The following is a 144,179-nucleotide window of genomic DNA, read 5'->3' on the forward strand; positions in this document are numbered from 1 at the left end:
GTTCTGGCATTGTATAAAAATAAACCAGTACGTGTCTGTGTGTGTGTGTGAAAGAGACAGAGAGAGAGAGAGTGTGTGTGCGTGCGTGCGTGCGTGCGTGCGTGCGTGTGTGTGTGTGTGTGTGTGTGTGTGTGTGTGTGTGTGTGTGAAGTAAACGCTGCGAATGAAGCGCGTCACCGACGAGAAACTCCACTCATAATCAGCAGAGACTCTCCGTGTGGAGAGCTGACCCGTGGTTCCCCCTCCTTCCTCCTGCATGTTCTGTCTCTTGGTTCTCTGTACTTTTCTCTCTCCTGCTGACTCCTCCCTGCGCGCGGCGCCTCCTCAAACTTTTGCCGTGCAGAGCTTAGAAGCAGCGCGCGCCGCTCCACTCGCCCTCACACCTCCCCAGGTCATTCAACACAGAACCAGCCTGGAGACGGAGAAAGAGCTCACCGGATTATTTACCAAATCAAAGGTTTGTGTTTGTACGAGAAGAGTACAGTTCCCTAGCTCTCGAAATGAGGGAACAAAACTAATAAGAAGCGACACGCTGTGATCGACTGTATTTGAAACTGTTCTCTTGTGCCTTTTAAGTGACTATAAACTGTTTCGCTGAGTGCGGCAGTCATGGGCTCTTTGGTGGATCTGCGCGCTCTCGCGCTGCTCCTAGTATGCGGCTGCGCTGTTCTGGCCGACGCAGTCTTCACAAACTTCACTTTGGACAACGAAGTCCACTCGAGCTTTATCCAGCGGCGCCTGAAGAGCCAAGAGCGGCGGGAGATGCAGAGAGAGATCCTGTCCATCTTGGGCTTACCGCACCGGCCGCGGCCGCACCTCCACGGCAAGCACAACGCCGCGCCCATGTTCATGCTGGACCTGTACAACGCCATGTCTACGGAAGGCGACGAGATGGGCTATTCGTACCCGTACAAGCCCGTCTTTACCACTCAGGGACCACCTATCGCAACCCTCCAGGACAACAACTTCCTTAACGACGCTGACATGGTCATGAGCTTTGTCAATCTAGGTAAGCTGCGTTATCCGCATCTGCATCATCTTCATCACCACCATCTTCGCTGTCCCGCTAATCAACTCCACTGCACCCATGTAGTTCTTCAGACTGTCGACGTCGTTGCAGCAGGTTACACACATGTAGGAAACTTTTTTTTTTTAATTGAGTAACTGAACAGTCTCTTCACTGTACAGGAAAGCCTAAATAAGTCTTAAGCATTAAGATCTTGTAGCCCCATCTACGTTTCATATCTATCTTTTATCGTCTCTTGAGTTTCATTTCTGTTGGGACAACGGTCTTGCAACGTCTCAGAAAATTATATGGCAGGTTAGAATGAACAGTGACTAAACAGAGAACAAGGATAAGCCTTTGCTGGAATGGAAATCTCTCTCTCTCTCTCTCTCTCTCTCTCTCTCTCACACACACACACACACACACACACACACACACACACCGAGAGTTTCCGATATCTTCTAATGTTAATTGCCCTTCGACCAAATAGTTTGCATAGCTGCTACTCTGGCGCTCGCTATAAATAAAGTTTTTTTATTTGGTGACACTGCGCTACGCCATATTCTTTGGTGTGTTTTCCACTCATGGTGACATGTGGACAATGGCAAATCTACATTAGCGGTGCAGTCATAAAGAGGTGTCGCATTCCCCTGTGTCTGCTGTCTCACAGCCAGCTGTGTTGTCAGCTCGTGTTGAGGTGTTTGAGCTGAGAGCCTGGCGAGCAAATAACTCGAGATGAGTTAACAGGTGTGTGAAGTGCAAAGTGCGCCAAGTGTTAAGCCGTATCCGTTATCATATGTGGAAAAGTGCTGTCTATATGTTAAGAGAGTGGGTTTTATGATGTGGGCCATATTTTAGCATGTAAAGGACCTTTCGTTAGTTCACTGAACCTAAAGCTGTTTTCCTTTTCCCGTCGCCCATGGAGCGTGCCTTAAGTAATTTGTGGTTTGCTTATCTTGTCACTTCATCTATTCCAGTCTGTTGGAGTTGTCTTATTATCTTACTGAAGCGTCGTCCTCAAGGCTGTTGCACACCATCAAAACAGAGACAAAGTGTTACCTAGTAGAAAATAAAGTGAAATAAAATGATTTGTAGGTCTGATATGGCATATTCATATCAGTTGCATTTGTGGAACGGGTCAATGGATGGATTCTGTTACAGCCATAAGAATGAAATGTGAGAAGGAATAACTTAATAGGTGTTTACCTTAAACACAACCCAACTGCAAACCACATGGTGTATATTAATGATAGGATATTGGTATCTGGATGCTGCAGAACATGGGTCATATTTTATTACTAATGCATTATGCATGATGGATAAAGGTGTGCTTGAGCAGTGTGGTTTTTTTTTTAAAGCAACATACACATATTATTACAATCTGTAATAATGTTTAATATGGAAAGTAATGTGTGTATGTGTATTGGCTGCAGGGAGGGAGATGACGCTGTTTTTATTTATTTATTTATTTTCAGAAATGTGTAATTACCCAGCGTATGGCTGCATTGTGCCTATTTTGGACGTGAACTGACACAGATGGATTTGACCACAGTGGCCTGCCGAATTAAGGGCCTCTCTCTTTCTCCCTCTCTCTCTCTCTCTCTCTCTCTCCCCCTCCCTCTCTTTGGCCAGGCCTTTTCTCTAAAGCTTTGCGTGGAAGGACAAATTGTGGGCCCTGCTTGTTGACATGAAAATTAACAAACAAATGAATCTGTTATTTTATTAAGATATGTATTTGACATTTTGTGAATATAGTGCCTTAAACTGATAACATGCTTCTTAGAAGCTTGTATCTCAAAATATATCTCACCATGAGAGGTTATTTTCTTTAAATTCAGAACTAGCTTATTAATTAGAATTGTCTGGCCCATCACAGAGTTTTATGTAGTCTATTGTTTATTCGGCTGTTTGACCCGTAGTTACCATGGTTTTCCATCTTTTGCTTCCATTTAAACTGGTTAAGAATGGGCAAGGCTACTTAAGCATGAATGTGAATCATTATGTGTTTTTGCACTTTTTCTCTGCGTATGCATTAACCTTTGTTTAAATCTTGTTAGTTCATGTCCCTGGTCATGTTAATCATGATTCTCTAAATGCTATCATTTAGGTTCCATCATGGAAAACTAAAATTTCCTTACTTTTTGGAGTAAATAATCTTTATATAGTTTATAAACACGGTTGAAGTTTCAAAATGTATCATTCACTCCCCAGCATGCACAGTCCATATTTAGAAGTGTAGCTGCAAAAAGAATTAATTGTTTAAATCCATTGTTTTTGTGATATCATAAAAACTAAGGACTGAAGTTATAAGGCCAATCAAAACAGAAATCATATACAGCATTTTTTTAAAAGGCCAACACCAGCCTGTTTCATTCTAGGGGACAATTGCAGGTTGGAAATAAATCAAAACTGTTTGGTACATAAAAACTTACAAATGTCAAAACTAGACATCATGGAATGAAATATAAAAGTAGAAAATATAGACAAACTTTTTGTAATATCATCTCCCTGTCCCACCACACCACCGACCATCATGCAGAACACTAAGACAGCTCAGAGACTCTTGAAATTCTTGAAAATGTGCTTCACAGTGGCAGGGAATGAGGGTATATGATATAGGGAATGTTTTCCTTTTTCCTGAACCTGTGTGCCATAAGCCTGACAGTCAGTCATAACAAAGATTCTTCATATCATCAAATGGAAACACACAAAAGAGGAGTTCACCAGGTTTCTCTTTAGAACCATGTGTGATATAAGAAAAATGTGACACTCTAAAAAAAGTTATGCATTGCATTTACCTGATTCAAATGTGAATGCTTGTGACATGAATAACATGTTATTACATTAACAGCTCTTGCCAAAAGGAAATTTATCGATTGTAATACACTTTTTCATACGGAAAACAAATACAAATGTGAGCTTTCAGAGGGCATTTTGCTTTGCAAGTTTGCTTACTTTGACTAGATGCACATCTTCTTGCTCATGTGGCTATAAATCAAATTATCCATGTCAGTGGCTTGGCTAAAAAGACACTTGTTTTGAGTGATGCCGTGGCCAAGCAAGGCTGACTTGTTGTGAGAGAATGGAATCTTTGTGAGTGTCGATGACCCAGACTCGTGATTCCATCAGGATAGAGCTTCTGTTTTATTGAATCTGCCAGAAAACATACGCATTCATGAGATCTTAACAGAGCTAAAAGAGTGCGGGAATGTTACAGCCATGAATGGAGGGAAATTTCTCTTGACCCTTACAGGTCACAGTTATCACAGGCAATAACAAATGCAGGGTGTAATTCCATTAGAGATGGCATATCGTGGTCGATTGGTATTGGCCAACAGTCAAGGTTCCAATATCAGTACTGGAAAATAAGGTGTGATATCAGACAGTCTCTAAACTCAATATCAATTTGAAGAAATACTGCTAAAATTTGGATCCAAACTGTCAGTTGACCACCAAGTTACTGTTGCCCTTGTAGTCTATTTTTTGCAGAAAACCAACCATTACATTTTTTTGCCATTTATTCCATTTTTTGGCATTGAAAAAAAAATGGAAATGTAAATTTAAACCATGTCGATAAAGAATATAAAGCAGTTGTAGGTCAAGTGCCTGGGTAACTGAGCTACTGCTCAATAACAGTAAAAACTCATTTACTCATTCATTTATTGATTTATTCCATGCATACCATGGAGAGACACTAGTACTTCTATACGTGAACATACACTGTAAAAAATGAGAAGTCAGCTCAACTTAAAATTATAAGGGACTCTGTACACCACACAGTCCCATCATGCATTGTCTTCTCTTGGGATTCCACAGACAACTGTTGCTTTGCTGGTGCTCAAACTCACAATCTCCTGATGTTGGGATGAATTATAAGACAGTTGCACCACATCTATGTTAATTTTCAAAATTAAAACTAGACATATTTTGCACAGTGAATTAAGCATTTATAAACACAAAATCTGAGTAACTTCAGGCGTTCCCAAGTGTTAAAGTGAACCCCAGCAGGAGATTGTGAGATTGAAGACTAAAGAGGAGAAACTGAAGACTTAAAAGGAGAAAATGTCTGATTGTGTGATGGAAAGAGTCTCAGCTAGGAAACAAATGATATATTATTTGCCTCACTGAAGTGTTTGATTGACTCAAGAAAAGTCATGTAATCAGTTACATTAAAATTTTTAAATTGAGCTGACTTTTTTTTTACTTTGTAACAATGATAACTTTTGAATATGTTGGGTGATGTGGCATACTCCATTAATATACATTTATTGTAACATAGATGAGATCATGTCGCTTTGTAAGCATGGCTGTTGAGCTGGGTTCGGTGCAACAGGTAGATATGATGCATGTACAAAAAGCCACGTATGTGTTGTGGTTCAAAATTTAGCACATTAGGTTTTGGGTTTTGGGAAGAACACATGAGTAAAATTCATGTCTCAGTTCTCGCACAATCAGGTGACACTGGCCATTTCAGACAGTCGCAGGTGAAGTCATCACGTGGTAAAATTGTGTGACATTCACAAGTGTGTTCTTAGTTATTAGATTAATTAAAGTACTTTTACTGCATTTGGCTTTAACATGTTCTTCCATTACGTGAAGATTCATCTAGAGCTTTGTCCACTTTAGTGCTGGGTGACGTCTTAAAAAATTACTGCATGAAAAAGTGTTGCAAGTATTATTCTTTTTTATGTTATTCAGTTCATTAGTTTTTTTGTAAATAAATGTCAACAGTCATGTGCCCCCGACAAAGTTTAACTATTTCCCATGGTTGATTTTCACATGATTATCTGAGTATTAGGACTCTGTTACAGGCTCAGGCCTATGTAATTATGTATTTTCATTTGAACAGTATAACTAGACAATAGGACAGTAATGACTCTTAACTTCTTAACACTTGCTGCAGGTTCGTTTTATGACTTGAAATATCACAATGAATGTAAGATATGAGGAAGGCTTGGAGATCAAACACTTTCCCGATGAAAATGCATATGCTGTATCCAGTACTTTTTTCCTTCCTTCTCACTTAATGAAGCTGGGTGGCATTTTCTCCCTCTCTAAAATATTATGACAACAGGCACAGATCTGATTTCAGAGATACTGCCTTTGAAAGAGCTGCAGGGAGATTTGGCAAAGGACTTGTTCTAAGGCTTTCTTAGACTGGGGAATAAGTTTTTTTTCCCACCAAGTTTTTTAAGGCCTTAAAGAAGATTACAACAGGCATTCATTTGTGTCCAAGGAAATGTGTTTTTGCTTACACACATGACCAGTAGCACTTTAGACAGTTTTGTTGAGTGAATTGCAAAAAGTGTGAGGACACAGGTGTGATAGATAGATTTGTTTTTTATTGTGACGGTAATTGTTTTGATGTGTAATGTCATATCAATGAACCTTGAAACTATACAAGATACAAGAACCAGAAAATCATGTCACCAGGAGTGGACATTCCAGAACACACTGGAATCTGATTCTGGGACTAAAAGTTGGGATGGAATGAAATGAAAAAATGCAGGTCATTATTTTTATGGGGAAAGCTGAATGAAATGCCTATGTTAGTTTACAGTATTGTTGCTGGCAATTTACAGAATTTGATCAGATTTGAAAGATAAGCGAGTCTGTGAAAAATAAACCATCTGAATCCAGCTGAAAGGAATTTGTGACTTTTTAAAGAACTGTAGGTCTTTCCAGAGGCAAGATGCTAAAAAAAGACCATTCTGGAAAAGAGCAATCAAAAATGTGACTCATTGGAGTTGTAGCGCTACAGGCTAAGGGTTTGTGTGCTTTCTGAGTTTTATAGTGTTAGCTGTTGCTCAGGTTTATGACTATGCAGTGTTGAGTAATGTTCAGTGCATCTCAGTGCGAGTTGAGAGTTCCTGAGAGGGTCTGAGCTGCGTTAAGTTTAGTAGCAGAGACAGTTCTCGCCACTGCGCACAAAGCGGGTGGGTGGGTCTCTGTTTTTTGGACCCTGGGGGCACGAGACATTTTGTCTCTGAATCACCTCAGTAAAAAGCCCAGCTGTGTAAATGGCTTACAGCATACATGTAGAATGTAAACGGCACATGGTGCACGCAACAGGGGTTGCCGGTGCAGAGGGCGTGTGAATCCACCAGAGAACGAGAACACACTCTTTTGTGGTGCACATTTCTGAGGGGAAATTCGCAGAATATTATGTGAAACACTACAGACAAGCCTATGACACATATTTATGTAGCACATATTTATGTAGCACAGTTGCATTGTGCAGTCAACACCAGACAGTATAAACTTCAGCACAGAAATGCTTTGCATGAAGTTTTACTTTTTAACACAGTGGAAATAACACAGAGTGGGAAATAAATTATCTGGGTATTATATATATTGTCAGTACCTCTAAAATATTAAACAATGCAAATATCATCTAGAAGGCAGATCAAGAGTATAAACAACAAGAGACAGTGTGTAACAACTACTCTGTAAAAAATGAGAGGTCAGATCAATTTAAAATGATTTAGTAACTGATTACATGGCTTTTCTTGAGTTGAGTCAACTTGAGGACACCAGAGTTCATACAACTCAAAGGTCTTAGTTGAGTCAAAAATTCTCCAAGCTACTGTTTCTAGATCTGCATCTCAGTTAGATAAACTAAACTGAATGTGTCTTTTTTTACTCAGTTTCACCACTAGCTGGCACTGCTTCTATCACACAGTCCCATTTGGCATATTCTCCTCTTGGGTTTCCGGATAGTGGACCACTGTGGTACTGCTGGTATTCAAACTCACAACCTCCTGATGTTTGGATGAATTATTACACAGCTGCACCACATGAAATGATGCCATGCTTCAAAGTCAAAACAACAAATAGTTAATCCAGTGTATTAAACATTTGTAGACACAAAATCTAAGTTGCTTCATATGTTCCTGAGTGGTGCAGTGGACTGAGCTGTCTACCCAACAGGAGGTTGTGAGTTTGAGCCCCAGTGATGCCATAGCCATCCATGAGTGTGTACTCAATGTCCCGCAGGATGGTGTGATGGAGAGAGTCTTGGCTGGTGAGGAAGTTGAGTATAAACAAACAAGTTCATTTTATTTACATAACAGAGATGCAGAACTAAAAGCATTAAGAGGACTTTTGACTCAACTAAGAAATTTGAGTTATGTGTCCACAAGTTGAGTCAACTCAAGAAAAGGCATGTAATTAGTTAATTTATCATTTTGAATTGAGCTGACCTCTATTTTTTTAAAGTGTACATAAACTGCACAAAAACATGAAGGTCTGATTCTGATTCCTGAGTCCAGTCTGATTTATGAGAAGCTAAATACCTCAGTACATATAAAGTTTCATGAAATGTCTTCAAGTACATACATATTTGCCACATTGCTCACCCTTTATTTATGAACGTCTTTGTCTTGGTGCTTTAATAGTAACCAGAGATGGGTAGTTACCTATTCCATTTAATGATTTGTAAAATTTAGATGGATTGTTTTTTATTAGTGTTTTTAAATGATTGTTTTTTAACGGCTGCTTAGGTGTACTAGCAAGGAAAGTCTGCTTTATGCTCAGTTATATTTTAGTTTTTAACATTTAGTTAATAATTAATTTTTTTTTCTATTGAATTTGATTATGTTGCTTTGGTGACAACACATGTAATTACAGCTGATCACACCTCTGAGGTTTAGCATTTTATTTCAGACCAAGGAAAAAAAGGCAATAAACTATAAACTGATAAATGCTGGAACTAAGTTACACTGTAGCTCTAGAAGTTACTCAGTACTTAAAGTCAACCTCAAATGAAAACAGATTTTTTTAACTTGCTAGTTCATGCCGCTTTGCGCAATTATCATACCATGTCATATAAAAATTCTTGTTTCAAGTTTAAATAATTCATTGCCCCAGAACATTTCATTTTAGACACCTAGCGCCAGTAGGTGAGGAAAAATAAAATTAACCAGTACATATCATTTCTTTTTCCGGTACTTTTGTACTTCGACAGAGGTTGTATTTTGTAAAGGTAGTCAAACCTTTTTCATTATTTCATGGAATTAACAATATTTTTATTGAACTCACCTCTGAAAGTAACAGTACTTTGTCAGATCACATATTGATAGATTTGTTGTCTTTCTTGCTCCTAGACTAACCTTTTTTAGTGCTCCTTCCTGTAACTGTCTCTTTGCTCATACATGTTAGGACATGCCCTCACATTGGAGAAGACACTATACCTTTAACCAAAAAACAGTTCTCCTTCACAGAAACCATGCTTATTCTTTTCCTAAATGCTGAGCTATGAGGAAAACTGGAAGCTGCTGAGAAAGATAGGTTGCTCAGGGTGCCAGTGGAAGAGGAGTATGGATGGGAAAGCATTATACTTTACACTGGTAGCATAAAGGACAGATCTTCTCTACCATTTTCTGTGTTCTACCCTCCTTACTTTTTGGTGATAAAACAAACTGCTCCATAGTGACTGGACTGAATTGAGTTTGACCTGACCCAACTGAAGCCGTAGGACCTGACCCAACTGAAGTAGGGTGCACCATACCCTAACATTTTCCACATAAGTATGACCCTATATGGAGTGCAGAGAGTAGAGAGGAAATGTCTGTCTGATACCTGCCATTAGAAGCAGGCCTCATCACTCCTTACTTAATGGGTGTTTTTTTCCTTCTATTGCTCTGTTTTCCATCTCTCACCCTTCTCATTGTGTTATCAAGAGTTTAGTCACAGCTTGCTCCCGGGAGATGCTCTCATGCAATCTGGCAGTTTAACACACGAGTAGTCGCTCCTAAAGAGAGAGAGAGAGAGAGAGAGAGAGAGAGAGAGAGAGAGATGACCCCTTTACTCACTTGTAGGCTCTCTTAGTCATTATGGAAAAGACTAGCCTCTAATAGGTCCCTGGGCCTGTAATAGTTCTGATTTACTTCAGCTGCCTTCCTCCATAGTCTCAGGGGGAAAGCCATCATAAAGTAAAGCGCTGCTTTTGGCTCAAGGAGCTGCACATCTGACTGTATGTAAAGGAATAAAGGTGAATGCTTTTAAGCAGCGGCATCTTAATGTTGACCAGATGTTGCAAGAACAAATATAGATAATTAAAGTACAAAATAAAAACACAGATGGTATAAATTCTTGCTGTTGCCATTAGAGGTTTGTAAATGTTTGTGTGTCTGTGTAATTTCATACATTTTCAGCACACAAAAAATCCTGACTGAAAAACAAACTGCCAAACAATACTGACATTGTAAAGTGTATGGTTTATTCTTTTAAGTGCAAGGTCTGTTAGTAAGATTAAGGTTAGGTTAATTAGAAAATTGTCATCACATATAGATACACATATGTAAAACATTGTTTTTACAAATATGTAGTTATACATAGGGCCGAATGGTATAATGGTAATAAGGTATGCTGTAGTATTTACAATGATGCTGGAATTTAAAAATGATGACCATATTTGAATATTATGTTAGGATTTCAAAATGACAACGTGTAAAATTTCTGTTGCAATTTTGAACAGCCAAACAAACACATTTCACCCATTCATATTTTCAAGGGTGGTGTGGGATCATACCGATAGGTGGGGCTGACAGAAGGAGGAGAAGAATCAAAGCAAGGAAAAACTAAGTATGACAGTGGCTCAGTAATGGCTCAGAATTACATGTCTGATATTTTAACTTTGTGCACTCAGATATCCTCTAAATATTGTCAACTTAGTCAAAACTCTACAATCCCAAGCATCACAGACATTAGGTTAATGTCCGGATATCTGTCACTCCTACACCAGTTGCTCGACTTTTGCTCTACCAGGCATTATTTTTTGATCATCTACACTTGTTTTGGCAGAACACCAGTTGTTCAGAGTCAAACCTGTACTGTGGTGTATGGCAATGTTTGAGTCTGTACCCCGCCTACTTAGTTATCAGGCTCCAGATCTAAACTCAAAGGACCAGATTTAATTTTTGCCTTTCTGTCCCTTCAAATGTAGCTGCTTGACTTCACTCCCTCAGACTTGAATCATTTTGAATCACTTACATCTCATGCAATATCAGAGGTGTTAGCATGCAAATTAAGCTATTGATAACCAGCTCCTCTTTCCTAGTTAGTAGCAATATGTAGCATTTAAATTTTTTTGGATAGATGGTTTGACATTTACTAAATGGTAACTAGAAAATCAAATTGCATTCAATGCATCATGGAAGCAAACTAAACATTTTGATTATTTTAGTTTTTTTAAATAGTGTTCAGTGCTACATGCAGATATCATGCCTGCATGTTATCTTCTTCTTCTTCTTCTTTCGGCTGCTCCCTTTTGGGGTCGCCACAGCGGATCATCTGCCTCCATCTTGCCCTATCCACTACCTCCTCTACTTTGCCTGCATGTTATGATGCACATTTATAGTGCGTTTTGTTACATCCTCACAGCAACATCGTCAGGTTACAGACAGACAAAGGGGATTCTCAGAAAACAGCATTTCAGCTTTCTAAACAGTCAGGCAAAGCTTAGCAGCTACAGACAACATGGCAATGAACTGTAAAGTTTGTATGATATTCACAATTACGTTCTATCTTATTAGATTAATTACAGTTTTGAGGACAAATTAAATAGGACTCTAAACTACACAACTTTTACTGAACAGCTGGTCAGAGGCTAAACCTTAAAATTGCCAGAAGAAAAAGCAGTACTTTTAATTTTATTATTGGAAGAAGTAGTATAGCAACAAGTATACCAACAGTGATGTTCTTGGAAGCATCAGCAGTTTCAGAGATATAATAATAATAATAATAATAATAATAATAATAACAACAACAGAAGCAACACTGTATCTTATATTTATATAATTTTTACAGTTCCTAATTTTCTGTGTGGCAGCAAAAAGTGTTGGTGCATGAGGTTAAACTTTTTTTTTAAATAAAAGGTATAGGAAAGAAAAAAAACATACCTCCACCCCCACTTCAGTCCTCCCAAAACCCGGTTTACAACGATTACATATGGTTATCCGAATAAGTGGATTCTTTTACCAGTGTGGGTCTACATATAGGACATATGGCTGGTCTTCTCCTTTGCCCTGACATTCTATAAAAATAAACATGTGTATGTGTGTTTGTAAGGGTGGAGAGTGTGTGAGTAACTGAAACAGAAGGATGTTAGTGGGTTAGATATGTATACCCTTGAGTCATAAAGAAAATAAGCAATCACTTTGTTGCTATTGTGATGGTGTGAAGTGATGTGCATCCACCAGGACAAACATACACGTTCACAGAAAGAAAGATTCCAATTCCTTGAGTTCTTCTGGTTTAATCACTTGCTCACATAGGCACCTTTATGTGTTCAAGCGCATACACGCGCACACACACACACACACACACACACACACACACACACACAGTCATGCTGCTGTTAGATTTACTGTGTTCTGTTCAAATGTGATGGTGGAACTGCATTACTAACTGATGTGTTTACATTAGTTGAAGACAGTAAATGTGAAAGGTGTGTGTTGTTGAACTTAGCACTGTGTGCATAAGCTGTGTGTTCTGAATGATAGGAAGTCATTGGACACCTACTATATCCTTTTCTGTCTTTCTCTCTCTCTCTTTCTCTCTCTCTCTCTCTCACTCTCTTTCCTTGGGCTCTGCTGAACTGCCTTCCTAACATTCCAACTCTCAGCAGGCTGCCCTTGGGAGGCTGCCAGAGGTTAATACAGATGTTTCTGAGCGTCTGTCGGCCAAAGCAGCTGTGCAGGGAAACTTTATCTTTGAGTTCACACACACATTCACGCACACACACACACGCACACGTGCACACACACACACACACACACACACACACACACACACACATACTCACACGCATCTCTCCCTCCCTCGCTCTCTTGTTCTCACTGCCACACACACAGACATTTTACCTAATCTGTTTTATTATGAGGACTCAAAGACCTAGATGTATCAGATATCATAACCCATATTTTAATTTTAATGTCTTTAGCTTTATCCCTTGTAAAGTTTTGTGTAGTGAATTGATGCACCGATCATTTGTTATTATTAGCAATAGATAGCTAATACCAATGGCTTGTGAACAACTGCCATTTAATCAGCAGAAAAATGTTGCAGCTACACAGTGTTGAAGTTTCCATTTTTTCATCTGTTTGACACGGGTGTATATTAGCGAGAGTAACTGTGGGAATTTGTTTCCCTTCATTAAGTCTGATTAGTTCTTTGGTTTTGACGTGTTAAAGTAATATTTTTCCGACCCTTTTCTGTCTAATTCTGGAAATATCGGAACAGGTACTAACCGTACTATCTCTGCATTCTCTGTTGTTCTTTCTCTCCCATGATCTCTCTCTGTCTTTTCCTTTCTCTTGTGCTTTCTGCAATACACTATTTCTCTTTTTCTCTTTTAGTCTCCCCCTTTTTTTATCATTTCTTCCCCTCCCTTGCCTCCTAGCCTCGCCTGCCACAAAGAAAATAACATACTGGGGGCTGATTTGTGCCAGTTCGGCATTTCAGCATGCCTGTTTAGATTTAGGCTGAGCTGAGACCCCAATGACCCTCATGGTTCTTCTTGGCACACTGCTTCAGCTGTGTATAACGCACTCTTATGAAGAGCCAGAGTGCAGATCTTGCTAGGCGCCCTGGCCTCAGAGAACATGCAACAAGAAATTGCTTTTGTTGCTTGTATGTCTACAGCTGAGTGATATGAACTTAGATTTACAGCATGATGCTACTACTCGACAATAAGGATGTCTCTCTCTCTCTATGTATGTGTACACACACACACATATATATATATATATACACGCATGCACGCACGCACACATACACACACACACACACACACACACACACACTCACTATATTTCCAAAAGTATTTTGGTCATCTGCCTTCACACATGTTTGAGCTTGACATCCCATTCTTAATCCATAGGGTTTAATATGATGTCGGCCCACCCTTTGCAGTTGTAACAGGCTTAGAAGTATGTTTATGGGAATTTTTGAGGTCAGACTCGGACGATGTTGGACAATTAGGCCTGGCTCGTACTTTCCACTCTAATTCATCCCAAGGGTATTCTGTCTGGTTGAGGTCAGGACTCTGTGCAGGCCAGTCAAGTTCTTCCACACCAAACTGGCTCATCTATGTCTTTACGGACCTTGATTTGTGCACTGGTGCGCAGACATGTTGCAACAGGAAGGGGCCGTCACCAAACTGTTCACATAAAGTTGGGAGCATGAAATTGTTGGTATGCTGAAATATTAAGAGTTCCTTTCACGGGAACTAAAAGGCCGAGCCAAACTCCTGAAAAACAACCCCACACCATAATCCCCCTCCACCAAACTTTACATTTGGCACAGTGCAATCAGACAGGTACCGTTCTCCTGGCAACTGCCAAACCCAGACTCATCCATTGCCAGATGGAGAGGCTTGATTCGTCACTCCAGAAAACATCTCCACTGCTCTAGAGACCAGTGGCGGCACTTTACAACACTGCATTCAACACTTTGCATTGCGCTTAGTGATGTAAGGCTTGGATGCTCCCATGAATACGCATTACATGAGGCTCTCTATGCACTGTTTTTGAGCTAATCTGAAGGCTGCATGAAGTCTGGAGGTCTGTAGCAATTGACTCTGCAGAAAGTTGGCGACCTCTGTGCACTGTGCACCTCAGCATTCGCTGACCCCACGCTGTCATTTTACTTACTACTTTGTGGCTGAGTTGCTGTTGTTCCCAATTGCTTCCACTTTGTTAAAATACCACTGACAGTTGACTGTGAACTATTTAGTGGAGAGGAAATTTCGCAATTGGACTTTTTGCACAGGTGGCATCCTGTCACGGTACCATGCTGAAATTCACTGAGCTCCTGAGAGGTTTTATACACCTGTGGCCATGGAAGTGACTGGAACACCTAAATTCAGTGATTTGGATGGGTGAGTGAATACTTTTGGAAACATGGTGTGTGTGTATGTATGTGTACAGACCCATTCCAAAAAATTAGAATATCATGGAAAAGTTGATTCATTTCCATAATTCCATTCAAAAAGTTAAACTTTCATAGATTATAGATTCAGGGCCCACAGTGTCCAGTTGAGACGCTTCTTACGTTGGCTCAGGTTCAGAAGTGGCTTGACCCGAGGAATCCAACAGTTGTAGTCCATCTCCTGGATGCGTTTGAATGTGGTGGTTTTTGAAGCTGTGACTCCTGCCTCATTCCACTCTTCCTGGATCTCTGCCAGAATCTGGATCTTCTCTTTTTGATAGTCTGCTGAAGCCCACGGTCATTTTTTTTGCTGGTGCATCTTCTCCTGCCACATTTTGTCCTTCCACTAGACTTTCCATTGATATGCTTGGACACATGACACACCCAGCCTACTTAGCTATGAACTTTTGTGGCTTAGCCACAAGGGGTATCAATGATGGTCTTCTGGCCAGTTGTTATGTCGGCAGTTTCCCCATATTGAACTGAACTGAGACAGTTGAACCAAACTGAAGCAATTTAATGACACCTGGGGAAACCTGTGCAGGTGCTTTGAGTTTAGTAGATGATTAGTGTGTCACACTCAGTTTAAAACATTCACGCCCTGCAAAATTTGAGATGATTTCTCCACAGTATTCAAATTTTTTGAATTCCTGTTTTCATGGGTTTTATGAGCTGGAAGGCCAAATTATGTAAAAAAAATAAAATAAATACTTGAAATAATTTAAATTGTGGGCCCAGAATCTATAATCTATGAAAGTTTAACTTTTTGAATGGAATTATGGAAACTTTTCCATGATATTCTATTTTTTTTAATGGGTCTGTATATATATATATATATATATATATATATATATATATATATATATATATATATATATACTCACACAAAGTTAGGGATATTTGGCTTTTGGGTGAAATTTCAGGATGAACCTAAAATGCATTCTAACCTTTACAGGTGAACTTAATGTGGCCTTCTCTAAACTTTTGAATGCACATGTCCAACCTTTAAATGTTTCAGTACTTTTTGTTGCACAACTTCTCTAACAAGGAGCTTAAGCGCAAGGTGGTGGTGGTGTTACAGTGTGGGCAGGTGTATCTAGTCAATACAGAACTGCCCTACACTTTGTGAATGGTACACTGACAAGCCCACACTACTTGAATAACATCATTAATCCAGTCATTGTGCCGCTGCATGAACAACACAGGCCTAATTTCATCTTCATGGACGACAATACTCCAGCTCATCGAAGTCGCATCATTAGGGAACGGCTGCTGGAGACAGAGGTACCTCAAATGGAGTGGCCTGCACTTTCTCCAGACTTGAATCCCATAAAAAAACCTATGGGATCAGCTGAGTCGCTGTGTAGAGGCTCATAACTCTGTAGCCCAGAACCTCAATGATCTGAGGGCTGCCATTCAAGAAGAGTGGGATGGCATGCCTCAGCAGACAATGAGTCAACTTGTGAACAGCATGAGATGTTGTTGTCAAACTGTAACTGATGCTCAATGGCACATGACAAGTTATTGAAACATTGACATTTTTTGTTGGGGTTTACCCACCGCTGTTGTTAGCTTTTGTTTTATTAAATTGTTTGAGATGAGGAAATCACCATTGCATCCTTCTACTTAAATGCACTACTTTTATCATATAATATCACTGTAGTGTGAACTTTTTATGTTTTCCATAAATTTCACCTGAAAGCCAAATATCCCTAACATTTTTGTGATATATATATATATATATATATATATATATATATATATACATATGTTGGTTTACAATGCTGTGAAAAAGTATTTGCTCTTTTTTGATTTTGATTTTTTCAGTGCTTCCTAATTTGTCCCATTTAAATATTTTTGCTCATCCAACTTATTTTAATATAAGATAAATAAACATAAAATGCATCTTTTAAATAATGCCACTCTTGGCAGTTACAACTGCAATCAAACTTTTGCAAAAACTTGTGATAAGCCTTTTACATCAGTGTGAAGAAACTTTTGTTCACTTTTCTTTGCAGAATTGTTTTAATTCAGCTACATTGGCAGGTTTTCAAGCATGAATTGCCTGTTTAAGGTCTTGCCACAGCATCTCAATGGGATTTGAATCAGGACTTTGACTTGCCACTCCAAAACCTTAATTTTGTTTTATTTTAGCCATTCAGAGGTTGACTTGTCTTTAGCTTTAGGTCATGAACTGATGGATGGACATTCTCCTCCAGGATTTTCTTATAGAGAGCAGAATTTGTGGATAATGGCTCTCAGTCTGGTTCACTGGATTACTAGAGCTTAGCAATGGCGTTGTAACCCTTTCCAGACTGTTAGATTTAAATGATTTTGTTTTGCATCTGTTTTTTGGATATCTTTTTGAGAGCTTCTAGCCTGTTTGCTATTGGCAGACAGATATTATTTAATAATGTTTAGATTCAACAGGTCTGTCAGTAAATATGCCTGGGTATGGCTAGTAAAATTTGCCCCAATAGTCAATTGAGTTTGGTTAACTGTTTGATGTAATAGCTAAAAGAGTAGTTACTTCACATAGCAGCATTTTTCTTTCAATAAATGATAAAGTAATAATAAAGTTGTCTGATTATCTGAAACATTAGTGTGATAAATATGCAACAACAGAAGAAATTGTGTGTGTGTGTGTGTGTGTGTGTGTGTGTGTGTGTGTGTGTGTGTGTGTGTGTGTGTGTGTGTGTAAATGTGTATGTACATTGGACAAACAGCATAACACCTAGCGTGCTTAAGGTTGTAGTAATTTCAAGCTCCTTCAGATGGCATTGTACAAGGATGATTAGGCTGTGAATACCTTCACTATAAATTTGTGGTCAGCTCAACTCAAAATGATACAGTAAGTGATTACATGGCTTTTCTTGAGTTGACTCAACATGAGTCACACAACTCAAATTTCTTAGTTGAGTCAAAAGTTCTCTTAATGTTCTGAATCACACTTATGTAAATAAAATGAGCATGTTTTTTTATACTCAACTTCCTCACCAGCCAAGACTCTCTCCATCACACCATCCTGCGAGACATTGAGTACACACTCATGGATGACTATGGCATCACTGGGGCTCAAACTCACAACCTCCTATTGGGTAGACAGCTCAGCCCACTGCATCACTCAGGAATACATGAAGTAACTCAGATTTTGTATCTACAAATGTTTAGTACACTGGAGAAAATATTTGTTGTTTTGGCTTTGAAGCATGGCATCATTTCATGTGGTGCAGCTGTGTAATAATTCAACCCAACATCAGGAGGTTGTGAGTTTGAATCCCAGCAATACCACAGCAGTCCATTATCCGGAAACCCGGATTATATGCCAGATGGGACTGTGTGATAGAAGGAGCACCAGCTAGTGGGGAGACTGAGTAAAAAAAAAACGCATTCAGTTTAGTTTATCTAACTGAGATTGGAGTTCAACCTTTAATAATTCAACCTTTGAGTTGTGTGTCCTCAAGTTGACTCAACTCAAGAAAAGCCATGTAATCAGTTACTAAATTATTTTACGTTGAACTGACCTCTCATTTTTTACAGTGTCTGGGGTGTGAGATAGGATTTTAGATTGAGAAGAGGTGGTACAGTGCAGTGAATGTCTCTTTGGAAAATGGGTCGCAAAACAGATGTGAATAATTGGCAAAAAGGAGTGATTGCATTTGGGTGTGCCAAAGACTATAATGTGAAGGAAGCAGCTGAAATTGCAGGTGTATCGAAGTGTGTGGTCATACAGGTCTACCAGCAGTGGCAAAAATCCCAGTCAGTCACAGTACAGGAAATTCTCATTGGAGTTATGGCTGAAAGATGAAACTGGCGGACAGGGACAGGGACTTCTTTGCGTGCAAAGTGTGTTTCAAGCTGATGGAGGCTCTGTGATATTCTGGGGTTGTTTTATACAGAAATGGGTCTTTCGGTTGATGTAACTTTGAACCACAGTGCCTACACTGAGCTATTTGGACAACCAGGTTTTGCCTTTTCTCATGATCTTGCCTAGGAACATAATATTCCTATCTCTGTGTTCCAGGATGACAGTTTTCGTGTTCACAGGGCTGCAAATGTGACTGATTGGGATGATGAACATTCAGGAGCATTCAAACAACTGGACTGGTCCACAAAAAAACCCAGATTTGATTCCTCTTGAAAACAAGTAAGACGCCAGGGGAGGCATCCATGAAATCTGGCCCAACTGAACAATTCTTTGATGCAAGACTTACTGAATATTAGCACAAGGTGTTATGTATAATTATGCTATGATATTGTACAGTTGTAGGAGCAGCACTCCAATACAGCATGATTGCACTTACATTTAAAAAATAACTTCTTGTATAAGCCTTATGCATTTTCACATTTTTACTAATCACACAGAAAAGGGTCATACAAGGACTTATCTCAACATAACATTCAACTGTTGATGGAACGAAACGTAAAATTATCAGTGCAGTTTATTTCAGTTTCATTGAAATGGAATTTTGTCCATTTTATATAAAAATGTTAGTGAAAGACAACACAATTAATTTATTTAATGTTGACATATTTTCAGTCCAGCAAATCTCTTGGTTTTAGAGTAACTACCTCACATTATTTAAATTATAAAAATGGCATCAGCCAAGATGAAAAAAAAAATTGCTGAGAAAAAATTGTCTCATTTTGGGCTTGGCCGAATCCAACTATGCACGCCTGACCAATAATCATGTATATTTTTCCATTTTTGTTTTCCTGCCCAAGTGCATAATGCAATGTTATATGCATTTTATACAATAGAGAAAACAGGGTATAAAAGGAAGGCTATTCCACATAGTACTGTTTATATAATAGTTCTAAGAACTATTGAAATGTAATTTGACTTCTGGGCAGGACTGCATGTGATTTACTGTTTTTGGTCTTATCAGTATAACAATATAATAAAATCCTTATCACAGGACTCATATTACAATTTGATTGATGAAGTGCATGCTGTTCTCAATATGGTTGAGAACAGATTAAGATACAGTTCTGTCTGAAAACAGAATGTAAATGATTTTTGTTGTTTGGATTGTTCAGGATCAGAAATGTAGCATATTTGAAATTAAAATTAAGGCCCAATCCCATTTCACCCTTTCCCCTATCTCTTAGCCCGTAGCCCTCTGTTTTGCGTATTCACATCTAGGGTTAGGATGTCCCAATTTTTGTTGAGATAGTGTGGTAGGGCAAATTGTTAGGGTTATATGGCCCAAGTCCTCCTGGTTTTTCCATTGTCTTAGCTTAATTTAAAGTTGTTTCAATGTATTATGGTCATGTTTTTTTCGTAACATGCTTAAGAATTTGTTAAAAGTATGCTAATGTCTCATTTCACCTTAAAGAGTCCAGCAGTACTGACACCTGAAGTGCCAGAATGTAAACTGCTGTAGTGTAGGAACTGCTGCACCATTTAAGGTGGAACGGAAAAATTCAAACAAGAATAGCTGACTTAAGCTTCATATCACCAATGAAATAGCGGTGGGCGATAATAAATAATACCCCCTCTTGCATATGTTACCTTAAATGTAACTATAACCTAGCGGCGAGGTTGTTTTCCCATTTCGTAGGGCACAATTTCAACCACTACCACTACCCTTTGTAACTCTGTTCCAAGGGTTAAGGGTAAAAAGAAGAAATTGGGCCTTAGTAATTACTGTGAAGTTAAAGTGCTTGAATTTGTCTTTTCTTTCTTTTGAGTGATACATACCTTGTTGGTCTATTTGGTGAATTATGTTTTAGGCATATCTTTTTTGGCTTATACTCAACAAATCTGTAATTTTTTTTGTTTGACACATTTCCGTTTCCAGATATATGTAATAGTTTGATCAAGTATCATGTTTTGCTAATTTTTGAAGTGAAATAACACATCCTACATGGAACGAAAATGTTAAATTTGGCAAATAAATAGAAATCATGTATGAAAAGTGTGTTCCCTGTAGTTCACTTATTTTCACTTAGAAAATCAACAAAACATGGAATGTGACCAGGGCAACCCAAAATTGCGCACAATTGTTACTTTAGATATTTAGATACTTTAGATACATATACTCCTCGTATATGTTACTATTTCATTTATTTTTACTTATTATTTCTTATTATTACTTATGCTTGTATCACAGCATTCACTGTGGTTCTATGTAACACTTTCAGGAAAAAAACATTGCGTTTTATTTCTTTTTTTATTCTAGAGTATTCATGCCTTATTTGAATATCTGACTATTTAAATGAATGCTAAGATGAGTTCAGATATGTATATAATCACGCTTATCCCAAATGTGGACTGTGATGGCTCTCAGGGTTTGTGGATGAGCAAAGGAAAGTTATGGATGAATGGAATGTTTGTATGATGAGGTATTGAAATTTGAAGTTTGAATGTGGTATATTAGTGGAATATTGTTGATCAAATAATATCAGGGTTAATAATAATAATAATAATAATAATATTAAAAGTAATTCTCTGTATGGTTGGAAACGACTTGAGGTAACCTTGATCATTGTGGCTTCAGGCTTTTAGATGTTTGTTGGGTCTAATTTTACTGTAAAGATGAAAGGTCAGCACATCCTAAAATGATCAACTTATTATAATGTGTCTTTTGAGTGAACTCAACCTGCAGGCGCTAGAGTCTACCCAACTCAAACTTTTTAGTTTAGTTAAAAGCTCTCCTAGCTCACATTTCTTAGTACAGCATCTCAGTGATGTAAGCAATAGAGGATATATATATATATATATATATATATATATATATATACACACAAAACCCCAATTCCAATGAAGTTGGAACGTTGTGTATAAATAAAAACAGAATACGATGTTTTGCAAATCCTTTTCAACCTATATCAATCGATAAACTTCATTGTTTTTTGCAAATATTCACTCATTTTGAATATGATACCTGCAACACGTTCCAAAGAAGTTGGGACAGGGGCATGTTTACCACTGTGTTACATCACCTTTCCTTTTAACAACACTCAATAAGCGCTTGGGAACTGAGGACAAAACTTGTATGTACATTTCAGCATTAATGTTGCCTTCACAAATGTGCAAGTTACCCATGCCATGGGCACTAACACACCACCATACCATCAGAGATGCTGGCTTTTGAACTTTGCGCTGATAACAATCCAGACAGTCCTTTTCCTCTTTGGCCCGGAGGACACGACATACATGTTTTCCAAAACAACTTGAAGTGTGGACTCGTCAGACCATAGGACACTTTCCAGAAGCGTTGCTGGAAAAGTTTATATATATAAACAGCGTCAACTGGGCTCCCAGTTCACAAGGCTTAAAGCAAGGAAAATTTAAATGCCTGAAATGTGTTTGGGGGTTAGGTAAAGAAAAAACAGGAAATAAAGAAATAATTAAATATGGACATGTTTATTAACAAAGCTGAAACAAATAAGCAATAATAAATAATACAATAACACAAACAATGTATGGTAATTGTATCCGTGTCCAAATATGCAGTACACTTCTCCTTTAACCTTGTCATTGCTCGTTCCTCTGTTGGTCTCTAAACAGCAAGTGTACTGTTGTCAGACAATTTCACATTAGTCCAAAAGATTACAACAATTATAAAACATATAGTCTATTGTTTACAGAGCCTTTTCAAAGTAATGTGGTCATATACATTATTGAGCTTAACTGAGCTAGAAAGTAAACAAAGATTTTTAGTAATAATGTAGGCCTACTTTATTAATACAAAATATAAGGTTCCTTATGACTGTATACATACATATATCATCATATTTTTGCAATGTGACAGTTGAGAAAATATGCAAGAATATTTTTTCATAGACATATAATTGAGCAAGAAACCATGAGAGGCTCTGTGTTACTGCAATTTTATCAGGATTTTTATGCAAGACATGAAGCAGAGTAGAACTTTCAGTCACTGCATCACTGTATATTGAGGTCATTTCGTGAACCTTTTAATTTTTTATCATACAGAAATGCACATATCATAACATAGCAGTGTTTATGACATTCTAATTGTCCAATTACCATCGCTAGTCTTATTTAGCACAAATCCAACAGCACCCCTTTTCCCAGGCTGGGGCTGAATCTCAAATGGCTACCTACTCACTACACCACATGGTGCCTTATGTAGGAATTTAAATACTGACCCCTGCACCCTAACAGTGCACAAAATAGTAAAAACATTTTGGGATTCAGCTACATTCATACATAGTGCACTATTTGGATGTAAAAGCTAAAATTTAAAAATTTCCATAGCACACTATTTAGGGAGGCTGGAGTCGTTTGAGATTCAGCCTGGGTTTGATGCTAACGATAGCTGCTTAAAGCATCATTATGTGAGGATTTTTGTTCTTGGGTTCCCCCATACAATTGAGGAGTGTCTTTCACTTTTATACCTCTGTTGTAAACACAAATTGTGCTTAGAGGTCAGCTGTGCACAAGCATTTGTTGACAAGCTGAAAGATATAGAATCTGACTCCCCTTCACTTACATATAGGCATATAGACACTGCAGTTTAGACTTGCAATTTTGGTTGTCTCTATGTGTAAATAATTAAAATTATGAGTGTAATCTGTTGCATCAATATGTCTGCGTGATGGGCTAGCACCCAAAGGGGAGTTGGATTCTACAGGGGAGACAGAATTCAGCACAAAACCTGCAAAGTCAAAATAGGAAGAGAAAAAACAATGTCAACTTATTAGAATAATATTACAGGACTTTATTACAGGAGATTGCAAACTTTCAAGGTTTATTTGGCCTGAGACTGACAAAGACTGACCAAACTTTTTGGTGTGACATGAATTTATGAGTTGCTGGTGGCATACATAACATTACCCCTCCCCCACAGAGTCCGGGGTAGCCAGCCAGGACGACCACTGTGGGCACCCTCTGGGACGAGGAGCAGGCTTATCCAAATGCTAGCTATGAAAGTCAGCCACAAGGCTCGGTCCAGGATGTCTTTTGCTGATACTCAACTCTGCTCCTCTGGTCTGTATCCACCAGATACTGGAGTTGCCCTCCGTGCCTGCTGGAGTCCAGCAGCCTTGAGACAGTGTAGACTGGTGCCCCATCTATCTCCTCAGGTGGAGGTGGCATGCCACCTGCCGTAGCCTTGTCCAATGGCACTACAATAACGGGTTTGAGAAGAGAGACATGAAAAGAACTGGAAACACGATATCAGGGGGGCAAGTCTAATCTATATGTCACATCATTGATTCTTTTCAATATTTTGAATGGCTCTATATATTTTGGAGCTTCCTACTTCCCTCAAATTGACGAAAGTCCTTGGTTGATAGCCACACATGGTCCCCAGGCTAAAATACAGGGTTCTCACTCTGGTGTCTGTCAGCTTGCTCCTTGTTCCTTTTCGGAACATTCTCAATACTCTGATGCATGTTGTCCCATACCTGTCCACTCTTCTGCATCCATTCATTCACTACCGGTACGTCCATGGTCATACCTGTGAGACCCAATGTGAGACTAATAGACACACCCAAGATTTAAAAAAATGCAGGGGTAAAGGTAATGAATCTGACCCCCCCCCCTAGAGAAGCAATCAATTACAGTCGAGATGGTGGTATAACCTTGGGAATTAGGTAAGTCAGTGACAAAATATACTGCCAGGTGGGACAAGGGTCTGCTAGGGATGGACAAGGGTACGAGTTTCTCTGTGGACACAGTCTTAGGGGTCTTGCATTGAGCACAAGTGGAATGAGAGCTAAATGAATGAGTGTCTTTATGCATCGACTCCCGCCAGTATCTATTGGCTATGAGCTGATGTGTTCTGTTTTCTCCTGGATGGCCTGATGTAAGTGACAGGTGGGCCCAAGTAATGAGTGGTGTATGAAACTGATTGGATTTATAGGTTTTCCCTAAAGGGCACTGATCAGGTATAGCTATATTCTGTAATGCCTATGCAATCTTTTCATTAATCTCTCATATATATCTCCATCTATCTTCATCCATCATTTTAAGGAAAGAAATATACTTTTTAAATGTACTTTAACCAGTTACATTTAGAGGCAGAAGAGATGCTAATTATAGTCTACGAATGATTTTGCACTGGCAGAGCTGGCCAATATAGCCAATTATTTACTGAGAACCTTTTTACCACTTGCTGGTTCAGAATAGCACCAAGCACACTTTACTTTTTTTCCTATTAGATGCTAGATGTTCTAAGAAGTTCTATAGTTCTAAACAATTATAGAGAATTTGGTACATGAGGAGATTTTGATACCCATGATGTGATACTTTTCCTCTTGGACTTCTACCTGAGGCATCCGTTCAGTCAGGTAACAAGGCTTTTAGGCTCATGCTTGCTCTGATGAGCATGTATAACTGCACGAATGGCTATGGGAAGCATAGAGTGTTATGCATGTTGTGGCAGGAAAGGGATTATAAATTGGAAAAATATTTATGCAGACACACTGCATTCCGCTGAGGTCTATAACAGGAGCACACTTAGTCAGGATGTAGTGGGCATGGTCTAGGAAGCAGCCACAAAATTAGAGAACGCAAAAAGGGAGCAAGATGAGAGTAGCAGACACCTATAGTCTCCCCATAGTGTTTAAATTTGTTTGTGTATTTGCTTTAGCTTACCTCACTCTAAAGCCTTATTAGCCAGTCAACCAGAGTGTCAATTCAGCTCTTGTAAATTAAACACAAGATTGAGGTTAAAATTAATGAGCGGAAGTAAGTGGAATGAGAGAGGGAGAAAGTAAACACACACACATACAAACAAACACTCACCCACCTCTCCCAAGCAAAGCACCCTCAGTGCAAATACACAAGACCCTCATAAGCGATTACCGTTCCTGTGTGCTTACTACCTTCCAGATGGTAATTATGCCTCTGCTTAGTCTGTAGTGTAATACAGAGCGCCTAGGCACTAAAACAATATAAATCCAACATTACAAAGCCATGATGTCATCTATTGGACAGGATATGTTTTCTTTCCTCTAGATCTGGATGTTATACAGATTGTTGACGAGATGTTTCGGTTTGTCACATATTTAGCCTTTCACATTTTGTATGTGTATGTATGAGGTACAATTTTATCATGATACTTGAGCTACGATATAATTTAATTTAGTTTAGAGATTTGTGACGTTTTGCGTCTTTTCTTTTTTGTCTAATACAGTTTACACAGTTCATTTCTTGTTTTATTGAAGCAAAGCACAACTGTGAATTAGACAAAGTAAAGTTACTACGTAAAAGTAAAGTCCAGCCCGAGGTGTAGCAGAAGCGTTTCATTCTGAATGGCGAGTCAAACCTTCCATGTTCCATGTGTTGGGGTGTAGGGGAGCAATTGTGTTATTCACTATGCCATCTGCCTACCACTTACAGAGACCTCAGGAAAAAAAGGCTCTTATCTTGTGGATAATGTATTTTAGCAGGGCTCTAAACTGGTTTAAAGAACAAAAGAAAAAACAAGATGGCTCTGTTTAACTTCAGCTATAAGCAGTGTGTGCATAACAACATTCAACAGCTTATCAGCTGGTACTACACATTGGCTTTCTGCATGAAATTTTAGGAAGATTTGCCAAAGACCACAATTAGTGATATACATATGTGTATATATACAGTGGGGCAAAAAAGTATTTAGCCAGCCACTGATTGTGCAAGTTCTCCTACTTAGAAAGATGAGAGAGGTCTGTAATTTTCATCATAGGTACACTTCAACTATGAGAGACATCCATCCATCCATCCATCCATTTTCTAAGCCGCTTCTCCGTCAGGGTCGCGGGGGAGAGCTGGAGCCTATCCCAGCAGTCTTCGGGCGGAAGGCAGGATACACCCTGGACAGGTCGCCTATAGGGCACTATGAGAGACAATATGAGAAAAAATCCAGGAAATCACATTGTAGGATTTTTAAAGAATTTATTTGTAAATTATGGTGGAAAATAAGTATTTGGTCAATAACTAAAGTTCAACTCAATACTTTGTAACATAACCTTTGTTGGCAATGACAGAGGTCAAACGTTTCCTGCAAGTCTTCACCAGGTTTGCACACACTGTAGCTGGTATTTTGGCCCATTCCTCCATGCAGATCTCCTCTAGAGCAGTGATGTTTTGGGGCTGTCGCTGGGCAACACAGACTTTCAACTCCCTCCACAAATTTTCTATGGGGTTGAGGTCTGGAGACCACTCCAGGACATTGAAATGCTTTTTACGGAGCCACTCCTTCATTGCCCGAGCAGTGTGTTTGGGATCGTTGTCATGCTGGAAGACCCAGCCACGTTCCATCTTCAATGCTCTCACTGATGGAAGGAGATTTTGGCTTAAAATCTCACGATACAAAGCCCCATTCATTCTTCCCTTTACACAGATCAGTCGTCCTGTCCCCTTTGCAGAAAAACAGCCCCAAAGCCTGATGTTTCCACCCCCATGCTTCACAGTAGGTATGGTGCTCTTGGGATGCAGCTCAGCATTCTTCTTCCTCCAAACATGACGAGTTGTGTTTTTACCAAAAAGTTCTATTTTGGTTTCATCTGACCACATGATATTCTCCCAATCCTCTTCTGGATCATCCATATGCTCTCTGGCAAACTTCAGACAGGCCTGGACATGTACTGGCTTAAGCAGGGGGACACGCCTGGCACTGCAGGATTTGAGTCCCTCTTGGCGTAGTGTGATACTGATGGTAGCCTTTGTTACTTTGGTCCCAGCTCTCTGCAGGTCATTCATCAGGTCCCTCCGTGTAGTTCTGGGATTTTTGTTCACCGTTCTCATGATCATTTTGACCCCACGGGATGAGATCTTGCGTGGGGCCAGATTGAGTGAGATTTTCAATGGTCTTGTATGTCTTCCATTTTCTTACAATTGCTCCCACAGTTGATTTATTCAAACCAACCTGCTTGCCTATTGTAGATTCACTCTTCCCAGCCTGGTGCAGGTCTACAATTTTCTTCCTGGTGTCCTTCGACAGCTCTTTGGTCTTGGCCATGGTTGGTTTGGAGTCTGACTGTTTGAGGCTGTGCACAGGTGTCTTTTATACAGATAACGAGGTCAAACAGGTGTCATTAATACCCGTAACGAGTGGAGGACAGAAGAGCTTCTTAAAGAAGAAGTTACAGGTCTGTGAGAGCCAGAAATCTTGCTTGTTTGTAGGTGACCAAATACTTATTTTCCACCATAATTTACAAATAAATTCTTTAAAAATACCACAATGTGATTTCCTGGATTTTTTTTTCTCATTTTGTCTCTCATAGTTGAAATGTACCTGTGATGAAAATTACAGACCTTTTTTTACATTTTTCTAAGTAGGAGAACTTGCATAATCAGTGGCTGACTAAATACTTTTTTGCCCCACTGTATATATAAAACATCATTCAGATCCTTATCAGCATGGATAAGTAAAAGAAAGAATATGTCATTCAGACTTGCAGTATTTTACGTGTCTTATACACATTTACCACTGATGCCTCATCACTTTTGTGCAGTGGTAAATTGCCACCTACATTCTGAAGCCCTAGTATCTTTTCCTTATCTGTGCAGATGATTTTGTCTGAATGATTTGATATACATCAGTAATCGTTATCTTAGGCTTATCCTGCTGAAATCTCATGTAGAAAGTCAATGTGTGGTACCAGCTGATACGCCAGCAAGCGTTGTTATTCGCACACTACTTATAGCAACATACGGCACCATTTTGTGCAAGGATGTTATGATATACATATATGAATACATGTACCCTTACATGCCTAAAAATGAACCAATTATACATTTATATAATTTAGACAGATTCAACAGTATCAACTAGTTAGATAAGGTGAAAGCCGGCCCTGATATGGTTGGGGCTAGGCGTACATTAAAGATAGCTTATCAAGTAAATGTGCGCCATTTAATAAAAAATGTATCAAACAACACACATGTGGTGTTGGAGGCTAATACACAGTGGGAAGCCATAGTAAAATCATGCAGTGTAAAGGGGCCTGTAGCGGTGATAAAGAGTGCTGGAGGAAGTAAGAGGTGAAAGGGTAGCTGTGTTGGGAGGAGTGAGAAAGAGGTAGAGGGGGTTGACGGGCACCATACTGGCCAGCGGAAACACAGGGGTTGGGGCGACAGGGTGTGAAGGGGACGGACAGACACATGCACTAATACGGAGTGGCACTTTGGCCTGTCCCACCATGCTGCCCCTGAGGCGTCAGGCATAGGTGTGAGAGATTTGACAGGTCTTTTTAGTGCTGAACTCCTCCATGTACAGCTTCTTCAACATATTTAAAAGATGACTAATCAAAGAAAGTTTTTTTGAATGTTGGGACAAAATGAAATATGTTTTTGATTATCTAATTTAATCTAATACACACAAGGTGTTATTTAGTCATGCTTTTTTTTCAGACATTACTTCATTTGAACATATAATAATTAGGAAAACCAACCACCCCATCCGTATTCAGGCTATTCAACATAGAAGTCCTTGTACTAATTAACCTGAAACAGCCCGACATGTATATTTCTTCTCATTAAAAAAGTTTAACTACTTACAACACAGTGTGGTGACAACGCAATCATTTTTTGCCAGCACATTCTTGTACTATATTTATACCCCATCTCAGCTTGGGTGATATCCTGCTCACTAAAAGCAGTGAACATCACAATGATGCGGTGCCAGCCAGCATGTATTCCTAGGGTGGCTGCAAACAGTGCTTCACCGCACTGGACTTTCAACTATGTTTACATTTACATTTACAGCATTTAGCAGACGCTCTTATCCGGAGCGACTTACAAAAAGTGCTTTGTCAATCTAGAGAAAGTATCTTTGCTAGTTACCAATAGCTTAGAGAAAAAGACAGTCCTGAGTTCAGATACTGTTAGAAACAAGATGTCACTGCAGACACCAAGAGAAAAAGAAACAGAGTTGAACGCATACTATACATACATACATACAATACAATAAACCACAATACACAGTGAAGTACAATAAAATAAGTGCAGCTTATAATTCAGTGCTCATTTAAGTGCTGTGTAAAGAGATGAGGCTTCAGTATACGTTTGAATACAGCAAGAGACCCTGCTGTTCGGACAGCCAGTGGGAGTTCATTCCACCATCTGGGTGCCAGTACAGAGAACATTCTTGACGCTTGTCTTCTGTGCACCTTGAAGGATGGTGGGTCAAGCCGAGCTGTACTTGAAGCTCGAAGGGCTCGTGGTACAGTTCGAGATTTCACCATTGCACACCATACATGCAGCTACAGGAAGCCAGTGAAGGGAGCGCAACAGTGGGGTGACGTGGCTGAACTTGAGCAGATTGAAGATGAGTCGTGCTGCTGCATTCTGGATGAGTTGCAGAGGCTTGATGGTCTGCATGGGAAGACCAGCCAAGAGTGAGTTGCAGTAGTCAAGCCTTGAGATAACAAGAGATTGCACTAGCACCTCGAGTGAGGAACGGTCAGATCCTTCGGATGTTGTACAGGAGATACCTGCATGACTGAGTCAGGTTCGCGATGTGAGTCGAAAACGATAACTGGCCATCCAGAGTCACACGAAGACTTCTTGCCTCTACAGATGGAACAATCAGGGGTTCTCGAATGAGATGGCAAGATCATGATGAGGACCTGTAGTTGCAGGGATGAATATCAGCTCAGTCTTGCTGGGATTGAGCTTCAGGTGGTGAGCTGCCATCCATGTAGAGATGTCAGACAGGCATGCCGAGATGCGACTGGAAACCTGTGTGTCAGAGGGAGAGAAAGAAAACTATGGTCATGATGTATGCCCTTTGTACCTCAAGATAGACCACCTCCGTAAAATGCTGGATAACCCGTGCATGCACTGTGCCATTAACCCCTAGCCCACTACTAAGAGAGCCTAGTAGATGGAATCAAGCTGTGCTGTGAGCCCAGTAGCGTTCTGTGAGGAAAGCAGAATTGTCTCTAATAGAAAAGGTCAATTTTTAATTAAGAGTTTATGTTAATTTGATTTAAAACAGTGTCAAAACTGCATATAAAAACTTTTTAATTGATATAACAAAAGTTTGTGAGTATTTTATTTTTTATTATTTAAATTGATGAGAATTTATTGTGTTTCTCTGTGGCGGTTTTTTATCGTTTCAACATCCAAACACAGGAAGGTCTTGAAGTGCACATTTGAACCTAAATTGGTACATAATGCAACTCTATTGTAAATGTAATACATTACATTCATTGCATAAATTACATTTGAATAGTATAGCATAACAAATGCAACAACTGATTAGTAGTATATGTTTTTTCCTAGCCACAGTGACGTGTAGCAATATTTCAGACAAGAATGTGACAAAGTGTCCAAGATGATTCGTTGTAGAGAAGACATTTTTGAAAGGCCTATTTTGACAACCTGGCTTTGGGGATGTTTGTGAGCTATTTGTGATTCAATGATCTCGCCTCCTTGATTTTGTGTGTGTATATGTGTCTCACAAAGCACATTTGATAAGCTATTCTGGAGTGACTCCAACTTTATGAGATTTAATAAGAATGAGAATTCCACATGTGCTTTTAATTGTATCAAATCAAATCAAATTTATTTGTATAGCGCTTTTTACAACGGATGTTGTCACAAAGCAGCTTTACAGAATTTCGGAAAAGACAAAGTTTCAACAGGACTGTAAGAATGTACAGAAACCCCCTGGTGGGCAAGCCAGGGGCAACAGTGGCAAGGAAAAACTCCCTCAGAACTGAGGAAGAAACCTTGGGAGGAACCAGGCTCACCAGGGGGGACCCATCCTCCTCTGGTCAAACTACCTACAAGTGATTATACTACTAATATTAATAGCAGTTAATTACTAATTACTAATAACTAATATTGGTATTAGGAATAACTAGGAGTCTATGAGAATATCAGTGGGGTGGGCAGCTCGTCCAAGGTAGGTGGTGGTAACTGGGGCGTGGGCAGCTGGCCTGAACTGGGTAGTAGGAGGGCTCTGCAGTCAGTTGTCCTTCAGTGTCCAGCCTGTACAACACTTTTTGTCATCTCCTTTTAAATCTTTTCTAAACAATTGCAGGGTGCATTATCATGGTAATTAGGCAATATCAATCATGAAGGGGTGTAATCAATGTTTAGGCAGGTGGTATGTGTCAAATTGATGTCAACATGAATGCCTGGACCCAGGGTTTCTCCAGAAGAACTTTGCCCACAGCGTCACACTGCCTCCACCAGCTTGTCATCACTTCCCCAGGTAAACACAGCGTATGTGGTGCAAAAAAAACATCAGGCCAGGCGACTTTCTACCATTGTTCCAGATTCCACTTCCCCCATGCTCAGAAGAATGTGATATAAATTTCTCTAACTTGTGCAGCAGTAGCTCTTTGTCTGTTTGGACCAAATGGCCTAGCCTTTCTTGCCCTTGCACATTGATGAGGATTGGGCTCCCAGGATACTCTTGCCAGTTCATGGTTTAAATTTGTCCCTTCTCGGACCACTGTCAATAGGTACTATCCACTATTGACCAGGAGCTCATGCTCTGACCCAGTTGTGTGGTCATAGTGAACTTGACCCATGTCAGAGTCACTCAGGTCTTCATGATGCTCTTTTCTCCACAGGCAACACATTGACTATGAGAACTGACTGTTTGCCTACCATCTCATATATCCCATAATTTGACATGTGCCATTATTACAAGATAATGAACATTATTCACTTCATCTGTGTGTGGTCATAATGCTGTAGCTTATCCGTCTGTGTGTGTGTGTGTGTGTGTGTGTGTGTGTGTGTGTGTGTGTGTGTGTGTAAGAGATTAGATCAATTAAGATCTTATAATACATACAATATGCTTTAGCACTCCACAGTAGAGACAATACATTGTAATTACATTCTTGTAGAATAATAAGCATGCATTGGCTAATCAATAATGCGACATGGTTAATGGATCAATTGCGGATATTACACTATTACACAATAATAATTACGCAAATTGTTGTTCTTTTGTTCACTTTCATGTGCCACATGATTTTTTTTATCTCTTCACCTTTATTTAAAGGGCCCATATCCTACACTTCTTTGTATTTTTTCTCCCCTGAGAAAAATTCAGTTTTCCATTATATAGGCCCTCTCCCAATTCCCTTTTTATTCTGTCATTTTAATCTATAGCCTGTTAAAAATATGTTTTGAATGCCACATAGAAAGATTATAATGTAGATTTTTAGTGTAAAAAAGAATGCTGGGAAACATGCAAATTAAACACTGAAACTCTGGTACATGAGATCTACTCTCCAGGAAAAACTAAAAGAGAAAAGCTTGTCCAGAAGAATGGTACCAACTTGGCAAGTTTCAACCAAATAAGCATAGACAACTGCTGGATGTTAACATGGTTGTAAGTTTCAAGATAAGATGCATTTTTTGTGTCAAACACAAACATAATGTATCTACTGAATGTGCCAGGCTCTTAATAATGTTAAAAGTGGAAGTTTTTAAGAGAGATTACTTGTCATGTTTAAGTATAACACAATGACAGAACTTTTATTCTATACAGTGCAGTACTGTGTTGTTTCAGTGCTTTATTTGATATACTGTATATATACTGTATACTATTCAGTTGTCCTTTTATATTACTTCTTAACTCACTCATGAATTCAAGACTCATCATTATCACACCTGAGGCCATAAAGCATTTGGCCAATTATTTATTTATTTATTTATTTATTTGCCGATCTGATCTGTGTTAGAATTTCATGACGTAATTAACATGAAGCTGCTACGCTTATAGCAAAATGTTGTTGCATAATTACTTGTGAATAGCCAGTTGCCTATTTTTGATGTAGCACTTCTTTGATTTATTGACAAGGGCAACGTAGAGTATTTTTTATTCATGAATTTAAAATGTCGCTTTGGCCCCTTAAAAGCAAACAATGCTATTTATGTTGTGACTTTGGCTAATATAAAATAATGGAAATGCACTATTGTTTGTAACACGGCTAATAAAATCATCCAAAAGATTTATTGCCCATCGGCCAATCGGTAAAGGGGCATAAAAATTAATAGTTGGTCTTCTGTTCTATGAATTACATAAAATTCTTATAGATGTTATTTGAATTAAACCAGCCATTAGGGGTGTACTTTGTGTACTTCTGGTGCCGGTCCCAAGCCCGGATAAATGGTGAGGGTTGCGTCAGGAAGGGTGTCCGGCGTAAAACTTGTGCCAAAACTATCACGCGGATCACAAATATGATTACCATACCCTATCGGTCGAGGCCCGGGTTAACAACGACCTCCTCCGGTGCTGTTGACCAGCAGGGTGCTGGTGGAAATTGGACTACTGTAGGTCGAAGACCATCAAAGAGGAGAGGAGGAAGGCGGGTTAGAAGGCAGCGAGAGAGAAGGAAAGGCAGGAGTGTGGAGGTTAGAGTAGGGACTCTGAACATAGAGACAAAAAAAAAGTGAAGATGCAAGGAGTAGAGGTCGTAAAGGTGGATGACTTCAAATATCTTGGGTCAGCCATCCAAAGCAATGGACAGTGTAGAAAAGAGGTGAAGAAGAGGGTGGAGGCAGGATGGAGTGGGTGGAGATGGGTGTCAGGGCTGATGTGTGACAGAAGGATAGCAGCAAGAGTGAAAGGGAAGGTTTACAAGACAGTAGTGCGTCCTGCTTAGATGTATGGTTTGGAGACTGTGGCTCTGTCTAAAAGACAGGAGGCTGAGCTGGAGGTGGCGGAGATGAAGATGCTGAGATTTTCATTGGGAGTGACAAGGCTGGACAAGATTAGAAATGAGCAGATCAGAAGGACAGTGAAGGTAGAGCAGTTTGGAGATAAAGCCAGAGAGGCTAGGTTGAGATGGTTTGGACATGTGTTGAGGAGGAATAGTGGATATATTGGTCAAAGAATGTGGGAGAAGGAGCTGCCAGGTAGAAGGAGAAGAGGTAGACCTCAGAGAAGGTTTATGGATGTAGTGAAGGTGGACATGGAGATGGTTGGTATAAAAGTAGAGAAGGCAGTGGATAGGGCAAGATGGAGGCTGTGGCGACCCCTAAATGGAGCAGCCGAAAGAAGAAGAAGAAGATCCATCCATCCATCCATTTTCTAAGCCGCTTCTCCGTCAGGGTCGCGGGGGGGAGCTGGAGCCTATCCCAGCAGTCTTTGGGCGGAAGGCAGGATACACCCTGGACAGGTCGCCAGTCCATCGCAGGGCAGAAGAAGAAGAAGATGTTATTTGAATTATTAGTACAAAATAAACACCATGAATGCTTGTTTATTAAATTTTTTGCAATCAGTGTTAGCAATAGCAAACATGCATATGGCACAAAGTCTACAGTTAATTCTAAAGAATTCTAAAGAAGTTAACAGTTTCTTTACAAAAAAAAGTTACCACTAAAGACTGAATACACTGATAAATCAAGTAAAATAAATGAGTTGAAGGATGATCAAACTTATAATCTCCTCGGTAGTTAGCACTGCTCTTAAAAGTACTTTTCCCAACCGTGTTCATGTCTCATAATCTTTGTGGTTGTCTCCTTAGAGAACACACGTACACACACACCTCACTTTTACTGTGTGTGTGACTGAATGAACAATTCATAAATGGCAAGTGTATGTGTGCGTGTGTGTGTGTGTGTGTGTGTGTATATGAGTGGAATGACTAGGAACAGGCCACAGTTCAGATGCCAGAATAAATGATCTCTCTCTCCCTCTCTCTCCCTCACCTTCTCTCTCTCCTCTCTCTCTCCCCTCTCCAGCAGTGACGTTTTATTTAACACAGGTATGGTGACTGCCCCACTGGCCACTCGTTTCCTCCTAGAGGAAGTCATAAACGTGTCCACTTGGGTTTAACTGGGCATCGACCCACTTCTAATTACCACCAGAGAAAGACAGAGAGAGTGATAGAGGAGCAGAGAGAGAGGGGGAAAGATGCTTAAGTGAACCTACTATAGAAAGCAAGGCAATGGAATCACTTTTGTTATTTTTAAGTTTAAGCCAAACAAGATCTCATGGCTTGAAATTCACCCAGAGGAAGGCAGTCAGTCTTTTAGAATAAACAGACATGCTAATGCCCTGTTACCTCCACTAATTTACAAGCCTAGCACTAGCTTGTTCTGCTGTTCTGCATCTAGTTTATTCTTTTTTTCCCACCTCGGACCTTGAAAATGGCGGATCTCTGAAGAGGAAATAAACTGATTTTAAGCATGATAAATGATATTGAAAGTTTTATTACACACAATTTAAATGAGTGCAAACATGAACTTGTACTTGTTTACATGCTTCCTATAGCACCACTCTGCTACATGACGCTATAAAGTCTCACTGTGCTGTGGTCCACTACAGTCATTTTTAGAGTACACACAGCTCCGCAATGACGCCAGTGAGAGTCTCCTCATTTAAATATACGATCAGTGCCCCAGAAAACAGGCCTTTCTAGACCACTGTCATATGCCAATCTGTAATCTGCATTATGCCCATATTAGGAACTCTGTGTCCAAGCTCAATTTCTCAATGGCCAGAACAAATGGAGGTTGTTTTTTTTTTCAAAAAAACACACTGTGTCAAACAAAAATGTGTATACTCCTCTCCTGAATCTTTCTTATAGAGAAATCCCTTTTAGACCCGAAGTTCCTAATATTGGCAAAAGACCATGGCACAGACTACATAATGATGACACAACTCCAGTGGTCTCTTCACAGGTTAAGAAAATTCTATATTATAACACTATACAAGAGCAGAATCAAAGTTTGTTTTCCCCACTCATGCTTTTTGATGTAACATAGTAGCCTAGCTAGCATAGCATGTCCACGCAATGTTGAAAAGGCGTGTCAGCCAAGACATGGTGTTAGATCTCCAGGACCAGGATTGGGCTTTGCCCATCATTTGGATGGATTTCTATGACAAGAAAATTAAATATTAAAATGAATAATGCACTTTAAATCTAGGTTTTTAGATAAATACGGATGTGCACTACCTCCCAACCATAGCAAAGAAATCATGCATTGTGAGTGGATTGAGTGATTGACATCACATTAACAAACATTTGTAGTGGAAAGTTAAAAAGTAGTGTACTGTTTGTGAAACTGTGGCAATTTTTAAGGCACAATGTACTTATGTCTCACACCCAAGCCAATCACAAAAAAAATCTAATAAAAAATCACTGACACAAGTTTAGATGATTAAAAATAATGATTATATTCTGAGAGTGAAGTCAAGCAACCGCTAAAGGGACAGAAAGGCGAAATTAAAATTGTTCTGTGGCGTTTGGACCTGTAGCCTGATATGCTACCTTAACATTAGCTTAGCAAGCAGGCTATATACTCAAACAGTGCCATCTCTCACAGTACAGGTTTGATTCTCAAAATTAGTGCTCTGTTGGCACAAATTTAGATGATAAAAATGTTTTAGAGAGCAAAAGTAGAGTGACAGTAAGCCGAAATCAATATGTGCCACACCACAGGACAGACTGTAACTAACTGATGCAACAATTACATTTGTTAAGAGGAAAGGGCAAAGTGAAGTGACTGGTGCCTTAGTGAAAGCTTAAATCAAACTTGTTCTGTGATGTATGTAGAGAATGTGCATTCTGATATGGCAGAGTTGATGTGGCAGAGTTGCTATTGTGCTTCGTTTTTCTGAGGTTTTGTAGCTATGATTTCCTCATTTTTTTACAGTTAGTGCAACCTATCAGTTAAAAAAGGTCAATTTTGGCCCGATGTGTAGATTTGGCCAATAAATTGATATTTGATTATGCAATTACTATGTACTGGAAAAACACGGTTAGGCAATGCTGCCTGAACTACCACAGCGCAGCTAAAATAGCTCCCACAGCACCTCGCACAAAAGTGAAATCTGCAGCTACTAAGCAGGAGTGCCTGTTTGACTGTGAAAATTGATCAGCTGTGCCACAAATCAAAGCAATTAAGACTAAACTGTCTAATAACTACAACAGTTACAGCAAAGGTGATTAAGTTTATCAATGATCAGCCATTGTTGTGGAGGATGTTGGGTTTCAGCGGCTGCTTGAACATCTTGAGCGACGTTACACCATACCCAGTTTTATTGTTATTTTTCGGAGCTACAAAACATGGTAGTGACTTATATTCAAAACCTCACTGACAATAATGTGACATCCATTATCCTTAGCACAGATATCTGGACATCTGTTGTGAGTCATGTGTATATTCTGATTTTATCCTTGCAATTTATAGACAACAATTCTGAATTAGGGCCCCTGGACGTGCTGCATCTCACTGTGCAGAGCAGTGTCACATAGCAGAGTGCTGACTAATTGTGCTACTTTAATGAAACAGCTTTACGTAGTGCATAATTATAGGTAACCCAGTACATAGAACTCTAGGTAGAATATTTCGATAACTTCAATCACCATACCAAAAAATACTACCAGCATTAAAATTTTGAAGTCTGCTTCTTGTTCACCAGTATCTTGAATTTTGAATTTCCCTGTGCCACCTGAATTGGTGCCACAGTTACATTCTGGCATCAAGAAGAAGCTGGTGAATAGTCTAAACGTCCTCATCAGAAATTAAGCTGAGTTGGTACTGAATTAAAAAGAAAACACAATAAAAACATTAAAACTCTAGGTTACTATGATGTGCTGATGATATGCACATGCTCAGGAGGACCACTCGATGGATAGAATAAACTGTTAGAATAATGGCAAGGAGATTCAATAAAAGCTAGGTTCATGTTAATTTTTACCATAATGTAAACTGAATTAAAATAAAGCTTTCAGCACCAGTCATCACGATTGGCATTAGTTTACTACCTCTTCATATACTGGGTGTTTTCGAACTGAGAGATGCAAGCTGAAAAAGGCTAGGACAGTAATCTTAGCTGAGGTAACTTACCACTGGCTATTAGCAGTGTGTTTATCCAAAAAACTGACTGGCTTTCTGTGTATAAATTTCAAGCCACATGTGGCCTTCTGGGGTCTCAATATGGCTTTATTGTTAAAATTGTGAAATGCTGCATGGCGCACTGTGACCCATTTAGAAATTGAACCATGCTCAGAGTCATGGAGCACCAGCAAGAGCGTTGATGCAGAGGCTTCACATGTATGCTTACCATACATTCATTTTACTGCATTTAATGTATTCTAAAGATCTTGGCTGTAATGCCCTCATGAATACAAACAAACCACACACTTTTCTTGTCACGTGTGCTTTTCATGAGCAGGTGTGAGCCAGAGCATATGTATCTCTGTGAGTTTTGTATTCTCTGGAGTATGTCAGCAGTACCCACCCAAATAAACAGACCATCACCAAATGAGAATTATAAGTGTTTAGGACACAGCTGTTCAGCTGCAGTTCATAAACTCTGCTTGTGTGTGTGTGTGTGTGTGTGTGTGTGTGTGTGTGTGTGTGTGTGTGTGTGTGTGTGTGTGTGTGTGTGTGTGTGTGTGTGTGTGTTCGAATCTCCTAGGCACTAGAAGTTTTTGAGTCTCTTAAGCACATTCCTAGGAAGGATGTTTTAGTGTTGTGAGGGTGAGACTATGACAATTGGACGAGCAACATAGATTAAAATCACCAACGAAATGGAATAGTGCTTATGCCACTTTGCTTGTTCTTCCCCAACAGGGAAATAGAGAGAGAGTAAGGGAGAATCAGATGAATTCAGTAGAAAAACTAATTCCAAGACAAAGTTATGGCTTCAGGTTAGAAGGGAATAAGAAAATAAGGAAAAAGATGTAAACACCAAAGTAGCAATGCAAACTCTTGCCATGTAATTGAATTTCCTCTTTCATTTGTGTATCTCTCTATGTGGGTTTGTCTGAGGCTATTCCTGTTTTCTGAGAAATGGATTAAGTGGCTACTATTGCCAGTTGGAGCCACCTGCTGAGGAACTAAATTTACCCAAATCAGATGTATATTTCTGTGCAAAAGACCACCCTTTTATTAATTTAATTTACAGTAAAAACAATCATTAAGAACAAGTTTTCATTTTTCAACAAAATTACACTGAAGCCTTAAAAATTAACTTTAATATTTTTCAGTAGTGTGTCCTTTGTTCATTCTCTTTGCTTTCAGGAGAGCTTCCATTATTTTCAAAGAAATCTGCAGGGATGCTTTCTACTCCCCTAAAGTTCAATCTTCTCAAGATCCTCTCATGATCCAGTTAATCACACACGTAATCTCACATTTAGTGATGTGGGCTGAGGTCTGGGCTCTGAGGTGGCCAGTTTTTTGCTCTGAGAACCTTGTTACCCATCTTGTTATCGTGTTACCCATCCCCAAACATGCACTGATCCTCCCTATTGCTTGACTGATTGTTCTAGACATGGTTCCAAAAGTATTTAATTGTTCCTACACTATACTGCCTTCTCTTACTTTCACAGATCTCAGATGTCTAGATTCAGTGTTTTAGTGCAAAATTTCCTTTCCTCAGATCCATAGCAAGAGTGTGAGCGATATTTCTTCCTACTATCCCTCAAAAATGAAAGCTTTAAGTATTGTTTATCTGTTGACAATTTTAGTGGTCTACCAGGTCTTGCATGGTTTTTGAGGATGCTTGTACTGAGGGTATTTCCAGGGGTAGTTTAAAATTTTGTTGACAACTTTTGGGCTTTGTGAGAGCACAGAAATGAAGCAGTTAAGTACAAAAAACACAAAGCAGATGCACAGACAAAAGCAATATGTAGATACATAGGTCTGCAAAGAATACAAAGAACTACAGTCTCACATGCATCATATCCTCTAAGCAGCATTCAACAATATTATTTTGTAAACAGTAATCAAAACATGTAACACCTCTTTGTACACACACAGGGCAAAGCTAGCAGGTAACTGCTAATCATGGGACTAACTAGAGCAGGAGACTAACCAAGTTTAAGGTCAGGGCTACTGTGGGTCCACAACCAGCACTATATTATTCAGCTGCAAAGGGGTTGCTTGTTATGTCACTTATTCCTGACTTAGAAGCTGGGCAGACCGTAGCAGTAGAATGACCAGAAGTGATCTGCCAGGAATTCAGGGTGCCTCTGTAGGTGACAGCTTAGCTTATGTTGATCTGAGCTTGGTGATCTTCAGTGTATAGGGGAAAAAAAGTTACATGCATATCTGTTTGAGCCACACTTTTAGAGAGAGTTTTTTTTTTTATTTCTTACGGTTTTATTGAGAACCATACACTTATGAAAATTACAAGGGCAACCATATTGCCAGGAAGGTGACAAGAAATCTAAAGAACAAAATATGACCTACAAGGTCATTTATTCTTTTAAAATAGCATTCATGCAATTTTATGCATGTATTCCCATTGCTGGGAATAAAAATTATAGTGTAAAGTGGTCATATGTAAAAAATGAGCTTCCATATGGAGAAAATAAAACAAATGGCATCTCCTTTGGGAGAGATAACCTCTCCCTAAGTTCTTAGAACAAAAATGTAACATACATGATATATACATCACATTTGTCATCAGAGATTCCAACCAAGGAGGGTGATGTTCTGATGTCATGAAGGTGTGTTGTAACTTGTGCAGTGGATGAAGAGCACCTGATTCAAAAACTGCAGCCACCTTACTCCCACAAGATTTTAATAACGTGACATAGTGCTGTTCTGCATCTTCGGTGAAAGTTGAACATAATTTCTATGTTGAACGTAAGTTGAACATAAATTCTATGCACACCTCTAAAAGCTACCTCACGGAAAACTATTACTTCAAATGCATACTAATGTTTTGCCTGGTGTCTTACACATTGTTTTACAATCATTTTGAGATAAAGTTTTAGTGCTAACACATATTTTGTAAAAGCCATTCATTGAAGAGAAATATATGCATGGTGTTAAAGGGAAAATAGTAAATTTTATTTCTTCTGATATAACAGTTTTACCAGTATCAACACTGCACATAAAAACTCAAAAGACATGTGTAGGACTGGCATTGACTGCTGGTTTTAGATTAGGGCTGCATCAATAGCATTTTTTAGACCATATGAAAGTAAATATTTTTTTAATACTCACTGATACAGAGTCTGATACCATAACAAATTAATTAAGAGATTGTTAGTTTAAATGAATGCATTGTGCCTTGACAGGTTAAATCATTAAAATGCAGCTGATTTTAAATGAAGTGCCATAGCAAGCTATGCTATATTTGTTACCTTAAATCGAGTAGTGCTGCAGTGGAGAAGAGTGAGATTTGTTCCATGTCTGAAAGCACTTCTGTTCAGCTGCAAGTAAAGTACATTTCATATTTTTATCCTTATCACTCTTTTTCAACATCCGTCTCTGTAGCAGAATCCAAGGAGTTCACTTACGTTTTAAGTCTTTTGTTTGGCTGTTTTAGCTGTAGTTGAATGCACTCTAAAGCCAGACATACACTGTTCAATTTTAGAAATCTTGTTCTTTGGTGGTACTCTAGGTTTGAATAGACAAGAATATACAGACAAAGTAAAGTAGGCATATATGGATTTTGGTAGGAAATGTAAACTTTTTTGACTCTTTTTTGCTAGCCCACATGCCTCGACACATGTTAGGGTCAGTTTGTACTCGTGGTGTGAATTTTGCCAAGGAGGAATGTTTAAAATGATTGACAACATTATATGTGACATATCATATAATGTGACGTATCATAGTTTCAGTAACACTGCTCTGTATGAGCAGACACTCCTTCACTAACAGCTTCACTTGTTTGTTTATTGATGCAGCAGTGTAGACTTGGATTACGTCACACAGCTTTAGCGGGTATCAGATGTTTGTCTCTGAGAATTTTTATGAGTACAAGTATGAGTAAATTAAAGCACCTTGGCCAATTACCTGATACCAGTATCGGTATTGATGCATCCCTATTTTCAGTAGTAAATAAAATATCATAACCTCTGGTTCACCATTGTAAACAAATGTAAGTTGGTAGCTTTCTTTACAATGTACTATTTCGAATCATCTGAATGACTTTGTTATACCTCAATAATCAAATTTTTTATGCAAACTAAGTGTAATAGCCTGCTGCTCTCAGTCCCCTCAGCCATTCATCTGCAGAGTAGTTTTGCTTTGTATTACTCTCTTTGGTAGTTGAGACCTGCAGATTGTTGACAGATTTCCATCTGAGTGCCAAGCGGGCCCAGGTGGCCCTGGCGTTGAGTCAGCCCTGTTAGGGAGCACCCAGGGGGTTCAATGGAAGGGCACCTTGGAGTGAGAACAGTGTGTAAACAATGCTGGTCCTTTGGGAAGTGGCGTACAATGCACCATGGAATGCCCTACGCTAATCACCCCAGAAGGGTAACTGGAGCCATGCCTCTCTCTCTCTCTCTCTCTCTCTCTCTCTCACACTATCTATCTCTTTGCTGCCTACATGCACAGTAAGGCTTTTGTGCTGTCAGTGTAGAAGAAAGCATGGCAGAAAGTATAGATAAAGAGTGAGAAAGAGATGGAAAGGTGTGGGGACATTGACAGGAAGAGAGAGATCATAATAGTGGAGCAGACAACTTACGAAACTGGTAAAGACTGCCAGAAAGAGATTTTTAAAAATCACAGAAAACGATCCCAGAACAGGACTAGCAACACAAGCAGAGCAGAGAATGTTTGAACTGTTAGGTTACCAAATCTCTTAGTTCAGCTTAGCCCTTATAGACTAACTTACACTACAGGACAAAGATATAGAAGCAGTAATTATTTTGTTTCATAAATATTTAACAATTACACACTGCTGGTGTGTACAAAAAGTACATAAGCTTGAATTATTATGATTATCTTTAGTACAACACTGTCAACAATTGCTTAATACTTCTTTATCAGATATGTCTGTTTTGTATAAGCAAATCATCATTCAAATTAACTGTTCAACTGTTTAATTCAAATTAAATGTTAAGTTTGAAATGATCACCCTGAGCTTCAAACACAAGTTAGTTAAAAGTCTGCAGAGACATTTCCTTCCTAACCAAATGTAATGTGTTTAAAATGGTTATTATGAAAAAGGGAGTTGTGCAAGATTTAGAGATTTTATTTTTAATTCATTTTTAACATTTTTTGAACATTTTTGAAAACTTTTCATTACAATCAACATTTGACAAATCAGTAAGTTTACTTAAGTGTTGTCAAAATTTGGTTTAATCAAATAAGTTTTCATAGAATGTTCCATCAATTTGCAGTGAACGTATTACATGAGAAAAGTCTTTGTGGTCTTTTTTGATAACATGGTCTTTGTCCATGACTGTAATCCACAATTTCAATTTGAAAATCAGCTGTACACTGTTACCTGTATAGGGATGCAGTAATACTATAAGCTCATGGTTTGGTACGTGTCATGGATTTTGGGCCACAGAAATGGTATGGTTTCTGTATCTTTTTATTTAAGAAAAAAATGAAAACACATCACCCTTTAAAAATGAACTCTTTCCATTCAGAAAACTGTAAACTGAAACCCAAACTGTACTTCTCAGCATTGACAACCTGGAGGTGCTTTGCCTTTCAGTTTCAAATAATTAAAGAGAGCTAGATAGAGTGTCTGTTTCAATTCGCTTTTTAGTTTTTTTTTCTGTGATGTTTCATAGAGTTTGGGAATTACTTTGCTGCTGAAACATGTTGGAGAGGTCTTAGGTTGTGTTCGAAATGGCCATTCATTTTCTGTGGGAGAGCTTTTAGCAGTATTAAAATCTCTTGGTTCCTATCACCAAAACTGTAAACAACTCTGACTCAGTAAGTTTCTCTAGAACGGAGCATTTCACATCAAAAACAGTGTTTACATATTAACCATTTAATTGAAAGAAAGTTCTTTCTTTCTTAAGCTTTAAACCTTTTTTTTGCTTTGTTTTACAGTGATCTATACTTTAAAGGTCTGTTTTCACATAATATTCCAATATGTATCATCTGTTTAAAGAAACATATGACTATTGCATTGCATTAAATTATTAAGTTTTGAATTAAAATGCAAATCGTGGAATGTTTAGTGAATTTTTCACCCAAAGCTTGGGATTTCAGTCTGAAACCCAAATCAGTTAAATGTCTAGAAAGATATTTCCTGCTGAAAAATGTTAGCCAAATGCCTTATGTTTAAAGCTGCTCAAGGCAAAGCATGGCTGTTTTGAGCAAGATTCAGAGACCTCTTTTCCACTCATCCTGAATATTGCTATAATACTGCTTGTGTGAGTGCAGAGTGTGGGTATCTGTGTATGTTTGAAGGAGAGCGGGGGGTAATGGGTGGAAAGAGAGACATAAAGCTGTCTGTGTCTGTCTCAATCAGTGGCTCTGAACATATGTGTGCAAATGTACTCATTGTTTTCCCATAGAAGAGAAGGGCCCAGCACTGCAAACAGAAGTGACATTTGCATCAAGCGTTTTAAATGTCAGGCTAACCTTTTGACTCTGTGAAAATGTTTTGTGGCCATTAGCTTTGAGGCTGCTTTAAATGTTGCATGCAAATATGTCTTTTTATTGTTTCCTGCAGTGGAACACGATAAGGAGTTTTTGCCCGTACGCCGCCACCACAAGGAATTCCGATTTGACCTGTCCAAGATTCCGGAGGGCGAAGCTGTAACAGCTGCAGAGTTTCGGATCTATAAGGACTTCATCCCAGAACGCTTTGACAATGAGACCTTCCGGATAAGTGTGTATCAAGTGCTGGAGGAGCATTCAGACAGGTGAGACATGCACATGAATACACAATGAAGGATTTTTTGTGATGTTCATATAACATTTATTAAAATTATACATTCAGCTTAACAGAATTTTTTTTCTGAGCATACCATGTGTAGTATCATCACTTAAAGAACACTGACCAACTGTATATCTTTAAAAACTCTCAGAAAAGGACTTCCAAGTGCTCTTTTCGTGTGACCCTTTACCTAACCCTTTTTGTGAGTTTGATTTCCAGTAATGCCAGGAGTCCAAGACAGTAGAATGCTTAATTTTTAACGCTGAATAAAAACATTGTACTCAAAATTGTTGAACCTCGGGAAAGTAAAGCATCATTTTATGTATTGTAAAATGTGAAATTATAATTTTGCCATATCAAAAGTGCCAGCTGTATGGTACAGGACCATCGGATCTTAGAATTTGTTTTAAGTTCAATGTAAATAATTTTAGCTCAAATTAGGTGAATGCCTGGACACAAGCTGGTATAAGCATTTCACATGAGCAAAATAGCTAAAGCTTGGTCTACACTACATGTTTAGTCTAGGCCTAGATTGCAAGCAACTGCCGGTGCAGATGATGTGGTAGTGTGAGATGGTAAACGGGTCACTTTTTAGCCTTCTGATCGAGTCCCTTTGATACTTTCAAACATATGGAAAATGCTTGACTTTTATTGAGATAGACAAGGCCTGTAGTGTGAGGTCAGCAATGTAAATGAATGAGTGATTGGGCATAGCCAATGAGAGAGCTAGGAGAGTAAGAGAGAAGGGCAAGAGACATGCATGAACCCTGCCACATCAGCAAGGACCATGGAAACGGGACTGCTTGTTTACTTGATGGAAATAATCACTTTCTTTACAATTTCAAATCAGCTGCCAGTTTACAGGAAAATATTTTTCCAGCTCTGACTATGACATCTGCGTTCCAGCCTCATATCCCCAGTTTGCATGTTAGCTATGCCTCTTGTGCTGAAATGCACAAATAGGTCCAATCCAGTTTAGCTTTGCTTGCATCAATAACAGGGGAGATCTGCCGTTTTGTGTGCTTTTCGTATCCAAAACTTGTTGTGTGTTGTAGGCCTGGGTAATAGGGTGATGTGATCCGATATCTTCAATGATGGGGACAAGCAATCCAATGGCAAAGCATAAAAACAGCTTGCAAAATACATTGGAAGTTTGATAAGAAAGTGCATGTGTTATTTTTCTCTCCTATACATTTTAACAATACCTTTACTGCACAAATTCCTCTTAATATATTTTATGTGAATCGAATCTAAAATGAATGCTGCTGTGCTTTGGAATTGCAGCTTACCTCAGAGTAACACTCTGCAGTAAAAGAAATGGAACTAAAATGACTAGAAGTTAAAGCAGCCAAGTTAACTATAAGCTAGATAGAATGTTTCTCTGATCCTGGTCTACTGTGTTTTTAGAAAAAATGTATACATGATGTTTTGTTCACTTTGAAAACATTGAGCAATAACGGGACCTTTAAAAGGCTGTGGCAGAGTTAACTGCTGCAGGTTACGATTTATCAATGATTGCCATTCTTAACTAGGAAATACAAATTATTTTTTCATATCACCCAGGTCTAGTGTGTTATGCATTCATTTTGCCTTATAGTCTAGTGTGCAGGTCCTCACAACAAAATAACAAGACTTTCTGTTACTTTCCGAGACGGACATTAAGTGTGGGTTGCTATCCATTTTTAAAATCTGTTAGAATTTAATTTAGTCCTAATCCAAAACATTTCACACAAAAATATATCAAAAATGTATTGTACTGTAAATTGTGCAAGAGGTAAGGTACATGTGCAACTGCAAACAAACGGTAAAACTTTCTTGTTTTTAGATGACTGGAACGCACGTGTGTTTAGCAGGCTGAAGTTTCTCACAGATGCAATATTCATATTTCTCTACTCTTGAAGACCTTGATTGATTTGATTTCTCTTTGTCTCTTTCTCAATACATCAATTTCTCCCATGCTCTCTTTCTATCCCTCTCCCACTTTGAGACTGTGCTTGCAGTATCTAGACTTTTGACTTCATACTTCACCCTGTCCTTGCTCTGTATTTCCTACTCCAGCTCTGTGGTTTACTTCTCAAAGATTCAGTGTGTGCCCACAGAGACCTTACTTCAACTACATGTTCAGAACCTTCTAGAATATCGGTGTAACTCACACCATGAATCAGGTTTAAAACCGTCTAGTTCCCCTTCATTCCCTAGACCCTGCTAAAGGGTTGCCTCCTTCTACTAGCCTGTAGAAAACAACACACACCATTGTCCTGCGACTGGAGAGAAAGGACAGAGAAATGGAAGGATAAGTGGAAGAGATATCAGATGGACAGGAACACTTTAAGCACAGGTGTGTCCATTAGACAGTGAGAGCAGAGACATCAGACATATACACATACATGTACATTGTATGCATGTTGTAAATGACTCAAAACCTCTGATGTTTTGATAGTTTTCAATGAGTTTGCTCACTGCTCATATATTGCTTTTTTCATTCTCTCATTCTTAAATTCCAGCTTGTAATTTACTGCAGGGCAGTTTGTTCAGTGTCAGACCAACAGCCGTTTATAAAAACATTATTGTCAATTTAGGAAATGAAGTGTTCCCCTGGGACTCACCATCTGGAGCTTCTCTCTCTTGATCTTTCTCTGTCTATCTTTCTCTCCTTCTTTCTTTCTCTCTTCCTCTCACTCTATGTCTCCTTTTCCCCTTTTCTCTCTCACTTTCATTCTCTTTTTCTTCCTGCCTCTCACTCTGGTTCTGCCTCCTTCTGTCTTTCTCTTTCTCCCTCTCTTACTCTGCCTCTTTTTCTCTCTTCCCTCTCCCCCATTCCTGACACTCACTTTATCACTTTTTCTTTCCCTCACTTTGCTGTTATTCTTTCTTTCTCACTTTTTTTCACAAGCTTTCACATTTCCTGCCTTTCATTCTTTTCTTTTCCTGTCTCATTCTCATTCTCTTTCTTTTACACAGGTTAGTTTTTTCTGTTTATTGCCTCTGCTTTCTCTGCTCTCCTCTTGGTCTTCTCTGCATTTGTAAAATTATCTTCCCGCGAGATTCACACAGCCACTTGTAAGCTGCAAGTTATTGGTATAATTACTTTAGTATGGTGTTTGGGTGCATATGTGCATGTCTGAGTGAGTGAGGAGAATGTGCATGAACACTGGTGTTTTTAAGCCTTTCTAATTCTCTCTATTCAAGAAACGCCTTTTGTACTCACAAGTAAGAGAGCTTGTCTTGAGCAATTGCCTTGACATGCTGAAGTTGTGTATTTCCCACTGCTTTTGTGGGCTCTGGCTTTTGTGGCTGTTTCCCATTGTACTGCCGCTTGCTCTTTAGGTTTTATCTCTATCTAGCTCTTGGTTGGCTGTCACTGACTTGGATAGTGAAACAGATAGTGTGGTTGTCAAGTATCTTTTCTTTCAGCAAAGCCCCTGAAATACCTTTTACCTTACTCTGAATGTGTGACCCAAGCACACACACACAGATTTATATACCGTGTTAGGACATGGGGTCATAGATATTTCTTAAACATATTATCTTATTACTAACATGTAATAAGAATTTAATGGGCCTAAACCTAACCATAACCTTAACTTCATTAATCAAAAATAAATAGTTTTACAATCTCAGTTCCCATGTAGCTGCTGTAAAACCATTCATCACCTAAAGCAAACTCCTTTTCCCTCTCTCCACCCGTCTCTGTTTCTCTGTAGGGAGTCTGACCTGTTTCTGCTGGACTCGCGTGTGATTTGGGCTGCAGAAGAGGGCTGGCTGGTGTTTGACATCACTGCCACCAGCAACCACTGGGTGCTGAACCCAGGCCGTAACCTGGGCCTACAGCTGGCTCTGGAGAGTGTTGATGGTGAGTGGATACATCACTGCCTTACTCTGAAAAAGTCAGACATACTCAGAGAAATGCACTGTTGAAACAGATGTTTGTGCTGTTGTCTCTGAGCGCACCAGTTCTCCAGCCCTCATATGAGCAAATGTGTGTCTAATTGGCCTGACTGCAAGTATTTGGAAGGAAACCCATGCAGATACTGGAAGAACATGCAAACCCCACACAGAAAGGACCCTGGTCACCCAGCCAAGTATCAAACCCAGGCCCTTCATTCTGTAAGGCAATGGCACTACCCACTGCGCCACCATGGTGTCCAGTGTTGTAAAAAATTTTATATATATATATTGGCGTCTGACAGATGTTTAAATTTAGATATTTAAGTATATCCAAAATATGATTATGTATATATTGTACTCTGGAAAAGCAGAATGTTTAGATGATGCTGGGCTACAGTTCTAAAATGTGCACAGTTTATTTATCTAGAAATGCTGTAAGGTGAAGTTACAGTAATGGTCTCATACTGGCTTTAACTCACTGTTCATAATATTAGAATTTGGTGCAAATAATTGTGGGGAAAGTTTTTGAGTGTTCACTGTTGAAGCAGTGAGATTTATTGCTGATCATCAAATCTATCACTGTAGGAAAAACACTACCAGGGTTTGTTTACTGTGAAGGCTGCTATTCTTTAGTTACCAGAGTAAGTAGGAGTGCATGTGTGATGTAAGATGAAGAGGAATGGTGTTCTTTCATGTTGTGAAGATCAGGGAGCCAGGCGGGCGTGTTATGACACACTCCCAGGATACTCTGTTGCCATAGGCAACAAGCAACCTGCCTTTACGTCAGTGCAAAAACGCAGACAGCATTCCTTTTTCTATATGTGGTAATGAGAAACATGCACACACAAAAGAGTCTTCTGTATACACCTGCCAGAAATGGTAAATTTTTAGGGAAGAATTGTAAGAAATGTAAGAGGAATTCAAAGAGCAAACAGGCACTAAATATAATCTGTATGAGCTTTTTCAGTCAAAATTGCATTACCAGTGAAATACATTTCATAGATGAAGGATCTGCCACACAGGTTACAAAAGGTAAGGTTTTTCTACCCAACTGTACAAGACACATGTTCATTGAAAAAAGACATTACATTAACAGCATGTAAAAGCCAATTCACTTGTCATGCCCTGCAGCAGTTTGTCCTGACCTTGAACTCACAAAAGATTCCACAAACTGTTTTCATTTTAGACATTTTTACTTACCTCTTACTTTTTCAGTCACAGGCTGTCCCATATAATTAAAACGGCTTGTTCTTTCCCTGGCATTGGGTGTTTGTAAGTCTGTTTAAGTGTGTGCTGAAGCGTGTCCTCCTCTCTACCACCCCCTGCAGGTCAGAGTGTGAACCCGAGGGTGGCAGGCCTGATTGGCCGCAGCGGTCCTCAGAGTAAACAGCCCTTCATGGTGGCCTTCTTCAAAGCCACTGAGGTCCACATCCGCAGCATACGCTCGGCACAGGGCGGCAACAAACAACGCAGCCCCAACCGTTCCAAACCCATCAAAGCCCAGGAGGCACTGCGTGTAGCCAACATTGCAGGTTAGACAGGAGAGCCTGTATATGTGTGTTAGAGGTAGAATGTCAGAGCAGGAAAAAGTGACCAAAGGAAATATGAAGGGAGAACAAATAGTGCAAGTAAATAAAGGAGGAAAGATGTCTTGAAACTGCTTTAAAGTGTTTCTTTCTGCTAATAAAACAATGTAAAATTCAATATCATGATATTTTGCAAATACATCATGGTACCATGGTATCTGATAATATTTAGATTCATATTAATGAAGGTGATGACCCTGTGCATTTAAAGTACTGCTGTTCTTTGATAAGAGAATATCCTACAAAACTGACAGCTTGATGTTTAGTTCTGTTCTGGTTTTCACACACTGTTCTGGTTCTGAGGACACACAGGGCTGTGAATATTAGGGGGCCCTAAGAGCCAAACTACTTGTGGACCCCCATTTCAATCATATAATTTGCATGCAATAATGAAAAAGAATTAATATTAATTAATAATAAACAAAGCCATGCTCTGTTAGTGGACCCAAACTTTTATTACGCACTTCTATAATCTAAGAATAACTCAACAAATTTGCATTAAAGTCCCTGTAGTTACTGGATAATACGCCTTACCAAGTAATATGCCTGGGATAAAGCTTTTATTGATTCTTTCGACAGGAAAGATTTTTTTTCTGGGAATATCATGATTGTCACAAGTTGAATATAAAACATGCATTTAAACAAAAATATTTTTCCACACCTCTGGGTTCATTCCTAGAAGTTTGCCGCATTCTTGCCTCTCGTAAATCAAACTTCTGTAAAATCAAACTGTCCACTTAGGAAGCAACACTGATTGACAATCAATTTCACATGCTGTTGTGCAAATGGAATAGACAACAGGTGGAAATTATTGGCAATTAGCAAGACACACTCAATAAAGGAGTGGTTCTGCAGGTGAGGACCATAGACCACTTCTCAGTACCTATGCTTTCTGGCTGATGTGTTGGTCACTTTTGAATGTTGGTGGTGCTTTCACACTCGTAGTGTCATGAGACGGACTCTACAACTCACACAAGTGGCTCAGCTAGTGCAGCTCATCCAGGATGGCACATCAATGCGAGCTGTGGCAAGAAGCTACCTCCACCTTTGTGCAAGGAGGAACAGGAGGAGCACTGTCAGAGCCCTGCAAAATGACCTCCAGCAGGCCACAAATGTGCATGTGTCTGCACAAACAGTTAGAAACCGACTCCATGAGGATGGTATGAGGGCCCGACGTCCACAGATGGGGGTTGTGCTCACAGCCCAACACCGTGCAGGACGCTTGGCATTTGCCAGAGAACATCAGGATTGGCAAATTTGCCACTGGCGCCCTGTGCTCTTCACAGATGAAAGCAGGTTCACACTGAGCACATGTGACAGACGTGACAGAGTCTGGAGACGCTGTGGAGAGGGATCTGCTGCCTGCAACATCCTTCAGCATGACTGTTTTGGCAGTGAGTCAGTAATGGTGTGGGGTGGCATTTCTTTGGAGGGCTGCACAGCACTCCATGTGCTCGCCAGAGGTAGCCTGACTGCCATTAGGTACCGAGATGAGATCCTCAGACCCCTTGTGAGACCATATGCTGGTGCGGTTGGCCCTGGGTTCCTCCTAATGCAGGACAATGCTAGACCTCATGTGGCTGGAGTGTGTCAGCAGTTCCTGCATGATGAAGGCATTGAAGCTATGGACTGGCCCGCCCGTTCCCCAGACCTGAATCCGATTGAGCACATCTGGGACATCATGTCTCGCTCCATCCACCAACGCCACGTTGCACCACAGACTGTCCAGTAGTTGGCGGATGCTTTAGTCCAGGTCTGGGAGGAGATCCCTCAGGAGACCTTCCGCCACCTCATCAGGAGCATGCCCAGGCGTTGTAGGGAGGTCATACAGGCACGTGGAAGCCACACACAATACTGAGCCTCATTTTGACTTGTTTTAAGGACATTACATCAAAGTTGGATCAGCCTGTAGTGTGTTTTTCCACTTCATTCATTCAGATCTAGGATGTGTTATTTGAGTGTTCCCTTTATTTTTTTGAGCAGTGTATATTAACACCACTAAAATTATAAGTCACTCTTTTTGTGTGACAACAATATTAGTATAACTAGTATAGGATAACTGCTATAATAGATGATAACATCATGAGAAATTATTGATTCTACATATGACTTTTTTAAAATAAACATAAACACAGTATGACCACTGCAGAAAACTGACCTTTATTATTGCTTTCTGTTGATTTGCCTTGTTTCTTTAGACACAAACATTATTTTTTTATTTTGTACCATTAGTTATATTGTTTTGCTAATGTATTGTGTTGTAAATGACTAATTCAATATGGTTTATAATAGAAACCTTCACTAAAAGTAACTGTTTTGCAACCTGAGAAGGCATGACCTTAAGGTGTCTTGTAACATGAGGGGTGACATGATCTGAACATGTAGGGAATACTAAAGGCGTTTATGTCTGTATGTGAATGTGTTTCTTATTACTTTTAAACCTTCTGCAGATGGATTTGCTGAGTAACTGCATTACACTGTCAGAGAAAGGTGATTAAACCCAGTGAATCTGGCTTCATACATGACAGAGTTATGAAGCTTTCAGGTATAATGAGAAACATATGAGGCCATATCCCATCTTATCTCTCCATCATCTCAGCGGGCGTGCCTCACACTAAACTTCTGTGCAGTGTTCTTATTTATTTCATTCTTTCAGTCTACACGCTGGTGCTCCATGTAATTATCACACCAGAGGTTGGGAAGGTGTCGGACAGGACACACAGTTCACACTCTTTTCTTGGCTGTGGTAGGAGAATTCCGTGTTGTTGGGGAAACAGTAAGACACACCAGTCTTGTGATACGAGTGTTTATTTGAATTGGCCTCCAGAGTCTGGTGTTGCTTAGCTTACTTAGGTTCGCCGCATGCTGGGTACAGAGACTGGGCATATCTACAAGTGGGTGCAAGTTGAACAAAGGAGCTACACTTGCATTAACCCTTAGATGGATAATATTGGACATCCCTGCTTTTGTTCGATAATTCAATATGAATTAATTCTCACTTGTACCTCATTAAAGAAAGAGAAAGAGAATTTGTCATTCTGTCAGAAGTACAGATTCTAAACTTTCAATCAATGCCACACTTCTTGTTATTTTATTGTAATTTAAATGTAATTGTTTTATTTTGTCAAAAGAAGGAAAGACAGCTGAGAAATGCAACCTACATTCTGGCTTTGTATAAGGCAGTGAGTTAAAAAGGTTTTATCTTACAGGATGCCATTAACCCCTTATAATCCCAGGTGTATTACATACAAAGGCTTATTATTCAGTAACTACAGGGACTTCAATGCAAACTGGCTGAGCTATTTTTAGGATATAGATGTGGGCCATTTAAGACATTTAAGGAATGACTTACAAACAAATAAATATTTCATCCACATCAACATTTTGCTTGCCAGCTTATTATCATTCATATCAACCCTTATTTTCTATATCAAATTCTGCATATGGACTTTCTGATGACATGACAAAGTGACCTTGATAGAGCATTCTCTTTTTTTATACAATTGTGAAGCCTTTATAGAACCATACTTTCTTGGCTGCAGCATACCTTTTGGAACACTGGGGCTAAAAGTACACTGAGTAGACTCAGCTGGGACTAACTAAACACAGCTGGGGAGTGCTAAATGGGAAGGTAGCACAAGAGAGGAGACAAGGGGGTGTACACACAGGTTGGGGTGGAGGTATTTGACAACATAGGGGAGTGTACAAAAAGAAGAGGAAACAAAATTAGAAAAAAGTCAGAAGTGCAAAATTCCAACCTGTTGATAAAGGATGTGAGTCTACCACACTACCAGTACTTACCACACTATGGAATTAAACGTGTAATTGCATAATTGTATTGGAATAGTGATTGGTGTAGTGTAGTGGTTAACACCTCTGTCTTCTACGCTGTAGACTAGGGTTCAATCCCCCACCTGGGTAAGCACCCTACACTAAACCAATAAGAGTCCATGGGCAAGATTCCTAACACTAGTGCCTACTTGTGTAAAATAATCAAATTGTAAGTCGCTCTGGATAAGAGCATCAGCCAAATGCCATAAATGTAAAATGTAAATGGAATATTGCAGCAAAACAAAAGTAGTAATTAGACTTCTGGTGGTTAACATAAAGGTGTCAAAGCAAGTGTGGATTGAGTATGAAACAACAATGTGTTGGTGATGTTCAGAGATGTAAACCCACAAGTGTGTAAGCACTAGAGGAGGCTTCTCCTTAGTGTTGGCAGTTGTAAATCAGTGACCTATCTCAGCCGTGTTGGTAGTTTATGGGCTGCTGTCTCTGCTCGAAGCCCTCATACCTGCGTAAGTTATGGGTGGGACACACGTCTCCATGGAAACATCTGGGATTGGTGGTGGAGGAAGAGGTTTGGGTTTTATAGGCTACATAGCCTGCAGCCTTGCACACTAGCTCATATTAATTTGGAGTGGAACATTTATTGTGATGCTTTAGCCAGTTCTCTAAGGCATCACAATTGTTAAATAATCTCTGTTCTAGAAGTAGAATGAGAACTTTATAAGAACTACAATAAAAACTTAGGAGTTTTATTTTTTATTTTTATTATTTAATTCCTGTCCATACAGAAAGACTGTGTTAATAAATTGACTAAATTTAGTCCATTTTACCCTTTTTTCTCTCCAGTGTCATTTTATCTAGGTGTCTCTTATCGCACATTAAGTTACAGTCAGAAAGACTGAAAGAAAACAACAGTTGTAGCCAAACAACTTTTCAAGCTGATTACAAGTGACAACCTCCTTTATTGCAGATGTTGTCTTCTGTCTTGAAAATGAGCCTAACTATATAAACTTATGTGTAGCTTCTAGTTTTTATGAAGTGCTTATGTGCAGACATGTGCTTAATGGAATCCAGTGAACACTCCACACTTCTCTCTTTCTCCCTCCCTCCACTCCCCTGTTCTTCCTCTCTCCTCTCTTTTTCTGTCTTTTCTTTTTCTCTTTCCTTCTCTCTGTCTCTCACTTTCTATCTCTCTGTTTCAGAAAACAGCAGCACTGATCAGAAGCAGGCCTGTAAGAAGCATGAGCTGTACGTCAGCTTCAAAGATCTTGGGTGGCAGGTATGAATAACACATACCTCTATATTCAGCTTTATATTTTCCCTCCCTCTCTTTTTCAATATTGTACTTCACTTTCTCACATTTATCCTACCTATTAATGTCCTCTCTCTCTCAAATAATTTAGTATGGAGCTGACTAAATAGGATACAACTATATTTTAGCCAGACCAATCAGCATGTTCTGATGAGTTACAGGGTCAGTTTTGACAATCTAATCTTTAAACCAGATGCTGCAGAACTTGGAGAATAAAGCTGAATATGCTACAATAGTGTTGGCTACAGCAGAACTGAAAGGCATGCTGTTTTACTCCAGAGTCCTTGCTTCCAACTAAGTTTAGGAAAAGCTTTATTTTATCTCATTGGTATTTGCAAAATAGGTTATGTCTAATATTCATATTCAATGGTGAAATCCATGAAAAATAACTGAAGTGAAAGCTTGTGTGATGTTTTGTTTTTTTTGTCCCAAGCTAGCTGATTTCCTTTTCCAGCTTTCTTCTGAGAAGTGCCCTTCTTTCTTGAGTTGACCACTTCTCGTTATCTCGCTGTTTATAACTAAGGGTTTTTTATGACCACATTTCCATAGCTGGGCAGTTAACGAAGCCCCTTGTTTATCCCATTAGTCTGTATCACCTGTAGGTGTAAGGAACACCTGTCAAGCCAAGATAGCAGAGCTTCGTTTCTGTTTACACTGAGATAGCACAGGCACCTACAGCGTGTCTCTCTCTCCTACTGATTCAAAGCACGTAAACACTGTCTGCCTGTGCAGATGTACAGCATTTGGACTCAGTTTCAACTTCTTTTTTTTGTTACCTCTCACGCTGTTGTTAAATAGGCAATATTATACTTCTGCCTTGATGTTATGAATGCTGTGACATGGTAGACATTAATATGTGCATAATTCAGTGTGGAGATAAATAAGTAGCAATCACTGATTTAGCCATATAGATAACCCTTAATATACCCATTAATTTCTAGTCATAGTTATATTTCTGTGTTATATAGGTTTGCTTGATCTTTAACATTTTTGGATACAACACATTTTTGACAAAAACAACAGCTGATGCATAATAGAAAAAACATTTGTTACTTTTTTATTAATGTTAATCAGAATATAGCATTGATATTTCTCATGTATGATAAGCTAACTTCCAACAACATCTATCATGAATTTTTTTTTAAAAGAATCTTTGGTCTATAATGTGTTTTAAAGCAGAACCCTTGATATATGTTACATAAACATATGCCTCATCTAATTAATAACTTTCAGGGACATAAGTAAGAGGAGTCTTGACCAATAATGCCTGATATTAAGGTTCCAAGCCTCAAAATCCAAAGTTTTATAATTTTAGTCAAAATCCTCCCTTTCAAGCATCAACATTAATAAGCAGCTTATTTTATATCGTATTAAAGATAATAATTTCTGAAATTCTTAATGAATTTAATCATTGTGTAGCAGCCATCTTAGCAAAGGGAAGCTTGTTCATAGCCTTTCTGTTGTAGTCAGATCCTAGAATGTGTTAAAGGATCTTAATGATATGTATTGATTTGTAGACTACAAATTGTATATGACTTGCACAAGAATACATTACTGTGAGGCATCATCTGAAATATTTAAAGGTTTTTCAAAGGCTATAAATGTTTTAGGCATGTCTGAGAGCAAGATTAAAATTGTGGTTTAAAAAACTGGGGAGATTGAAAAGGTTTGTCATTTTTTAATGCTATGCTATGTATGTAATGCCATAAAAGATAATATATATATATATATATTATATAAAATTGTATTGTTACATATCAAATGATATGTATATGCATTTCAATGGTTTTGTGATTTGATAATTTACTGGGTTGTCCTTCCCTCTCTCTTTCAGGACTGGATCATTGCTCCAGAAGGCTATGCAGCGTATTACTGTATGGGAGAGTGTGCCTTTCCACTCAATTCCTACATGAATGCCACAAACCATGCCATCGTACAGACACTGGTACCTTAAGCTTATTTCTGTATATAACACACAAAAAAACACAATTTCTTTAACAAACCCAGACTGGCATTATCACTGCTGATTGCTAATGTCCATGATCACTACATAGTAATACAAAGTGATCTATGAATATTCAGCATAGCCCAGGTATACCTTGATAGACATGACAAAGGCTGCAAATGTTTATGTTCACATATTAAAAGTATCAACACTAATTATGATTAATCATAGCAAAAAAGTAAGTATGGTAAGCTGCATTTCAACAGCTAGGCTTTGGTCTAGATGGGTTGCATTTCTGAGTCGCAATATAAACAAAGGCTACGTTCACATTACAAGCGTCATTGTTCAAATCTGATTTTTTGCTTGGTTCACACTCATTTAGGTAAGTGACTAAAATCTGTCATTAATGTGAACCGGTGTCCTGAAATGACCTGCATGCGCACATCCTACTCAGTAACATCACGTGAATGCATCACATGCATCATCAGCAAACTAATGTGTAGGATGAGCCTTCGCTGTGAAGATAATGAACTCTGAACGTCTCTCAGCTGTTCATTATTAGAGCGAGACGAAGCAGAAAAAAGTAAGATGAGCTGCTTTTCCACTGCTCACAGGCTTTAAATTCTGTTCGGCTGCTGCCATGGAAACGTTGAATGATGGCACATATGTAGTGGGAAAAAAGTGCATGAATTCCGATCTGAGCGTTCTCATTAAGGTCACATGGCCATTAATCAGATACATATCTGATCTAGGACCACATATGAAAGTGGCTCAGGTCGGATTTGAAAAGTTCAGATTTGTTCGTCCACACAGCCCTGAAAACATCAGACCTGAGTCACAATAGGGTAAAAAATTGGATTTGTGCCACTTCACTTCGTAACGTGAATGTAGAAAGTCTGTTCCGATCAAAAGGGCCCTTAAAATACAACCAAGCCTACATTTAGACCATTTCCATGTATGATACTTGAAAGATGAGTGTCCTTCACAGTCTTCTGTGTTCCGCAGCCCTTTATGCTAACGTCTAAACAGAAATGCCAACAGATGAAAACACGTACACATTGTTTACAAAGGCCAGTAAAAAGTATTATTTAGTTGTATATCTTATCTTCTCTTTAGATTGCAAAAAATTGAAAAAAAATTCTATTACCTGGTTTTCTTACTAGATTACTGTAATGTAAATTCGAACAGGACTATTTTTAAATTATAGACGGTAATTCACTCCAGAATTATTACTTATCAGACTTGTAGACCCTGCAGATTCATATGGATTAATATCCCAAGTCTCATTCAATCACTCAAATTACAGCACCTCCATAGATAAAACCAGTCCAGCTTGAATAGGGCTTAACATGGTGAAAATTTAATGCAGAGTGTGAAATGTAACTGTTTTCAGTGACTTCAATGGGTTTTAGCTTGCAGTTTAACTGAAACTGAAAGTTTTGCTTACCACATTATCATTTTATCATTCGTATCATTGTTTATTATTATCATTTGTATCATTGTTTCACTTGCCAGATTACTGTCATTCACATCAGCAGTATTTTCTTCATCAAATTTTTGTGCTGATTTTAAACCAAATAACATAAAAAAACAGCCTTGGTAAACACTGGATTGTGTACTATGAACAAGGACCCACCTTTCTAAGCTGCAGCCTAGGTTTTGTAACACAGCTTAAATGTGATTAAAAATACAATCTACACAAGCCCTGGCTGATATATTATTGACCCCTGATATTTCACCTTTTCCCCTTCCTCAGGTTCACTTCATTAACCCAGAAGTAGTTCCCAAGCCGTGTTGTGCCCCCACACAACTACACGCCATCTCTGTGTTGTACTTCGATGACAGCTCCAATGTCATTCTGAAGAAATATCGCAACATGGTGGTTAGAGCCTGTGGCTGCCACTAGACTCCAGTCTCTGTCTCTCATTCTGTCTGTTACTCACACACACAAACAAACACACAAACAAACACACAAACGTACAGAAACGCATTAACATACAACACTTGCACAGATTCAGAAATGCCAGACGTGCATGTCCACATGCTGAGCTAAATGGCCCTCTTTTGCATTATTTCTTATCAGTTCGGCAGCTCAAAAGAACTTATTTTTTGTGCTTTTAAACCCATGAACTAAAGTTAAGAGATCCGTTTTTAAATTTTTAAATTACATTTAAAATGTCAAAAAATGTGGAACAGATGTTTGTAATGGAATTAAATGTTCCAACACAACTGCACACACATACACACACACACGCATACACAATCAAGTTCCTTGTGCTTTCTACTGTGTAAATAGTTTTTCAATGAAAGAAACAAAGTGTATTTATTTTTTCTTGATTTTTGAACATGGAGTCAAAACACATGCCTGCTCTCCAAGTCTGTTCTTTTTCTTTATTACACTGATAAACATGCTTGTAGTGAAGATGAAGGATTTATAGATGTGCTCTAAAAGAGATCAACCATAACAAAGGAGACAACGTGTTCAGATGTTTTGTGAAGTCTGCAGCATTCTCCTCATTTATTCCTTTTTTGTGTTTTAACAGCTAGGGGCCCTTTTCCCAAAAGGTTGAAGCATTTTTGAAAAATAGATTTAATGCTTAAACTCTTTTGTAAAGATCCAGGGTACTTTTATACTGTCTCTGTTTAACCAACTACAGTATTTCTGTGGAAATACCAAACAAACTCCATCTAAAAACCACATCTTGAATGTAAAGAGAAGGCCTGTGCTTTACAGTTATAATGAAAGTGTTTTTTTGCTAGTAGAATGAGTTTGGACCACTTTTTTGAAAAGAAGTAAAATGTTGGAATAGCTCAGCCTCCTGAGCTTCCAGCCTCAGACCCAAACAGCTCTTTTCTTAGACTACGGAGGTAAATCAGCTTAAAGTTCAATTTCAGCTGTTTGGTTCAATTTCATCCGTTTTGATTTTTAGTATTACAAAAAGCCAGTTGGCTCAAAAACATTTACTTTTTAATTCTTTTTTAATGTAGGGAAATGTATAAAACATATTATATGTGGTAATGGATTGTGTACTACAGATTGTGCAGATTGGGATAAGATTGAGAAGTGCTGGAGTATTCCTTTAAAGAAGCTCTGATTTACATTGTACAGAATGGAACCCAAACCCCTTGTTGCACTAAACTCCTGAGAACTCCTAAAGAACTTCTTAAACAAAGGTATAAAACATAAGGTCACTGTATTAAAGTTGACTTTAAGAGAGAAAAAGAATGAGAGAGTGAGTGAGGAACAATAAGCATATGGTCTGGTTCATCCAAACACCTTTACTAAATCAAGTCATTCCATTCTATCAGAGGTAGAGGATGTTAGAGAACATTCTCCCTTTTCATCTGAAGGGCAGTATTTATTAAGAGCATGTGGGCAGGAGGATCAGGCCAGAGTCTCTTATAGTGCTTTACTGTAGGCGGCTCCAGTAAAAAGGGCCAAATAAGCACAGGGCTGTACACTTACAGTTACTCTCTTTGAGCAGTTTTTACCCCAATGCTGACCTCCTGACCAGCTCACACTACGAGGGGTTAAACAGGATAGCATGCACAGTGGTCTTCATAGTCACTCCTATCTCTTCAGTCTTGGATCACTTTCTTCCTGTCCTACAATGACTCTTGCTCATTAAACATATGATGAGACAAGGGAAGATCTCATACATACCACTAGGGCAGTATTTCTCAACCCTGGATGCCCATGTTTTAGTGTTTTCCCTGCTTCTAGCACACCTGATGCAACTAATCATCTCAGCAACAGTCTTTTTTTAAACAGATGAATCTTGCTCATGTAGGCACACAATATACATGTACAATGTGTATGTGCTGTGAATAACTTCAATCAGTGGCCAGTGTATTGCACTAACCCTCGTCTTCCTCAACGTAAAATGTGCAGTGCTAAAATTGGGATGAGTTTACATGAACAGGGTCCTCACTAATTACAGCTTTGATGGGGGTTCCCACCGAAATGTCTTTGACAAAACGATGATCCCCAGCTGCATTCTTCTCTCTGTTCAAGTTGGAGAAAGGTACTGTGAGAGAGTTAACAACAGACAAAAGCTGCCCTAAAAGCATCTTAATGTCAAGATAATCTTAACGGGTAGAGTGTGTTTAACTGGTTGGCAGGAACAGTTTTTAAGTTGTGTTTCATAATGTTTAATTTATTTTCCATTCTTTTTATATAAACTTTGCATATAATGCACAATTACTCTTACATAATTATTATGCAATTTTTCATCAGCAAGGCACCTGTAGGGAACATCAAGTTTATCCCACTGTGAGGGCACCTATATTGCACCACACCACATTTTCTCCATCCATTAGGGAACTTCCCCACATTCTCACCCATATAGGGACGCCCTTTACAACACTGCATCACATTTTACCCACTGGAGGGGCACCCTTTGCGACACTGTCATGTACAGACAGCATAGAGGGTGCTTCATGATACCCTATTCCTTTGGATGGGCCCTGATTGGGAACTTCAAGTTTAGACCATTGCAGGGGCATCTTATAGGGCATTGCACCACATTTTCTTCACTTGAAGGGCACTCATTAGGATGCGTTATCAAATTGTCTTGCTCTTGCAGGCATAACATCACAATTTATTGTATGAAGGAGCATTCTAATGAGCACTCAATATTTTTTATCATATGTGAAGGACAGCCAATAGCCAATAAGTCAATTTAAAGTTTACTGTTCCCTGTGACTATAAATCAGGGAAAATAAATCAGGGAAATTAAAAGTTAATTTAAAATTAACTAAATTAAAGTTTGAATTAAAGTTAATTAGAATTTTTTCCCTGATAATTTTTGACAGTTTCTACTGGTACATTCATCGTCAATTTTAACATTGTTTAAAGGGCAGGAGGTGTTTACAAATTATGTTAAAATACAAAATAAAATTAACAAACAAAGGTTGCAACAGATTTTGCTGCATTAATGTAATCACGCATTTCTGTGAGGAAGCAAAAGTTTATTTATCCAGGTAGATACTTGTCACCAATAGTCTGCAGTTTTGGAGAAAGTCTGGTTCCTATCTGATTTGAAGTGACAGTCCAGGTTTACTCCAAATATATTTGCTAATTAGCTAATTTGGTACCATTGTATTTATTACAGAGAGCTGAGCATTAGGACGATTATATAACCTGCACCTGGAGTTAGGACTGCCACAGTGCTGAGTTCAGACCCTCCATCTTCAGCACTATGAAGAGGTTTTGAATGTCTTAATAAACCTTCATCATAGAGAATCAGAAATATGGTTAAAATACTCAAATTCCACTGATCTGCACCTCTCTCACTGATCTCTCTACTATATTACTATTGCATGCAGTAGTAATTTAGTAATAACAGTGATATACTACCACTACTAATACTACTACTTGTAATAATAATAATAATACATATCAATAAATAACGAAGAACAAACAAGAATTTACAAATTCCATTCAGTCATTAAAGTGAAATATGGACTTTGATAGAATATTTCAAACTAAAAGTATTTGAGACTTGCAAAACTTACTAACTGCACTGACCATCTGGGTACTTTCCTCAGTTTTCAATTACAACTTTCCCCCCTCTGTGTTCCACATACAGCTGCTGAGACAGAACCATTGGCTCTGAATTGCACAGCAAATTTGTACTACATTCTTTAAAAAGGTTCCTAAAGATTTTCTGGCTTGATTTAAGGTTCTTGGAAAACTTTAATTGATATAAAACCTATACATTATGTGGCACTTTTTACTTTAAAAGGATCTTCACAAAAACGATTCTTTAAAGAAGCGTCTGTTGAAAGGTTCTTGAGAGAACAAAAAGTGCTTCTTCTGTGTTCCATTCAAAAGAAGCTTTTTGTCAACTTTAAAAGAGTGTGCTGTGCCACAACGAATATGTGTGTGTGTTTATAAGAGAAAGATCTGTAAAGCGGAGAGAATGTGGCAGAAAGAAGAGTCCAATGACCAGCTGAAATACTAGTCTGTGAGGAGGATGGAGAGAATCAGGAGTGTGGATTGAGACATTAAAGTCATGCAGCATGCTGATATTTACTGTCCACCATTCTTCAAAACAATTTCACCTTTTCACAAGTTCTTTTCACTTCTGTCCCTTTTACCTTTTTATTTCTCTTTTTTCCTTCCTTCCTTCCTTCCTTCCCTCTCTCACTCTCTCTCTCTCTCTCTCTCTCCTACATCCTGTTTATTAGAGGAGCTGTTTCAGATTAGCTCTTGCTCTGTACCACCCGCAGATCCACAAATGTGGACCATGTGTCTGTGTGCAGGGTCACAGGGCACGCTCCTTGCTCCCTCTCTCTTTCTCTTATCCTCATTCTCTGGTTCTCTCCCTCTCTCTAAGCCCCGAGAGTGGCTTCTCCTGTTGCTCTCTTTCTCTGTCTCACTGTTTTTTTTATTTCTCTCTCTCTCCATCTATCTCTCTAAATGTATTTCTTTCTCTCTCTGTCTCTCACTTTGTCTAAACCCTCAGAGAGCTCCTTCTACTCATCTGTCTTTCTCTCTGTCTCTGTTTCTCCCTCTCTTTGTCACTCATTCTCTTGTTTAACGGGCTTTTTCTCTGTCTCAAATTTTTTCTTTTTTCTCTTAAAGGCACTTAACAAATATGATTTAGGGAAATATATAGATAAGAATAGAAGACTAGAAATTAAGTTATTTACAGTATTGTTTGTGATTTCCAATGATCTCTCTCTCTCTCTCTCCCTCTCTCTCTCTGTCTCTCACTAAGCCCTCAGAGGCCCCTTCTAGTCATCTGTCTCTCTCTCATAGTTATCTGCTCTTTCTCAACCCCACCACACCCCCTACCTTCAGTGCTTTGAGCACAAGGCCAGAGGTTAATGGGGTGGTAATGTGGGTCTAAGGGGTGCCCCTTCACATCACCCTTCCATGTCCTGCAGACCGTCCACTCCCCTTCTTAACCTCTGCTCACCCCCGAAAAACCATTAACAGCCCCAAAACGCACTCATCTTTCAGCACCACTAACGTGCACTTCTTCTTTAGCATGCTGTTTTTTTATTAAGTATTCTCCCATGATCCTGCCAAGCCAATCACAACACTGATGAGGAGAATGAGAGACTATAGATATTACTTCACCCCAAAACCTTACTTTTGACTTAAACACATACAGCAACCATCCCGTTTTGTCTTCTCAAGAAAATACATTCCAACAAAAATGAGTCCATTAGTGTGGCTAGTATGAATAAATGCAATAAGTGCAAAGCTTTTTTTACTTAAATTGCATGTTTAAAATACCTTATGGTGAATAATTCCAGTCCAGAATTGTGCAGCTATGTATTTCATCCTCTGACACAGAACAGTGTGTGTAGTAATCAGTCTCCAGCTGTGAGCAATTTCTGCATTTCAGCTGTTTTAAGCTTTGCAGCAAAAGGCAAGCAAGTGAAACAGATGTTTCACAGACATATGTGCACATATAAACATGTTTGTCCAACAGCGAGACATCTACAGCTCACAATACAGTCGATCCACAAAAGCCAGACATGAAACATGACTTTAAAAAAGCATATCAGCTTGTGACAATCTAACTTTTATTAATATGAACAACCAGGAAAGTCTACATCAAATAAAGATATTATGAAAAAGGAGGCCATCTCAAACAAAACATTTATTTGATTTATTTGATCTATGAAATTATAAAATAATCAATACTAATTTTCTATTTTGCTCAATGTATATGAATAATTACATTTCTTTGTAGAAATTAAGTGAAACTGCAGTAATTCAGTGAGTTTAGTGTAGTGAAAGCCTGCCCTCTGCTGAATTAATAGAGTTAATGCACATCTTTTGGAGAGATTTTTTATAAATGTGATGCCGTTTATGTCCAACTGATATTACATTTAGAAATATGTATGCAAAGTAAAAATCTACAGCATTTACAAAGCAACAATATTGTTCCATTCTTGTCCAAGCCATTACTACATTTTATCTTGAAATGTAATATTTTGAATTTTAATTACTTCAAAATAATTTTTGCAATAAAATGTGTGATTCTGTATAATGTCTTATGCTTGAATTGTTATTTTTCATGAGTCATGTATTATAGCTTACGAAACATGTACATTTTAGTTCTGTCTGTCAGTATTCACTCAACTATGTTACCTGAACACATTCACCTCTGTGAAATATCTATGAAATAGAGATAGCAGTTAAGCAGGGCTTCTACTAAAACCAGAGTATTGTGACTGGGTGTGGCCATTGTAGTGAGTCCATGCCCCCTGCAAATACAGTAGGTTATTTGGAAGAGAGAAGGTGAAGTATCTCTCTCCCCATTTCATCACCTTTTTGAACAATGATCATTCTTATTGTATAATTTATTTTACAGTATATTTTTAAAGGTTGAGATGTTTTTCTTATTTATTTCCACTTTTGCTCACACTACTAATCCATTTTTTTTATAACAAACTCAAATATTGTACACACGGACCAAAAGGGCAAAAGGGCAAGGGCATCAAGCCCCTTGAGTCTATCTGTGCACGTGCCTAGCCATACTCGCACAGAGCCATTAATTACCATGGACAAACATTTTAAAGTTTCCCCATGCTCAGGAAAGAAGTGATCACTTGTTGTTACAACAGAGGCTATTGGGCAGTTGTTCAGTTCCATCTGTAAATATTACACTTTTTTTAACATCAAACAATAGCATTTTATAATAAGCATACATTATGAAAGTTTATATACTGCTTAAAAAAGAAAAGACATTACAACATTTAAAACAAAAGATAGGGAGCAGAAATACAATGTTCAAGAAAAGTGTTCCTTAAAACAAACATTTGAATATCTTTATTTTGTAGGAAATCACCTGATAGGTCTTCTCATGTCTTCTGTACCAAATCTCAGAGATGTGTGGCATTTCTCACAAAGCAGGATTTCTTGCTTAGCCCTCTAAATTTAAGCTTAGTTTGATCTAACCTTGGATGTCCTGTCTCATGGTAGTGGATCACTGTTTACCCAGGGCATATTCAGTCTTAAAACTTTTTTCATTGTTTTGCTGTATATTTGTTGTAAATATTGTCTATTTCTTAACCCCTATACCAGACTTGTTACGGCATGGCATACTGTTCTGTTACTACTTGGAAAACAATACAAACTGATTGTGTTTTCTTAAGTTATATGAGTATATAAATTAAGTTTGGACCTGCCAGGAGGTCCTGGCCCTTTTAAAGTGGGTAAATTACCTACAGGTTGTCTTTATTGTTATTTAACAGTGTTTTTCTGTTTTCTAACTTAGCATAAAGCAGTACTTTTGGCCATCTAGTCTGAGTATTTTAAAACAGTAATCTTAATTGTATTCTTAAGATGGCAGCAGAAAATCAGATTATTGTATGGGGAGACATAAACTGAACAAAGCATAAGATAAATCGGGACACAAAGCCCCTCATGGTAAGATGTCCCCTTACTTTATTTTCTCTCCTCAAACGATAGGTTGAAATATAAATTTAATGCAGTTCTTGAATGGCCATGGTTTAATTAAAAAATTACATTTGGATTACTATATTCCTGTTATTTATTCCCATGGAACATTTTTGAGGTCAGTTCATCCACGAACTAGAAATCAAAAATGTTGGGGCAGTAGACAAAATACAAATATAAATGAAATGTAGTGATTTATAAATAATTTTGAAGTGTTTTTGAATAAATCAAAGACAAAATATTTAATGTTTTATTAATCAACTTAATTGTTGTTTGGTAAATATATGTTCATTCTGAAACTGCTGCTGACTGATTGCAACACATTTCAACAGGGGCAGGGGCAAAGAACATTGTTAAACATTGCTAAATGTTAAAAAAACAGTTTAAACAGGTAATGCAATCATGTCTATGTATAAAAGGAGCATCAAGGGAAGGCCAAGTCTTTTATAAGCAGGGATGAGTCAAGGCTTGCCACTTTGCCAAAAATGCATCAGCAAAAAATTATACAGTTAAATAATAACACCTCTTGATGAGAGATTGCAAGGATTTTAAGGTATTTCACATTCTACGGTGTGTATTAACATCAAAAAGATTGAGGTTATAATTTTTTATACACTGCTCAAAAAAATAAAGGGAACACTTAAATAACCCAATATAATTCCAAGTAAATCAAACTTCTGTGAAATCAAACTGTCCACTTAGGAAGCAATCAGTTTCACATGCTGTTGTGCAAATGGAATAGACAACAGGTGGAAATTATTGGCGATTAGCAAGACACACTCAATAAAGGAGTGGTTCTGCAGGTGAGGACCACAGACCACTTCTCAGTACCTATGCTTTCTGGCTGATGTTTTAGTTACTTTTGAATGTTGGTGGTGCTTTCACACTCGTGGTAGCATGAGACGGACTCTACAACCCACACAAGTGGCTCAGGTAGTGCAGCTCATCCAGGATGGCACATCAATGCGAGCTGTGGCAAGAAGGTTTGCTGTGTCTGTCAGCATAGTGTCCAGAGCCTGGAGGCGCTACCAGGAGACAGGCCAGTACACCTGAGGCCGTAGGAGGGCAACAACCCAGCAGCAGGACCGCTACCTCCGCCTTTGTGCAAGGAGGAACAGGAGGAGCACTGCCAGAGCCCTGCAAAATGACCTCCAGCAGGCCACAAATGTGCATGTGTCTGCACAAACGGTTAGAAACCGACTCCATGAGGATGGTATGAGGGCCCGACGTCCACAGATGGGGGTTGTGCTCACAGCCCAACACCGTGCAGGACGCTTGGCATTTGCCAGAGAACACCAGGATTGACAAATTCGCCACTGGCGCCCTGTGCTCTTCACAGATGAAAGCAGGTTCACACTGAGCACATGTGACAGACATGACAGTCTGGAGATGCTGTGGAGAGTGATCTGCTGCCTGTAACATCCTTCAGCATGACCGGTTTGGCAGTGGGTCAGTAATGGTGTGGGGTGGCATTTCTTTGGAGGGCCGCACAGCCCTCCATGTGCTCGCCAGAGGTAGCCTGACTGCCATTAGGTACCGAGATGAGATCCTCAGACCCCTTGTGAGACCATATGCTGGTGCGGTTGGCCCTGGGTTCCTCCTAATGCAGGACAATGCTAGACCTCATGTGGCTGGAGTGTGTCAGCAGTTGCTGCAAGATGAAGGCATTGAAGCTATGGACTGGCCCGCCTGTTCCCCAGACCTGAATCCGATTGAGCACATCTGGGACATCATGTCTCACTCCATCCACCAATGCCACGTTGCACCACAGACAGTCCAGGAGTTGGCGGATGCTGTAGTCCAGGTCTGGGAGGAGATCCCTCAGGAGACCATCCGTCACCTCATCAGGAGCATGCTCATTCGTTGTAGGGAGGTCATACAGGCACGTGGAGGCCACACACAATACTGAGCCTCATTTTGACTTGTTTTAAGGACATTACATCAAAGTTGGATCAGCCTGTAGTGTGTTTTTCCACTTTAATTTTGTGTGTGACTCCAAATCCAGGCCTCCATTGGTTAATAAATTTGATTTCCATTGATGATTTTTGTGTGATTTTGTTGTCAGCACATTCAACTTTGTACAGAACAAAGTATTCAATGAGAATATTTCATTCATTCAGATCTAGGATGTGTTATTTGAGTGTTCCCTTTATTTTTTTGAGCAGTGTAGGACAACTGTACTTTATGTCCATGTATCCTGACCGTTTTCTTTATTGAGTGTTGCGTAGTTTATCATAGCTTCACTCACTATGGTAGGATGAAATAGAATGGAGATTTTGAGCCAGGCCCTCTCGTCCAACATCAGTGTCTGACCTCACAAATGCTCTTCTGGATGAATGGGCAAAAATAGCCACAGATGCACTCTAAAATCTCAGAAAACTTCCCAGAAGAGCAGATGCTATTTTACTTATTAATACATATGGATTTAGTATAGAATGTCATAAAACCTACTGTAAGTGTGATCATAGCTCACTCATAGCTCACAAAAACCTATGATATTCCATTCCAAAAACTGAAATGTTATGTTTTTAAAGACAATTTCATTTCAAGATTTCTTTATCTCCTGTAAAAAAGACATTCATCTCCTTGTCATTATTCTTCAGTAAGATGATGTTTATTTTTAAACACTCACAGTACTCAACTGATTCAATATCTAGCATTGCTTTATGATTTAGAGCTCGATGTGATCCATCTGAAGATCTTTTCAGTTTGTTTCGCCAGACCTTGAATGGCTCCTTTACAAGCAGCTTGAAAGAGACACAAATAGCATTTTATGGTGGAATCAATAGCAGTTCCATTTCATGTATTTGGTGAGACACATGAACATGTCAATTCCTCTGGATCTGTTGATGATGGTGGTAGCCCCCATCCGATTTGAGTTTTGTTAAAGCAGCTTGCAAAAATACCCCACAGTACATTTGGTTTTGAGAGGAAAAAACATTATTTCCTTTTGAAATGAAGGTGTCTTTTAGCCTGCTGCTTTAAATATATTGTTTAGGTATATTTTCATTAAAAAACACAAAAATAAAAAAAATAATAAACATAATACTTTTAAATCAATTTACATCATTCACATTTCTGTGTAATAAGAATGCACAACACATGTAACCTTGAGGTAGACAGGCTACAACAAGAGAGACTCACATCGCATGATAATGTGCCCTGTCACAAAGCAAAGTCATTTCAAACTGGTTTCCCAAACATGACAATGAGCTCAGTGTTCCTTTCCAGTCGCCAGATCAGAATCCAGTATGTATGTGAAAAATCTCCAGGCATTACATAATGCAATCTTGTCAACATGGGCAACATTAAATTTTAAAATGTAACATTTTTAATAATGAAAATTCATTTTGAAAAATGCAAGGACTAGAAAGACTCTTCTAAATGATAAACTCTGTAAACCTAGATGACAAATTGATGCAAGATACATCGGGGGGCATGTTAGCTTGTTATCCCAGGTAAGACTGCTTCTTGTCTGAATAGTGGGGCAAGATTTTCCCTTCTGTTTTGTGCTTTAAAAATGAAACTGACTGTTGTTCCATTTTATTTCCTTGGTAACCAACAATCATCTTTAAGTATAATCCAGCTATAGGAGACACAAAGCAGATCAAAGTTGAATCTTCACTGTTTTTTTTTTTTTTAGCCTCATTTAGCTCTGCCACATTGATCATTCTGTTGATTACTATGGAATATAATTTTAATGTGTTTTTACACAGAAAAGAACGGAAAACATGTTAGCATGAAATGCACCTATAATAGAAGCCACAGGACAGTTTCTGAATTCTGTCAGTAAACATCTCAAAACATAAAAACCTTATACTGACAAAATTTAGCAACTGCCCAATGGCCACTGTAACCTAATTTTAATTACAGTGGAATCAAAAATGCAATGTGTAATTGTAATAGAAATTAAAGTGTAAATGTATTGTGTATGATAATCGACTGTATACGACAGGCGTGACAGACAGACAGACAGAGGGAAAAACATTTGCCGATAGGGGCAAATGGGCACTTGCCATGACTGAAAGGAATCTAGAGACAGCAGGTCTACAAGATCCTTCTAAGTCTCAAATGGTGTGAAAAAACCATATTGATGACATATAAGACATGGTTAATATACTAATAATAAGGCCTGAATACAGAGCACGCATGACCTAATAAATTTCAAGAAACAGTGGAAGAGACATTCTTGTTTGACAAACCTTTCCTTTTTTTGGATTACTCCACATACTGCATGAAAATCTGCTGACTACATGCTAATTCCTCTGCCCCTAAAGCCATATAATTTGCTATTCATTCATCAAGGGCACCAGGGTGAAACAAACCAGCTACTACAGTGCCAGGAAAACTCAAATGAATGCTGTTGAATGGAATACACTAGCCCAGGCTCTGTCTGTTCCAGTCTGTGGCTTGCACCATTGTTTACATGAGGTGTTGGGGTTCAGAGACCTACAGACATTCTGGCACTCAGTAAAATTTCTCATGATTCATTGCAATTAAGTATGGCACAACAGGCTTGGAGTGGCTCATTTTCAGTCCAGCAGCTATTTCAGACAATAAAAGTTACTACAAGAAAGGGAAATGAAGGCTTTTATTTTTGGGAAAAGTTTAATCCTTAAGAGTACATTTGTGTACATTGGTGTATATTTCATCTAGACATCTCTCTATTGCTCTCTCGCTCTTCTGGCTATTTCCTGTCTCTCCAGGGGTCTGTCCAGCTCCTGGTGAGAAACTGTCTCCATGCTGAAATTCTCCCCTCTTCCATTATGCCCAGCCTTGCTTCCAAGGGCATTAACACTCTTAAATTTGCCCAGAGTACATACAAACAAATTCAGTGTGCATGAACAAACAAGTTAGAATGCTTCCCCATCAGCAATGTTCTCATCCTCATTCAGCTTTGTAACAACATACTTACTACTTAAAGAACTACATGTCTTGGTGGAATAAATGTTTGTATCGATTATTATTAATGATAGCTTTTTGCTGTAAAATATTTTGTCATAGCATATATTTTATCATATTTTGTGCTAGACAGTCTCTTACATTTCTTACTAAGACAGCGCCGCCTGCCTGGAGACGTTTTCAGCTCCCAGAAACAAGGATTTTCCAGCTGCAGAGCGAACTAACCTTAACTGACTGGATCGAGTGGAGCGGCGACTGGAGTTACAACTGTAAGGCTCAGATTCTGCTATTAAAAGGTGAGTAGTGACAAAATGAGATAAGCAACCTCACTAACAAATAGTTGGAGTAAACATTTTTTGGTCTATATTTCTTGGTCGAAATACCGAGTGAAGGCAGCAGCGTTACTTTAGAGTATGTAGTTAGCTAGCTAGTTAGTTAGCGTTAACGGCTTGTCTGTTTATGCCTGGCGGCTACGTCAGATGTCGCTTAGCAACCGCTCCCAGTAACCACTTTAACCACAGTGACCGCCCAGCTTCACATCTGGACAGCTGTCTCATCCCAGCAGTGCAGCCATGGAAGACAGGTGAGATGCTGTGCTAGTCTACATTTTACTCTGCTACATTTTAGTCAAATATATAAAATGACCAGTTTGTTTTGTGTTTAAGTTCATTGTTATGCTTTGCTGTTATTGTTTTGCTGCATTTACCTCATTTTGTTTTAGATGTCTCTCATCGGAAATCATCTGGAGCTGAACAACTGGTGAGATTCAAGTTTCATTTTTTAAATAAAATGTGAATATGAGTGCCAGACAGATGTTTAGATTTGGCAGGTATTTCAAACAAATATATTTCAGAAACTATTTATGGTAATACAGAAATGCAGAATGTTTAAGTAAATCTGGGTTACTGTACACAAATATCTGCGCTTTATTCATTCAATTTATTAATATGTTATTTGCCATTACAGCTGTGTTCAAAATATCGATATGACAATATCACCAATACTGTATCAATATTTATGAATTTACTTCTTCACTGTGCTTTAATGTGTAATAATGCAAATCTCAGAGCCCTACAGTTTATATTACATTACATGCTGTAATGGAGTTTAGCTCTTATTTATAATCATTTTATGTAATAATTCTCTGTGAGAGAGATTAGAGGCATTGAACTCTTCAAACATCTGGTTCTTGTCACTGTCACTGTGAACAACTCTGACTGTAAGTTTTTCCACAATGGAACATTTTGTATCAAACTACTTTTTTGCATCTTAATGATGGAATTGTGCTTAAAAATGGTGAAATTCTCCTTTAACACAGCTTTTAACAGATACAGATATCAGTTCTAAGCTCACACCTGCCTCAACAGCAAATTATCATTTCTTCACGTTAGAGGACGAAAACAATAGAATTGTGAATTATCTAATCAAATTTGTTGTTTTCAGTCCTTCAAAGGAACATCCTCTCTTTAGGCCTCATCCAGTATGGTGGCAGTCTGTATCGTCAACACTCAACTGTGCTCTTAGTCAAGTGGCGTCATCCTGATGCTGCTTTCACTGCACTGAACATCATTGTCTGAACATTGCCTATGAGTGTGAGTTGTGTGCCACACTGGAATTCATGCATAGGTATTATTTAAAGCCTTGTCACATTTCTTTGTGTACTAAATGCTCGAGTTGATTTTAGATATAAGTATTTAGTATAAGTATGTATATTGTACATTATATTCTACTTATAAAGGGAACATATAATGCTTTCCCTTTCATTTAGTGTGTTATGTAGCTTTTTGTGTGTGTAAGATACAAAGCTGAAAGTATATGCCAGAGGGAGAAACTCTCCCCCACAGAAACCACTTTTCTCAGCTGCCTGAGGGCTAGAGTTCCCTAGCCCTTTTCCTTTGTTACAAGATGATGTAATCCCATAACACAATCCTTCTTGCCCACCTACCAGCGAGCTCTGCATGCTCTCACACAACGCAATGCATCGCATCTACCGGAGACCATGTTGGCGGAACCACTCTGGCGCTTAACCAGCAAACCAGCAAGCTGACTTATCAAAGCATACTGGGCTCATCAGGAAGGAGGGGCTTAAAGACACAGGAGCTCTAACAGTGTGTTTCAGACAGAGGGTGAGTAGAGATTTGCAGTATGAGAACAATAATGTGTTTCTGGAACACTGAATCATGTAAATATATCATAGTAGACCCCCAAAATAAAATTATGAACATTGGAAATTAGCATAATAGGTCACCTTTAAATTCAGCCTGCTTGTGTATGCAGATCCAAAAGTAATTTCAAATTTATTGTCTTAAAATGTATTTTTCAACAGATGCATTTTCTTCATATCTCTGACAAAGATGACTAACACAGAAAAAAACAGAGGAAGAAGGGATGGACCGTGAATCTGACAGTTCTCTCACTCACCATGGATTTAACTCTAAAAGGAGAGTTTGGCCATTAGCAGTGTGATATCAGTAATATTAGTGTTCAGGTATTATGGCTCTTATGTGTTACCTGTTTTCTGTGTCCACATATGTCCAAATAAAATGTTCATAGCTTGGCTTTATTCCACCTCCCAGCACATCTGAGTGTGGTATTAAGTGTTTGACAACTGATCATTGCCTGGCTCAGGTATGTTAATAATTTTAGCATAACTGCTAAAGTGCTGCTAATAACTTTAGCATAACTTATATATGGAATAACAGCAGACCTTAAAATCAAGATTCATTGGTTTTGGAACTGTGTATTTATTGCAGTATATTTCAGATTTCTACACAGTTAACATGTTTTTCCTTGTCTGTAGAACATATCAGGTGGGATGATGCTATTGTACTATGCATATACACAGTTGTAAAACAATAATAACTATAATGTATATTTTTTGAAAGCTATGTGGGTGCTTTTTCATGGGCTATGCTTTGGACTGCAGAGTAAATCATTTGAATGCTTAACAGATTAACAAGCAAATACAAAACTGGAAAATAATGATTTTCCATACCCCTTTAAATGACATTATTGTAATTTGTGTACTTATTATTATTCTTGTTCTCCTTATTATTTTAAAAGTTGATACCTGCATTAAAAAAACAAAGCAACTGTAAAACAGTAATTGTAAAAAAACACCATTTTTAAATCATTATGGGTTAATTACTATAAAAAGGTATTTAAAAGCACTGAAGTACATTTTTAAATTTTGCAGTAACGCTGTATTACAAAATACTTCCCTCATACTACCACCATGTTGAGCATGATCAGAACTCACAAATAAATTTTCACTGATCCCTTAAGCTTTTCTAATGCAACAGAAACATTTAAAGGGGAATTCCACATTTTTCTAAACTTGGCTTAATTCTGTCATTGCAATGTTAAAAAAGTAATTTAGTGGTTTCATATAAAATGGCTCATTGTAGAGAAAGTTGCAGACTTGAAACCATGTGCCTATTATTATTATTACTTTTATTGTTGAATTTATAACTGTAGTATGAACTAATGTATGTAATGTTTGTGTGTTTATAAAATAATATACAATATATATCAAAATAAATAATATCACTATGCATCCTACATCTTGAGATCTTAATATCCATGTCTACAGACTTGTCTTAAATACATGTCTTCATTTCTTAAGACATGCCTCAAGATGTCCTAAGACGTCTTCATAATGTGTCTTTAGACATGTCTTAAAGACATCCCAAGACATGATAATGGCTGGGTGTGTAACACTACATAGACAGTCCTTAAATCCATTTATTTCCTTTTTATTCATATTCATCAACGATAACCATTTTTCAAATGGATTCAACCTGCAACTTAGGCTAGTGAAAACAGGCTACTCTAAAAATGTGCCAAGATTCTATCACACCAATTCCATAGAAGAAACTGAACAATATTTCAATAAATGGATCTTAAATGAAGCATTTTTGTAAATGTGATGCAAAGAACCTTTATGAAGCAAATGTTCTATACTAATAGGAGCTACTAGAACCATACACTGTAGCCAAGTAGCATTTAGGACCCTTTATTTTAAGTGTGGAGTCCAAAGAGCTAAGCTACTGTTAGCAACAGGAGTTGGCACCAAGACCTTAATACATAGAACAATAATACACAGATTAAAAAGTGTATTTTGACAGCACAATTTGAAAGATGGAGGTTTAAAGTTTCCCTAGGTGACTGATTGCGTTGTGTGAAAAAGGACAATAGCAGGTGCAGAGAGAGGGAGGGCTGAGGGTGGGTGAGGCTTCAGAGGGCTGGCACAGACGCTCGACAACACACAGTGGAGGATAAAGCAGCAGTGGCTCTGTGTAAAACCTCACAGATTAATTCTACAGGCAGTAGCCACCTTTCACGGATAAACGGCAGCTAAGCACATTGCACTGAACAGGAAGCAAGCAGACTTATTCTGCAAATGTCGACGCGAAAAGAGACGGTTTCCTCTTCGAAGCAACATCTACCTCGGAGTACTTGCCTCAAGAACTTCTTTTTTCGATTAGGTTGAGCTGGTGCTCTGGTGCCGCGCGCGGCGCGTTCACAGCCTCCGTCCAGCCTATCTTGTAATTGAAATCTCTCGAGCCACCGCTGAATTCGCGCGCTATGCTTTTGCATCAGTTTGTGAACGGAACGTTGGAGACGATGCAGCATCCCGGTGGTGTGAAAGACACCACTTTCACCAAGATATTCGTTGGCGGTTTGCCGTATCACACAACAGACGCGTCTCTTCGGAAGTACTTCGAGACTTTCGGAGACATTGACGAGGCCGTTGTGATCACGGACAGACAGACGGGGAAATCGAGAGGATACGGCTTCGTAAGTGAGACTCAGCTTTATGTGAGACATGGCTTTATAAGTGAATATATGGCTTTGCTGCTTTGAGTTATAACCCAGCTTTTAGCACTGTTCTATAAAATACTGACGAGTCTACACAGTGTAATTAAAAGTCTTTCATCTAAACGAGGCTTAAGGGATGCCTTTTCTCTCTTAACTGACTATTCCAATTAGCGGTTTAAATGTTAGTCTTGCATTGAGCCGTCGACTACATGTCCTACCGGAAGAGGAGCACTCTGGGTTTATGGCACGCCAGCCAATAGGAGACACCTTAAAGGGAAATTCCAGCGACTTTCAAAATTTTTTGCATAATGCAATAGTTGAGATGTAAACAATGTTCGTTCAGAGTGTATTTGATGTGAAACGATTCACTGTAGAAAAACTTACCGACCGAGATTTCTTTACACTTTTAGAGAAACGAACCAGGGGTCATTATGTCTGCAATGCAAATGCAAATTTTACAGTGACCTTACACGACTATGTATACCATGTTGATAATGGGGAAATAGTGATAAATCTCATGAAATGCACTTTTTGGGAAATATTTTGCCTTACAACACCCTGCTCACACGTGTCTGTTATGAATATATTAAAAAATAAATAAATTGTAAGCCAAATTCATATTTCAAAACTGTCATCCAACAATGTCTCAGACATCAGGCAGCATATTGGTAATTATTTCATATGATAAATTTCTGCAAAGTAGCTTTTATAAACATGAAACTCTAGTGCTCAACCAATATGCTTTTTTTTTCAGGGCCAATTTATCAATCAGTATTTGGGGCCGATATTCATTTATCATAAATTTAATGTTTGTAGTATAAAAATTTACAACTATGCAACTTTTATATAAAATGAATAGTAGAACATTACAATGCTGAATGTCAGCTTATCTTATCTTCAGAACTTGCCTATCGGTCGGGCTGATAAACAGTGAGAAGCGGTGGATACATTAGTCAATAGAAGACACTTTAGAAAAGAAATTCCCCTTTAAGAACATATGGTCCTATTTCAGATGATGCACATTAGTGTACATGCACATTTAGCTTTCTAACTGAGCTAAAGGAAATGTTTATCTAGGCTAATTACAAAAGCCATTTTATTGGAAAGTTGAATACAAATAAATAAAAGGGTGAATGTCTGACTCATATTACCTGAACACCCTGTCCTATATTACATTTTAAATCATAATTGGATACCAGAATTCATGGAATAGGCAAAGTAAATGCTTTCTATGTACAGTGGTAAATAAAGGTAGCTGCACTTATGGTAATATGTTTTATTACTCATTAGAGAGGTTTATCAGTTGTAAAGTTTAAAGTAAAACATCTTAAAGATTATTTCCAGTGACAAGTCCAGTGACTAATACTGCTACATAATTCACTGAACTAGGTAACTGAAAACCTTCACTGAATTGCAACATTAGCTGTGATCAAATCTAATGACCATTATTTACAGACAGCAGTGGTTTCTAATGCTTGAATGACTGAATGGTATTGATATTCCTACTGAGACCATTTCAAGGTGGCCCATGTCTGAATTCATTTTACAATTGATTTTCATGGGTGACAAGATCATAAATGTTTAGTTATTTCTGTTTACTAATTTCTTTACTAATGTGTAGTCTGTGAGGAACTCTAAATTGTCCCATCAGGAAGTTACATTAAAACACATCAAGAGAACAAACATATTTCATACTATGTATTCATTTCTCACTTTTCTTATAAATTGATGATTTCTTAATGTTTTAGGAACAAATATGGTATAATGCTTTAAAATACATTTTTAAAAACTCATTTTAAAACCTCTTTATCATCTTTATTTGTAAATTGTTTTTGGCCCTCAGCCCATCACAAACATTGCACTTTGGCTGCCCAAGGCTGCCCAAAAGTGCCCCACCTTTACTTTACGTTTTTTGTGCTGAAAACAGTAACTTTTCATATTTAATGGGTTAAATGAATGCGCTGATGTGTAACACACAGGCTCTTCGTACATTTTATAAGAGACAGTTTTCAAATGGTTGTACTGCCTCACATGTTTTGCATGATACAGTCAAAGATCAGCCAAAATTTTGTTTGGCTGCTTATTTGCAGTATAAAGAGCAAGTATCAAATAGAACAACTCTGCTTTTTGCTTAAAATAAGGACTGTAGGAAGATCATCTTTCTCTCAGATACACATGTACACACTGTTAGGACAGTTTCTTAGTCTGCTCCTCTAAACCACTGGAGCACCAAGATAAGAGTGTGCAGTTTCACTTATTGCTCTCCCCTGCCAAGACCTCTTCCCTTCTTCACGGTGCAAACATGTAAATCAGAAAGATAAAGAATTTGAGCTTGGAAGAACGTTTGAGAAAGAGAAAAGAAATTCTAGAAAATTGTAATATTTTATATTTATCCAGTCCAGTGCTGATATACTAGGTTGTCACTAGGACAGGAGTGAGGTAAGGTCTGTACACTCTCTTCTATCTAAGTGTATGTTTTTGCTTTTGTTAAATCCTGGATGTGATGCCCCATGGACATTCACCTGTATCAACTGAAGATATCTTTTAGTATTTACCTCACAGAAGTCAGACCCACCCCTCTGGGCTACAGCTGCTTCCGGGCATCCCTGGTGTGTGTGTACATGACCCAGAGCAGGCAACCCAAAACTTGACATTGTTGTCTTATGATGGCCATGCTGAAAGGAGCTGCTTTCAAAGCTGTGAAACATGTAGCAGTAACTATTTTGTGTCCAACCTCACTATATTTCCTGTTAGTGACCTGGTGTGAGTAAACCCTTAATAATACTTCCTGGATGGTACAATAACTATTGAGATCCTCTGTTCTACAATGCCATTAGCACAGTGTCCTATTAATTCGCCACCTCATGTTAAACTTGATTTAATTTCAGGCCTTCTGTAATGCTATTTAGCACTATAATTTACGTCAGTGTGCTATTGAGTTATAAGACCAGTTATTGTGACAATTATTCAAGTAGTCAGAGTTTATTGAAAATTATCAAACAATAAAAAGGGCTTAACTAAAAAACAACAAACTTCACATAGGCTTTAAAAAATATCCCACATTATTGGAAAATGTAAACAAGAAAGCTTCTAAAAAGATTTTACTATAATACATAAAAATTGTGTTCATTGAGAATAGTACTTTGATTAATATTTTAAGTGGTACTAATGTAAATAATTAATATAATCATATATATTAAAACAACCATACTATAAAATATAAAACGCTATGTTGCATAAAATGCATCATAGTATGGGCTTTGTCTGTAGTGAGGTAGTAATCTAGTTGAACTGTTATCCTAAAAGCCCTCAAAGTTACCATAGAGAAGTTACATACATTTTTTAGAAAATTATTAATATAAAAAAAATTAAATGTCATAGTTCTTAATCTGGCCTATTTACTGGTGATACTTTCTAGCAGACCAAACGCCTCTCTAATACCTGATGCTGTACTGTAAATACATTGGTTCGTTCTGTATATCAAATGATACTCCTGAATAAGTTGCGAAGTTTTGGGAAAATTCAAAGAGCTATACATCAAATGCAATTTACTCCCTTTTGTTATGCAAAGAGATTTTAATTATCATTGTCTATAATTCCAAACCCACCAGCCAGCACTTAATACTAACTGGGTTTATTCAGTAGCCAGCTACTGTCACCAATTATCTGTGTCAAGCTGAAAGCATCAGAAATGGGTCATGTGGACTGGGGGAGAATTGGAAATAGAGTAGGATTTCCCCTAGGAGTATATGGCCTAATCATCTCCATCTTACTACACTATGATGTAGAGACCATGCAAATGTTTTTGGGTTTCCTTATGTTAGCTTAGAAGCTGTGTGTAATGTAGGGACAGAAATGTCTGTCATATGAAACATTGGCCCAGTTGTGTTGGAGGGAAATCAAAAGAGTAAAACGCCATGTGACGTTGATGTGATGTTAAACAGAGAATGTCTCTAGGTAGATAAAATAAGACTGTTCCCTTATTTTAGATGGGAGAAACTGTAGCCTTTATTCAGAATAGCAGAAATGCAGGTCTCATATGGCATTTTTTTTTCAACAATATCAATGTTCTATTTGCCTGTTAGGTCACTATGATAGAGAAAGCAGCAGCAGAGCGAGCATGCAAAGATCCAAACCCCATCATTGATGGACGCAAGGCCAATGTCAACCTGGCGTACCTGGGGGCCAAGCCACGCAGTGCACAAACAGGTGAGCAAAATGCAGACAGCAGCTCGTTTACTTTATGTGGTTGAATTATTTTACAGAAAACAGCTGGAATACGGTGAGAAGTGGGGCAGAAACTGCTGTAAATTTCAGGATTGCTTAACTACAGCTACTAAAAACAATAATAAAAAAAAATCAAAAGATCAAAACTTCTGTTCTTCAGAATTTATTCATACATGTTCAAAACATGCAGGCGACACACACTGTTAAAATTAATGCTGTTTTACAGTTAAGTGAATCACTTTCCCTGCCAGCAGATGCTTTTGGCTTGTAGCAACATAATTAACCTTCTCTCTTTTCCTTATTAATGTCAGCCAATAATAGTCATATAATAATAATCCACTAAATGTGTATTTGGGGACTCTCTTGTTGTCTCTCTCCAAACAATTCAAATAAAAAGGAATAAACACATAGTTCAACACATAAGTAATTTAGCATTACACTGTGTGCACAGTTATTAGGCAAGTCTTATTTTTGAGGATTATTTTTATTAATGACCAACTACAGTGCTCTCGGTTAATCCAAAATGTTAATAAACCTCAAACATGAATGTTTAAGAAAAATAAAGTGAAGTTTTGGCTTTCTTAGGAGAATATCTATATGTGCACATTTATTGGGCAACTATAATGGTGCAGAATTATTACGCAGCTAACTGAAAAACACACATTTTCCCATCTCACATTTTTATTTTCATCTGTTCAAGCGAGAATTATAAACAAACAACTCAAAGCTTTCCAATGAACATTTCTGAGAAATAAAAAAAAAAAATAGTGACCAGTATAGCCACCCTTCTTTTCAATAACAGTGATAAGCCTTCCATTCATGGAGTCGGTCAGTTTCTTGATCTGTTGACAATCAACGTTTTGTGCAGCAGCAACCACAGCCTCCCAGACAATGTTCAGAGAGCTGTACTGTTTTCCTTCACTCTAAATCTCCCGTTTAAGAATTGCCCACAAGTTCTCAATTGGGTCAGGTGAGGAAGGGGACCACGTCATAAGTTTTTCACCTTTAATGCCTTTACTGGCTAGCCATGCAGAGGAGTACTTAGATGCATGTGATGGAGCATTGTCCTGCATAAAAATCATTGTCTTTTTGAAAGATGCAGATTCTTCCTGTACCTGCTTAAAGAAAGTGTCTTCTAAAATCTGGTAGTAGGCTTGGGAGTTGATTTTGAGCCCATCTTCAACCCGAAAAGGTCCAACCAGCTCATCTTTAATAATACCAGCCCATACCAGTACCCCACCTCCACCTTGCTGGCGTCTGACTCGAAGTGGAGTTTGTTGAAATTCATGCACTCAGTGATTCATACTGTCTTTCACACTGCATGTTATTAACAAATTGAATTTGCCCATTGGCCTCAGCTGTTCACACCTTCTGCATATGCCAATGATGAAGAGTCATATCACTGTTATAAATATGATACACTTTGTTATGTGCTTTTTCACTCTCTACATCTTTCTAGTGTGTATAGATATGCACAAATGCACAGGAAACCCAGCTAGCTATAGAATTGTGTGGGTCAGTTATTCAGTGCCAGCCTACATTTGGATTTTTGATAGGTGTCTTTTAATCTCTCAGAAATGTAGTTTCTTCATGTTTATTATGTAAATGCAGACACACAGAACACTTGACAACAAGACTACATGGGACTGATTGTATATTGCCTGCCAGCCTACACTGGCAACTGTGGCGTGGATGTGTGTGTGTGCGCGCATATGTACAACCTATAATTTCCTGAGGAGAGAATTTAGGCTGCATGTCACACAAAACACTAAATAGCGAAAATAGGGCACAACTGAAAATCTGAGGCCAAAATACACAGTACTGTACAAGTTGAATCTCTTGCAGCACCAGAAAAAAAGCAGAAAAAACAAAACACAAACTAAATAAAATATGAATGTGTTTAGAATTTAGTGTGTCCACACTTTGCCTTTATCACAGCAGGTTTTGCATGCTTGTAAAGAGCCCCATTTTCTCTATATTTTTTTTTACTATTTTTGACCCCCAGTTTTGGAAAGTCCTATTTTTTGTTTATTTTCCTTGTGCAAATTTTATTTTGCTTATGCAAGTGGATCTAATGTTATCAGAAATATCACAAAAAAATCATAATTTGTACTTAATAGTTGTTTTGACTGGAAATTTGAGATTATATTAGAGTTGATTATTCATCATGATTTACAACCCCAATTCCAATGAAGTTGGGACGTTGTGAAAAAACAAAAACAGAATACGATGATTTGACATTTTCAATGGGAGACAGGTCTGGACTGCTGGCAGGCCAGTCAAGTGCCTGCACTCTTTTACTACAAAGCCACGCTGTTGGAACACGTGCAGAATGTGGCTTGGCATTGTCTTGCTGAAATAAGCAGGGACGTCCTTGAAAAAGACGTTGCTTGGATGGCAGCATATGTTGCTCCAAAACCTGTATGTACATTTCAGCATTAATGGTGCCTTCACAGCTATGCAAGTTACCCTTGCCATGGGCACTAACACACCCCCATACCATCAGAGATGCTGGCTTTTGAACTTTGCACTGATAACAATCCTTTTTCTCTTTGGCCCGGAGGACTTGACGTCCATGATTTCCAAAAACAATTTGAAATGTCAGACCACAGGACACTTTTCCACTTTGCATCAGTCCATCTCAGATGACCCAGAGAAGTCGGCAGCGTTTCAGGGTGTTGTTGATATATGGCTTTCACTTTGCATGGCAGAGTTTTAACTTGCACTTGTAGATGGAGCGACAAACTGTGTTCACTGACAGTGGTTTTCTGAAGTGTTCCTGAGCCCATGTGGTAATATCCATTACAGAATGATGTCGGTTTTTAATGCAGTGCCGCCTGAGGGATTGAAGGTCACGGGCATTCAGTGTTGGTTTTCTGCCTTGCCACTTACTTGAAGAGATTCTCCAGATTCTCTGCAGCATTTGATGACATTATGGACTGTAGATGATGAAATCCCTAAATTCCTTGCAATTGCACATTGAGAAACATTGTTGTTAAACTGTTGTACTATTTGCTCACGCAGTTATTCACAAAGTGGTGAACCTCGCCCCATCCTTGCTTGTGAATGATTGAGCCTTTCAGGGATGCTCCCTTTATACCCAATCATGACACCCACCTGTTTCCAATTAACCTGTTCACCTGTGGAATGTTCCCAACAGGTGTTTTTGAGTATTCCTCAACTTTCCCAGTCTTTTGTTGCCCCTGTTCCAACTTCTTTCGACGTGTTGCAAGCATCAAATTCAAAATGAGTGAATATTTACAAAAAACAAAGTTTTTCCGTTTGAACATTAAATATCTTGTCTTTGTAGTGTATTCAATTGAATATAGGTTGAAAAGGATCGTATTCTGTTTTTATTTGTTTTACACAACATCCCAACTTCATTGGAATTGGGGTTTAGTTTAAAAATCAAGTTTTTAGATATGTGTACTTTATTGGTAGGATTTTTCACCAATACTCATACATTTTGTGGGACCTCACAACTCCTAAATATTAGATATCTAAAGTAATCTATCAGACCCCTAATCCCAAACAGAATAAACTGCAAACACACACTGTCCTTTGTCTCTGTCTTTGTCTCTCTCTCTCTCTCTCTGACTGGTGGTATTTTACTCATGCTTTTCTATGTCTGCCAGTCCTTCTTTATGCATGTCTGTAAGAGGAGAAAAGAAAAGAGAAAGAGAGCATCTATAAATAATGGTGTGGTAGGTAAATTCACACATCTGCTCTAACCCTACTTATGCAGTGATTCATGGCAAACATACTTAGTCAGATGAAAAACATGAAAGATAAAGAGAGAATAGCTTGTTTGACTCATATTTTACTTATTCATGTTGAATGTTAGGTTGCACAGTTAGATTTCAGTGATTATCTGTCTGTAAGTGTCTTTGAAAGAGAAAAAGACAGCAAAAGGCTAGTCAAGCATGCATTGTGTGTCTACTATAGGAAGGGGCAGTAAGAGTAGTTTGTCCTGTTTTGGAGCAGAGACAGATTTTATAATCATTTTTTTACTAGGATTTGTTAAAGTGGAAATGAATGGGAAATTAAATATTGTTAAAATTGGGACAAAAAAAATTGCTTGGTCATCATAATATTTGTGGAGGCTGCCTATGTACACTCTCAGAAATAAAAGTAGTAAACTGTCACTGGAACAGTCCCCTCTTGTCACTGGGGTGGTACATAACTGTCATAATTGTACCATAATCCATTGAAATCGAAGTTGTATTGACTCCACACCCCCGTCTCATCAAGGCTTTCATTTTCTTGTTTTGTTTTGAAACAGTAGGTTATAAATGGTATAAATACATACTTTTTACCTGGGAAAAATATAACGTATCCAATTGGACCTTAAAACTGCTGTTGCACCTTTGAGGGAATATTTACTTTGATTGTACCTTGATGAACAAAAAAAAATGTACCTTCACAGAATCTTTATTTCTAACAGTGTACAACTTATGTGCATTTTTATTATAACTGTTTTTGTTTTCCCTTTATGTTGAGTCAGAATTTCACAATTAATGTACCAATAGAAATGGCCCAAAATTGTTCGAAAATATTTTTTTATCCTATACTGTTACCATTTTGCAACATTTTCATATAAGTAGATTTTATTTCCAGTAACTTCTGTTGGTCCTTTCATTGTGAAATTGTGTTTTAAAAAATTGTTATAATAAAATGCAGCATTTCCCACACATAGTCTTTGTATACATATTATATATGTATATTATATATATATATATATATATATATATATATATATATATATATATATATATATATATATATATATATATAGGAAATTAACCCATAACAGTCTGTTGCTACTCTTGTCGTGGCAACGTTGCCAGCTTGGCTAAAAACTTTGAGTTTGAAGATTGTTGTGAATTGTTGACTAGAGGAAAAAAATGCAGACTTGTTTGTTATTCCAATCAATTTTATATGATTGGTTTGTAATGACAAAATCTGAATCAGAGTAGATACTGCACATTCTGCTTGTGGCCTCTGTCCGTATTGTAACGAGCAGTACCGATACCGGATCCATATCAATGAAACTGTAATAAATGCTAGAAAACCTGTTAGGAAATCTTGCAGCCTTTTGAGTATATGCACATTCTTCTTTCTCCCAGGCTACTCCATTGGAGTGCAGCAGATTCACCCTGCTCTGATCCAAAGACAGTATGGGTGAGTTTCTATTTTCATTATCTACCTTTTTCCCCTTTTTATTCTTTCTTATAGAGCTTTTCTTATGCACATCATCATAATTAGTTCTATTGTCCAACATCCAGATAGAACTTTGATTTAAAGAGGCTCTGTTTTCAAAACTCAAAGCATTTTATCTGTTTATGGTTTTCCTGAAACAAATCCATTAATTAGTCTGTAGTCCTTTTCCACAGGGTAATACTCACCAGTTATTCATTGGTCCTTTTTGACCTTTAGTGTCTAAATTTTCATTATGTTACCTAGAAATGTTAATTTACTGAAACTATAAATTAATTCATGAAAATTGAAACATTAACAGCTAGCCTTTAATTATTAATCCTAAAAGCTTATTAGCAAATAATGTGTAGCCTGAGGATCTCACTTATAAATAAATGAGTTCACTGAACTCCTGAATAACAATATGTAGTCACATTTATGAAATTTTGACAGCCTATTTTACTGAGCATTAATTAAAATTGCATTAACCAAATTAGTCAAGTAATGAACATGAGACAAAAGGGTAATAAAAAATAGTGTTTTGAGGTTGTACTTTTCTATTTAAGTGCTACCTTTGACAAAGTGGACTACAGCGTACTTCCTTCTCAGTTGTCTCAGATTCCATCTACTTTATTTTGTTCATATGCCTTCAAAAGACATGGTCACTGAAATACAAGAAAGAAACAGGTAGAAAGGTTCATTTTCCTCACTTAGATTTCTGTAGCTCTCTGCTTCCCTTTTCTCAGAGTCTGCAGCTTATTCAAAATGCTTTATAAAGCTCCCAATCACTAAGCTTTGGAGCAGTGCATCAGCATTCTCTGGAGTGACTGAGCACTGTCAGATCTTTTTCTTCAGTTTTACCTAGTCATTTTATACCTTATCTCAAGGTAATTTATCACCAATTTAAATTTTACTAGATAAAGGTGTCAGTCAATGTTTGACACAGGTATAAAGTGCTTTGGCCTTAGTCAATATTGTAAGGTTTTTAATGATTCATTTAGGTTTTCAAAATATGAACTTTTGGAAATTATTTTATCTCCAGACACTAAATTATACAGAAAGATCCATTGTCTATAACTATATAGTGATTATTAATTAGTCCCAAATGACTGTAACTGAATTATTTGTTGGAACAGGTGGCTTGCATCCATTGAGGAACTTTTTGCTTAAGTTGCAATATAATGCTAATAGTACTACTAATCAAAGCTAATTCTCTACATCCTCTTGACAGTAATTAATGCTAACACCGATGTGTAATGAACTTACAGGGCTTTAATTCTAACAGCTAACGATGCTATAATGCCAAGGGTAAACACCATAAGTAAGTACTGACACATCCAATTAGCCCATATTGACAATACAGATTTGCTTGTGTTAAAAAAGCAGTCGGTTGTATTGAATTGAATAACAATGCAGGCCATCTTTATGTAGGCCACTCATATTAATTAATAGCACAACATTGTTGGAATGCATTAAGAAAACTATTTTTCTACTAAAGTATGGGACACTGTGTTCCAAACAGATGTGTATCTGATGTGTATTTTATGTGTGCTTGATTATCACTCCTCAGATGGTCAGTCGGTGTGTGAGGAGACTGTGTGTCCTTGTTGGGAAGAAACACACCCTGGGGAACAGTTTCCAAGCTCGTCCAAGTGTGCTGCCACAACACTGAGTTGGCACAGCAGAACTAGCCCCATCTGTTAGCAGGCATGAAAGTGGGGTGGAGGAGTGCATAGACATGTGTGAATGGTGACAGTTTAGTTTCATCTATGCTGGCCTGTTTTTTTCTCTAATTTCTCTAGTTCTCGAACATGTGTGAAGAAGACGGTTGTCATTGTGTGCGTGCGTGTGTTTGTATGTTTGTGTATGTGGGTGTGTATGTGTGTGTCAGGTGTGTGTGTGTGGGCGGGTGGCTGGGTCCTGAGTTAGAAGCAATTAGTGAGAAGGAAAAGATGGGAATTAAGGGAGGTGTGAGACACAACAGACCTTGGGTTAGTGGAGGACACTAAGTTGGTTAGTGTGTGTGTTTGAGAGAGAGAGAGAGAGAGAGAGAGAGAGAGAGAGAGAGAGCGGGGGGGTTGGGGCAGATTCAGAGGCTTAGCTTTGTTAAGTTAGCTGAGTTAGCACCATGAGGATTATATGAGAACAGCATCTGTGATGTCGCACATTGACATTTTTTTTCACTGTTTAGGTCTCCCCCTCTCTCTCCAGCTTTCTCTTTGTCTCTCACTCTTTCATGAGGCATAGTTACTCTTTACTGTTGAATTACATAAAGACGGCAATGCTGATTTTTGTAGAATTTATCTGCTGTACAAATAAATATTTTAATTGACATGCAGCAATTATATAAAATTAGAAGTTGGATCCTTGTTGTAGTTTCATATTCTGTTGATGTGTGTTTGAGTCTGAGTTGTAGTTATCTCTGTCCCTGCTAAGCACCCATATATTGCTAAGTGGAGTACAGATTCCATGTAGAGCTTTAATGGGGCCTGAAATGTTTGTCCAACATAGCCCGACAAAATTCAAACCTGACCAAAAGCACCAATCAGAGTAAAACTTTGGCTTCTGAGATGTTAGCTTGCAGTGTAGAAACATCAAACGTGACAACGTAAATAGAGTTATTCTTAAGTTACGGAAATGTGTAATAGACATTTGGACTCACTAGCTGGTCTTGGCCATTTACGGGGTTAAATTATACCCCCATATTTTTTAATTTTTTGGTTATGCTTTTGAATAAATATACAAAACATTAAAATTGCAATATTAAAATAATACACTTATTAATAGTAAAATATTAAAATAATATAATATAAATATAATAAAAGCTTAGTAGACAATACACAAGACTGTTTAGACAAACTGAGTAAAAGCATTTTGGTATGCAGGCTACAATATGAAATCCACCATGAAATCCAACAGAGAATGGTTGGTCATCCAAGGCATATTCTGTGCATCAAGCCAGGATGTCATGTTTTGAAGTGGTATCAAACTGTAGTGAAGAAGTGTTTGGTGTTATGGCCTTGATACTTAGTACGAACAGAGATTATATATTTTTTATCTAATGTCTCTCATATAACAGTGTTTGAACACATCTATACTGACTGGTGCAGTGTGAAGAAAATGTTTTTTTAAATCACTGTTTCTTACTTTCATTATCATTCAAATGATTTGTTAAGCATCACATTTCGACACCTATTTGTTGTCCTGTTTAATTGTTAGGATTTTTTTTCCTGCCAGAGTTTTGGACCTTTCCTCTCTCTCTTTGTTGCAAGTGAGGTCTGCTGAGATCCATTATCCAGCGTAAAAACAATACAGTATGTAATGTTGATCCAGACTAAACACTTTTGGAATGTTGTTTTAAGGCTTTGATTGATAATATAATGGGCTGAAACTCTGGCCACCAAACATTCTGGACGAAAATGGCTAAACGTTACATAATGCATAGTTTTTTATGCTGAAATTATAGACATCAGTGAACTTTATTGGCAACTCCAGCATGTCCAATTCTAAACTGTTTAAAGTATTAAAATTAAGCAGTAAGAATAAAGTTTGGAGATGCATGCAGTCCATTTTTGTTAAAAAGGCAGCAGATTAGCTATTATAAAACTTGAAACTAACCCAAACCCTGACAGGCACAGCTCTAATTATTTGTAGATAGAGGCACAAACATTGTCTGTGTGTTTATCTATCTGCCTTTATGTCTCTTTTTCACTCTTTCTCCTTTTCTCTTCCCACCAACAGCAGAAATGCTAAAAGTGCTGCTGCCCTTCAGGCATGTAGGCAAGACCAAATTGATGGCGTCCACATATTTTCTTTTCTTAGCTCTTGCAGTCTCCCTCCTCCTATATGCTTACCTGTTTCTCTGTCCTTATCGACCTCAGTCATTCTCTCCTTTTCTGAGGGAGTGGTGCTATTGCTAAGGCTGTGGCTTTCTTGAAAGCCCCCAGCAGTAGTCTCCCAAATCAACCCCACAGAGCAGAGAGCAGGCACATACACCGACAGTTATGTACTGAGACACACTCACATGTCACTAAGATGTTTTACATTCAAATTGCTGCAATTAGCAGAGCTCAGTGGATCTGTCCTTCAGCAGGCTGTTGCAGTCTGTATCATTTAGTCACTTATTACTTCTCTCTTCCACAAACTCTTCAGTTTAATAATCTCCCTCTCTCTCTCTCTCTCTCTCTGTTTGTCTCTCTCATGGACTCTCTCTATTGGTTTTGCTATGATGAATAGGGTCAGTGAGGACGACACACATGGTTCATTTGCCTTCTCCACAAAGCCACTGTCACTCTCAATATATCAGCCTTCAGCACAGAACAATAACAAAGCAATGGCATAGGAATGATACTGTAGTTTTGTGTGTGTGTGTGTGTGTGTGTATGTATTACAGGCTGTTCTATGCTGGAGTCTTACAAATTATGAATATTGTGATGACCCTTTATATATGGAGGGCAGAAATGTCATTGGTTTGCTGCCTTGATTATTCTTCTAGTTGTGTGTGTGTATTCACTGTAAGCAGACGCAGGCCACAGCTTTCTGTGTTTGCATGTAAGCAGCCCACAGCTCTGGAAGTATGCAGCACAAGGAACAGAAAGACAGAGGGAAAGAGAACGAAAGCTTCATTTACAGCATCAGTGAGCACTTAGAAGTCATTGTTCACACAGAATCCTCCTTTTTTGTATTTTAGCAGTTGCATAACCATTGCATAACCTCATTTACTGCATACAGTATATTTATGGTAATGCAAATCTTGGAGCATGCTAACACCATATCACCAATTTCTCCCTTTAAAACTCAGACAAACAAAGCAGCTTTTTCTGCTTTTTGACCTATTGTTCACCTTTTTAAATTTGATCCCTCTGTGCTGTTGTCACCCTTGTTTTGATATGTAAAATGTTCTAAATAAAAAATATTCTTTTGCGTCACTTCAGAGCAAGCAAATTTGAATAGGAATATATAGTGGCATGGTGTGTTTTTGCCAATTTGAAGTACAGAAACTTCAAATTCTTCTCTACACAGTCTCATACTGGACCCTGTTGCCTTCCCCAGTTTATTTTGTTAAACTAATCGCGTCTAATCGCACTAAAAACTAATAGCATCCAATTGTGGAGAGCCTTACAAGCCACAATTATTCATTTCAAATAACAGACAAAGCAGCTGACAGAATGGAACATTTCATGAAAACACAGGGCAAAGCTGCTGAACAGCATGTATCAAGTCAAGGCAAGCTTGTTTATATGGGTCTTTTGCATACCACCTCACCTAGCCCTCCGAGTTCATGTGATGGATTTTCTTGAAAAAAATGAAAGAAAATGAGTAAAAATGTCTATTTAAATTCATGGGGTCTTGCAAAATACTACAGCTCTAGTTCTTTTTATGTGCAATCTAAGCTTCACCAACTGCTTATTGTTCGGATTCGGTTAAAATTTGTACTGCATAAAACATTGAGTGCCACAGGCCTTGCTAAATATAGCTTCAGAACTGAGACCCAACTTTTTGACTGATATTTTGACTGTATATTTTCCCAGCAAGGATTATTGTATTATGTCTTAATATTCATTGCAGATATATAAACCAAAAATTCAGCCTCTGTATTTATTCATATCATTAATAATCTTCATTAGAACAATCTGAGATTAGGCCAAAATCCTGACGAAAATTTGTCTAGAAAGCTAGTAATAAATACAATACTGAATGTAGTACTGAGGATATATTAGGTGAGTTTGGGAAAACAATAATAATTGGTTATTCTCATAAATATAATTTTCCCCCTTTTATCGCAACAGCATTTTATTACTTTATTTTTCCAGTTTTACCTAGTGTTTAAACCTAACAAGCTAACATCTTAGACGTCATCATTTATATGTCATCAAGCTATAAAACATGACACTTAAAAAAAGATACTGCTACTGCCTTTGAATTTTCATGAGGTGCATATCTCTTTTTACAGGATCAGTGCTGCTGAAAGATGTAAGCATTTGAAATGATTTTGTAGAGAGAAAAACAAATGGAGAAGAGGGTGGAGCTGTGGCTGGCATAGTGGAATAAATTTTGGAATGTTATCTGTGATTATAATGCTATTCAATTAAGAAGTAATGCAGTTGTTAGCCTGAAAATATGTTTACATTTATTTTTGAAACTTAAATAAATTAATAGAAGCTGAGTGTTTTAGTATTTCATGATGCTTTTATTAGTTTCCTGAAGAATTGTGATCTAATCCAAGAGATTAGTAAATTTGAACACCTGTGGTCAAATTACGTGTTTTGTTGAACTTATTAACTTAAATATTTTACATTTATCTGCAATTTTTAATGGAAAATTTATTTCCATTAATTTATAATGGTTTATTTCCCGAGTTTAACTTACAGGAAGTGTAAAATCTAAAAATAATAATAAACTTTCCACAAGCCATTGTATTTTTTCCCAATATGTTGAATTCAGCAGGTACACAGTAATCGTGCATTAAAAAGTGCAGAAATATGTTCTCTGTATGGAATGTATATTTATACATAGATAACAATCAATACAACATGTAATTTGACCATATGTACATATAACATGTAAGTGTTTTTTCTGAAACTCTGTTTCTCTCCTTCCTGTCTGTGTGTGCAGGCTGGCCCAGCAGTATGTGTATCCACAGACTTTGCTACAGCCTAGCCTGGTTTTCCCTGCACAGGTCACTACCACCGTCACCCCTCCTTATCTTGACTATAGCGCCACCTACACCGATTTTACGCCAGCAGCCTTCGAGCAGTACCCCTGCGCCTCCTCTCCAGCCTTTCTCACCTACGGCTACCCCCCAGCTACCACGGGGCAGCCACCCAGCACCCCAACCTCGCTGTGCATGTCTCTCTCAGCCGGGGCCACTCCAACCACAGCTTTTCTTCAACTTCCTCCAGCTCCACTCCACAGCGAGTGCCTGTAGCTTGGAGGTGAAGATGCATATTGCATTGGGACACAGAACCAGGACATCAAGACTCTCAGCAAAGAGAGAAAGCAACACAGACTGGGGTTATGTCATCCAAAGGGCTTCTGGAGATTTTAGCCACTTTATGAGCCTCCAGTTTTCCTATTTATATCAGTTGTTGTTTTTATTATTGTTGTTGTTTATAGGGGTGCACTGATCATGTATTTGGCTGATTCCAGTTTCAAGTTCTTCACCACCAAACTGGCCAAAGATTAGTTTTGGGCCAGTTTTTTAGTAGCCAAAGGTTTTTTGAGAGCAACAGGCAAGAAAGACAATAATAGTGTAAATGAATGTAGACATAATCCCTAAATGGACAAAGCATTCAGAGGAGTGATCTAAATTTTCACAGAAAACACAGAATGCTTGTCTAACATACAACCCCAATTCCAATGAAGTTGGGACGTTGTGTAAAACATAAATAAAAACAGAATACGATGATTTGCAAATCCTTTTCAACCTACATTCAATTGCATACACTACAAAGACAAGATATTTAATGTTCAAACAGATAAACTTTATTGTTTTTTACAAATATTCACTCATTTTGAATTTGATGCCTGCAACACGTTCCAAAGAAGTTGGGACAGGGCATCAAAAGAGTGGGAAAGTTGAGGAATGCTCAAAAACAACTGTTTGGAACATACCACAGATGAACAGGTTAATTGGAAACAGGTAAGTGTCATGATTGGGTATAAAGGGAGCATCCCTGAAAGGCTCAGTCGTTCACAAGCAAAGATGGGGCAAGGTTCACCACTTTGTGAACAACTGCATGAGCAAATAGTCCAACAGTTTAAGAACGTTTCTCAACGTGCAATTGCAAGGAATTTAGGGATTTCATCATCTGCAGTCCATAATATCATCAAAAGATTCAGAGAATTTGGAGAAATCTCTGCAAGTAAGTGGCAAGGCAGAAAACCATCGATCCCTCAGATGGCACTGCATTAAAAACGGACATTATTCTGTAATGGATATTACCACATGGGCTCAGGAACACTTCAGAAAACCACTGTCAGTGAACACAGTTTGTCGCTCCATCTACAAGTGCAAGTTAAAACTCTGCCATGCAAAGTGAAAGCCATATATCAACAACACCCAGAAACACCGCCGGCTTCTCTGGGCCCGAGCTCATCTGAGATGGACTGATGCAGAGTGGAAAAGTGTCCTGTGGTCTGACGAGTCCACATTTCAAATTGTTTTTGGAAATCATGGACATCGTGTCCTCTGGGCTAAAGAGGAAAAGGACTGTCCGGATTGTTATCAGCGCAAAGTAGACCTGTCGCCCATTAAAAATATGACAATGGAGACCCCGGACTGTTGAGCAACTGAAATTGTATATCAAGCAAGAATGGGAAAGAATTCCACCTACAAAGCTTCAACAATTTCAACAATTAGTGTCCTCAGTTCCCAAACGCTTATTGAGTGTTGTTAAAAGGAAAGGTGATGTAACACAGTGGTAAACATGCCCCTGTCCCAACTTCTTTGGAACATGTTGCAGGCATCAAATTCGAAATGAGTGAATATTTGCAAAAAACAATCAAGTTTATCCGTTTGAACTTTAAATATCTTGTCTTTGTAGTGTATTCAACTGAATATAGGTTGAAAAGGATTGCAAATCATCATATTCTGTTTTTATTTATGTTTTCCACAACATCCCAACTTCATTGGAATTGGGGTTGTAGGTGTTATAGCCTATAGGAGTATATCCAATAGATTCTAGCCCATTTTCTTTTTAATAGCCAAACTGTCAACAGACAACAATGAAAATTCAGTGTACTGACTCACATTACTTACATCATAATACAATGCCATTTCCAAAAATGTTGGGACGCTGTGCAAAATGTAAATAAAAACAAAATGCAATCATGTGCAAATTTTGAATTTGACGCCAACAACATGTTAAAAAAAAATTGGGATGGGGCAGCAAAAGGCGGGTAAAGGCAACAATAAAGGACATCCCAGAGAGGCTGAGTCTTTCAGAAGTAAAGATGGGGTAGAGTTTTCACTTCTGAAAACCACTTTCCATGAAAATGTTGGTGTATCTACAAATGCTAATTAACTCTAAAACGCACAGAAGAAACCATTCAGAAACAGGGTCCAGAAATGCTGCCACCTTCTCTGGGTCCGAGTTCATTTAAAATGGACTGAGGAGAAGTGGAAAAGTGTGGTCCAAAGAAAGAATTCAAAGATTTTAAATTATTTTTGCAAATCATGGACACTGTACAGTGTTGTGAAAAGAAGAGGTGATGAAACACAGTAAGAATGCCCCTTTTTCAACTTTTTTGGAATGTGTTGTTGGCATCAAATTTAAAGTGAGCATATATTTTTTAAAAACAAATAAAATCTCTTAGTTTCAACATGTGATATGTTGACTGTAGTATTTTCCCTTTAAAAATACAGTTTACATGATTTACATATCATTGCATCCTATTTTTATTCACATTTTTCACAGTGTCCCAACTTTTTTGGAAATGGGGTTGTAGTCTGATTCCAATCATGCACCCTAATTATTATTATGAGCCCCTGTCTGTATAAAAGATAAGGAGAAATAGTGAGCCAGAGGACTGTAAAGTCGGCAAAGATAACTAGAGACAGCAGTAAAGAATAAGAGGGAAAAAATCTATGGTTTTACCCAAATTAGCTATTTAGTAAGATGATAATAAATGTTTCAGCATTTCATGGCCCTGCAAAACTTGTGGTGAAATTACATGGTTTGTCGAAAATAAGTTAATACTTCTACAGGGAACACATTTAAATAAGACATTTTTGCAGTGTTGGACAGTAACTAAGTAAATGTAATTCGTTACTGTACTTAAGTAGTTTTTTCGTGTATCTGTACTTTACTTAAGTATTTCCATTTTGGGTCACTTTTTACTTTGACTCCACTACATTTCAAAGTCAAATATCTTACTTTTTACTCCACTACATTTTGAGAATTCTGTCATTCCTTTTGTTTTATGTGTGTATAAAAACGTAACATGTTAAAACAAAAGAAGTGCAAAGCAAGAACACCAATCAGGGCACAGCGGTCACTTTGTTCTGAGCTTGTTTTGACCTGTTGGTCATAAGGACCCAGTGCAGCAGCGTAAAGATTTGGGAGCACATACGTCTACCTAAATGATGGAATTAACCTAACTTTGTGTAAATAGACCACAATATAGAAATATGTACACATATACAGTTGTGACTGGCATGTTTTTTTTTCTGAATTCAAACAAACATTTTCATTTTATAGTAAATTAGTTATGGTTAGTTTATGTTTATGAACAGAGACCTACAGATGTATATGGTAAAGAAAAAATTATTTGTGAACCTGATTTTAAAGCCAGTTTGTATTCAACTTGTAACTAATTAACAAAGTAATCTTAAACTGACACTTTGCTTGTTTGTTCAAAGCCACTTGTTTCTACCTGATGAAAACTGTTTGCCTTCAGTGTCTTGTGTGTTTTGTATCATTTTAATAGACGTCAGCGTCTCTAATTAATGACATTCTATTAAAAGACTGGTTTACCAAGAGAGACATTGGAGTATTTTCACCTAAAATGAGTTCATGAAGTGAGTCTTGTAATAAAAATGATACCAGGACATTAGAGTCATAATTAATCTTTTAGCACTTTTACTTTCAATACTTAAGTACATTTGAAGCCAAATACTTTTGTAGTTTTACTCAAGTTGAGGTCTAGAGAAAGGACTTCTACTTTTACTGGAGTAATATTTTACCTTGGGTATCTCTACTTTAACTCAAGTACATGACTTGTTTACTTCGTCCACCTCTGCATTTTTGTGACATCTGCACATTTTAGTACACAATTTCAAATTATTTGTTGGGAAAGAAATTGGGAAGGAAAATAAAATATAAAATGTGGCATAACTTCATCAAATAAACACTAATTGTTCATTAAAATGTGCAAAAGTGTGTTCTCTGTAGAGGATGTGTATTTAAATTCACAAACAGGATATATAACGGCCTCTTTAATTTTTTGAAGCACAAGGGCTTAAAGACCTCATTCTTCTACTTGATGCTAGTTATTCATCCTTTGTCTTCCTTTGAGCCAATTTAACTATTGTAAATATTGAAGTGATACACTTTATATTCAAATCCTACCAAAAGTAGAAATGAATAGTTGAAAGATATAATTTTTTTCTTATTATGCTGTCTTAGCTCACCTTGTGTCTTTCTCTCTTTATTGTCAATTTTAATTGTCAGTTTTTTTTTTCTTTAAATGATTAAAATACATGTAAAGATAATCATAATAAAATATGCAGTAACTTACTGTATAGGGTGAGGGGGGAGGATTAATGTGACTAAGGTAAGGTGAAGGTACTGAACACTGTAATGACGACTGTTATTTCGTTAGCTGTAACGAGTACCAGTACTGTCTTCTTCTTCTTTCGGCTGCTCCCGTTAGGGGTCACCACAGCGGATCACCTGCCTCCATCTTTCCCTATCCACTGCCTCCTCTACTTTTACACCAACCATCTCCATGTCCATCTTCACTACATCCATAAACCTTTTCTGAGGTCTACCTCTTCTCCTTCTACCCAGCAGCTCCATCTCCAACATTCTTTGACCAATATGTCCACTATTCTTCCTCAACACATACTCCCGTACTGTATGGCAGTAAAAAAAAACAAAAAACAGTATTTTAATATTTATTTATATTTCAGAAACCAAGTATGCATTTTGAATTGATGTGCATTTTCATTTAGATTATGTTTAGATCACGTTATTTAGATTTTTATTCGAACATTTAGGCAGAAGGTAGCAGGACTGAAGTTAGGACAGTTCATTTTATGATGCCAGTGACACAAAAATATTTACACTATTATTCAACAAAAGCCATAAAACCAGAATATGCACAATAAAGAAATTTGTATCTTTATAACGTGCAGAATTATTTGTTGGTTATTACCTGTATCTATGTACCTGTATTTGCTAAGAAAATGTAATACAGTGGCATAAATATTGGCACCTTTGGTAAAGAATAAGAAAAAAGACTATGAAAATGGTCTTTGTTTTAGACTTGAACTTAGTTGAAAATACAAATATAACCCTTTAGTGAAGTATATGTGGAAAAAAAATATGTATACAAAAATGTTTTCACAAAAACAAACATGAATCAATTATCAGTATATATAAAACAAAACAGTACATGTCTTTCCATTCATATTGTACCTTAGTTAGCCATAGGATTACATGTTTGGCAAATTTTATCCCATAACTTTGTAGCTATAAAATATAGCCTCAAAAAAGAATAAACCACAAAAAGTTGATGTCTGTGCATTCTTTGTTTTCATAAATTAATTAACAAAAACTATGATAATTCTATTTAAATTGTAAAAATACATAAAATAGTATTGCCTGTGTTATTTTTAATACATAAATGTCATTTTATTTTCATAAGATTTTTTATAAAAGAGGACAGACTAACACTGAGAAGTCTCTTTCTTTTTATATTTATGAAAAAAATGTCAGCTTCAAAAGATTTAGCTGCAAAAAACATTGCGTCAGTTGTGTTACAAAATATTCTTTGGAATGCAGTATTTTCTACATATGTTGTGACTTTAAAACTAAAGTGGCACTGAATTATATTGTAAAAAGTTTTTAGTCAAATTTAGTCAGTGGTGTTACAATTTCACTGATGTTGTGAATTACATATCAACATCTTTATCTTTAATTACATATCAACATCCACATCTCATGTGCTACCGCAATGATAACATAGCCCCACCCTGTTATCTAAACATATGAGAAGCAGCAGAGAATACATAAACGAAGTGAGATAAAAGAGACATACCAGACTGTTTAAAGTTTGCTCCAGTCAGCGCAGGCATCTGTTAGCTGATGTAACACATCTGGCGTTTGTCGTTTTCCTCCGAGCGCTTTTGGCTGTCCAGTTTGAAAAGATGCCACCGCACCGTTTGACAGCTCTCGGAGGAAGCCTGTGCTAGCCTTCACCCTCCTAGCGTTGGTATCATCGTGTGATTGGGGGAGTCCTAACTAGCAGGTGGAATTGGAGACGACTAAATTGGGGAGAAAATCGGGTAAAATAAATAAATAAATAAAATACAGTTTGCTCCATCATGGAGCAAAGAGGGAATGTACTTTCAGGGTCTGAGGGTGTTTTTTTTTTGTCTTTGAAATGTAATCCTTCAGTGATTTGGGTTTTAGGTATTACATGTGATAACACACTAGGATTTCCAAACAGCCACATATTTGACCCTGTATGTTTTCAGAACTGAATAGTCCTTCAGTTCTTCAGTTCTTCAAACTGTTGTTATAGCCAACAACTTATGGCACACCTGAAAAAAAATCTTTGATTTTGTGAAATTACAGATATAATCATCTACAGTCTATCAGACTAGGACCTTGATTAAAACAGATTCAGATGACAAACAATCTATAACGGTTTGACAACAAAGGCAATAGATGGGTTTGGCAAAGAGGTCATGCAGTGATTTGGGTTTTAGGTATTACATGTGATAACACACTAGGATTTCCAAACAGCCACATATTTGACCCTGTATGTTTTCAGAACTGAATAGTCCTTCAGTTCTTCAGTTCTTCAAACTGTTGTTATAGCCAACAACTTATGGCACACCTGAAAAAAAATCTTTGATTTTGTGAAATTACAGATATAATCATCTACAGTCTATCAGACTAGGACCTTGATTAAAACAGATTCAGATGACAAACAATCTATAACGGTTTGACAACAAAGGCAATAGATGGGTTTGGCAAAGAGGTCATGCAGTGAAAAACCTTGGGCCACAATGTGAAGTCTGGGTGTGTGACCCTTTACCAATGGCCCTGGGAAGCTTAGGATACATGGCATCATGGTTACCACTGAAAAACAGATTTTAGTTCAAAATCTGGCTGCCTTTGCTTGGAGCCAAAGACTGGATCATGATTGGGCTTTTTAAGCAGAACATTGGCATGCTTAACTCTAAATCTACATATGTACATGGTCTACTGACCACACAAATCACCATCCCAGTTCCCTGACCTCTGTTGAATCTGGAGAGAGTCTGAATAGAAGAATGGCCTCCAATCCTTTCTACATGCCTTCAAGCAGTGGGGAGCTCTTGGGGCCTTTTAGAACCAATAGCACATGTAGCACTCGTGCCCCCTATGTAACAGTATGTTCTAAATATAGAGGGTGAGGCTAGGGTTCGTTATTTTAGAAGTTTGTTTTAGACTTTTAAAACACAGAATGAATTACCCAACTAGAGCATTAGAGTACCTTAATAGAAATAAGCTAAGCCAGACACGCGTATGAAATTAAACGTTAGCTTTACTGCATTGGCTTTAGACAACCGTATCATATTTTACAGCGATGCCTTATGAAAGATACCAGTCACAGTAACATTACAACGCACAATATAAATGAAACCCCAAAATGTACAGTCCCAGAATGCAAAACATAACAGTACACACGTAGGTGCTCACCCAAAAAAAAATACCTGAAGGCGGCTCAGCCCGTCAGTACAAAAATCATATACGTTCATCAACCCCAAACTTTAAGAACCAGTAACCAAATTATTGAGGGACACCCCTCGCATACATACACACACACTCACACACACAACTGCGCGCACATTCAAAACAAAAAAAAGGTTGCAAGCCTGAATGATGCTCGGGTGCGGTGTGGCTATGTTGCTAACCCCTTCTTAAGTCTGAGAGAGTAACCTACAGTTCACTGGTGGTAGGGACCAGAGCGAGGAAATGGACAGACGAGGCACGGAGAACAACTTGCCTCTCCTTGTTCAGCAGCACAGCCAGAACGGGAAAATCTTCGTCAGAGCACCCACACTGCTGTCCCGGTCGCCGTGGGGTCTATCTGACCTTGAACGACGTCCACACGACTCAGCTAGCTCGTCTCGCTAGATCCAGCACGCGGCTAAACACAGTTGCTTATAGAGCACTCAAACATTTATAAAACACCTAAAACTGTATTCACCTAAGAAAATATATCTCGGGACCAGTTTAAAATCCCTTGGAAAGGGAAAAAATATATATATATTTAGCTAAATCTCACTTTTACTCCACTTTCCTGTGTTTCCTCGTGTTCCTCCCTTCCAGCTCCCCCCTCTCTCTCTCTCTCCCCCCCACCCCCAAAACCGGGGAAAAGAAAAAAAAAACCCAAGGGACCTTGACAGACACGGTTATCACCCAATCACATTACTTTTACTCTCTAAACATTACGAACACAGAGTTGCGGTCCTTTTTAACTTGCTAGTTCTTAAAGTGACGGTATATATGAGTTGCAGTCCTTTTTAACTTGCTAGTTCTTAAAGTGACGGTATATATGAGTTGCAGTCCTTTTTAACTTGCTAGTTCTTAAAGAGACGGTACACATGACAGTAGTGACAGTAAATATACTGATTGAAACAGTGCTGTAAACTGATTCAAATAGTGCGCATTTAAGATCCGTATTTATGCCCGGGCTACACTCTCCCCCTTCTAGAATTTTGATGTCCTCATCAAACCTGAGGGCGAGCTAATGTTAAGCTTACATGACCATGTTAGCTGTGGCTAGTTGTTATTACACCCACGGCACAATGCCATGGGATGGCACCATATGGTGTGGCTTGGGCAGCTCTTGGTTTCTACATAGGTACCATATCCTACCAACACACCCATGCTCAGAGTGTTGAGGGGATAGCTTGATGATTTTCCCAGCTCATCACAGGCTCATCATCTTGAGCTTCTGCGCCTCCTACCTGATGAGGTTCTGGAATAGAATCAAGAAGTGGATCCGTCTCGGCATCTACGACCTCTGGAGGATGATCGGCATCGCCTCTTGTTCCTGCAGCTCTTTCAGTGCGGTTTGCTGAAAAGGTCTTGTGACCCCCCGTGGCACTTGAATCTTGAATTCTAGCATGCAGATCGGGATACTGCAGCAAGTCACTCAATATCTGTCCACTGTCGAAAGACACAGGATAAAAAGTTTCAATACCAGAATCCTCGGATTCATCTGAGCCTAGTCTGGCCTCTTCATCCCGAAGTTCACAACCAGAAACTGTCTGGATCCCTCTTTGTTGCTGCTGATGTCTTGTTACAGGTCTTTGAAGAGGACTTGGTACATCGTCATCCACTGGCATCCGTACCAGACATCCAATAGGCAGTAAATGATTTCGATGAACCGTTTTCACCTCTCCACCACCACTTTCTGGCTCGACCCTGTAGACAGGCAGATTGTCCATCTTTCCGACAACGATGTATGGCATGATCCTCCACTTGTTCCGTAACTTGTGCTTGCCTGTGACACCAAAGTTCCTGAGTAGCACACGGTCTCCTTTTTCTAAGACCTGCTCCCTCACCAATCTGTCATATGTTTTCTTGTTCCGGTCGTGATTTTTCTCTGCTGCATCCGCAGCCAACTTATACGCTTCCTGAAGGTCTGACCTCAGTCGAGCGACATAGTTCTGGTAGGAAATGTTCTCTTCACCTTCTGGACCCACCCCAAAACAAAGATCCACAGGAAGACGAGCCTCTTTGCCAAACATGAGCAGGTAAGGGGAGTGGCCAGTGGCATCATTACGTGTGCAGTTATAAGCATGTACTAACTGACTGATTTTCTGGCTCCACCTTTGCTTCTGTCTTGGATCCAGTGTGCCCAACATGGAGAGCAAGGTTCTATTGAACCTCTCTGGTTGTGGGTCCCCCCTGGGGGTGATAGGGTGTAGTACGTGACTTTCTGATGCCCAACATCCTCAGGAGCTCATGGATCAACCTGGACTCAAAATCACGCCCCTGATCTGAGTGTATCCGAGCGGGAAGGCCATAATGAACAAAATACTTCTCCAACAAAACTTTAGCAACAGTGGAAGCTTTTTGGTCTTTGGTTGGAAAGGCCTGAGCATAGCGGGTGAAACTATCTGTCACCACGAGTATACTCGCAAATCCCTGAGTATCTGGCTCGAGTGATAAAAAGTCAATGCACACCAGATCTAGTGGGCCACGGCTTGGGATCTTGTTCAGAGGAGCCGCTCTTTGGGGTAGGGTTTTCCGGGCAATGCATCGGCCACAGTTCTTGACATATTGCTCAATGTCAGCACTCATCTTGGGCCAATAGAACCGGTCCCTTATCAGGTCAGCCGTCTTCTCTACACCTAAATGGCCACACTCATCATGGAGAGATCTCAGCACCATGGGTAGGTAGACCTTGGGTAAGACTAGCTGTCGCACTTCTGCACCTAATGTCCTCTGCACAAGCCTGTAGAGCAACCCTTCAATTATCTTCAACCGTGGTCCTTCCCTTCTCAGCAAGGCAGTCGCGTGAGACTCCCCCTTGTCACCCATCTGTAAGCTCCCCTTCGTGATAGATTTCTTGACCGGGGCTATTACTGGATCTGAGTTTTGGGCATCTTTGAGGTGAGTGGGACTTTGTAGCTCTAAACAGCCAGTGTTCAAATGAGTTGGGAAGGCATAGCAGTCTGGGATCGCAGTAGGAGCCATTCCCAAGAATACAGCGCAGTTGGGGGGAACTCCATCCTGTGCCCAGCGTACTTGCTTGCAGAGAGCTTTAATGCTGTCAGATGACATGTTTTGCCATTCCCCATTCTCTTTGGAGAACACGTTTCTGGACAGAGAGTCGGCATCGATATTGTGAGACCCTGGCCTGTATTGAATAGTGAAATTGTATGCTGAGAGTGCAGCCAGCCAGCGATGACCAGTCGCATTTAGCTTTGCGGTGGTGAGAACATATGTGAGGGGGTTGTTATCGGTTCTCACGGTAAAGTTTGCCCCGTACAAATAATCATGAAACTTGTCGACCACTGCCCATTTTAATGCTAAATATTCAAGCTGGTGGACGGGGTAGTTCTTCTCAGAGGAGTTGAGCTTTCTGCTGGCAAAAGCCACCGGCCTGAGTCCCTCCGGGTACTCTTGGTTAAGCACCGCACCTAAGCCATGCAAACTGGCATCTACATGAAGGACATAAGGCCTGGCTGGGTCTGCAAAGGCAAGAACCGGCGCATGAGTGAGGCAGTGGCTTATCTGATCGAATGCTTGGGTGCATGACTCATCCCACCGGTCACCAAAAGGCTCTCTGAGCTTGAAGTAGGTTTTGTCACCTGCAGTCTTGGAAGACTTTCGGCCCTTCTGTGTGGGTGGGTATCCCTTGGTCAACTCGGTGAGGGGTCGGGCGATGATGGAATAGTTTTTAATGAATCGTCGATAATACCCACAGAACCCCAAAAAGGACTGGAGTGATGCAAGATCAGTGGGTTGCTTCCAGGAAACCACTGCCTCAATCTTAGCCGGGTCTGTTGCAATGCCATGCTCTGACACAATATGTCCCACATATGTCACTTGGGAGCGACAGAACTGACACTTGTCAATGGACAACTTCAACCCACTCTCCTCCAATCGGTCCAAGACTTTTAGTAAGCGTTCTTCATGCTCTGCCAAGTCTTTTCCAAATACAATCAAGTCATCGAGGTACACTATCACTTCCAGCATGTGCATGTCACCTACTGCCCTCTCCATGAGGCGTTGAAATGTCGCTGGGGCCCCAGTGACACCTTGTGGCATCCTCTCAAACTGGAAGAATCCCAGGGGACATATGAAAGCAGTCTTCTCTTTGTCTTCATCTGCCATAGGGATCTGATAGTACCCACTACGAAGATCCAGAACAGAGAACCACTTACTGCCACTAAGACAATCCAGCGCTTCATCAATACGCGTTACAACATACTGGTCGGGAATGGTCTGTCGATTCAACGTCCTGTAGTCCACACACATGCGTAACTGGCCAGACTTCTTCCTTGCGAGGACTATGGGGGATGCATAAGGGCTCCTTGACTCCTTTATGATTCCTGCGGCTAACAGGCCCTGCACGTGTCGACGCAAATCATCCAGGTCAGCAGGTGCTATCCGGCGGGACCTCTCACGGAATGGCTTATCGTCACGCAGTCTAATTCGATGCTCCACCCCTCTCGCCAGGCCAACATCCCATTCCCCCAGTGAAAAAACATTCACTCTTTGAGCTAGTTTCTTGGAAAGTCTCCCTCTCCACTCTTCTGGAATCGGTGAGTCAGCAAAATCAAATACTAACGGGTCTATCCGCTGGTGGGCTTTGGACTTCTCTGGCTGTGCTACTGTTACAGTGTCTACTACCTGAAGATGAGCAAGGACAGTGCCAGCTGGAACAGATGCATCTTTAAGAGACTCGTTCCGTAGCATAACTAGGAACCTGTTCTTGTCCAGTGTGGATGAAAACAACACTGTGGGCTGCACTAACACACTTGTGGGGAGAGAAAATGCTGAAGCACGCTCTGTAATGAGGATACTCTTCTCCAATGGCTGGGTCTCTTTGACTTTACAGATTGCAATGTGGTCACTGGTAGCAGGGACAACTAAACCACTAAACCACTCTGTCCCCTGTAAAATCAGCAGCTCTTGTGACCGGGCAAGATTTCGCTGTAGGTGTGGCAACAGCACCCACTCTCATGGAGCACACTTGGTCTGAACTGGACGTTTTGGTGACTGAGTTGAAAGGACGGACTTTGTGAACATTGGTGCCCACTAGAATTGGCACACTATCAGAACAACGAGGATCAGGGCACACTAGAGCAAGAATAGTGATGGGCCCTTTAGTGCCAGACACATTCTTCGGAAGTTCTAATTCAACTTGAATGTAGTCTCGGTATGGATAACTCTCCTCAGAGCCACTCAGTCCCCAAATGGACAAGCCACTTAATGGATGAAGGGGCTTGTGAGCTAGATGCTGTGTATACCAGCTTTCAAAGACAATCGTCACTTGAGAGCCGCTATCGATGAGAGCGGTACACTGTCTTCCACCAACCTTCCCCGGGACCAGCGATGGGGGCCCTACTAACCCTCCAGGTATACACTTCGACTTCCCCCTTACAACCCCCTTACATAGATCTTGGGGGAGTCATCCTCAGAATGAACAGCTGATTCCCTCTTTCCATCTTTCGCTGCATGCCGTGCACGAATGAATTTCTGAATTACCCTTTGGGGGTCTTCTGGAGCTTGGCACTTGGCTGATATGTGCCCATCCTCACCACAACGGTAGCAGAAAAATTCGCTGTGGCTTCGGGGTGAAATTGAGCTTGACTGGTTGAACTTGGAGGACGGCGGTTTGTGCGCAGACCTCTCAGTGGTTGGCTTGACAGTCATTACTTTGATCTGTTTTCGTAGTTTCTTTACTTCCTTTTTCAATGCATTTACATTCTTGTCATCCCATGAGGATTCAGAACTAGAACTAAAGGGCAATTGCATATCAGCAGCTAATGTTTGTATTGGTTGCAAAGGAGCATAGTCACTAACTTGTTGTCTCAACTCTCTTATCTCGTCTTGGAGACCTTGCATCTCATCTGTATGTGCTATCGCACTCTTGACCTGGACAGATGTCATCGCTGAGCTCAGCTTGTGCCGCGAAGCTTCATACCCTTCTTCGGAACGGATTTCGTTCAGCAGTTGTAGGAAGTTAGGTGGGCTGTTCTTCCTTTCCCTTAGTCTCAGATTCAAAAGCATCAAGTCAGATGTAGTCGCACCTTTAATAAGCTGTTCTAGACGAGCTCCATTAGCAGCGGAGGCTGGGAGACCGCCCCTCTGTACAACTCTGTTGAGAGCTTTCTCAATGCGTTTTAGAAACTCAGAAAGTTTTTCCCTTGGTTTCTGGCAGAGATGCCTGAATGCAAAGTAAAGCTCCTCCCCAGGTGTGTCAAAAGCATTCTCAAGGGCATCAATATACTCTTGGGGGGTTGCATCTGGGTCGTTGAAACGAACAGCCTGCGCAACTTCAGATGCTGGACCTTTCAGACTCTCCAAAATTCGCATTCGTTTCTCTTTATCTGGTCTTTCACTGGTCTCGACCATAAGGTGAGCTTGCTCTAACCAGCTGTCCAGCTGTTCTTCCCCAGGTGGAGTAGGCACAACTCCAGAGAATGTACGTAACCTCCTATATGCACTGCTCTCGCCTATGAACCTACCTTGCTTTTCCATCAATTCTCCAACCGCCCGAATGATGGCATCCGGTGCACATGTCTGAGCTAGTTCTGCCTGGCTCAAAACAGGGTTCTCATCTGGTTTATTTTGCTCAGTTGTCTGCTCAGCTGAGGCCCCAACCAATCTCCAAGGCCTATCAGTGTTTGAAGGCAGCACATCTGGTGGCAGTGTCTTGACATTCACTTTTTCACGACATTCACAAAGGACTGTTAGACTCTCCAGCTGGGGGTCATACATCCTACCTCGCACTCCGACTCGTCCCAGTGCTTTTACAGACTCGAGGGTCTCTTCAATGAAGCTCACTTCAGTGTCGTCAGGAACGTCTTTCACCAACAATGCATTATCAGGGCTGATGCCTTCCCCTTTACACCAATGGTGAAGTTGTGCCATGCTCTGGGTTATGACTAGCTTTGTCAGATGGTAGGGAGTTAGATTATTTTAAATCTGACTAGTTGTGACTAAGGCTCAGAATTTAATTTTGAATGCTTTTCAATACTGTTTACCGACCGTTGTAGAAGTATTTTTAAAGCTTAACTGAAACTATACTGTCTGGCTTTGTTACAACATTTTATGCCACTACTTTACAGTAATCCGATTTCAACATCCCAGCGGTGCCTCCATTTTATGTAGCACTCGTGCCCCCTATGTAACAGTATGTTCTAAATATAGAGGGTGAGGCTAGGGTTCGTTATTTTAGAAGTTTGTTTTAGACTTTTAAAACACAGAATGAATTACCCAACTAGAGCATTAGAGTACCTTAATAGAAATAAGCTAAGCCAGACACGCGTATGAAATTAAACGTTAGCTTTACTGCATTGGCTTTAGACAACCGTATCATATTTTACAGCGATGCCTTATGAAAGATACCAGTCACAGTAACATTACAACGCACAATATAAATGAAACCCCAAAATGTACAGTCCCAGAATGCAAAACATATCAGTACACACGTAGGTGCTCACCCAAAAAAAAATACCTGAAGGCGGCTCAGCCCGTCAGTACAAAAATCATATACGTTCATCAACCCCAAACTTTAAGAACCAGTAACCAAATTATTGAGGGACACCCCTCGCATACATACACACACACTCACACACACAACTGCGCGCACATTCAAAACAAAAAAAAGGTTGCAAGCCTGAATGATGCTCGGGTGCGGTGTGGCTATGTTGCTAACCCCTTCTTAAATCTGAGAGTAACCTACAGTTCACTGGTGGTAGGGACCAGAGCGAGGAAATGGACAGACGAGGCACGGAGAACAACTTGCCTCTCCTTGTTCAGCAGCACAGCCAGAACGGGGAAATCTTCGTCAGAGGACCCACACTGCTGTCCCGGTCGCCGTGGGGTCTATCTGACCTTGAACGACGTCCACACGACTCAGCTAGCTCGTCTCGCTAGCTCCAGCACGCGGCTAAACACAGTTGCTTATAGAGCACTCAAACATTTATAAAACACCTAAAACTGTATTCACCTAAGAAAATATATCTCGGGACCAGTTTAAAATCCCTTGGAAAGGGAAAAAATATATATATATTTGGCTAAATCTCACTTTTACTCCACTTTCCTGTGTTTCCTCGTGTTCCTCCCTTCCAGCTCCCCCCTCTCTCTCTCTCTCCCCCCCACCCCCAAAACCGGGGAAAAGAAAAAAAAAACCCAAGGGACCTTGACAGACACGGTTATCACCCAATCACATTACTTTTACTCTCTAAACATTACGAACACAGAGTTGCGGTCCTTTTTAACTTGCTAGTTCTTAAAGTGACGGTATATATGAGTTGCAGTCCTTTTTAACTTGCTAGTTCTTAAAGTGACGGTATATATGAGTTGCAGTCCTTTTTAACTTGCTAGTTCTTAAAGAGACGGTACACATGACAGTAGTGACAGTAAATATACTGATTGAAACAGTGCTGTAAACTGATTCAAATAGTGCGCATTTAAGATCCGTATTTATGCCCGGGCTACACACATGTACATTTTTTGACACATCATGTTTGTTGTAGGGTGGCACGGTGGCGTGGTGGGTAGCGCTGTTGCCTCGCAGCGAGGAGGGCCTGGGTTCAATTCCCCGACCGGGGTCCTGTCTGTGTGGGTTTCCTCCGGGTTCTCCGGTTTCCTCCCACAGTCCAAAGACATGTAGTCAGGCCAATTGAACATGCTAAATTGCCCCTAGGTGTGAGTGACTCTGTCTGTCTGCCCTGCGATGGACTGGCGACCTGTTCAGGGTGTATCCTGTCTTTCGCCCGAAGACTGCTGGGATAGGCTCCAGCACCCCCCCCCTCTTTCTCCTCTAACTGACAACCAACCTGTGGTGCATATGAACTGACCAAAATTACACCATCAACCTCCAACTTCAGGCTCATGATCCTGTCTGACACTCTTTACATCCAGAACACTTTTCACAAACTGTTCCTTTGGGATTATCCCTACTCCATTTCTCTTCCTCTCTACACCATGATAGAACAGTTTGAATCCACCTCCAATGTTCCTGGCCTTGCTTCCTTTCCATCTGGTCTCCTGGATACACAGAATATCTACCTTCCTTCTCTCCATCATGTCTGCAAGCTCTCTGTCTTTACCAGTTAGAGTCCCTACTCTAACCTCCACACTTCTGCGTTTCCTTCTCTCTCGCTGCCTTCGAACCCGCCTTCTTCCTCTCCTCTTTGATGGTCTTCGACCTACAGTAGTCCAATTTCCACTGGCACCCTGCTGGTCAACAACCCTGGAGGCGGTCGTTGCCTCGACCGATCCGGTATGGCAATCATATTTGTGATCCGTATGATAGTTTTGGCACAAGTTTTACGCCGGATGCCCTTCCTGACGCAACCCTCAACTTTTATCCGGGCTTGGGACCGGCACCAGAAGTACTTCTACATACAAGTTAAAATATTTGTTAATGTCCTTTACAAGTTTTAAATATCAGTGTTTATTCTAAAAATAAAAAGTAATGTGTATGAGAATTTGCTTAGTGCTAATATACTGTTACCCTACGTTCACACCGGCAATGACTTTTCGCCTCTTGTCGCCCAGATTGCCAATCGCCTGTGGGCGTTTCTGAGCTCCAGTGGACGGTTGGTTGCCAAGCACAAATCAGATGCATTCCCGTTAGAAATAAAAAATCATGGCGAGAACTCGCTTGTGTGCTTATTATTCTTTTCCGCCGCCATTATTCCACCTGTAGTAGGAACAATTATCTGGGAACCAAAATGGAGCATACCGTTTCACAGTGGCAGAGATAAAGCGCGTACTACGCTGCTCAATGCTCATTTCCTATTGGTTATCGCCACATCGCTTCGCTCCTAAAGTTAAACTCCGTTTCAGGGCCGGGGTGTTCTGTCGAGTTGTGCTACGCATCGATATTTGCTACGTTGCACTTTTGCGCATGCGCAGACCCACAGCCTTGTCATAAGTTTCCACGCCCATTAATCTATGCTCCCTTTCTGTCGAGTATACGTTCAGGTGAGTAATTTCTTATCTTTTTTATTGTTTCCTGACCTATAAACATTTATATAGGCTCCTTAATAAATGTTTTGCATCCTGCCTGCACTCATCGCACTTTTCTGCAGAATGTAAAAACTATGTAAAGAATGTAAAGAGTAAGTAGTGATGTAAAAAGATATGGGTCTGTACTGGAAGCATTTTTCGATAAGGGATGCATTATGTGACATGTGATATTAGTCTATCGAGATATGCTACACATGGAAAATATTTAATAAGGAAGTTATAATGGATTTAAAACCATGCTTCCCTTGTCCATACAGTGCACGTACTTGATTTTGTAATTAAATGCGTCATAATACTGAGTTAGGCTCTATTTAATGGGAAACACACAACTGGAAGTGCAAACCGATAAGGTAGCATTTCTCGATGGAGTAGCACAGATCGATAGAGTCTGCTGACGATTAACGCTACGGTAGCATTTTTCGACAAAGCAGCACAATTCGACAGAACACCGGATTATGAGGAGCCTGGCCAGTTCCTATTCCCCCGTTATATCAAAAGAAATTCTATCTATATAGGATTTTATATATATAGAGAAGATAGAGTATATATATATATATATTTATATATATAGAGTATATGTAGAGCGTAATAATTGATTGGCTGTTCGTGCTCATTGACGTCATACATGAGGGGCTTTTTAAACTCCTATAACTTAGGTTTAAAATCTCTTAAAAATATAACTGTGTCAAAAATGTATATGATATTCAGTGTTCCAGAAATGCATGTATTCTTTTACATTAAAAATGTTTAAGCATTTATAATCTGATTTTGCTTAAATGCTCCGTGTCAACCCATTCATTTTGGATTCACTCGGTAGCGCCCTCTAGCGTCTGAAAAAACCCGGACGACATTACAGAGTGGTAATTCTTATTTCTCAGTTCTCTGGTAGTATTTTGCAGTACATATTTCTACTAATGCCTCTTTAGGAAGTTTTGGGCAATGAACTAGATAATCCGTAGCTAATCTAATTGCTGTGATGATCAGACGTCTTGTACACCACTGTCTGATTTAACTGCCTTTTATACATGGCATTCAATACATTAATTATTTCTACTCTCATCTACCCTTTCCTCTCCACTCTTGGAGGCCCTATCTTTCAACTCAGCCACCTCCACAGGAGGCCTACCCAGGGCCAAGTCCTGCAGGACCCATGTAAGTGGCTAAAGATTCTATATTTTCGCAGGACTTGTATGGTTTGTATGGTGTATAGAGATGATTTTAAAAAAACAAAAACAACAACAACTAGCAACTAGCCATTTGGAAGCCAAAAGAATCAAGGCCAAAAAAAAATTTGTAAACTGAGCCCATTGATCTGCCTTACTGAAAACAGCCAGAATGACCAACAACTTGCTCAATCCCAAACAATGCACTTAAGGGCCTGCAGTCCCCAACTGAGCAGGCATTTGAGGACCAGAAAGCCATAGGGTGTTCAGTCGAAGACCAATCAGAGTGCATGGTATTGTTTATAGTTGTCTGTACAACATAGTGGAAAGGAATATATTCAGAGGTAAACAAAATGTATTTGGTTATTTTTTCACAAATCAGCTTGCCTTTGAGCTTCATTGTGCTCATAATCTGAATGAAGTCGCTATAGAAAAGGAATTTAACTCTTTAGGAAAAAACTATCACTGATCCCAAATGCACATTAAAAGTTAAAAACTGTAAAAGGAGCTGTGAGAGTTCTTGCCCTGTAGGTCTGCACATTGTTTAGATCACCAAAGTACACTCTGAGGAGAACTGCAGAGCTAAGAGCACCATTTTGGCAGGGTTAGCCTAAGGTGACCCAAACACCACTTCCTTTAGAGATGTAAATGAATTGTTCTTTAAAAAGAGTTTTGCAAACTTCTTCCTTGCATTCACCGAATTACTCTTTGAGACCTGAGTTTTTGTAACTTTGCACAGTTACATTACTTCAATGTAAATACAGAAGAGCTTGTATTAATGTCCAGATGCTATACCTAATATCAGTTGTGTTAAATATGATGCCTGTTATGCTTATGTGTATACATTGTATATGGATAAACCTGATGATTCTGACATTTGACTTAAAATTTTAAAGCAGTATTTGCTAAAGCTGTAGCTGATGATGTAAATTGCATAATTATTCATTAGTTCCCTGTAACTAATGGCAACTAATGATTAGTATTAGTAAAATCACACAAATCACACTAATGACACATATTCCCTTCTCCTATGCTATTTATTTAAAACACCACATGAGGACAGTTTGTAGGCAAAAGATACGAGACACATTAAAAATGTGTCTCGTATCTTTTGCCTACAAACTGTCCTCATGTGCCATGGAGTATAGTTGTGGTTGTTGTGTTTCGCCCTCTTGTGGTCTTTATTACTTATTACCTAGGTGGTTCCTGAGGGAAATAGTAATGATAGTCCTGAGTTCTAGAGAAGCACTTGCACAGGTTGCACCAGACTTGCACAGGCACTTGCAAAAACTTTCATGTCACATTTTGTGTTTATTTTCAACCGTGATCCATATTACTTTGTGCACCCAATCAGGGCATTATTTTGAAACAAGACTCAGTGTAAAGCACCCCAACCATTGTCAATGCATGGTGGCATAGAAATGACTGGGAGACAGTGTTGTTCTGTGTATTGTGTCTTTGAAACATATCAATCAAGCAGGTGGTTTGTGTAAAAAGTGAGCATGAAAGAAAAATCATTGCAAATAATACAGAATGGGGTGTCTTCAGTACCGTAAAAAGAAGAAATGAAACACAAGCATGGTACAAATACAGTCGAGCTGTCATGATAAAAACCCAAAATAAAAGCTCAGAAAACATAAACAACACACACACACACACACACACACACACACACACACACACACACACACACACACATATTCTCTCCCTCTCTCTCTCTCTCTCTCACACATACACACACACACAGATCAATACTTGTTACAAACCAACATACCGGCACAAATTCTCCCAAATGCACTCACCCACACATGCTCATACTCGGCCCCACTTGCTTGCAGCCCCAACATGAACTCTCACACCCGCACTCCCACATTCACACACAGAAATAAAATGAAAAAAAAAAAATGTATTGAAGAATGAAATCCTGGTTAAGTAGCATACATCCACATCCTGTGTTGTAGAAAATAAAATTGAAAATAAGCTATAATCAGATGAAAAGTGAAAAGCATGCCTAAGTAAACTGTTCTAGCTTATCCCTATAAGGGTAGAGAGACTGGAGGCTGTCCCCTTTAATACCCAACCCATTCTGGCCCTTATCCCCCATAACTCTACCTGTTTTGGTTTTTTTTTTTTGGTTTTTTTAAATCGCTTCCACATCATGCTGACTTTACCCTTGGCTATCCAGACCCTTGCCATGGCTGACCCATTTGCCCTGCAACTCAAGAAATAAAGAAATGTAGATTTTGGTGTGTTTGTACCAGAAGATTAGCATCAGCTAATATTTGCTAATATTAACCAATATTAGCATACTTTAGCTATTTCAGTATATGTCCCTTTCTGCATTTCCAGTCAGACCTTTAATTCATCCATTTAAGACAGAGTTAATAGATTTTATCAAAAGCACAATTAGTGTATATGGGCTGATGATTGAGTCTGAGCGATGGAGGCTCTTGGGGGGCACAGTTGGGTTGCGGTCTGCAGGTTGGCGCAGGTTTATAGTGCTTGAGTCTTGAGCTCAATGGGCTCTCCACGTGTCTCCTGCTGGTTCTCGGCCTCTGGGGGTCGGCTGCCCTTGAGAGTAGCTAGCCTCTCGGAAAGCCCCCGTATACGCGGGAACAGCATAAAATCATAAAGAATAGCTCCCATAGCACCACCAATCATGGGCCCCACCCAGTACACCTACCATGAGAAACACAAACCCACATGTTTTAATGTCTTGTACATTAACCTCTGAGTTACTAATCATAAGACTTATTCATTGAGTACTACAATGGTTAGTAAGTACTATACAACTAATCTGCAAGTTTTGAAAATGAGAAACTGAAATGTAGAGTCTACGTTAAACAACATTATGGAGGAGAACATTCAGAAGTTTATGTATCTATATTAAATTGATACATCTTTTTCTGTCTTACCCAGTGGTTGATGAAATTCCTCATGAGAACAGCAGGGGCAAAGGACCTAGCAGGATTCATGCCAGCCCCAGTGTAATACATCTAGACAAAGATAAACATGCTAGTAAAACAACTGGTGCCTCACTTTTGTTTGCATATTTTTGATTCTTTCTTGATTTTTCTCTCTCTTTCTCTCTCTCACTCTCTCACCCCCATCAGGTGGCCCATAGTGATAGAGAAGCCGATGGAGAGAGCAGCTGAGCCTACACGTCCGTTTCTCCTCTCGTCGGTCACTGCAAAGATGCAGACCACCAGCTGCAGGGTTAGGAACACCTCCACTGTTGTGGCCATGCCCAGGCTGATGCCAGGCTGCAGCTGTGGGTGATGAGGCAAAATGCATCAATAACAGTCCATCTGTTTCTGTTTGAGTAGACCTTATAGTGGTGCCACTTTATTGTGAAGCAAGTCTTGGGCAGAAATACCTAGAATTTTAACTTGGCTTTCTCTTTTATAGAATTTAAGTTATTAAATCTACATGATTATGCATTTTGCACTGGCGAAATCAAAAATATGTATTTTGGAAATATGCATCTATATCCACTTATGGAATAATGTGGCAAATTTATAGCACTGGAGGTATTACATACCGAATGACAATGGCTGCTAGCTCAGAAGCATGATACTGGTGCAACGTTTCTCAACATAGAGGTAGCTTTTAGGTTGTTTTAACTGTTTGAATATCACTTAAAGTTAATGTAACTTCCTAACGTTAGCCCATCTTTTAAAGAAAAAGCCAAAATAACAGTCAACTTTGAATGTAATTTGCATGCATTATTTTAATCCACAGAGCATGAAGAATCATATATAAATTGTCAGTATTAATGTAATCCACAGAGCCTGACTGAGTCCTGCTGCAGGGGGAGCTTTCACTTACTGTGTTCAGAGCCAGCATGCCTCTCATGTTGTTAGGGGTGACTCCATAGAGAGCGGCAGCACCTGCCATGGCGCCCAGGCATTGGGCGCAGATGTAGAACACAGCACGGAACAGAGAAAGCTGGGAGCCCACCAGATAAGCGAAGGTGACAGCAGGGTTGATGTGTCCGCCGCTGATGTGGCCAATGGACTGGATGAGCGTGGCGGCAGCGAAGCCGAAACAGATGGCGGTGTGGAACACATGGTACGGGCCGGAGGTCCAACGCAGCGCAGCACCCATGCCGAAGAACACGAAAAACATGGTGCCAAAAAACTCGGCGAACACCGCTCGCCAGAACATCATGGAACGGAACTCCCACATCATGGCGACCAGACAGGTCCGAGCCAGCAAGTACTGATGAGATGAAAAGTTTTTGTTGTTTAGTAAGGCTAATAGGTACTGGAAGTGCCTGCCAAAAACAAATTGTCCTTTTGAGGTTTTCTTTTTTCTTTTGATGAAAAAGAAAAAAAAAAGAAAAATTGTAATCCTGTGAAGAGCTTTTGCTAATTTAACTCAAGTCTCTTTTTTTCTCTTTGGGCTTCAAGAGGTCAAACAAACAGACAATGAGTAGAAACAAAGAAGGGGGGAAAAGCTCATGAAAAAAGAAGTCTCTATGGATTTAGCCGTTAGCTAAAGCTGCAAGCCAACAGTCAAACATGTAGCCATACACAGTTTAGCTCTTTCAACCCCGCTGCTTAACCCGCACCACACCGCAACTGTCAAAGAGACATGAGGAGTGTGTCTGACTGTGCGTGTGTGCTGTAAAGGATTACAGGGTTTGTCAGGGGAGTCTAAACATCTAGGCTAAAAGGCTATGGCTACAGGGCTGACTCTAGTAAGGAAACACAGAAAAGAAAATATGGAGCATATCTTGCCCACGGTGAGAAGAGCTAGTCTGACGGGGCACAGAGGGGGCACAAGGGGCATTTATAATGGCCTCGGGGCCCCAGCATGATGACATAATCCCCCCAACCCCTCTGAGGGGGGAAGAGGCACTAGGGGGGAGTCACCGATCAAACAAACTTTGGCTGCTTTCTCTGTTTGGTGGCAGAAATATCATGCGCTCAAGTTAGCTGAGAACATTTGGAGTGAAAGGGTGGACATGGAACCTCTATTATGTAATACATAATTAGCTACAATTTCAAAGAGAGGGTAAAACCAGCTTTGGGTCCTGCTGTATTACTCTGTAACAGACACAGTAACACAGACAAGGACATGAAAGTACATAGATATTGGATATTTCTTCAGTATATAAGACAGTTCATGAGACATGTCCCCTGCTCATAAGTGCTTTATGGTTCTGTACATACATTTATTTTAACCAGGAATCTTATAGTTGTACCTGTACCACTAGCTAAGGCCAGATAATTAATGCTGACTTTTAACCTGTCACCCCACACACCCGCATAGGGAGATACAAAACATACACTGGCTGAGAAGTGTCATGCATCTCCACACACAATTCAGTGATTCATGAGAGGGCCTTGCAGAAGAGGCTTGAACCAACAGTACATATACTTCCATCAGAATCCTTGAGGCTGGAAAACCTATTGTCATAGCAAATATCCAACTACCATGTAAATAGTTGTACTACATGGGAATGCAGAACAATATAACCATGAATCTTAAAATGTATCATCCTGATTTAATGACTAGAATGCTTTGTAGTATATATTTATTGAATACTTTATTTTTTTACAAAAACAGATGATAATCATCTGTAACTTATATATGTAAATTGAGTCTTCATATATGTCTACCCCAAAGAGAATAATGTAAACTCACAAACAGGTTCAAACAAAGATCATTTCATTGATGAAGATGACAATATGGTGAGACTAATTCTGAATTGGAAACAATAACACAATAAGAAGGTCAATACAGAACAGTGTGCAGATGTAGATGTGTGGGCAGTGTGAGCTTCTGGGCTTTCTGCTTCTGGTGGCCTCTGGTTTGTTAAGGGCAGAAGTGATTAGGCAGAGGTTTGTATTGTGAGAGCAGGGCCCGGTGCAGTGGTAGAGGGTGGGGGCCCATATCTATCTAAAGCCCTGGAAAATCCCTCTGCTACAGGAGGGCAATAGTGAATGAAGATAGCTGATCTCATCTGTTTTACACACACTCTCTCACTCACACGCACACACTTTACCTTATACATATGGAACAACATTTGTCCATGACAAAAAATGCTAGCTGGCACTGAATATCTGTTGTCCTTGGTTGAAGCATGTGTGTGCATGTGTAGTTGTAAGCTTGCATGTTTGACTGTGCGTTGGTGTGTGAAGAAAGTATAGATGTCGATTTAAGATGATTATTGCAAATTACAATGAAAGCATATCAATACAATCTTTTATTATAATAATATATATATATTATATTATAACAATACATTATTTTAAGAAGTTATGTAATAACATTAAAACATCCCTATATAAAGTGTTATGCAAATGTTTGGGTGCCCCTAGATAAATTACATGAATGAGAAAATGACATTCTACAGAGAACTGTACATACACTTTTTTTTATTTGCTTAAATTAACATATTGGGAGGAAAAAAGAAAAGATAAAATGTGGCCCGTACAAAAGTTATGGGAATTTTTATATTTTATTTTCTTCTAATATGTTAAATGCATAATTAGAAATAAATAGAGTAAACTTATTTTCACTTAAAAATCATCAAGGAAAAACAGAAGAGTAGCTGTCCTCAGGTGATAATCAATGCAGGACGTGATCAGTCTGTCAGTGCACCCATACACAGCTGCTTACACAGGGATATTGTAGTACAGGTTACAGTGCATAAAACCCTCATTACAAAGATAAATGCACATTTGAGAGTAAAATAAATGCAAGCACTGGTCTATAGAGATGGAAAAAACAGTGGAAAAAAGTGATATTGTTATGTGAGTCATCCTTCGCCATGTTCTCCACAAGTGGGTGCATATGCATGTGTGGTTTGCACAAAGACATTACAGGCCTGAATGTCTTGTGGCTCTGTTATGCTGTGGCTGGCATGGATTGGTTCCACTTCTGTCTGAATGGTTTGATAAGTATGAAAATGATATGGATTATATGCTATGGCCTTTGCAGTCACCAGCTCTGTAGCATGTCTGTTGGACAAACTTCTCCACCATTTTCTTATGAAAGAAAGTAGTGTTCTGTCCGTTCAGTAGCATTTTTGAAGTTGTGAAACTTTTCTAGAGGTTTAACTTCATATTAAGTCACTTCATATTGATTTTGGCTTTAGTTTGTCACCCATCTGTTTGTATCTACACAACTGTACAACATTGTTAAACTTTGTACTTAAGGCAGTAAATGAGTCAACAAATGCAGTTAATGTTGCAGCTTTCCAACATTAATTTACTATGAAAATATATATGCTGTCCACGTTAGTTACATAAGAGTAGTCATTCTGAGTGTTCAAATATTTACTGTCTGTATATTTGTGCATTTATCTTCTCACTATATTATTCAATAAAGAAATATAACATGACTTAGATTACTAGAACGACTTGATCTAGAACATCATTCCTCACCCCAAATAACATGCTAACTTTGAGCATGTCTGACTTAAATCTCACTAAAGAGAAGATATGTTTGCAGCTTGTTCCTCTGTTCAGTTGTGCTCAAGTTTATTCGTCTGCTTGGCTCTCATTGCTGTCTGTGTGACAGTAGACAGAGATGAGCGGGACACACTGGCTGTCTCCATGATCTCAATGTCCTTACAGGTGAGACATGCCAGCAGCTTTTGCCTTGAAGCACTCGGGGCAAAAAAGAACTCATGAGACACCCCGGCCAACACTGCGCCCAACACTGGCCCAATCCAGTACACCTGGAGAGTGAAGAATAATGCAGAATAAGCAAAAGGTCAGATAAAAAAAAGGGTATATTTATTGGTTTATTTGGTATTAATACAGTTAACTAATTGACAAAACATGACTTACCCAGTGATGTTCCCAGTATCCAACTACAATGGCAGGTCCAAGAGAGCGTGCAGGGTTCATACTGCCACCAGAGATTCTTCCCTAGGCATACACATATATGCATACATACATGTTAAAAAGCATTACTGACATTTTAGAAGATATGCAGCAACTTCTGAAGTGGTAGTTGCTAATCATGTTTACAAGTAATTGATCGCAAACAGCATAGCATCATTTGTTCAATTATGGTTCTTGATAAATCTTCACCTACTGCATGTGTCCTAGAGCTGATATGAAAATGTGGATTGGTTTGAGAGACTCTAAATGTTGTATGTTGTATCAGTACACTCACGGCAGTAAAGATGCCAACACTGACAGAACAGCCGATGGCCAGGTTGCCAGGCTCACTCCCCTCTCTCCTGCGCAGGTCCTCCACAGAAAAGATGGTGAATACCAGCTGAAAGGTAGCTAGCATCTCTATCCCCAAAGCCTGCCCTGCGTTCACCTCCATGGGTAGCTGTGAAGAATTATATATATCAAGCAAGATACAGTGAGCATTTTGCCTAACTAGCTGGATGTTACAATTGGAAAAAAACACATTTCCAACATCTTGTTGCCACTTAATTAGTAATCAACCCAATCAGTTCAAAGTGTAGTTCATTATTTATTTAAACCAAATTCCATTTATTCTTCAAAATTTGTGCATAAATAAACCATTGAGGTGTGCACAAAAAGTCATTGAGAGTTTGATGTGAAATGCATTTATATCCATAGCGTTTAATGCCTCTTGAAGCTACATCACAGAAAGTTGTTACATAAATGCCACTCAATTTCTGAAATACTGTTTTACGATAGATTTGTGATAAGTTTTTAGCATAAAAGTTTTTTAAAGTCTTCATGGGGGAGACAGGAACAGATTGTGAAGGGTACATTTAGGGTACATATGCAGGGTACATTTAATTCATTTTGGGAATGAAGGGAAAATTTAATTCATTTTGTCATGATGTATTCAAAGGATATTAGTTTGTCTAAGTGTTGCATCTGCAGTGGATTATGTCCACTCTTTAAGCCACCTCTGGTCTGGCAGAAAGATGCCCAAGACATTGGTCTGGTCAAACAAAACTTATTTTTCCAGAAATACCTTTTTTTTTCTGTTACCAACATTACATATAAAATCTCACAAGCCATGTGTAGGTTCACTGGTTATTTTGGATCATAAATACAGTAGTGCTATATTGCATTGTAGACATCACAATTCTTACAATTCAAACTTTCTTAAAGAAAAGGAAGTTTGTGTCTCTACAAGGTACCATTTCACAACAAATCACTCTAAATGACTTTGTTTACATCTCTAAACCTGAATAATGCAAAAAAATTGTAATAAATCAGTGGAATTCCTCTTTAAAATGACTAGGTCAGAAGAGACACATGATCTCAGTAATCCCATGTACAAAATGCTCCTGATCCAGTCCTTGGTGTCAGTGTCATTCCAGCTCCAACACAACACACCTAGTTTAAGTACTCCATATGTAAAATGTAGAACACTGATTCACTATGTAACAAGTTTTGTTCGCAGCTTTTTAATGTTATATTCCAATTGCTTATGTCTAAAACAAATTAAAAATTGCTTACATTCATCATAAACTTCGCTTTTGTGACCACGGCAACGAAAATTATGAATTTTTATTATAGAAACAGACGATTTTGCATCTTCTCATTTATACAGTCAGACTAAGAACACTATAGGCATTGCAAATTTACACAGATTCAGAAGTGTGTGGTTTTCCGAGATTTACGACTATACTGCAAATCAGATTCACGAATCAATCCCCAAATATAGTCGCCCATCATGTTCTCGTTATATTGTCCTTGGTAACGGCGTTCAAAGCCTTGCTCCTCTGAATAAGCTCCCATGTTCTCTTTGAACTTATCAAGATGAGCATCAAGGATATGGATTTTGAGTGACATCCTGCAGCCCATTGCAGCATAGTTCTTTATCAGAGTCTGGACCAGTTGTACATAGTTTTCATCTTTATGATTGCCTAGGAAGCCGCGAACCACTGCGACAAAACTGTTCCAAGCCTCTCTCTCCTTCCTATTCAGCTTCTTGGGAAATTAACTGCACTCTATGATCTTCTTGATTTGTGGTCCGACGAAGACACCAGCTTTGATCTTTGCTTCAGACAGCTTAGGGAAAAGATCTTGGAGGTAATTGAAAGCTCTCGACTCCTTATCTAGAGCCCTGACAAATTGTTTTATGAGCCCCAACTTGATGTGTAGTGATGGCATCAGCACCTTGCGTGGGTCCACCAGTGGCTCCCACTTTACATTGTTCTTCCCCACAGTGAACCGCTGAGGCCAGTCCCGCCTGTGGTAGTGCGCTTTAGTATCCCGGCTGTCCCAAAGGCAAATAAAGCAAGGATACTTAGTAAAACCACCTTGACTTGGACGCTTTCTTCTAATAAGTTCCATTGCTTGAGCCTTGATGTCAGAAGCTCAGCGTTGGACTTGGTGAGACCAAGGTCTCTGATCAGATCGTTGAGGTCTTTTTGGTTAGGGTAGTATGGCTTCCGCTCCTCATCTGCACATGAAGAGAAATCGTGATCTTCAACATCTTCCTGGGTGTCTGACCTGCTGCTTTCTTCTGAAGGTGGTGTTGCTCTGTCTGGAGGTGTTGGTACAGGAAGTTCAGGGCAGTGTGGTACTGGGGCAATAGATGAAGGAATGTCAGGATACGTTACAGGCATTGCATTTTAGCCAGTGCAACGTTTGGAAGGGTCCACCATGCAGAAGTAGCAATTTGTCTTTATAAAATGGCCACATACATAGCAAAATGCGTCTGCTGGATGTATGCAACCTCTTGATGCCATCTAAATTGACTAAGTTGCTGTGTACTGTAAGGAAAAAGGATGATAAAACTCGATAAAAATGGTCAATCTTTATTCCATGCAGTATCAAAGTACAAGAGTGTACTGAGGATTCAGCAGAGCAAGACTGATCACCCGGTAGCAGAGTAACACACAATATATACATTTGAAAGTAGTGGTCCTTCCTAAGCTCCTCCTGTAATGGGTGTGGGGTGAAGTGTGAATACTGTCGTTATCAGAATCTGAATAGAGAATGAATTCACACCTGTCTGTCTAGGTCAATTCCCCTTTGTCTGTGATGGCCGTTGCCCATTTACTATGCAATCCCAATCAATTAGATCATGTCTCTCCGTCTCTCAGGAAGGGCTAGAGTGGCCCTATATAACTGTAGTTATACAGCTACCTACAATTCTGTACAGTCCCAGAAAGTTCTAGATAATTGTGGACAGTTCTAGAAACTTCTTGATAGTTCTCACAATTCCAGAAGCTTCTTAAGTATCTTGAAATATGGCGAATATCCTTAAAAATAGATCAATTTCAAAATATCATTGTGCTGACCACAAAAGCAAAGTTTACAGGGAATAATAACTTTTTTCTATTAATTTAGGGTACAAACAATCAGGAAAACACACTTAACAACTGGGAACAAATTTTTTTTTGAAAATTGTTACATGGTGTATTGATTATATAGCTCAATTGTAAATAGAACAACAAAAATTTTTTGAATGGTAGTCTCTGATAACTAGGTTTTCTTAATTTTTCATAATAATAGTAATAATAGTATTAATAATAATTACACAGCATAACAATTGAGTATCCAAACCTTGTGGAGATAATTATTTTATTTAATTATGCGGCATAACTAGATGACTATATGCAAAAGTCGTGGCGTCCTTACTAGGCCATGTTTTTTTATGTTCTAGGTGTAAATAAGTTAAGATATCCTCTTCAGTGCATATTTTAATGTACAAATATGGTTCATTCAATGATTTTAACATGTGAAAAAAGTCAACATAACAATAATGTAGCTTGTACAAAGACTATGGCTCACTTTATATTTTTATTTTTCGGTACATATGTTAAACAGCAAATAAATTGAAATAATGCACTTACATATTTATCAAAAAATTACATGCTTATGTTTGTCCTTTGTAGAGGATGGGTTAAACATATCATTAGACCAGAGGTGTTCAAACCTTTATATGAACACCGAAGAATCTTTTTATAAGTATACTCTCTGAATCTTTGAGCTCATACCTTGTTGACATAGATCTCTGCTGTAGATTTCAAAGGTAGGACCAAGTAGAGGATTCCAGCCCCTAGAGTGGCCCCTAAGCACTGGGCAAAGACATAGACCACCGCCCTTAGCACATCCAGTCTTCGTGTAGTCAACAAAGCAAGAGTTACAGCAGGGTTCACCTAAAGTAAATGAGGGAGATTGAGTGAGCAGAGATCCAAACAGTTCAAGAAAAAATGACATATGATTAATACACCATGCAAAATGTCAAAACTGTGGTCCAAATAGTCTAAACTGAGCTGAATTGAGAATAAATATACTAAAACACAAAAAGATCCAGAACAGTTCCAGTGCTCTTAAGCACTGGTTTTACAGATCTCTGGAACTGGTGGGATGTTAGTAAATTCCCATAAGAAATTCATTTAATGGATGTTTGTATAACTTTTTCTTTGAAATGTGAATTTAAAACTTTTAGCCAGTTCTCAGAATTACTTTTCTATATTTTTTTACAAAGGCAGAAAGTTCAAGGTCTTTCCTGCAACTAAATTATAGGAAAATAATTTTGATAACCAGCAAGGCAAGATACTTATTGGGTGCCTCTGGAAGAGATTCTGCACATATAACCCAAAAAGTTGTAACATAAGAAGAAATTATCTCTGAATGAAGAATATAGACTGGAGCATTATAGATTTTTTTGGAAATCTATTTTTCTATGAATTATTTTACTACTTCTTTATACTGTAAAGAATTAAAACATAAATAATAAAGAATAATAAATCAGATTAGTGTCTTTTGAGTAAATATAGGGTGAAATGGTCTTCATAATGGATTTTCAGCTGTGAATATATTGATATTAAAAAATTGTAATTTATTTTGAAAATGATTACATGTAAGATGTGGTTTAGAACTTTTAAAAAAAGTTATTTTGGAAGTGTTGTATGTTTGCATGAATCAAATATATATTTTTTCTTGATTTATTTAATGAAGAACCTCCCCTAGGAGCTGATGTGGAATAACCATCATGCAAACAGCAATGGATCACATGCAGAGAGATAAGTCTGAATTTCTCACCTGCGCCCCACTGATTTCTCCAAAGCAGTGTCCCAGACCAACTGCTGCCATGCCTGCAGCCAGTGCTGGGTACAGAGGCCCAGAGGAAGCATCATCAGGCCCTCGCAGTGAAGAGCCCAACACAGCCGATATGAAGATCAAAGAGCCTAATATCTCAGCCAGCATGGCCCGCCAAAACTGACGGCTCCTTACCTCCTAGTTCATTAAAGTTTGTGTTAGACAAATATAACAGAAATAAGAATAATGTTTTTATATCACACTTTTCATTATAAACAACAAAGCCCAGTTTAGTTAACTGTCCTGGCTGCTGGTATGCTTGCAGAAGGAAGAATGTTCTGAGGTCTCTTTTAAGAGGTCATCTGTGGTACAAGGTTTTGTTCTGTACCTGGTCTGAACAACCTAAAACTGTTGCTCTCCTGATCTTGAGAACTAGGGTGAAGACTAAACATAGAGGGTGGTCATTAATATATTCAGGTTGTTTGTTATTTAAAGCCCTTAACAAGAAGGCCATGGAGATGTGTTGCAACAGAGCTAATGTGGTTTTCAGATTTTTTTCTCTGCTGAGAATCATAGAAGCACTATTCAGGAGAAACTGTAATTTACTTGGGTGGGTCATAACTTGCTTGAAAATAGGGCATGCAGTGGTATAGTCCAGATAAGATCAATTGAGAGGAGTTAAAGACATAAATAAGCATTTCAGCATTACTGATCAGCATCTTTAAATAAATTCACAGTCTTTTGTATTGGCCACTCAGGCCACCAAACCAATGCATCTTGTGGCCAAAACTAAGCATTTGTGGACACAATAATAAATAAATAAAACACTTATTATTACAGTGCAAAAGTTTGTAGTGTCTACCGCTTCGTGGCTGGGCTACTGTTGCCCCTGGACACTTCCATTTCACAGTAATAGCACCTACAGTTCACCAGACCAGATAGGGCAAGGTAGTGCAGATATTTCATGGACTGCTTGGCAAAGGTGGCATCCTATAACACTGACACATGTTTGTGTATGGAGACTGTATGGCTGTGTCCTTGATTTTATACACTTGTTAGCTACAGGTATGGCTGAAACACTTGACCTCAATAATTAGGAAGAATGTCTGCATACTTTTGACTATATATTGCATGTTAGGTAAGGTAAGCCCTACCTAGATTTCCCAGGAGCAGGGCTCATGTAGTGATTCTGGGGCTCTGTGCAAAGACTGGAATGACTCCCGGATGCACATTTTTAAATTAGCTGGGGCTTTAAGGTCCTTAGTGTTGTGTCCATCCACACTGCAAAAATTTGATTTTGGCAGTTGAAATCATTTTAAATCTAGTTGATATATGTATTATTTCTTGATCCCAGGACCTTCTTGCTGTGTGCCTACCCACTCCACCACCACACCACCCTGTTGTGTTATTTATTTGTTTATTTAATTTTTAAAATATTTTTACTATACAGATTCTTCTTTTGAAATTGTTGTGAAAACAAGGTTATTTAAAAGGCTCTTTCCCTACATTTTTCTTGTATTTATTTTTTGTCTGTGAGGTCCACTTATAATGTCTGTGTGGTTCTGTGAACCAATAATAGTCATAATTCATTTGTACATAACATTTCCAAATCTGTTTTTACAGGGGCCTGGCCAAGGAGTGGCAAGTGCCATCATGGTATAAAACTTGGCCACCTCTTTGTCCACTCCAGTTTTGCAAAGAGAGACAGTCAGCTATCATCAATAAAATAATCCCCAGAGAAAAGTTGTCATTTCTGCCCTGTGTGAATGGTTACACTTATGGTGAAATTGTTTTCATCAGGTCAGGTACGTGATGTGTAATGGCACTTCACTAAATAATCAGTACAGCTTGCTGTGATGAACTGAGCAAATCAGTGAGAATGCTGATCAAAAGCTTAATGAGTTCATTTAGCTTAATAAGGCAGCAAACATTGGTTTAATACATCATCCAAGCACAACATCTACAATGATATGGTACAGCACTTTTGTTTCCATGCTCAGTGTGAATCACAGCATGGATCACATGAAGATTTTAACCAATACAATAGGTATAGTTCAGCAGTAAAATAAAGCAAGAAATTATTCAACAATGTTTTTTCATTAGCAGGGGGCGTCATTTACTGGGGGGTTTTAGTGGGGTGCACTGCTTCTGCTGTAACCCAGCACTGCCGCAATTGAGCTTCTGGGGATTTTCTAACTTTAAAAGGAGACAGCAATTCCCTGCGGTTTAACTCTGGGTAAAGTGTAACCCCCGACTCAGTTAATTATATTAGAAATCATAATTGGTAAGCCAATCATATCAGAGCTGGGGGCGGGGCTCTCGTGGTTCTTTCTCTGAAAAATAGAGTCGGTTAAACTTGAGGCTTTATTCAAAATGCACATATGCGATCTGAAACAGTAGGTAATTTTAGGTTTACATTAGAGAGGAGACAGCTCTCCTGAAGGCCAGTCAGGTGATAAGATTTTTACCAACTTAAATAAAACATTGAGCAGATTGATATCTCCTTAAGCCTTGACTTCTTATAAATCTTATGAATAAAAAAACAATGCAATACTAAAGACAGGCAAGGTGAGGGAGAGAAAGAGGCTGAAGGGCACAGATGGGGCTGAAGGAGCAGGTCTGATCAGGTACTAATTTATAGTCTGGGTACTAATCTATAGTCTGTGTATGCTTAAAGATGTAAGTTTAAAGACAGGAGGTAATTTTGCTTGACTTCTGTATGGTTGCTTGATCTGTTTCATTTGTAAGTAGAAGAATAGTATTTGTGTTAGATATATACCTAATCCAAACTATGAAGAAAACGATCTTCTGCTGTCACAGTGTGACCAGATAGTCATCGTCAACACATTTTTGCCTATTGCTAGTCTAAAAATGATGAAGAGGCTTTAGGGATCATAAATTATTCCCCCTAGTAAAGGTTTAGCTCATCATCCATTAATCTTGAGTAACATCCCTGCTACACAGAATTATGACCACATTCATCCTTTGCCAAGTACTCTGATTTCCACTGTGTGCCACATCCATGCACACAATGCTGCTCTGTGAGCTACAGTATTTGAAGAAGGAACGTAATTTGTAGTGAACATAATTTGTCATATTAGGCTAATTCCTTGTATGTTTGTGTTTAGGCTAGATTCTTCTGAGCTGGATCCAGCGTGGAATACATTCATGCTAAACTTTGGTCAGTTTGTCATCCAAGCAAAGAATGTTTGCTCATTATGTTGCCTTATACTTTGGTGTGTATCGAGAGCTGCCTGATTTAAATGGCCTGTTTTTATTATCAACAGTAACATTAATCCTCTGAAATAAAGTGATGCATTTAATGTACCAGATTGAAATGTTTACATAATTTCCTCATGAACAAATACAATTTATTAAGTGAGGCCTGCTGAAAAAAGACCTTTAGAACCATTATAAATAAAATCTGATATTCTGCTGTAGAACACCTTAGGAAACCATCAAATACATCTGGAATCAGTCCCAGAACACCTGTTAAACCCTTTGAATCATTGACACTGTAATATCAACTCATCAGAAAAACACAAAATACCATTGGTAAGTATGGGGCAGCACTAAAAACCAATAAAATATTAATATGGTTACTGTGATTTTTTTTTTGGGGGGGGGGTTGTCTTAGAATTTTCCTTGAGCTGTACTTGTGTTGAGTAGATCCAATGCATTTTAACATGAAATGTTATTAACCGCTATTTTTTTTTTACTTTTCCATTTTAAAAAAATGTTCTATCTAGCTTGGCTACCCAATTGTGAATGCCTTTTTATCCCTTACAATTATACAGGCTGTTTTTGTTACTGTATCTTTAAGACTGATATATGTAAATGAGCTCTGCTCCAGTTGACTGCTTTGCACTGTGCTTCATTCAAAAAGCAGTCTGGCTGAAACACTCCTTATAACTTTAGTGTGAATGAGCACAGCTAGACTTCTGTATGCTGAATGGGCGGATATGTGTAAATGTAAATGTTTTGTTTTTTTATTGACATCACAGAAACAATGAATTCAATTAACTTTCACTTCCGGTACCGCTGTGAGTGGCAGCCTTTCCAGTTTTTCTTACTTTTTCTCTTTTCTGTTTGCGTATATTAGTTTTTAGCGACAGTTTTGTTTGTACGAAGGACAAGCCTGTTTTCATACATATGGGTAGAAAGATCTTAGTTTTGCAAAATTTCCTTCAGGATCAATAAAGTATCTATCTATCTATCTATCTATCTATCTATCTATTACAGGATGTTTTTCAAGCTTAATTTCTATGCATGGACTGTATGGACTGGTGAGCAAGCAGTGTTTTTTGAAACTTTTTTAAATTTCATGATGTGCCAAATTTAGCATCCAAACTCTCTTAATACGGAGGAATACTGTTGAAATACATGGAGGATGTGGTTTGAAAAATACGTCATACTTCTCTGAAAAATACGTCATCTGGATGTCAGCACGTTTCCAAAACATTTATATGTTATTCAGCTTTAATGATGTGCACGTCACCCATGCCATGTGCACTAATGCACCCATACACCATCCTGAATGCTGGCTTTTGACACAGCATCCATGATTTAAAATGTTATGTTGGACCACAGGACACTTTTCCACTTCTCCCATTTTAAAAGAGCTCAGGCCCAGAAAAGGCAGTAGTGTTTCTTGATCCTGTTTATATATGCCTTCTTCTTTGAGTTTTAACTTGCATTTGTCGATCTGTTCACACATCGTCAGTGTTCCTGAGCCCATATAGTGATTTTTACTAGAGAATCATGTCTGTTTTTAATGCAGTGCTGCCTGAGGGCCCAAAGATCATGGCCAGTGAATACTGTTTAAGGGCCTTGTCCCTTGCATACAGAGATTTCTCCAGATTTTCTGAAACTTTAAATGTTATGTACTGTAGATGCTGAAAAGCAATGGTTATTTGCTATTTTATGTTGAGAAACATTATTCTTGATCACCAGCTGTTTTTCTTTAGCAACTTTTTTGGAATTTGTTTTAGGCATCAACATCTGCTCTGTTGGGTCAAAGGTCTAATGATTTGGAGATCGTTTCATTTTGTTTTTATTCACATTTGCAGTGTCTTTTTTTGCAAATGGGGTTGTATATATAGGTTGCTTAAAATCACATGTACTGTATATCTAATTTGTATTTTTGTGGGGGCCTTGTTTTGTGTTTGTCTATGAGACTTGCACTCCAACATATGTCTTGATTTACCATAATCCACTTAGGGGAGGAATGAAATCCATAAGCAGCATTGAATAACAGATTGTATAAGATCTTTAAGGTATTATGTAGTAAACAATAAACAAAAAACCTGCAAGAAAAATAACATTAATTTTTCTTGCATTTATTGCACTTTTCAACCATCAAAAAAGCACTGAATTTCATAGGCTGCACACCCTTTTACTTGCAAGACTGCACAACAGCAATTCACTATGGTTCTTGTATGACAAGAATAGCTGAGTTGAATCTCAAGATGTAATACTAAGTGACTCTGGGTTAGTTACACTCAAATGACAGATAAAATAATGACATTATTGCACAATAATACAAAATGTACACACTTCATATCATTGATCAAAACATATTTTTTCACGTTTAAAAATGTAATCTGCCCTTAACAATGTACAAAAACTTGTTATGAAAGGATCAGTAGTAACAGTCCAGAATTACTTGGGGAAAAAAGATCGTTACATTAGTGTATGTTAAAAGTTAAGGCCATTTTTTTTTTTCTATCTTATGTATATGTATTAGCAAAACATATACTAAAACTATTCAGTGTGAGCTGAACACACTAAACTGAACTGTTCCGTGTGAGCAAATTACTTTTACTTCCCTTTGCCTCCCTTTGGATGGGACAGATCAGCCCAACAAATGCACTGAATTACTCCTTTAGTGATACTCTATTTTTTCATAGAAAAAAAATATCCTAGGTCTGCCTGCAATCTGTATTTTGTTAAGAGAAAAGAGCAAGAATAAAAGCTTACCAACAGCTCCCTCTCTTTAATTAAAAGCACTTCAGTCAAGCTGTCTTTGAATGCTATGCTCATACAGTTTTGAGTGTTAGATTTGTCCTTACCTCCCGCAGAGTCATGATGAACCCAGAGTTTGGTTATCCGTCAATGTGTGTGTATTTGTGTATGTGTTTGTATGTATGGACATGAAAGAAGGCTGTATACAGCGTAAAAACAGGCACATTAATACCAGTGAAGGAGACTTCTGAATGCAGAGACCACCCCTCATCTCTATCAATAACTACAAAGCCCTACCCATTTCTGCAGCAACAGATTTATAGGACATCCTCACAGCATCAAAAGAGCAACCTAGCTTTTACTAAAATATATGGAAAGGACCTTAGATTGTAAATGTTTTCATATGAACATTAATAACAAAAATAAAATAGGTATTTTTATTCTGTCATAACTATTGCAATGTTTTATTACAGTGGAAATTAAAGTTAATGGACACAAAAAGTGTGTTTGAGAGATCTGTAGATCAGTTTAGTGTTTGAAAGTTGAAAGTGAGTATTCACTCCCTTAATTACACATTAAATCTTCTAAAACAAATGTATTAATTTGCAAGAGAGAGATTCTATGCAGAATAACATTTGCATGTGACACGTACACAGGCTCCCCCCTCCCCCTTTCCCTTTCATCATCCTACTTGTAAGGTGCAGTTACTATTGCCATAGCAACAGCCTCTTTGGTGTGATGCGGTTGCCATGACAGCTTTTGTGAGGCCTGGATGGCTACTTTTTATGGGATTTTACAGAGGAGATTAACATAATTCACCTGACCAGCTCACAAAATAAGACAACAATGCTATTTCTCTGTCATATCAACTGTTACAGCTCAGAGTGGGGAATGGAACAATGTCAGAAAACTGGGCCACTTAAAGGACAATTCTGGCATTTTTCAAGTTCATTTCAAGTTTCAAGTTTATTTGTACGATGTGGTCACAAAGCAGCTTTACAGAAACATAGTTACAACATATATCCCCAGTGAGAAAGCCAAAGGTGACGATGGCAAGGAAAAACACCGTCAGTCTGGAGGAAGAAACCTTGGGAGGTACCAAGACTCACAAGGGGAGACATGTGAGTCCTCCTGGTCAAACAGTATTTTCAATTTTCTGGTAAATTACCTACTTTTTCATAAAGCAGTAGATAATGAAAAAGACTGAACTGAGAAGTTCTATGTCACTTGTCAAAAGCCCATCTATTTCAAATGGCAATCTCCAATACTTCAAAGCACAAACTGAAAAACATACTCATTTTCCTGGTGCAACTATGAAGCATTCACCATACTGAAAGTTTAAATTTTCATTAAATGTTTTCTGTAGAAAACTGACATCTACTTATTCTCAAATATTTAGGATTTTATGTCCAAAATTGTACTGTTCCCTGCCCAGGGATGGATCCTAGTTTTGTGAGATCCTCTAACCTCACACAAATGAACAAATAAATCAAGAAATAATAAAAAATAATTCACTGTTGTATTAATGTGCGCTTTGTGGAACAAATTCGATTCTTGTTTTAAATTACTGTACATTAATAAATTAGCTTTATTAATGTGCAGTATTCTATTGTGGCTACATCGCAATAGATTCTGTTTCAGAGACTTAAAGACCTCAGGTAACCTTTTCCAGCAAATTTCCTACTGTTTGCATGTTTAGAAGATTCAAAGTGTGTGTCATACACAAATAGACACTGATGGATAACCAAACTCTGGGCTCGTCATGACTCTGTGGGAGGTAAGGACAAATCTAACACTCAAAATTGTATGAGCATAGCATTCAAAGACAGCTTGACTGAAGTGCTTTTAGTTAACAAAGTTACACAGATTCTACACTACTGACTTGGGCACTTCAGGGTCAAAACTTAATGACCTTACATTAAATCTTCACGAAAATGGCAATGTCACTTTACTTCGCTTCATTTTTCTCACATTTCATATGGCGCTAAATGACAAATCACACTTTGCACATTCCTAAAAATACCAACATTATAAACTACAGTTAAGGTGTACAAGTCTATACATCCCTGAAAGTATATAACAATAGATCAATATGATAACAGTTGTCCCAAACAAAGCAAAATGATTTACAAATGTGTTGAATTGTTTTTGCTCATTTGTAATTAGATTTAAACTAAGTGAATATTACCAAGGTTAATTTGAGAGTGAATTTAATGAACTTGTTGAGCTGATTCATGTATCTCCATTTAAGGGAATGTAGAAATTCAGGAGAAAATGTTACCCAAAACAAAGCCATAGTGAACGTCAATAGTATCTTATTAAAATTATAGCTATTTGAACCCAGAATTAATTCCAAAGATATGGATGTTATGGCAAAAACAGAGTACTGCAATTATTTGATCTGAAAAGGTGCTTCTCCCCTTCCTTTAGCTGTAAAAAGACAATTCCATTTGCTTCCTGAGACTTCAACATTATAGAATGTGTTTGATTTCTTGGATGGTGAGAAGTAGTAGATGCAACCACTTCTAGAACTAAACAAAAAGGGCAAACTGAAATCAAGCAAGCAAGCCTCCTTAAAAAATTGAAAGCTCAGAAATGTGTAAAATATTTAGTTGTGTAGGCCTCTGTGTAATTTTCTGTTTTGATTAAATTAACTAAATGAAATGTGGTCTCTGACCTGTGTGCAGTACTGTATATATCGGTGTGATTTATTACACAGGTATATTTGTAGGCCCCCGCGACCCTGATGGAGAAGCGGCTTAGAAAATGGATGGATGGATGGGTATATTTGTAGGCCCTGAGGTGAGCGATTAGGAAGCCGTCTACCAGGTTGATCGCCATTACCCTCCCATGCTGGTCTGTGTGGGACTTTATTATTTTCCCCTCAAGAGTTCAGGAAGGGTGATTAACTTTTACTGAGTGTCAATGGCATTATTCATCTAGAGTTAGGTGAGCCGTAAGGGAGTAAAGGAGTGGGAGTGTGTCCCAGTGTGGGGTGGATTACTCTGTTTGCTGGCAATTTGTGGAGCAGTGATCCTCTCCTTTGTAGGGTAAAGCCCTGTGTGGATGTACTGAGGTCTGGGGGGCTTGGCAGGCTGAAAACTTGCTGGCGTGGGGAAGTTTTTTTTTTTCCAGAGGGTCATTTCACAGATAGAATGCTGACATCCACACTACACATGCGCGCACACATACGTACACACACACACACACACACACACACACACACACACACACACACACACACACACACACACACACACACCAGCCAGAACCACACAATGAGCATCACAATCGTGCAAACCAAACTGCCAGCTAAGGGATACCAGAGAGAGAACAGGGAGAGGTGAGTTGAACGACAGACAGACAGACAGACGTTTGTTTTTTACACTACATGTAAAAAACCCATACAATAATGAAGTGAAAGGATCTATAAAAATAAAAACAAACAAACTATTAAGCACTGTCTTCAGTGAGATGTAGAGCAGCCCCAGCTGAAGCAGTCAGCTGTACCTATTTTGCACCATGTGCTGTAGACATGGCACTCCATGGAGCAGAAAGGTCCACAAAGCACCACAGGCTCTGTGCTGCCAGGTGCTGAATGGGCATCTGTGGCTTGGATGTGAATTCATGTGTCTAGATGAGTAACCATAAATTAACATGCATCAATACTATAGATGACAATTACAAAGCAGTACTGAAAAAAAAAATGGAAAATAAATAAATATAACAATGAAAATGTGTAATCTACATCTCACTGTTTTGTGGAAATCAAATTACTGTCAGTGATCTAAACTAGACATCTGGATGCATCCTATTAAAGTGGAAGGGGAAAGAGGGGGGCTTATGCTATGCATGCACCAATGTTCTAATTAACTTTTTTGAAGGTACTTCTAAATTCTAAGGGGAGTTTTGAGATTTTCTTTAGAGGGGTGTTGCAGCAAGCATTGAAAAAGTTCTCTTTGAGAACAAATACAGACTACAAATAAACAAACCAGACATCTACGGCTCATTGTATTTTAAAACATCTTAACACATTAACATACACTGCTCAAAAAAAAAAATAAAGGGAACACTCAAATTACATCCTAGATCATCTACTTCTTTCGGCTGCTCCCTTTAGGGGTCGCCACAACGGATCATCTGCCTCCATCTTATCATATCCACTGCCTCCTCTACTTTTACACCAACCATCTCCATGTCCACCTTCACTACATCCATAAACCTTCTCTGAGGTCTACCTCTTCTACCCGGCAGCCCAATCTGCAACATTTTGTTCCAGTATATCCACTATTCCTCCTGAAAACATGTCCAAACCATCTCAACCTGACCTCTCTGGCTTTATCTCCAAACAGCTCCATCTGCATTGTCCCTCTGCTCATTTCTAATCTTGTCCATTCTTGTCACTCCCAACAAAAATCTCAGCATCTTCATCTCCGCCACCTCCAGCTCAGCCTCCTGTTTTTTGCTTTTAGACAGAGCCAAAGTCTCCAAACCATACATCATAGCATGACGCACTATTGTCTTGTGAACCTTCCCTTTCACTCTTGCTGCTATCCTTTCACACATGAGCCCTGACACACGTCTCCACCCACTCCATCCTGCCTGCACCCTCTTCACCTCTTTTCTACACTGTCCAAAATTCTGTACAAAGTTGAATGTGCTGACAACAAAATCACACAAAAATCAATGGAAATCAAATTTATTCACCAATGGAGGCCTGGATTTGGAGTCACACACAAAATTAAAGTGGAAAAAACACACTACAGGCTGATCCAACTTTGATGTAATGTCCTTAAAACAAGTCAAAATGAGGCTCAGTGTTGTGTGTGGCCTCCATGTGCCTGTATGACCTCCCTACAATGCCTGGGCATGCTCCTGATGAGGTGGACTCCTGGACAGTCTGTGGTGCAACATGGCGTTGGTGGATGAAGCGAGACACAATGTCCCAGATGTGCTCAATCGGATTCAGGTCTGGGGAACAGGCGGGCCAGTCCATAGCTTCAATGCCTTCATATTGCAGGAACTGCTTACACACTCCAGCCACATGAGGTCAAGCATTGTCCTGCTTTAGGAGGAACCCAGGGCCAACCGCCCCAGCATATGGTCTCACAAGGGGTCTGAGGATCTCATCTCGTTACCTAATGGCAGTCAGGCTACCTCTGCTGAGCACATGGAGGGCTGTGCGGCCCTCCAAAGAAATGCCACCCCACACCATTACTGACCTACTGCCAAACCGGTCATGCTGAAGGATGTTGCAGGCAGCAGATCACTCTCCACGGCGTCTCCAGACTCTGTCACGTCTGTCACATGTCACAGTGTGAACCTGCTTTCATCTGTGAAGAGCACAGGGCACCAGTGGCGAACTTGCCAATCCTGGTGTTCTCTGGCAAATGCCAAGCATCCTGCACGGTGTTGGGCTGTGAGCACAACCCCCATCTGTGGACGTCAGGCCCTCATAGTCAGTTTCTAACCATTTGTGCAGACACATGCACATTTGTGGCCTGCTGGAGGTCATTTTGCAGGGCTCTGGCAGTGCTCCTCCTGTTCCTCCTTGCACAAAGGCAGAGGTAGCGGGTCCTGCTGCTGGGTTGTTGCCCTCCTACGGCCTCCTCCACATCTCCTGTTGTACTGGCCTGTCTCCTGTGGGCGCCTCCAGCCTCTGGACACTGCGCTGACAGACACAACAAACTTTCTTGCCACAGCTCGCATTGATGTGCCATCCTGGATGAGCTGCACTACCTGAGCCACTTGTGTGGGTTGTAGAGTCTGTCTCATGCCACCATGAGTGTGAAAGCACCACCAACATTCAAAAGTGACCAAAACATCAGCCAGAAAGCATAGGTACTGAGAAGTGGTCTGTGGTCCCCACCTGCAGAACCACTCCTTTATTGAGTGTGTCTTGCTAATTGCCAATAATTTCCACCTGTTGTCTATTCCATTTGCACAACAGCATGTGAAATTGATTGTCAATCAGTGTTGCTTCCTAAGTGGACAGTTTGATTTACTTGGAGTTATATTGTGTTGTTTAAGTGTTCCCTTTATTTTTTTGTGTATTAGAAGGTCAAGTATTTCTCACATTTTGTGAAACTGCACATAAGGGAAGAATATTTTCAAATAGCTGATTTAGATGAAAAAATGTGACGGATTAGCTTTTGATTTGTTTTTATACATAGCTTCAATCTGACAAAATCTATCCCAGTATGCCACCCTTATCTCCCTTATCATTATTGGTCACAAATAAGCTAAAGGGACATTTCAGTTAATTACAATGACCACCAGGAACACATGGCTATGATATTTGCACACATCATTCACTAATGGGAAAATGCAACAAGTCAGAATTCTTTCCCTTCTAGATATTGTATTCCACAATAACCTGTGAATGGTATTATTGAAAAGTGGAAGCATTTAGGAACCACAGCAATGCAGCCACGAAGTGTCAGACCACGTAAAGTTACAGAACGGGGTCGCTACGTGCTGAAAAGTTCCTGTACAGGAAGGGGCATAGCCAGCACAATTTCCTGAGGGGGCTGAGGTCATTTAACATTTGTAGGAAGGTCCTGCAGATGTTCTATCAGACCATCGTTGCCAGCTGTCTTTATGCTATGGTGTGCTGGGGCAGAATCATGAAAAAGAGAGATGAGATGCAACTGGACAAGCTGGTCAGGCGAGTTGGGTCAGTGGTCAGTGTGGAACTGGACTCTATAGTCAGGGTGGCTGAGAGAAAGACACAAACTGCTCTCCATTATGGAGGATGATGGCCACCAGCTGCACTGCACTCCATCCATCCATCCATCCATCCAGCGCTCTGCTGACTCAGGAACTGCAGAGTTCTCAACCTCCTCTGGAATTAATGTTAGCACAAAAATGGACACTTCATGATCTGGGTTTCCAACACCAAGCAGCTAAATGCAGACCTTACATCACCAGTTACAATGCCAAGCTTAGGACAGAGTGGTGTGCCACCACTGGTCTCACCCCTAGACCCCTTAGCTCTAGTAAAGGGAAATCTTAATGCTTCAGCATATCAAGAAATTTTGCACAATCACATGCATCCAACTTTGTTGGAAAATTTTGGGGAAGACCCTTTTCTGTTCCAGCATGACTGTGCACAAAGCAGCTCCACAAAGGCATGGCTCGATAGGTTTGGTGTGGAAGAACTTGACTGGCCTGCACAGAGACCTGACCTCAACCCAATCAAACACCTTTAGGATGAACTAGAAAAGAGATTGTGACACAGGCCCTCATCCAAAATCAGTGTCTGACCTCACAAATGCTCTTGGACAAAAGTTCCCACAGACACTCACCAGAATCTTGTAGAAAGCTTCTTAGAAGAGTGAAGCTGTTATAGCTGCAAATGGAAGACTAACTCCATACTAATGAAGTGTGAAGACAGAACCAAAGATTAGATGGTGGAAGCTGAAGGAGGAGGGTGGTTGCAGGCAGTTCAGGGAAAAATTGCAACAGGCCCTTGGGGGCAGTGAGGAGCTACCTGAGGACTGGGAAACTACAGCAAAGGTGGTGAGAGAAACTGGCAAGAATGTGTTGGGTGTTTTGTCTGGTCAGAGGAAAGAAGACAAGGAAAGTTGGTGGTGGAATGAGGAAGTCCAGGAGAGTATTCAGAAGAAGGCAGCTAAGAAAAAGTGGGATAACCAGAGAGATGAAGGAAGTAGGCAGGAGTACTGTGAGGCTAGTCGCATAGCAAAAAGAATGGTGGCAAAGGCAAAGGCTCAGGCCTATGATGAGCTGTATGAGAGGCTGGACAGTAAAGAAGGAGTAAAGGACTTGTATCGTTTGGCTAAAACAGAGATAGAGCCGAAGAGGATGTACAGCAGGTTAGGCTGATAAAGGATAGAGAGGGAAATGTACTAGTGAGTGAACAGAGTGTTGAGTAGATGGAAGGAGTACTTTGAAGAGCTAATGAATGAGGAAAACGAGAGAGAGAGGAGGACAATGGGGGAGAGATAGTGGATCAGGAAGTGCAGAGAATTAGTAAAGTGGAAGTGAGGGCAGCTTTAAAAAGGATGAAGAATGGAAAGGCAGTTGGCCCAGATGACATACCTGTGTAGGTATGGAGATGTTTAGGAGAGAAGGCAGTGGACTTTTTAACCAGGTTGTTTAACAAAATCCTGGAGAGTGAGAGGATGCCTGATGTGTGGAGAAGCTGTGTACTGGTCCCCATTTTTAAGAACAAGGGTGATGTGCAGAGTGTTGGTAGAGAAGTACAGAGAAGGTCAGAAGGAGCTACATTGTGTATTTGGATCTAGATAAGGCATATGATAGGGTGCCAAGACAAGAACTGTGGTACTGTATGAGGAAGTCAGGTGTAGCTGAAAAGTATGTTAGGGTAGTGCAGGACATGTATGAGGATAGTGAGACAGTGGTGAGGTGTGCAGTTGGAGTGACAAATGGTTTCAGGTGAAGGTAGGGTTACATCAGGGATCAGCTTTGAGCCCCTTCTTGTTTGCAATGGTGATGGACAGGTTGACAGATGAGGTCAGGCAGGAGGCTCCATGGACCATGATGTTTGCAGATGACATTGTACTCTGTGGTGAGAGTAGAGAGCAGGTGGAAGAGAATCTGGAGAGGTAGAGGTTTGCACTGGAGAGGAGAGGAATGAAGGTCAGTAGAGAAAAGACGGAATACATGTGTGTGAATGAGAGGGAGGCAGGTGGAAAGGTGAAGATGCAAGGAGTAGAGGTTGTAAAGGTGGATGACTTCAAATATCTTGGGTCAACCATCCAGAGCAATGGACAGTGCAAAAAAGAGGTGAGGAAGAGGGTGCAGGCAGGATGGAGTGGGTGGAGATGGATGTCAGGGCTTCTGATGCGTGACAGAAGGATAGCAGCAAGAGTGAAAGGGAAGGTTTACAAGACGTAGTAGTCCTGCTATGATGTATGGTTTGGAGACTGTGGCTCTGTCTAAAAGACAGGAGGCTGAGCTGGAGGTGGCGGAGATGAAGATGCTGAGATTTTCGTTGGGAGTGACAAGGCTGGACAAGATTAGAAATGAGCAGATCAGAGGGACAGTGAAGGTGGAGCAGTTTGGAGATAAAGTCAGAGAGGCCAGGTTGAGATGGTTTGGACATGTGTTGAGGAGGAATAGTGGATATATTGGGCAAAGAATGTTGGAGACGGAGCTGCTGGGTAGAAGGAGAAGAGATAGACCTCAGAGAAGGTTTATGGATGTAGTGAAGGTGGACATGGAGATGGTTGGTGTGAAAGTAGAGGAGGCAATGGATAGGGTAAGATGGAGGCAGATGATCCGCTGTGGCGACCCCTAAAGGGAGCAGCCGAAAGAAGATGTTAAAGGAGCTACATGCGCATATACACTGCCTGGCCAAAAAAAAGGTCATACACTAATATTTTGTTGGTCCGCCTTTAGCTTTGATTATGGCACACATTCGCTGTGGCATTGTTTCTACAAGCTTCTGCAATGTCACAACATTTATTTCTGTCCAGAGTTGCATTAATTTTTCCCCCAAGATTTTGTATTGATGGGAGATTTGGACCACTGCACAGTCTTCTCCAGCACATCCCAACGATTCTCAATGGGGTTCAGGTCTGGACTCTGTGGTGGTCTGGACTCTGTAGTCAAAATGATGTCTCATGCTCCCTGAACCACTCTTTCACAATTTGAGCCCAATGAATCCTGGCATTGTCATCTTGGAATATGCCTGTGCCATCAGGGAAGAAAAAATCCATTGATGGAATAGCCTGGTCATTCAGTATATTCAGGTTGTCAGCTGATTCTTTGGGCACATAATGTTGCTGAACCTAGACCTAACCAACTGCAGCAACCCCAGATCATAGCACTGCCCCCACAGGCTTGCACAGTAGGCACTAGGCATAATGGGTGCATCACTTCAGCCATCGCTCATCTTACCCTGATGCGTCCATCACTCTGGAACAGGGTAAATCTGAACTCATCAGACCACATGACCTTCTTCCATCACTCCAGAGTCTTTATGCTCCCTAGCAAATTGAAGCCGTTTTTGCTGGTTAGCCTCACTGATAAGCGGTTTTCTTAAGGCTACACAGCTGTTTAGTCCCAATCCCTTGAGTTCCCTTTGCATTGTGCATGTGGAAATGCTTTTACTTTCACTATTAAACATATCCCAGAGTTCTACTGTTTTTCTACAGTTTGATTTCACCAGACACTTAAGTGGTCGCCAATCACAATCCTTGAAGATTTTTTTCCGACCACATTCCTTCCTTGAAGATGGTGTTTCCCTGCTGTCCTTCCACTTTTTAATAATGCGTTGGGACAGTTCTTAACCTGATTTTAGTAGTTTCAGCAATCTCCTTAGTTTTCTTCTTGATGCATACCAATAATTTGAACCTTCTGAAACAGATTAACATCTTTTCCATGTTTTTTTTAACAAATGAAAAGCTACTCACTGCATCGTCCATCCTCCAAGCCGCTTCTCCGCCAGAGCTGCAAGGGGGTACTGGAGCCTTCGGGTGGAAGGCAGGATACACCCTGGACAGGTCTCACTGCGTCAGTTAGGGTTAAATAACTTGTTACCAGCTGAAACCTAATCACCCATGCAGTAATTATCCAATGGGAGGTTCTTACCCATTTGCTTAATTAAATCCAGGAGGTGACCTTTTTTGGCCAGGCAGTGTATATAGCAGTGTAAAAAAAATAGCATTACCATTATATATCATTATAATAACTGGAAATACTACACATTCAATTCCAAGTCAAAACATAAACTAATTTTATCCAGTTTGCATTAATCTTTTACTGAATAATCCTTTACAGAGAAAGGAATATTAGGCTGTTCAAAAAAATAGCTGGGCCAGCATTTTTCTTTAAAAACTCAAAAATGTTTGAGATTTCACTTTACATTTAATTACTAAACAAATATTTAGTGACTTAACCATTGTTTCTGTGAACTGCTTGACATCTGTTTTGCATGGAGTCAACCAACTTCTGGCATCTCTGAACAGGTATTCCAGTCCAGGACGATTGGACTTTTTTGAGGTTTTGCCTCAAAAAACTCATTTTTGATGTCACCCCACAAATTCTCTATAGGCAATCCTGTTTGTCTCTAACCAAGATGTTGTTTACTTACTGGTGTGTTTTGGGTCACTGTCACAACATCCATTTCGAGGGCATTTCTTCCTCGGCATAAGGCAACATGATCTCCTCAAGCATTTTGTTATATTCAAACTGATCCACGAAGTCTCATATGCAATAAGTAGACCCAACAGCATCCCCATATTGTAAGATTTTTGCACCACCATGCTTTACTGTCGTAACAGTGTACTGTGGCTTGAATTCAGTACTTGGGGGTCATCTGCATACTGTTTGCCGCCACTAGAACCAAGGCAAATTTGAACCTATTCAGGACGTCTTTTATTCAATGACGTGACTTTGCAGAGAGTTCTTGCTGGTAACTTGGCTCCATTTAATCGTCTTCTGCTTGCACTGATAACTTCAGCTCTTCTATGATCTTTAAGAGGTGATCATTGGCTGAGCCTTTGCCATGTTGGCTATTCTTTAATCAATTTGACAGAGGTGGACGAAGTACACAAAACATGTACTTGAGTTAAAGTAGAGATACCCAAGGTAAAATACTACTGCAGTAAAAGTAGAAGGCCTTACTCTAGACCTCAACTTGAGTAAAAGTATAAAAGTATTTGCCTTCAAAATGTACTTAAGTATCGAAAGTAAAAGTACTAAAAGATTAATTATGGCTCTAATGTCCTGGTATCATTTTTATAACAAGACTCACTTCCTAATTCATTTTAGGTGAAAATACTCTAGTGTCTCTCTTGGTAAACCAGTCTTTTAATAGAATGTCATTAATTAGTGATGTCTATTAAGATGATCGTAAGCACAAAACACCGAAGGCAAACAGTTTATCATCTGGGAGAACCGAGTGGCTTTGAAATCACTTTTACAAACAAGCAAAGTTTCGTTTAAGATTACTTTGTAACTTAGTTACAAATTGAATAAAAACTTTCTTTAAAAACACAAGTTCACAAATAAGTTTTCCTTTACTGTATTGATCTATAGTTCTCTGTCCCTAAAACATAATCTAACCAAAACTAATTTTCTATAAAATGAAAGTGTTTGTATGAATTCAGAAAAAAAGAAACATGCCAGTCACAGCTGCATGTGTGTACATAATTCTATATTCTGGTCTATTTACACAAAATTAGGTTAGTTCCATCATTTAGGTAGATGTTGGTTCTCCCAAATTTTTACGCTGCTGCACTGGGTCGGTATGATGGTTTGTGGTTCTTTTGTTTTGACGTGTTACATTTTTATACACACAAAAACCAAAAGGAATGACAGATTTCTCAAAATGTAGTGGAGTAAAAAGTAAGATATTTGACTTTGAAATGTAGAGGAGTGAAGGTAAAAAGTCGCCCAAAATGGAAAAACTTCAGTAAAGTACAGATACACGAAAAAAACTACTTAAGTACAGTAACTAATTACATTTACTTAGTTACTGTCCACCACTGCAATTCTAACAGTAGTTCCCTACTTCCTTCCACGTCTTTCAGGTTTTGGCTGCCATTTCAAGGCATTTGAGATCATTTTAGCTGAGCAGCCTATAATTTGCTGCACTTCTCTACATGTTTTTCAGTCTGCAAACAACTTTTTAGTTATGATAAGTATGATATTCATCAGAACAATGTATGAAATTACCCATTTTCCCCACATATTTCAGAAGGAAATGCACTACAACAAAAATGTGCAACATTTGTCACTCCCTACCTTCAATACAGGACCAAAATTGACACCTGTTTCATAGAATAAATGACATCAATTGAACTCCTCTCTCCTTCAATTCATGATTCTATTACTCAGAATGAGCAGCATGCACATCTTAATCATTGTTTTTTTCTATTATTCAACTACATACAAGTAAATTATTTACTATGTAGAAATATTACTTCTAATAAAAACAGTGATTTATCAGTTAATGTTGGACTACGCTTTTAACAACTGTAAACACACCCAACAAAATGCGTAGATGTCCCAACCTTAAACATTATACTCCTCACTGTGTGAACAAACATAGAATTGTAATAGCCATAATGCTTATAATAATGTCACCACGCATGCATTTCCAGCTACAGGTGGGCAAAATAGTTTTTCCATTCTTATTTGTTGTTTCCTGTCTCTCTC

At 39.0% G+C, this 144,179-nt stretch overlaps 4 protein-coding genes across 7 annotated transcripts; 2 read left to right on the forward strand and 2 right to left on the reverse strand.

Moving 5' to 3' along the window:
• Positions 1-219: 219 nt before the first annotated feature.
• On the forward strand, positions 220-60,290 carry bmp7b (bone morphogenetic protein 7b). 2 transcript variants are annotated; one of them, XM_017723564.2, is made up of 8 exons: positions 220-457; positions 577-1,009; positions 45,202-45,394; positions 49,113-49,261; positions 50,625-50,828; positions 55,874-55,950; positions 57,818-57,928; positions 59,685-60,290. In XM_017723564.2, the coding sequence occupies exons 2-8, from the start codon at positions 610-612 to the stop codon at positions 59,832-59,834; spliced, it is 1,284 nt and encodes a 427-aa protein (XP_017579053.1). In that variant the 5' UTR covers positions 220-457; positions 577-609; the 3' UTR covers positions 59,835-60,290. The 2 variants fall into 2 exon arrangements, with proteins under 2 accessions (XP_017579053.1, XP_017579052.1); XM_017723563.2 differs by having other exon boundaries at positions 220-1,009.
• A 16,092-nt stretch (positions 60,291-76,382) lies between these two features.
• On the forward strand, positions 76,383-93,919 carry rbm38 (RNA binding motif protein 38). 2 transcript variants are annotated; one of them, XM_017723561.2, is made up of 4 exons: positions 76,383-77,075; positions 81,161-81,284; positions 86,429-86,483; positions 93,114-93,919. In XM_017723561.2, the coding sequence occupies exons 1-4, from the start codon at positions 76,842-76,844 to the stop codon at positions 93,424-93,426; spliced, it is 726 nt and encodes a 241-aa protein (XP_017579050.1). In that variant the 5' UTR covers positions 76,383-76,841; the 3' UTR covers positions 93,427-93,919. The 2 variants fall into 2 exon arrangements, with proteins under 2 accessions (XP_017579050.1, XP_017579051.1); XM_017723562.2 differs by having other exon boundaries at positions 76,406-77,054.
• A 19,869-nt stretch (positions 93,920-113,788) lies between these two features.
• mipb (major intrinsic protein of lens fiber b) lies at positions 113,789-116,848 on the reverse strand. Its single transcript, XM_017723560.2, has 4 exons — positions 115,939-116,848; positions 115,215-115,379; positions 115,026-115,106; positions 113,789-114,789 (listed from the first exon to the last, which is right to left on the reverse strand). Exons 1-4 carry the CDS (start codon positions 116,299-116,301, stop codon positions 114,604-114,606), a joined length of 795 nt encoding a protein of 264 aa, XP_017579049.1. The 5' UTR covers positions 116,302-116,848; the 3' UTR covers positions 113,789-114,603.
• A 2,738-nt stretch (positions 116,849-119,586) lies between these two features.
• Positions 119,587-141,464, reverse strand: LOC108443123 (aquaporin-4). 2 transcript variants are annotated; one of them, XM_037540952.1, is made up of 6 exons: positions 141,431-141,464; positions 125,070-125,264; positions 124,019-124,180; positions 120,247-120,411; positions 119,916-119,996; positions 119,587-119,803 (listed from the first exon to the last, which is right to left on the reverse strand). In XM_037540952.1, exons 1-6 carry the CDS (start codon positions 141,440-141,442, stop codon positions 119,588-119,590), a joined length of 831 nt encoding a protein of 276 aa, XP_037396849.1. In that variant the 5' UTR covers positions 141,443-141,464; the 3' UTR covers position 119,587. The 2 variants fall into 2 exon arrangements, with proteins under 2 accessions (XP_037396849.1, XP_017579048.1); XM_017723559.2 differs by lacking the exon at positions 141,431-141,464 and adding an exon at positions 131,138-131,302.
• Positions 141,465-144,179: the final 2,715 nt, after the last annotated feature.

Source organism: Pygocentrus nattereri, chromosome 9 (assembly GCF_015220715.1).
Source record: "Pygocentrus nattereri isolate fPygNat1 chromosome 9, fPygNat1.pri, whole genome shotgun sequence".
In the NCBI taxonomy this organism is placed as follows: domain Eukaryota; kingdom Metazoa; phylum Chordata; class Actinopteri; order Characiformes; family Serrasalmidae; genus Pygocentrus; species Pygocentrus nattereri.

What these genes read in the sequence shown, in the direction of transcription:
- bmp7b (XM_017723563.2), top strand. Translation starts at nt 610, where the DNA reads ATGGGCTCTTTGGTGGATCTGCGCGCTCTCGCGCTGCTCCTAGTATGC. An exon ending in CTGGAGGAGCATTCAGACAG is followed by an intron (nt 45,395 to 49,112) that starts GTGAGACATGCA and finishes GTTTCTCTGTAG; the next exon opens with GGAGTCTGACCTGTTTCTGC. An exon ending in GGCTCTGGAGAGTGTTGATG is followed by an intron (nt 49,262 to 50,624) that starts GTGAGTGGATAC and finishes CACCCCCTGCAG; the next exon opens with GTCAGAGTGTGAACCCGAGG.
- rbm38 (XM_017723561.2), top strand. Translation starts at nt 76,842, where the DNA reads ATGCTTTTGCATCAGTTTGTGAACGGAACGTTGGAGACGATGCAGCAT. An exon ending in TAAGTGAGACTCAGCTTTAT is followed by an intron (nt 77,076 to 81,160) that starts GTGAGACATGGC and finishes TTTGCCTGTTAG; the next exon opens with GTCACTATGATAGAGAAAGC. An exon ending in GCCACGCAGTGCACAAACAG is followed by an intron (nt 81,285 to 86,428) that starts GTGAGCAAAATG and finishes TCTTTCTCCCAG; the next exon opens with GCTACTCCATTGGAGTGCAG.
- mipb (XM_017723560.2), bottom strand. Translation starts at nt 116,301, where the DNA reads ATGATGTGGGAGTTCCGTTCCATGATGTTCTGGCGAGCGGTGTTCGCC. An exon ending in GCATGCTGGCTCTGAACACA is followed by an intron (nt 115,380 to 115,938) that starts GTAAGTGAAAGC and finishes CATCACCCACAG; the next exon opens with CTGCAGCCTGGCATCAGCCT. An exon ending in GGAATTTCATCAACCACTGG is followed by an intron (nt 114,790 to 115,025) that starts GTAAGACAGAAA and finishes TTCTCATGGTAG; the next exon opens with GTGTACTGGGTGGGGCCCAT.
- LOC108443123 (XM_017723559.2), bottom strand. An exon ending in GAGAAATCAGTGGGGCGCAG is followed by an intron (nt 124,181 to 125,069) that starts GTGAGAAATTCA and finishes CATTTACTTTAG; the next exon opens with GTGAACCCTGCTGTAACTCT. An exon ending in CAGAGATCTATGTCAACAAG is followed by an intron (nt 120,412 to 124,018) that starts GTATGAGCTCAA and finishes AATTCTTCACAG; the next exon opens with CTACCCATGGAGGTGAACGC.